This window comes from Rhinopithecus roxellana, chromosome 6 (genome assembly GCF_007565055.1).
Source record: "Rhinopithecus roxellana isolate Shanxi Qingling chromosome 6, ASM756505v1, whole genome shotgun sequence".
Classification (NCBI taxonomy): domain Eukaryota; kingdom Metazoa; phylum Chordata; class Mammalia; order Primates; family Cercopithecidae; genus Rhinopithecus; species Rhinopithecus roxellana.
The window spans coordinates 296,633-440,811 of NC_044554.1; the positions used below are offsets into that span (position 1 = coordinate 296,633).

General features: G+C 40.3%; 1 protein-coding gene and 2 pseudogenes across 4 annotated transcripts; 2 read left to right on the top strand and 1 right to left on the bottom strand.

The window, feature by feature from the left end:
* Positions 1-18,251: 18,251 nt before the first annotated feature.
* Positions 18,252-92,898, bottom strand: ZNF680 (zinc finger protein 680). Of its 4 annotated transcripts, XR_004057999.1 has the most exons (6): positions 92,694-92,898; positions 71,884-72,010; positions 71,286-71,381; positions 47,567-49,003; positions 19,415-19,542; positions 18,252-18,397 (listed from the first exon to the last, which is right to left on the bottom strand). XR_004057999.1 is itself a non-coding variant. In XM_010372533.2 (4 exons), the coding sequence occupies exons 1-4, from the start codon at positions 92,721-92,723 to the stop codon at positions 47,664-47,666; spliced, it is 1,593 nt and encodes a 530-aa protein (XP_010370835.2). In that variant the 5' UTR covers positions 92,724-92,898; the 3' UTR covers positions 46,387-47,663. The 4 variants fall into 4 exon arrangements, 2 of the variants coding, with proteins under 2 accessions (XP_010370835.2, XP_030788487.1); XR_004058000.1 differs by lacking the exons at positions 18,252-18,397; positions 19,415-19,542 and adding an exon at positions 28,479-28,566; XM_010372533.2 differs by lacking the exons at positions 18,252-18,397; positions 19,415-19,542 and having other exon boundaries at positions 46,387-49,003.
* Positions 28,359-29,269, top strand: LOC104659335 (annotated as a pseudogene).
* A 28,020-nt stretch (positions 92,899-120,918) lies between the features above and the next one.
* Positions 120,919-121,414, top strand: LOC104669541 (annotated as a pseudogene).
* The last annotated feature ends 22,765 nt before the right edge of the window (positions 121,415-144,179 follow it).

Below are 144,179 nucleotides of genomic sequence, written 5' to 3' on the forward strand. Positions count from 1 at the left end.
CTAGCCGGGCGTGGTGGCGGGCGCCTGTAGTCCCAGCTACTCGGAGGCTGAGGCGGGAGAATGGCGGGAACCCGGGAGGCGGAGCTTGCAGTGACCCGAGATCGCGCCACTGCACTCCAGCCTGGGCGACACAGCAAGACTCCGTCTCAAAAAAAAAAAAAAAAAAAAAAAAGATTTTTAAGAGAGTTATAATTACATTCAAAGGATGCTTTTTCTTTTAAAAAGATTGCAGATTATTTGAAAAGTAAATAGTGATGAATTCAACTCTCAAATTACATTATTCTGTTTTTTCATTCCTATTGTGAACGCATGTGAAAACATGTAATGAATTGTTGCTGTGTCAGAGATATGAGATTCTTTATTGTTAGGTAAACACTATGATTTTTTTCTGTAGGAGAATAAGGGCATTAAAGCGTAAGATTTATAATGAAAATCTAGGCTCTTGGTGGTTAACTTATAATACTGAGTGATGAGGTAGGTTTTCAGAGTAATATTCTCCCGCATTATAGTGAGAGAAAAGCATTTTTAATTGTAGTTTAAATTAAAGGGGCTGGGCACAGTGGCTCCCGTCTGCAATCCCAACACTTTGGGAGACCAATGTGGGTGGATCACCTGAGGTCAGGAGTTAGAGACAAGCCTGGCCAACATGGTGAAACCCTGCCTCTATTACAAATACAAAAATTAGCCAGGCATGGTGGTGTGTGCCTGTAATCCCAGGTTCTGGGGAGGCTGAGGCAGGAGAATCACTGGAACCTGGGAGGCAGAGTCTGCAGTGAACCAAGATCGTGCCACTGCATTCCAGCCTGGGTGACAGAGCAAGACTCCATCTCAAAAAAAAAAAAAAAAAAAAGTAATTAAATACCAATTTACTAATTGTACTTTCATGCAGTAAAATGCAGTACATTTAAAATTTTTTAGATTATGTGTGAACTTAACACATAATCATTTATGTGTTATTTTTTAACATGTTTAATTTAATTGTACATTTTTTAACATGTTAAGACTATTGTGCGTTCAATAAAGTGTTATTATGCCACTAACATTCACCTATTCCACCTTACTCAAGAGTGCAGGTAAAAGATAGTAACAGTATGTGATTTGGTAAAATAGTGGAATAATATCTCCAGTAATCTCTTTTGCTAGTGGCTTTAAACTGCAAATAAGTTAAAGAACATTGTTTCTATCACTTAAATTTTTATTTCTTTTTATTTAAATTTATATTTCTTAATTGTTGTGGGTACATAGTATGTGCATATATTTATGCCATATATGTTACGTTTTTTAGTTTTAGTTAAGTTTAGTTTTGTTTTGTTTTTCACTCTGTCACCCAGGCTGGAGTGCAGTGGCATGATCTCGGCTCAATGCAGCCTCCACCTCTGCGGTTCAAGTGATTCTCCTGCCTCAGCCTCCCAAGTAGCTGGGACTACAGGCATGTGCCACCATGTCCGGCTAATTTTTTTGTATTTTTAGTAGAGATGGGGTTTCATCATGTTGGCCAGGCTGGTTTCAAACTCCTGACCTTAGGTGATCCACACGCCTCGGCCTCCCAAAGCGCTGGGATTACAGTGGTGAGCCACTGCGCCCCTCCTATGTTGTTTTGACACAAGCATGCAATCTATAATAATCACATCTGGGGGAATCAGGTATCCATCACCTCTAGCATTTATCCTTTGTATTACAAACATCCAATTGTATACTTCTAGTTATATTAAAATGTACAATTAAACTGTTAGTGACTACCAGGTCATTTTAGGTCATAATAAAAATTACATAGACATATACATAAAATTTATACATTTCTGAGTCCTAAATATTTTTTTAATTTTATTATATTTTTCTATGAACATGTGCCCTCTCTTCCTGGAAACACAGACTTTTATTTTTATTTACATAAACATATATATATATATTACTATAAAGATAAATGTTAGGTGAAAGTAAATTATGAAGTAAGTGTGTTTGTGTGAGTTTGTACTTATTTTCAGAGTAAAAAGCAATATTGAAACAAAGCATTTTAATAAGCTAATTTACTAGCAAACTAAAAACTTCAAAAATGCTGGGAACAAATCTATGATCTCTGCTTTATATTGAATTCATTACTGTAAAATATTAAGGCTTAGGTTCAGAATCTCCCCATGCAATTTTTTTTTCTTGCCTGGTACTCATGCTAGATTCATAATTATCTTGTATGTTATAATTTATTTGTTATATAGTATATAAAGTACTCATTATATGAGCTGGTAAGGGATTATATGAATGATTTTAATAAAATGTAGTAGTGCACACAAAATAATTTTTAGATGTAATTCCAAAATTAGTGTATTATGTTTTTAGTTAGAATATTCCATTTAATTGCAGAACCCTGTATAAGCCTACTTTTCTTCCTTCCTTCCTTCCTTCCTTCCTTCCTTCCTTCCTTCCTTCCTTCCTTCCTTCTTCCTTCCTTCCTTCCTTCCTTCCTTCCTTCCTTCCTTCCTTCCTTCCTTCCTTCCTTCCTTCCTTTCTTTCTCTCTTTCTCTCTTTCTGTCTTTCTCTCTCTCTCTCTCTCTCCTTCTTTCTTTTTTGTGAGACAGAGTTTCACTCTTGTTGCCCAGGCTGGAGTGCAATGGCATGATCTCAACTCACTGCAACCTCCACCTCCCAGATTCAAGTGATTCTCAGCCTCCCAAGTAGCTGGGATCACAGGCATGTGCCACCACACCTGGCTAACTTTTTATATTTTTAGTAGAGATAGGATTTCACCATGTTGGGTAGGCTGGTCTCAAACTCTTGACCTCAGGTGATCCATCCACCTTAGTCTCCCAAAGTGCTAGGATTACAGGCATGAGCCACCGCGCCTGGCCAAGCTTACTATTCTTTAGTTATTGTTTCATTTTTATAATTGACACAAGTAAATTTATTTATTGAACCGATTTGTTCAGGTAAGTACTAGGGAGGCTTTATAAGTCATGAGGATTTTTTTTAATATAAGTGTAGCAAAAAAACATGAAGTGTTTGCTGTGTAACAGATGCTCCATAATAAGCCATAAATATTTCTGCTGGAGTTAGTTTGTAACTTCAAGTCAGAGATGGAAAATACGATTTGTGAAGAAATAACATTAACTCTTCTTGTAAAAAGAACATTTATTACAGGCTGCAAAGCTGAATTTTGCTGAATTTAAACAAATTCTGCTTCTATTCTAATTATTTTGTTTTGTTTGTCATTTTATTGTATTCCAACTATGTATGCATTACAGCCCTTCTCCTTTTTCTGTGTTATGATTACAGTTTACTCACTGTTGTCTTCATGCCATGTCATTTCACGTGGTATTTTGTAGGTTCTGATGAGAAAGTTGGTATTTTTTAATGCACCAAAAAATTGGTTTTAACTGGAGAATTTGTTTATTAATATAACATTGAGATCAGTTAATTACTATAATAGGCATACACTGTCCACAGATGAGAGGATTAAATCAGTTAGCATTGTTTTCCTATGTGTGTAAAAGAAGAGTTTTATTAGTTTCTTACACAAATTGTGGCATATATAAAATTTGCTAGAAAATATGTCTTAGAAATTCTTAAGAGTTAATGGTGAGTGAAGAATTTTAAATTTAATTTTTTATGATACACTTATAGCACATCTTATGTTTCCATGCAGTTTTTTCTTTTTTAGTTTTACATGTAAATGTGAAGTGTTGCAAAATAATAAAAGGAACTTTGTGGGTTTGAAATTTGGAATAATATTTTTTTCCATGTTGATGTTACAATTTGGAGAGATTTTTCTCTTATTCTATGTAAAATTTTTAGGGGGTGTAAAGTTCAGTCTACAGTATTCATTTCAAGTCACCTAACTGTAGCCAACTCCCTTGTCATTTTCTCTGGAAAAATTTTGGAGATCGTGGCAGCTTTTGGATTAAAATATTTTCTGTTAATTTGTAAGCAAACTTGTTTACTGTGTGGGTAGTCATGGAACCATAAGCAACACCTGACCTTTTAGTGTTTTTCATATTGTTACAGTCTGCACCAGAAATTCCAGGTTTCCCAAGCTTTAAATAAAAGCCCTATAGTACATTGGCTTCTCCCACGTACTGTGCTGGGTCCAGAACATGTTGTTAAGTCTCAAAGTTCTTATGCTTATGACTGACAAATTAAGTGACAAAAACAGCACAAAAATCATATATTTTTGGTGTCATTCAACCAAGTTTATGACAAAAACACAGTATTTGAAACATTGTTATCCTCTTATAATGTTTAAAAATACATTTTTAACATGACAGATAAAATGTGTATTTATTTGGTAAAACATGGTTTTTAAATTTTATTTATTTAATTTTATTTTTTTCTTGAGATGGAGTTTCACTCTGTCATCAGGCTGGAGTACAGTGGTGCGATCTCAGCTCACTGCAACCTCCACCTCCCGGGTTCAAGCAATTCTCCTGCCTCAGCCTTCCAAGTAGCTGGGACTACAGGTGTGTGCCACCACGCCCAGCTAATTTTTCTATTTTTAGTAGAGACAGGGTTTCACCATGTTGGTCAGGCTGGCCTCAATCTCTAGACCTCGTGATCCGCCCACCTCAGCCTCCCAAAGTGCTGGGATTACAGACATGAGCCACTGTGCCTGGCCAAACATGATGTTTTGAAGTACGTATATGTTATCAAATGCTTAATTCTTAATTGCTTTACCTCACATAGTTAACATTTTTCTACTGAGAGAATCTTGTCTTCACATTATTCAAAAATACATTATTATGAATTAAAGTCACCAGGCTGCAAAATAAATCTCTTAAACTCATTCCTCATAACAAACTATAATTATGTATTCTTTAACAGATATCTTTCCAACCCCTCTTTTTTCTAAATATCTTAGCATCTGGTTGTCACCAAGTTATTTTCTACTTCAATGAGATTAAGTTATTTAGAATCCATGTCTAAGTGAAATCATGAGATATTTATCTTTCTGTGCCTGGCTAATTTTGACTAATATACTATCTGCCAGGTTTAGCCATGTGATTGAAAATAACAAAATTGTATTCTCTTAGAGCCCACATAGCCAAAGCAAGACTAAGCAAAAAGAACAAATCTGGAGGCATCACATTACCTTACTTCAAACTATCCTATAAGGCTATAGTCACCAAAACAGCATGGTGTTGATATACAAATAGACATATAGACAATAAATGTGTGTGTATCTTTTTTCATATAATGACTTCTTTTCCTCTGGATAGATACCTAGTAGTGGGATTGTTGGATCAAACAGTAGATCTATTTTAAGTTCTTTAAAATTTTTTCACACTGTTTTTCATAGTGGTTGTGCTAGTTTACATTCACACTGAAAGTGTAAAATCATTCCTTTTTTGCCACATCCCTGGCAACATGTCCTATTTTTTTATTTTTTGATTACGGTCATTATTGCAGGAGCGAGGTGGTATCACATTGTGGTTTTGATTTGCAGTTTTCTGATAATTAGGATATATTGAACATGTTTCCATACGCTTGTTGGCTATTTGTATATGTTCTTTTGAGAACTGTCTATGTTCTTAGCCCACTTTTTCATGGAATTTTTTTCTTTTTTCTTTTTTTTTTGCTGATTTGTATGAGTTTTCTGTAGATTCTGGATATTAGTCTTTTGTCAGATGTACAGATTGTGAAGATTTTTTCTCACTCTGTGGGTTATCTGTTAACTCTGCTGATTATTTATTTTGCTTTTCAGAAGGTTTTCAGTTTAATTAAGCCCCATCTATTTATCTTTGTTTTTGTTGCATTTGCTTTTAGGTTCTTGCTTGTAAAGTCTTTGAGTAAGCCAATGTCTATAAAAATGTTTTCAGTATTATCTTCTAGAATTTTTACAGTTTCACATCTTAGATTTATGTATATTATGCCCCTTGAGTTGACTTTTGTATAAGGTGAGAGATGAGTTTTCATTTTTATTCTTCTACATGTGACTTGCCAATTATCCCAGCATTATTTGTTGAACTATATACTATAAAGCCATACTCACCAAAACAGCACTGTACTGGTATAAAAATAGGCACACAGACCAACAGAACAGAATAGAGAATCCAGAAATAAACCCAAAGACTTACAGTAAACTGATTTTTTTTTTTTTTTTTTTTTTTTGAGACGGAGTCTCGCTCTGTCGCCCAGGCTGGAGTGCAGTGGCCGGATCTCAGCTCACTGCAAGCTCCGCCTCCCAGGTTCACGCCATTCTCCTGCCTCAGCCTCCCGAGTAGCTGGGACTACAGGCGCCCGCCACCTCGCCCGGCTAGTTTTTTGTATTTTTTAGTAGAGACGGGGTTTCACCGTGTTAGCCAGGATGGTCTCGATCTCCTGACCTCGTGATCCGCCCGTCTCAGCCTCCCAAAGTGCTGGGATTACAGGCTTGAGCCACCACGCCCGGCCAATTTTTGTTTTTAATTCTGTTGATGTGGTGTATCACATTTATTGACTTGCATATGTTAAACAATCCCTGCGTTTCTGGTATAAAACCTTCATGATTATGGTGGATTATCTTTTTGATATGCTGTTAAGTTAGCTAATATTTTGTTAAGAATTTTTGCATCTACATTCATCAGGAATATTGGTCTGTAGTTTCCTTATTTGGTTATGTTCTTTTCTGGTTTTGCTATTGGGGTGATACTGGCTTCATAGAATGACTTAGAAAATTCCCTCTTGTGAAATATTGTCAATAGAATTGATACCAATTCTTCTTTGAACGTCTGGTAGAATTCAGCTGTGAATTCATCTGATCCTGGACTTTGTTGTTGTTGGTAATTGATTAATTACCATCAATCTTGTTGCTTGTTATTGGTCTCTTCAGGGTTTCTAATTATTCCTGATTAAATCTAGGAGGGTTGTATTTTTCCAGGAATTTATCCATCTCCCTTAGATTTTCTAATTTATGTACGTAAATAATCTTTTGCATTTTTGTGGTGTCAATTGTAATATCTCCTTTTCCATTTCTAATTGAGCTTATTGGGTTTTTCTCTCTTTTTGGTTAATCTTGCTAATGTTCTATTAATTTTACTTATCTTTTCAAAGACCAGCTTTTTGTTTCATTTATCTTTTTTTTTTTTTTTCTGAAACAGTCTCGCTCTGTTGCCCAGGCTGGAGTGCAGTGGCACGATCTCTGCTCACCGCAAGCTCTGCCTCCCGGGTTCACGCCATTCTCCTGCCTTAGGCTCCCAAGTAGCCGGGACCGCAGGGGCCCAACACCACGCCTGGCTAATTTTTTTTTTTTTTTTTTTTTTTTTTTTTTTTTTTGTATTTTTAGTAGAGACAGGGTTTCATGGTGTTAGCCAGGATGGTCTGGATCTCCTGACCTCGTGATCCGCCTGCCTCTGCCTCCCAAAGTGCCAGGATTACAGGCGTGAGCCACGGCGCCCAGCCTTCATTTATCTTTTGAATTTTTTTTTCAATTTTGTTTAGTTCTACTCTGATCATGGTTATTTTATTTCTTTTGTTGGGTTTGGGTTTGGTTTGTTCTTGTTTCTCTGGTTTCTTGAGATGTGACCTTAGATTGTCTATTTAGTATCCAGTTTCTTCAATAGCCTGACAGGCCCACAAGTCCTCTAAGTTGTTTCTTAGTGATGGGCATTAGGAAAGCTAAAATTCCTCTCACTCTGTCAGGTTACTAATCAGTCCTTTGACGGAGATTATATGCCCCAAATGTTTAACTTGCGATAAGCATAGCTAAAGTTTGTCTTCAGGCACTTTGTGTCCCTTGGTGGCTAACTCTTTGAGTAAATATAGGCTATCTTCCTGGGAGAAAGACAGTGTGTCTCAACAAAGGAGAAGGTTATCTACTGAACTGAGTGTTGAGCCCTGGGTCTTTCCAAGTGAAGGCAAACAAATACTGGCTGTCTGGGTCTACAGGAATACTAAAAAAGGCACTGCAGCGAGCCACACTGAGAAACACTGGCTGGTAGTGGGTATAACTGATAGAAAGGTATGTGGTTGGAGACTATTGGGTGCCTGGGTAATACGACATGTTTATTGACCTCAAGTCCTGCACAAATCTCCATCCTCTCCCACTTGTTTTTTTTTTTTTTTTTTTTTTTTTTTTTTCTGGGAATATAGGGTTGTTGCATGGGCTTGTGCAGGAAATAATGAGCCCCTATTTCAGAGAATTGTGTATTATAGAGGGGCATGTCCATCTATGGCTTCCTTTCATAGAGGATACTGTTTAAGGTTGGCTAGGGGTTTTGGGGGGTTTATCTCTACCTTTATTGGAGTGGCTCAGAATACTTTTTTCTATATCTGTATTTGACTGAGACCATAAGTGGGAGGGGACATCCTTGAGCAAGTGTTCCACTTCTGGGGATAACAGAAAACTTAGAGAAGCTAAAAGGAGTTTTATTGTTTCCTGCTCTTTATTCCAATCTTTTCTCTTATCCCCTAATATTTCCTCCTCTGTCTCATTTTTTATTTGCCTGGTTAAAAGATGATGTTTTAACATTGCTAGTACTAAATTGTGGTACATTGTCAGGACAATTTTTAATTTGATATTTTTGGTCCCCTGGCTCCAATTATTAAAAAAAAGTTTACCTTTTGATGAAAAAGAGATATGGGCATCATGGATGTTGAGAATATCATAGCCCAAAAGATTGACAGAGACTGCAGAGCATATAAGAAACATATGTGACCTACTCAGCATGTCACACTTAGAGCCTGCGGCAAGGGATCTGAATCCCATAAAATGATATGGTATAGGTTTTGACTTAAAACATAAGATCCTTTATTAGACACACCTACCATGTTAATTCTTTCATTATCCAAGGAATGGGTTTTTTTTTTTTTTTTTTTTTGAGACGGAGTCTCGCTCTGTCGCCCGGGGCTGGAGTGCAGTGGCCGGATCTCAGCTCACTGCAAGCTCCGCCTCCCGGGTTCACGCCATTCTCCTGGCTCAGCCTCCAGAGTAGCTGGGACTACAGGCGCCCGCCACCTCGCCCGGCTAGTTTTTTTTTTATTTTTTAGTAGAGATGGGGTTTCACTGGGTTAGCCAGGATGGTCTCGATCTCCTGACCTCGTGATCCGCCCGTCTCGGCCTCCCAAAGTGCTGGGATTACAGACTTGAGCCACCGCCCCCGGCTAGGAATGGGGTTTTTAAATAAGGTGGGATTTATCAGAGATATAGTCATGCCTGTGTAAATTAAGGCAGTTGTGTCAAAGGCCTATGAACCAGAACAACTTCATCTTAAATAGGAGCTGGGTAAAATGAGGCTGAGACCTACTGGGCTGCATTCCCAGATGGTTAAGGCCTTCTAAGTCACAGAATGAGATAGGAGGTCACCACAAAATACAGGTTGTAAATACCTTGCTGGTAAAACAGATTGCAGTAAAGGAGCTGGCCATAATTCACCAAAACCAAAATAGCAGCAAGAGTGACTTCTGGACGTCCTCACTGCTACACTCCCACCAGTGCCATGACAGTTTACAAATGCCATGGCAACATCAGGAAGTTACCCTATATGTTCTAAAAAGGGGAGGCATGAGTAATCCACCCCTTGTTTAGCATATCATCAAGAAATAACCATAAAAATGGACAACCAGCAGCCCTCAGGGCTGATCTGTCTATGGAGTAGCCATTTTTTATTCCTTTCCTTTCTTAATAAATTTGCTTTCACTTTGCACTGTGGACTGTCCCTGAATTCTTTATTGTGCAAGATCCAAGAGTTCTCTTTTGGGGTCTGGATTGGGACTTTTTTCCTGTAACTTATTTCTGGTGACCACAGAAGGGGCTATAGTGCAGAAACCCTGACCCAGTGGCTACCTTTGGGTAAGCGCTGGGGTCCTGTAACATCTTTCTGGCAAACCTGGAAGGGACAATGCTGAAACAAAACCTTCCCAACCCAAAGGAAATAGACTGCAGCACTGATTGGATGACTTTGGGTTACCCGCATAAAGAATGGGTTTGGGTTAGAGGCCCAACTTAGGGGAGTTAGAGTCTCCCTAATACACAGTGGGTTAGAGGACCCTCCTAATAAAAGGCAAGGATGTTTGACTGACCTCAGGTTAGAGGCTTGACTTAGGAGGGTTAGAGTCCCTTCTAAGATTTAGGGAGTTAGAGGTCCCTTTCAGTAAAATTCCTCTCAGGTAAGAACAGGTTTGGCACTATAGGATGTTAACTACTATTCTCTTTGGATTAAACTTTCTTGCAGTCTTTGCTGATGGCTGTGGGTGACAGGGTTAGGCATGTACAGGATTGTGGGACATAGGGAGCTTTTTTGTCCCTAAAAGGGGAAACTTGAGAGCTGATGGGACCGCTGGAAAACATCCCTTTGCTACCAACAAGCGGCTACCTGAACTTTTCATTGTCGACCCACATGAGTGGGTCTTTTCTCTGGCCTCCCTAAGCTCTTTGCCTTCCCCACCCTGCCACAGGCAATATTTTTCTTCTCTACTTTTCTTTTTTTATCTTTTCTGTTACTCAGGGCAACCTTCTTGTCCAGAGACCACGTGTTGAAATTCCAAGTTGGAGGTTGAATTAAAGATGATGAGGCCCATCTGAAGGAAAATTTAAGCCTTGTTAGTTGGTATTGGGCGCTAAGCAGAATGGCTAATGGCTATTTTTATCACACGTATTTTGCTCTGGCCAGGATGAAAAAAAAAAAAAAACTTTTCCTTTATGATGTGTCTTGGCCCCCAGGGCAATGGTACCACAAGCCTGATCACTGGGGCCACTCAGGGTAAAGGAACCCAGAAGCCTGGCATGCCGGCAAAAGGGTAAAAATTTCTTACCAGATTTCTGGCTTCTCTCCCTCTATGCAAATGGTTGAATGAATGGTTAAAAATAAAAATTAAAAATAAGTGTGGCTAGGTGCAGTGGCTTATGCCTGTAATCCCAGCACTTTGGGAGGTTAAGATGGGCAGATCACCTGAGGTTGGGAGTTCGAGACCAGCCTGACCAACATGGAGAAACCCCCGTCTCTACTAAAATTACAAAATTAGCTGGGCATGGTGGCGCATGCCTGTAATCCCAGCTACTTGGGAGGCTGAGGCAGGAGAATCGCTTGAACCCGGAGGCAGAGGTTGCAGTGAGCCGAGATTGCACCATTGCACTCCAGCCTGGGCAACAAGAGCAAAACTCTGTCTCAAAAAAATAAATAAGTGTTTATCTCCTCTGTAAAAGTTTGACTAATGCCAAAAAGAATTCTAAGGCTAGTCTTAAGCTGGTGTATTTTGTGCTACAAATTTGTTTTTCTGTGTCAAGGGGTACTTCAGGATAAAACACAGGCTTAGAACACCTGGAAGCTGCTTTTTTTTTTTTTTTTTTTTTGAGATGGAGTCTCACTCTGTCTCCCAGGCTGGAGTGCAATGGCACAATCTCGGCTCACTGCGACCTCCACCTCCTGGGTTCCAGCGATTTTCCTGCTTCAGACTCCTGAGTAGCTAGGATTACAGGCGCCCGCCACCATGCCTGGTTATTTTTTTTTTTTTTTTTTTTTTTTTTAGTAGAGATGGAGTTTCACCACCTTGGCCAGGCTGGTCTTGAACTTCTGACCTCATGATCTACCTGCCTCGGCCTTTCAAAGTCCATGAGTCACCATGCCTGGACTGTAAGCTGCTTTTCGAGACGTGCCAGCAAGCTGGTCAGTAACAAACTCGGCTGCAGGTCCCTGAAACAAAAAACTGGATGAAGTCTCCAACTTGTTTTTTGTACTTGGGAGCGTTACCTTTTAATCATGTGGTGGTACTTTCTCCTTCCAGGGAACAGGAATTTTAGGGTTCATGTCATAGTTAGCTCTAAAAATCATATTAAATAGTTAAAAGCCTTTGCAAGCTCAAAATTAACTACTCTAGGCTCCTTCTGGGAAAGGTGATGAAGACTGCCTTGTACTGTAGCTCAGTGGCCAAGGTTTTTTGCACTTTCACAATGAAGGTCCGGGTTTGATTCCTCACTTAGGAAGTAAGTTGTTTTTGGTTTAATATCTGCATGCCCTTGTCTATTCTCTTCTTCTCTGCAGACTGTCTTAAATTTTTCTTTGTCTAAGCACCTGGGCAGTTATCTTTGGTAAAGTTTAAAAAGCCAGAAATATCAGGCATTTAGCATAAAAAATTCTGAAAGGACCTTATTAAAGACTGCTATGATTAATATCAGTTCAATTAAAAGTGAATGTTCAAGCTCTAACAGCCTGGACTCCTTGGGAAAAACAGGAGGCACCAGAGACCCCTTTCCTGGCCCTGTTCTTCCAAGGGTCAGTAATCCAATTAAGACTTAAAAACTGGCAAATGAAAAATCTTACAACTACTGTAGTAATCTTCTGTCTTTCTGTGTAGCTATATATGTGTTGTGTATAATGTTTATAAGGGCTCTAATTAAGTGGTTGAAACAAAAATAAGTGCTTAAATGCAATATTATAAAAGCAAAATAAAAATTGTAATGTCTTTTAGTTCATGTAACTTTAGTAATCTTTGGGAAATAAAAATTTACCAAATTTTTGTTTTTGTTTTTGTTTTTTGAGACAGAGTTTCATTCTTGTTGCCCAGGCTGGAGTGCAATGCTGCGATCTCCACTCACTGCAACCTCCACCTCCCAGGTTCAAGCAATTCTCCTGCCTCAGCCTCCTGAGTAGCTGGGATTACAGGCATGTGCCACCACGCCCAGCTGATTTTTGGGATTTTAGTAGAGACAGAGTTTCACCATGTTGGCCAGGTTGGTCTCAAACTCCCGTGATCCACCCACCTCGGCCTCCCAAAGTGCTGGGATTACAGGCGTGAGCCACCATGCCCGATCTCAAATTTTTTTTGGGGGGGGGGGGAATTATTGATAAATAAAAATTATTGATAAGATAAAAACATTTAGTCTGAATTATGCCAGTCAGATATTAAGTTTGCTAAATGCTTTAAGGTTATCAATTGCTTCTTTAACTTTTAAAAATTGTTCAATTTCTGTAATCCCAGCACTTTGGGAGGCTGAGACGGGCGGATCACAAGGTCAGGAGATCGAGACCATCCTGGCTAACACGGTGAAACCCCGTCTCTACTAAAAAAATACAAAAAACTAGCCGGGCGAGGTGGCGGGCGCCTGTAGTCCCAGCTACTCGGGAGGCTGAGGCAGGAGAATGGCGTAAACCCGGGAGGCGGAGCTTGCAGTGAGCCGAGATCCAGCCACTCCAGCCTGGGCGACAGAGCGAGACTCCGTCTCAACAACAACCAAAAAACGTTGTTCAGTTTACCTACATTAAAGCCATTAGATTCTCGATAAGGCCTGGGGACATGTGAAATTACCCATTCCCCCTAGCTATATAAAGAAGATTATAAAGAAAGAGATTTTAAAAGAAAGGATCTAAATTTTTGTTCTACAGTAAAATGACTGCTTGTTTAAAAGGAGGATGTTTAGGGCAAGTCAAAAAATCCAAGAATGCCTCAAATAGTCTGTGTAACTCCTGAAAGGATTTGTGAAAGGGAATTTATGCAAAAAATGTTGCACAATTCAAAGGTTGTTAGGCCTCCTAAATGCTTAATAAAATGCCAATATAACTCTTACTGTACAACTTGCCTGCTTAATTGAGATAAGGCCTGGGGACATGTGGAGTTAGCCATGCCCCCTAGCTATGCTGGAGAGTCAGCCCTGATTTGCACTTCTGCCTGGTGTGTTCTAGGCTAGGATCCACACCTAGTACACAATTAAAATCCCTTACCAAGGTTTTCACCAAAAATAAAAGTTCCTAAGAGTTAACATAATAACATGTAATTGAAACTACTAAAGAAACAATTCTACATACAAGGTGTTTTTAGTGAAAGACTATAAGAAGTCATGGAAAAATGGGTTTTTTTTCTGCCTAGATTGAAGTGTTAAAAGATTGTTTCAAGTAAGAAAAAAAACTAAAGGTTTAAACAAGTTGTGGAAGATTTACAAAAATTAATTTTAAGAGATCCTGTGTGTGGACATATTGGCTAAAGTTAAAGGGGTATTATTCAGTTTTTCCATAAATTAAACATTGGAATAAAAGCACAATAGGTTTTTCTTAAAGTACTGATCTGCTCTTTCACACCAAACAATGTAAAGGTTTATAAAAGGTTTATAAGAATCTTACCTTATGGTTAAACATTAAAATTGGGTAAATATGTCTATAAGGTTTTATTGGGTTTGACATTAATAGCACATTAATGTAAAGATGAAATTTGGCTTATGTGGTATAAAAATCTTACAGGAGGCATCAAATTTGAAATGGTGTTTTGCTTTTTTTGGACTATATTTGCATAAATTTGTTATTGGTATATGTTCCAAAGTTATGGGAAAGTTCTATTATTCTAATATGACAGTGTATGTTATTAATAATTATAATTTTTATGTAAAATTTTGTGTGCCAAAGAGGTAACCAAATTTCCTTATCAGTTGTAGTTTTAATAGTGGCTATCCTAAAACTTTTTATTATCCATAGACAATTGTTTAATCCTTTTTAGAAGATGGCTTATAATCGACTATAGAACTCTAGCAGGTGTTCTTAAATGCACGTTTCTAATAACTTTGGAAATTGTAACATAAGAATAAAGGAAACAACTTTAGAACTCTCACTGAGAGGTGGAATGTTCATGAATGGAATGTTCGGTTAACAGCAGTTAACTGAATTAACTGAACCAATAGAAAACTGAAGTAATATTTTTAACTTTGATTAAAACACTTCTGATCTTTTGTTTTGTTTTTCAGAGTCAAGGAAACTTTTCTTTTGAGCTATTTATAGCTTTTAACAGTTGAGGTACTCCTATGAACAAAATTTGGAACATATTGATTTCTGTCTACCTGATTTCTTCAGAATTTGGAAACTAGTTTTGAGTGCTCTTAACTTATAGCGATATAGTTATTTGCATAAGTGCAGTAAGAATTTGTTTTCTTTTACAACAGGACACAATTGGAGAAACTGGCTATTTTACCAAGGCTTTGACTGGAATGATGTGCTTTCCCTTAAGGAATCAAACTTGACTTGTGGAGCCAGTAAAAGCCCTTTGGGGAACTGGGCTGATACCTTGCCTACAACAGTCCCTGTACATAGTTTCTCACCTGTGGTAAGTAAATAATGTCTCTTTCTTACAGGTCCAGAAGCCCCAAGTTATCTTGGGACCCCAAGAGGAGAGGAATTTACTCAATCTAAGATTCCTTCTATGGAACAGAATTCCATCAAAACCAATTTTAAAAGAGCCTATGTGAAAAATAATTATTCTTACTGCACTTTATACAAATAATCAGGCCAAGTATAATAAAGCAAATTAGTCTTACCATGATTTGTCTTTAGTAAAAATGGGAAACTGGAAAGAGGGATATCATGTTTCAAAAACTATGGTATACTTGTTATTAGATTCTAGTCTCATTAGTTGTTTTTAAGTTTATTTCTGCAATTTAGGCTAACCCTTCTTATTCCTGTGAACCAACCAGTGATCTCTGACTGCTGTTCAGAAGAAACAAGAGGGATAGGTAATACAAAAATCTGGATCAATATTCTAATTCTGGGCACATTGCAATCAGCTAGCAACCCCATATAAGCTTGGTTTCAGCAGTTGCCCAGTTCATGGAAAGCCTTCTAATTTAGTTTACTTGGAATAACTTTACTTATTTTGTCTCACTCCTGTGAAATGTATTGCTGTTATACTCTGTGTAGAAATACAGGACAAGCTTACTGAATGTTTTCTTAAACTAAATACTTCTTAATGTGCCAGATACCACCTTTTGTTGAAACTCAAGAGTTATGAAGGGATCTTACCTTACTGATGCTTTCTTACTGAGCTCCTCTCTACCCTGAATGCAAGAGACCCTCATAGTTAGGCAGGAATATTATCACCCCTATTCAGCTGAAGAAGTTACAGAAGATGGCTCTTCATCCCTCTGAAACCCTTAGGGCTAACGGTTCTCTTATAAAAGGGAGGGGGTAAATATCAGAGGTGTGTGAACCAGAGCAACTCCATCTTGAATAGGAGCTGGGTAAAATGAGGCTGAAACCTACTGGGTTGCATTCCCAGATGGTTAAGGCATTCTAAGTCACAGGATGAGATAGGAAGCTACCACAAAATACAGATCATTAAGACCTTGCTGATAAAAGAGTTTTCAGTAAACAAGCTAGCCATAACCCAACAAAACCAAAATGGCGACAAGAGTGACCTCTGGTCATCCTCACTGCTACACTCCCACCAGTGCCATGAAGTTTACAAATGCCATGGCAACATCAGAAAGTTACCCTGTATGGTCTAAAAAGGGGAGGCATGAATAATCTTCTCCTTGTTTAGCATATCTTCAAGAAATAACCATAAAAATGGACAACCAGCAGCCCTCAGGGCTGCTCTATGGAGTAGCCATTCTTTTATTCCTTTACTTTCTTAATAAACTTGCTTTCACTTTGCATTGCAGACTCTCCCTTAATCCTTTCTTGCACGAGATCCAAGAACTCGTGCAGTTAACTTAGCTAGTTAACTCGCTAGTTAACTTAGCTGACCAATTTTCCCACACTATGATAAAAAAAGAAAAACAGAAGAGTTAACTAGTTCACTAGTTCTTACTGTGGCCCAGTTTCTTATGTGGCATTTTACAAGGCTGGTTAAATCATCATCTACTCCATTTAAGAAATTTACATTTAATAATGTATCATTTTATTGTTTTCAAAGCAATCAGCTCACATCCCACAATATTGTCTTAAAGTTTTATCAAAATGTGTGAAATAATCTAAAACTGATTTATTTGGGTTCTGGTGGCATTGTTGGATTTTATTCCAAACCACAACCCTTTGGAACACTGAAGGAATAACATTTAACAGAGCAATCGCTCATTCCCATGCATCTTTACGCCTGTCTTCTGGATTTTGGGGGCTGGTTGTTGTGGCTCTGTTGGACCTTCAGGGGCCAAATCAGCTATAGGGTCTGACCATTGTGCTTTTTTCCAGCCATTCTTTACCTTTAGCTTCTGAGACCAACATGTGAACTAGCAGATAAAGGTCTGAATGACCTGGGTCATAGGTTCTGCTAATGAGCTCAAATTCTTGGGCACACCTGATTGGAACTTTTATGGGGGTCAGGAATTTTTTTTTCTTTTTTTTTTTTTTTTGACATGGAGTCTCACTCTGTAGCCCAAGCGGGAGTGCAGTGGAGCGATCTCAGCTCACTGCCACCTCCACCTCCTGGGCTTAAGTGATTCTCGTGCCTCAGCCTCCTGAGCAGCTGGGACTACAGACACATGCCACCACGCCCAGCTAATTTTTTGTATTTTAGTAGAGATAAGATTTCACCATGTTGCCCAGGGTGGTCTCGAACTCCTGAGCTAAGGTGATCCACCCACCTCAACCTCCCAAAGTGCTAGGATTACAGACATGAACCACCGCACCCTGGCAGGAATTTTTAAAATATGCTTCATAATTCAGTCTTTGACCAAGGTTAGTAGATAATAACCTGGGTTCCCCTACCTGTTACTGATTGTTCCTGAAATGAGGCAATCACGAGAGAAGGTCCTTCTTTTTTACATCTTCCAGATGAGACACTGCCACTGGGGCTTTCAGGGAGGACTTTTAAGTCAGATTCCGGATTGCCTTCTGTTGAGCAAGTGTGAAACATGCAGGAGAAGAAGGGACAGGTCTGGTCTGGGAAGTTCAGAGAGGACAGGGTAGAGTGGGACTGTAGGTGGAGGAGGGGGTGGTGCCAAGGGGGAAGTAAGGGATTTTGAGTTTTTTTTTTTAAAGAGAGCGATAAGATGAGAGAGTTTTTGATTAGTATTTCTAAGTTGCTTGTTCGCCTCCTGTAGGGAGGTGAGGCAATCTGCCCCTTTTGCTACTCTCCAAATACCAGTAAAAATAACTCCCATTCTGGCCACTTAAGATTTGTGGCTGAATTTTTCATCCTGGTTCACAGGTACACTAATTTAGGTATCTCAAAAGATCTCCATTTAGGCCATTGGAATTTAGAATCTGCTTTGTAGTGGTCCACTTGGTTAAATATTTGCATGGCAATTTACCATAAGCATTTTGCATATACCCAGCAGAGTTTCTAAAGGCAGAACCTTATTTTCTGCAGCACCCGGGGTCTTAGAGGCCTCGTTCCCCATAATTTAGAGCTCCTCTTCGGATTTGATCAAGTAGAGACGTGTGTCAAACCCAAAATGTGCTGCTTTCAGACCTAGCTTTTCAGGGCCGTTACCCTCTGAACTGGTTCAGCCCACCTATGTCAAAGCTAGTTGGCACCAGTGTGTCAGGGGCTCAAGGTGCAGTAGGGTTTGGCTCATTATATGCCCCTGCTGGATGAGGTTGGATCCTGAATATGTTCTTCTGAAAGGGAAAACCTATTTAGAACATCTGCACGTTTTAGGGAGCATCTCTCCTGGACACCCTCACATGATTCCCAGTCATCTGAGAATGCCCCAAAAGGCTGAGGGGAGCAAGATGCTCTATTTCTTCAGAGTGGAAGATTACAAACTCATGAGCTAGAGGTTCAAAGTTGGTCAGATCTGATAAGAGAAAGGACCAAAACGCACACATATACAACACACACCAAAAAAAAAAAAAAAAAGTTAAACGTAACTAACAATGATCACACAAAATATACAGTTTCTGAGTGCTCTAAGTGTAGGCAGGAAATTAACACCAGCTGGTGGTTAATGCTATTTTAGTCATTTAAAAGAATTTGCAGCTGGGTGTGGTGGCTCATGCCTGTAATCCCAGTAGTTTGGGAGGCTGAGGCGGGCAGATCACGAGGTCAAGGGATCGAAACCATCCTGGTCAATATGGTGAAACCCTGTCTCTACTAAAAATACAAAAATTAAGCCAGGCACAATGGCTCACACCTGTAATCTCAGCACTTTGAGAGGCTGAGGCGGGCAGATCACGGGGTCAGGAGTTCGAGACCAGTTTGGCCAACATGGCAAAACCCGTCTCTACTAAAAATAAAAATACAAAACTTATCCGGGCATGGTGATGTGCGCCTGTAGTCCCAGCTACTCAGGAGGCTGAAGCAGGAGAATTGCTTGAACCTAGGAAGTGGAGGTTGCAGTGAGCCGAAATTGCACCATTGCACTCCAGCCTGGGCCACAGAGCGAGACTCTGTCTCAAAAAAAAAAAAAAAAAAGCCAGACGTGGTGGCATGCGCCTGTAATTCCAGCTGCTGGGGAGGTTGAGGCAAGAGAATCGCTTCAACCTGGGAGGCAGAGATTGCAGTGAGCCCAGATTGCCCCACTGCACTCAAGCCTGGGCAAGAGAGTGAGAGTCTATCTCAAAAAAAAAAAAAAAAAAAAAAAGTTCAACAACAAAAAAGAAAGAAGAGGGAGAAAGAACGAAAGGAAAGGAAAGGGGAGGGGAGGAAAGGGGAAGGGAGGGGAGGGGAGGGAATTTACAAGGCAGAAGGGAAGGGAATTTGCAAGGCAGAAGGGAAGGGAATTTGCAAGGCAGAAGGGGAGGGGAGGGGAGGGGAGGGGAGGGGAGGGAAGGGAAGGGAATTTGCAAAGCCGAATCCCAAACCAGTTTCTTACCTACTGATGTGGCCCATGCTGGAGATGACTCTCTGCCCGACGCAGAAGCAAATGAGCTCACCTTCCTTGATGGAAAAACTCCCACCAAAAAAGGTTTTTTTAACAGCAAATAAACCTCAGACTCCCAGCTGAAAAACATGGGAAAATCAGGGATCCTTGGAGAAAAGAAGTCCCAGACTTCTGCAAATTGTCCTGTCGGTTCGGGGTATAAGGTGCCCAAGCTGGTACCAAGCACTGAAAGGTGAACTGCCACAGGCCAGGTCACTTTCAGTCAGGATCCCTCTGTGGTTGCCAGATGTCAGTTGAAGTAAACAACGAGACACATCTCAATCATTTTAGGAGATTTATTTGCCAAAGTTAAGGACACACCCAGGAGACAGGTCTATGCCTTTTTCTGAAAATGATTTTGAGGGCTCCAAATTTAAAGGGGAAAGGGTGGGATATTGAGAAGCACAGTTTTTTCCATAAACAAAAGGGGACAGAGGAAAAATGTGGGGAATCTGCATTTTACATAACAGACAAAATGGGGTAGGAAAAAAATCAGATACGCATTTGTGTCTGGCGGGCCAGGGTGACTGCACCTGTAAAGATAAGTTACCAAGTTGCACTGCCATGGTGAAGTTTTAAGATCTCACCAGGAAATTTCTTGTGTGCAAAATATGGGGGAGGTGTGTAGCTTTTCATCTTGTAACCATCTTATTTAGGAACCAAAAGGGGGAGACTGATTTGTGAGACCCAGTTCCCAGCTTGACTTTTCCCTTCAACTAAATGAGTTTGGGGTCCCAAAATTTAATTTCCTTTCACATTCAGTATAAAATAAGTAAAACCATGACTAAGACTATCTCAGGAGTACAGGATAAGTTGAACACTGTAAAATCTATATGTGTATATAAAATAGGAACAGAAAACAGCTCGGTAAAAGCCTTCTAGCAAACTAGAAATAAAAGATATTATTTTATTTTGTAAATATACAGGGTATCTAAAATAAACTACAGTAAATGTACATAAACTATTAAAAGCTTGTTTTTAAATGTCATAAACATGATAATGATGCTGCTGTAAACATTTTTGTTACCTATTGCATCTGTGGTCCCAGTCAACAGATTAAAATGAGAAATTAGTTATACAATTATACTTGCAAAGAAGAATTAGTCAATAAACTAGTACCTAAACAATTGGTTCTACTTAGGTAGATTGGATACCTGAAGAGCAACTCACACAAAAAAATTGTTCACATAGATTAAGAAATTAAAACTTTTAGGAGAAAATACAGGAAAATATTATAACTGGGGTAAAAATTTTCTAAACATGGCACAAGATAAAAATAATGCATAAAATATGTTAGACTATATCAATTTTAAACTTTTGATTATTATTATTATTATTATTATTTTTTGAGACAGAGTCTAGCTCTGTCGCCCAGGCTGGAGTGCAGTGGCCTGATCTCAGCTCACTGCAAGCTCCGCCTCCCGGGTTTACACCATTCTCCTGCCTCAGCCTCCCGAGTAGCTGGAACTACAGGCGCCCGCCACCTCGCCCAGCTAGTTTTTTGTATTTTTTTTTAGTAGAGACGGGGTTTCAGCGGGTTAGCCAGGATGGTCTCGATCTCCTGACCTCGTGATCCGCCCGTCTCGGCCTCCCAAAGTGCTGGGATTACAGGCTTGAGCCACCGCGCCCGGCCTAAACTTCTGATTATTAATAACATAAACGTTTTACTACAGATGATGCAAAGGCAAAGCACAATTGGGAGAAAATATTTTTAAAAGACATATTACAAAAGATTGGTATTTTAAAAATATATATTACAGACTGGGCATGGTGGCTCACACCTGTAATCTCAGGACTTTGGGAGGCCGAGGCCAGTGGATCACCTGAGGTAAGGAGTTCAAGACCAGCCTGGCCAACGTGGTGAAACCCCATCTCTACTAAAAATACAGAAAAATTAGCCAGGTGTGGTGGTGTGCTCCTGTAATCCCAGCTACTTGGGAGGCTGAGGCAGGAGAATCACTTGAACCCAGGAGGCGGACGCTGCAGTGAGCCAAGATTGCACCATTGCAGTCCAGCCTGGGCAACAGGAGAGAAACTTCGTCTCAAAAATAATTATTATTATTATATATATATATATAAACAGACTGTATGAATTAAATAAGAAAAAGACATTAAATATAGGAGAGATGGAAAGTCTTGGAATACAAATGATCAATAAACTTACGAAAAATTCCAACTTCATTGGTAACTATGAAAATGCTAATTAAAACTATAAATGATACACCTTTCTAATTCACCATTTTGTCAAAAATTATGTCTAGTAATTCAAAGAGTTGGTAAAAATATGGAGTAATTGGAATTCACAAATATTCACTGGCAATAAGATTGATTTATAAATTGATGTATATTTATACTATGCAGCTGTGAAAATGGACAACTACAGCTATGCTAAGCAACATGAAATAAAAAATTATAAAGTAAGTCACAGATACAAAATGGTAACATTTATATAAACGCAAAAAACAGGCAACACTAAAATGTATATGGTTTATAGATAAAATTGCAAAAATTAACACAAAATTCAGATAGTGGTTACTTTGGATAGGAGGTTAATAAGAGACTTCAGAGGTATCCACTTCTCAGGAGTGTGTGAGGGTTTCATGAAGCCGGACAAAGTTTTATGAGAGTAGAGACCAATACTTTCTTCATTTTATTTCCTAAGACTAGCAAAAAGGATGGCACATTGTGTGTGCTCAACACACATTTATTGGTTAAATGAATAATTATATGCTCTTTGTAAACTGTCAAGTTATGCAAATTGACATTATTATTAGTTACTATAGCTTAGTTAATAGAATCAAAGGGTAATAAACTGTAGCAGTCAGCACTATTAAAAGTTTAATGTTAACCCAGCACTCTTGGGTAAAATAAATTGAAATTTTTCTGTAATCCTAGCACTTTGGGAGGCCAAGGTGGGCGGATCACTTGAGGCCAGGAATCTGAGACCAGCCTGAACAACATGGCAAAACCCCATCTCTACTAAAAACACAAAAATTAGCCGGGCGTGGTGGCGCATGCCTGTAATCCTAGCTACTCAGGAGGCTGAGGCCTGAGAATTGCTTGAACCCGGGAGTCGGAGGTTGCAGTGAGCTGAGATCGTGACACTGTACACCAGACTGGGTGACAGTGTGAGACTCCGTCTCCAAATTTAAAAAAAAAAAAATTTTTTAAGTTGTGACCATTACAATTACATGTAAATTGCCACATGAAGATGGAACATGAAATCTGACTTCAGGTGAGCATAATTTGAAAGGAAAAGGCAAAAAGAGCGAAAAGAGATAAAAAGGATGAAAACTTAATTGGGTCAAATCTGCAAGTTCTACCCTGTGCTTCTTTTTAGGAAACAGTTTTCTCCTCTCCTGGCGCAGAGGGAGGCTGCCTGGGGGAGCCTGGGCCCCTCTGTCCTCCTCGCGGTGGCAGTGGCGGTCTGCTTAAGCATGAGGCGCGCCGCAATGCCCTGGGCCTGAAGCTGCCGGCCCCGCCCCTCCTTCTTCCCCTGGACTCTTCCACTGTGTGTCTGTGCCCTTATGTCTTCCTGTGCGTCCCTCTAATGAAAGGGGAGGTGGCAGCATGAAGCTGGTAGCAGGAACTGGCTCCGCAGGTTGAGGAGGGCTCGCCCAGCTGTGGGAAATGCTCTAGTTGACATGGCTTTCTGGGCAGCGATCTGGGCCTCGACCCAGGGTTACAGACGAGGCGTCCCTGGCCTGGGCGACCCCGGGGGCGGGCGTTCCGGCTGCTGCTGCGGTTCCTGTTGTGCTTGGCTGGGCCGCGGCTGGGACCAGCGCCCACCAGAAGTGCAGGAGCCGCCCCGCAGGCGGGAGGAGGTGGTAGCCATGGTCCCTGAAAACCAGGCTCTGCTGACGAATCTCAGACTCCAGGAACAGAAGAACCGAGAGAACTGCAAGAGTTTGAGCCAAACGGAAGGACTGTTGGAGTAGCTGAGGGTGAAGCTGCCGGAACTCCTCAAAGTGGAACAGCAAAGCCAGCACCAGAGATGGACAAGAAAAACAAACTATCAACGAAAATTAGCAGAAATCAAAGTTAGATGCTAAAGCAGGGAAAAACCGTTCACGCCACGATAGAAACGGAGTTGATGATGGAGTCTGAGAAACGAATCTTAGGGAGAGAAAGGACAGCAGTGAGGTGCTAACAATTCTGGTCCACTGGACCCCACCATCCCTAGGATAGTAAATACCATCCCAGTCATCACCCAGGAAGTTACCACCGCAGCATTTCCAGTGTGTTCCAAAAAAAAAAAAAAAAAGGTGATTCTTAACACAAGTGCAAATAAAGTCATTTATCATACTTTTAATCCAAACTGTCATAGTTTACATTTTAACGTTCTTTATTGTGCTAAAACCTTTGGTTTTTAAATTTAATTTATTTTGGGATGGAGTTGTTGCCCTATTGCCCTGGCTGGACTGCAGTGACGAGATCTCCGCTCACGAGAACCTCCGCCTCTGGGGTTCAAGCGATTCTCCTGCCTCAGCCTTCCGAGTAACTGGGATTACTGGTGCCTGCCGCCACTCCCAGCTAATTTTTGTATTTTTAGTAGACACAGGGTTTCATCATGTTGGCTGGGCTGGTCTCAAACTACTGACCTCAAGTGATCCTCCTGCCTCGGCCTTCCAAAGTGCTCGGCTTACAGGGATGAGCCACCATACCCAGAAGAACATTCGTTTTTTAAAGTGGCAGCCCCAATTTTTGTCTGTGTGGATATATTTTGGACTTTTGTATATTAAATATAACGTAAAGTACAAACTTTATTATGTTTTAGGTAATCTAACATTGATGTACACAAACTTTACAGATTACTGTAGGATTCAGCAAACGATGTATGACATTTATGTCTAGTTTTTGATGTGATTTTATTTTAGAAAAGATTGGCTTCTTTAAAAATGTCTCCAAAAATGTTGGCTTATTTTATAAAATGCCAAAATAGTCAAAAAATGTAAAATACCATTTTGCATTTTACAAAAAGTAAAATACTATTTTACCATTTTATACAATAAGCCTGAATTTGCCATACTGTATGAATACTGGTACTCAAAACACCAAATATTGTAATCAAAATTATTTAAACAGTATATTTATATAATATCTCAATTTTTAACTACAGTGATAGACATAAATATTTCATAAATCAAACCTATTAGGTCCAGTTGAATCTGCACAACCTGTTAATCATTGTCCCCTGCCAGATTCCAATTCACTGTCAGTGTGCCTGTATGACTCTTCTTTCCATATTCTTTGAATTACATTTGTATTACTCATTTGAAAGTTATATAATACAGCTCATACACTTCAAATAAAATCACCATGTAAAATGAATTCTGGCTTAGTATAAAGAAGCTGTTACAGTCTTAGTGTTACATATATAGATGGATGTGGCTCAACAATTTAAACAAAAATATTGAACTATAACATGTGTTGCCATGAGTCAGCCTCTAATGAGTTTATAGATAAATCCAGATATCATCATATTTATCCAGTTGTGTTCAATACCTTTAAAGTTGGTGTATCAAGAATTCTTATGCTGTCTGAGAAAACAGATTCTACTGTTACCTAAGAAATCAGCTGGAAGGCATTTTTACAATCTTGCACCACATAAGGAAAAACTGAAAGGTAGTACTAATAAATGCAAACTGCATCACCTGGAAAATGGGAATCCAGAATATCACTTTCAATATTTAAGTGTTGGAACTTTTCGTAAAAAAATAAATATGATAAAATAAACCTTTTGGTAAGCTTTGTGTAGCTTAACATCAGCATAAAATAGAAAAAAAATCTTACAATAACCTACACTAAAAAACAAAACTAGCATCCAATTCATATATATTGATCTTTGTGTTGGGAGAGTCTAAAGCAGAACATTTGATGAACTTGATAACAGTTATTTTTACCATATGGGCATACTGATAAAATCATGTATATTTCATTTGACTAAAACCTGTTGGCCGGGCACGGTGGCTCACACCTGTAATCCCAGCACTTTGGGAGGCTGAGGTGGGCGGATCACCTGAGGTCAGGAGTTCGAGAACAGCCTGGCTAACATGGTGAAAACCCGTCTCTACTAAAAAAAAAAAATACAAAAATTAGCCGGGCATGGTGGCGCATGCCTGTAATCCCAGCTAGTCTACTCGGGAGACTGAGGCAGGAGAATAGCTGGAACCCAGGAGGCAGAGGCTGCAGTGAACTTAGATCACGCCAATGGACTCCAGCCTGGGCGACAGAGCAAGACTCCGCCTCAAAAAAAAAAAAAAGTCTGCATCTTAAAAATACTACTTTGTACTAGGAATAACAAATGTAAAGTCTTTATTCTCAAAAAGATCCTGATTCTCAACCCAACATATATGGCAACCCATTCCTCTGGTTCGTCCAAACTGAGGCCTCATTAAGGCTCAAATATGGAGTGAGAGAAACACAACAGAGCATGTGAAATGAGATGGATGAGGTAGAATGTTCAGCTCTGAGGCTCAGGAATTGCCTGGAGCATCCCAATATAATGATGGTCAATTGTGAAGCTTACTATGTAAAAATAAACATAAAATGAACATTGGTGAAAGTCTCTGGAATTATAAAGAGTTGTGCCAAAAGGACTGAACCAGGATGACAGGTATTTAAGAAGTAAGGCGAATATTTACTAGCACACAAATATTTGTTCCAAAGTTTATTACAGTAGCAATATTTTCATGAATGTCAGCTTTCTCAAGCTAAGGAATCCATAGACAAACTAAGACAAGTGCCTAATATATTGTAGGCAATTAGTTTCTAAATTCGATAAACTTGCAATAATTTTATAAATTTCACTGAACTCTGTTTCATGTATATATCTCACTGAAAGGCACTATCCAGTAGCTGTGTCCTTCAGTTTTTTCTGTGATTTTCTGTTGCTGGATTCCAAATCAAATCAACTTTATTTGAATCCTAGTCATTTCTAAAGTTCCAGATTTAATAACAGAAAGAAAGCAGAAATTAAGTTACCCCAAACAGTCCATATTTAATATATGTGATTTCCCAAAAGAATCAAATATTACACAAAACAACAGTGGGTTTAAAATTCAACCTAAATTCAAAGGTAGCAATTAACACCATATGCAAAAATTAGCAAAGTCACAATGTAGAAATTCTTAGTCTGCTATTCCAGAAAAAATAATAACATTTTTATTTTGGCATTTTTTGGAAAAAATAAATACATTAACTATGACAAAATATACCCACTAAACTATAATAAAGGATCTTTGAAATATAAATGATTTTGTTCTTATTTTTAAATATTTACTATAATATTTTCAGACAAAGCTTTCAGTGAAAAATACTTACAGCTACCATGTATGAATTAAAACAGTCCTGGGGGAATAGTACTTTTTATTAATAATGAAGATTGAAGCTCCAAGTGATACAGCAGGAGCACCGTCAACTCAGACAAACACCGCCACTTTAAGTTCTAGCTCCCTTTCTAGCCTCATGCATTTCAAGCAAATCACTTCTCTTCTAACTACAAGCAGCCAGAAAGAGCAGACGGTAAAATACAGGTAAGACAGCTCAGGGTGCGCACACTGGCTCACGCCTGTAATCCCAACACTTTGGAAGGCCGAGGCGGGCGGATCACGAGGTCAGGAGTTCGAGACCAGCCTGGCTATCATAGCAAAACCCCATCTCTACCAAAAACACAAAAAAATTAGCTGGGTGTGGCGCACGCACCTGCTCGGGAGGCTGAGGCAGGAGAATAGCTTGAACCCAGGAGGTGGAGGTTGCAGTGAGCGGAGACCACGCCATTGCACTCCAGCCTGGGTGACACAGCAAGACTCCCTCTCAAAGAAAACAAAAACAAAAACAGCCAGCTTGGGCACAGAGGGAGGTGGGGGTAAAGTCTCTTGAGTAACTGCCAAACTTCACCCTCATACAATGGGCCCCAGTAACACAGTGGGCCTTAATAAGCACATTCTTTCCCCTTCGGGTGCACTAAGATAGGGAAGCTAAAAGCAGACTGGGGGGATATGCCTGCAGCTGCAGAAAGATGTATGGGAACAGACACACAACTCTCCCTCCCAGATAAGCACAACAAAGAGACACAGAAGCAGTCCAAGCCTCCAATAAACTCTCCCACCCTGAATCCTTAAAAATTTTTAGTCTGTAAAAGAATGTGGCTCTGACCTAGCTCAGCCAGCTGCCTCTCTAGGTTTATTCAAAATAAACCTGTCCCTGTTGACTGTCAAGCCACCCTTCGTGTTTCTCTCTTCTTTCTGTAATTCTTACACCAAGGAATTAAAATAGTTTCCCCTGGGAACACAGCTAATGACCCAAATGAAGCTCAAATGAAGGCATTTAACATTCATAATTTATATCTTAAAAATAAAATACTCCTGAATATTAAAAAAAAAAAGGAAAAAAGATATAAAAACAAATGAGAGAAAAGGAAGGAAATGGATTACTCACAATATCTAAGGTATGGAATCAACCTAAGTGTCCAACAACAGGTGAATGAAAAAAGAAAATGTGGTATGCTACTCAATGGAATGCTACTCAGCCCTAAGGGAAAAAAAAAAAAAAGGAACTCTTGTTATTTGCAGCAACACTGATGAACCTGGAGAACATGATGCTAAATAAGAGGACACAGAAAAAAACTTTAATAATATAATTTCTATGTAGAGTGTAAAAAGGTTTAAACTCATAGAAGCATAGAGTAGAATGATGATTGCCTGGGGCTGGGAGTGGAGGAGATGTTGGTCAGAAAAAATGGGTCTGATTTTGTGAAGAGACGAAGACTGAGCGGTTGTGGCTACATTGCCGACCTCAAGCAGCAGTCAGCTTCTCTACGTAGAACCTGGGAGTAGGAGACTCAGAATCGAATCGAATCTCCTTCCTTCCTCCTGTTTTTGGCTTTGTGGAAACCTTATCAAACACAATGGCCAGCAATGTTACCAACAGAACAGATCCTCGCTCCATGAACTCCCATGTGTTCATTGGAAATCTCAACACTCTTGTGGTCAAGATGTCTGATGTGGAAGCAATCTTTTCGACGTACAGCAAAACTGTGGGTTGCTCTGTTCATAAGGGCTTTGCCTTCGTTCAATAGGTGAATGAGAGAAATGCCCCGGCTGCTATAGAAGAGAGAAGGGCATAATAATTGCTGGCCAGGTTTTACATATTAACCTGGCTGCAGAGCCAAAAGTGAACAGAGGAAAAGTAGGTGTGAAATGATCTGCAGCGAAGATGTATGGATCAGTAACAGAACACCCTTCTCCATCGCCTCTATTCAGCTCCTTTTGACTTGGACTGTGACTTTCAGTGGGATTATTTTGAAAGGATGTACAATTGCCCAGCACATTTTCCTCCTTCTCCTCCTATTGCTCAGCCTGTAGTGCCCTCGAAACATCAGCGTGTATCAGAAAACACCTCACGAAGGGGCAAAAGTGGCTTCAATTCTAAGAGTGGACAGCAGGGATCTTCCAAGTCTGGAAAGTTGTAAGGAGATGACCTTTAGGCCATTAAGAAGGAACTGACCCAGATAAAAAGTGGATTCACTCCTGGAAAACCTGGAAAAATATAAAAGGAACAGAGCAGACAAGCAGTAGAGATGACGAATGATAAATGAGAAGAGGAACAGAGCAGGAGCTCAGTGAAGAAAAATGAGATTAATGTGAAGTCTGAGGGGGGCGCAGTTGACTCTGCTGAGGAGGGGGGATCTACTGGATGATGATGATAATGAAGACGGGAAATGGCCAACTGGGGTTGACTGAGGATGATTAAAAAGAGGCTAAGGAGAGGATGACAGTCAGTGCCAATGGCAAAAACGACTCTTAAGCACATAGTGGGGGTTAGAAATCTTATCCCAATATTTGTTTACCTACGTGCTTCTCTAAGATCACATTTTTTTTTACCAGATCTCCTCTAGTATCTTCAGCACATGCTCACTGTCCTTGTCCTTCCCATGTTAATTCATATTGCCCTGCACCTAAGTCCCATTTTCATCTCCTTTGACACTCCTAGTAGTTTTGTTAAGTCTTACCCCATAATTTTTGCTTTTCATTTTGAAACCTCTTTATGATTTAACAATAAAAGGGATTTTTTTTTTTTTTTTTCCTGAGATGGAGTCTTGCTCTGTTGCCCAGACTGGAGTGCAGTGGTGCAATCTTGCCTCACTGCAACTTCTACCTCCCAGGTTAAGCAACTCTCCTGCCTCAGCCTCCGGAGTAGCTAGGATTGCAGGCACGCATCAGCACGCCCAGCTAATTTTATTTTGTAATTTTAGTAGAGACGGCGTTTCACCATGTTGGCCAGGCTGGTCTTGAACTCCTGACCTCGTGATCCACCTGCCTCGGCCTCCCAAAGCGCTTGGACTACAGGCATGAGCCACTGTGCCCGGCCGGATGTACGGTTTTTATCAACTGTCTCCAAAATTATCTTGTTATGCAGAAAGTTTTTTTCATTCATACATAATTTCAGTAGTTGCTTCCCTAACAGCAAAAGCAATCTCATTTAGTTGTGTAGCTCCTAAAAGCAGCTTTGAGTTAGAAGTATGTGTGCTACACCCCCACATAAGTGTGATTTGTGGGGTAGTTCAACACAAATACAACAATGTGTTTTTGTGAATGAGTTGGCATGTTAAATGCATCCTCTAGAAAAATAGTGTTATAGTCTTAAGATTTGCTTTTTAAGGTTGATACTGTGGGTTACTTTTGTGAGCAGCCTGATGTTTCAGACCTGTTTTTCTCAAAATAAACAAGTTCTTATTAAACCAGAAATTTGGAGAAAAAAAAGCAATGTTTTCCCTCATTTCCTACCTTAACAAATAAGTTATTCTCCTCTCAGTTTTGATTCACCAGGGGATTGAATCATAGCCTGAAGAATCAAAACCGGATAATGTATCTGTTAAGGCAATGCAGGTTGTACACTAAAATTCCAGATGCTTAGAATTATATATTTTTTGCTCACATCACCATCGTCTGTGAGCGTTTTTTTTTTTCTTTTGAGATGGAGTCTCGCTTTGTCGCCCAGACTGGAGTGCAGTGGCACTAGATCTAGTTGAATCTGCTCAACCTGTTTATCAGTGTCAGGTGCCAGATTCCAATTCACTATCGGTGTGCCTGTATGACTATCAGTGTGCCTGTATGACTCTTCTTTCCAGTCTTTGAATTAAATTATTACTTATTTGAATGTTATATAATACAGCTCATATATTTCAAATGAAACCACCAGGTAAAATGAGTTGTGGCTTAGTATAAAGAAGCTGTTAGCAACTCAGTATTACATATACAGATGGATGCGGCTCAACAAGAATTTAGACAAAAATAAAGAACTATAATGTGTTGCCATGACTTAGTCTCTAATGAGCTTATAAATAAATCCAGACTTCAGCACATATATACAGTTTTGTTCAGTACCTCTAAAGGGTGGTATATCAAGAATTCTTATGCTATGGAGAAAACAGATTCTGCCAATACCTAATAAATCAACTGGAAGTTTTTTTTTTTTTTTTTTTTTTTTTTTTTTTTTTTTTTTTTTGAGAAGGAGTTTCACTTGTCGCCCAGGTTGGAGTGTAATGGCACGATCTTGGCTCACTGTAACCTCTGCTTCCCGGGGTTCAAGCGATTCTCCTGCCTCAACCACCTGAGTAGCTGGGATTACAGGCGCATGCTACCACACCCAGCTAATTTTTGTATTTTTAGTAGAGATGGGGTTTCACCATGTTGGTCAGGCTGGTCTCAAACTCCTAACCTCAGGCGATCCTCCCACCTTGCCTCGCCAAGTGCTGGGATTAGGGGTGAGCCACCACACCTGGCCATCTGTTAGTCTTCTGTCTGCTTAAGAAGCCTTAATCTTTCAGGGATTGTATCTTCTTTCATTTTCTATCTGCATCTTCCTTTTCCTTTAGCCAATGGATGAAAACAATGTGTCAGAGAAGACACATTTGCTTCTTATCCACACATCACTTCCACTCATTACTAGTCAATGTGGGTAGAGCTGAGAATAGCAGTTTCCTGGCAGGACAGCCACTTCCTAGCAATAAAAACACACTAAAAAAATCATAAATCTTCTTTAAAAAGCTAACATTTTAAACAAAATAAGTATATGCCTCAATAATAAAGTGCTTATGGTAAAATATTAACTTTTGTTGATTTCTATTGAGCTCGGGTAATATTCGACCAAAAGATAGCAAATACACAGCAGAAAAATATTACTTTAAATAAGAATGTTGTGAAGTTATTCTGTCAATACTATTATGACCTCATACTAATAGGCTCATCTATAGTTGTGCAACATCAAATGCTACTTTTTATTAAAAGTTGTATTTTATATAAGTATTTCATTTATATCACCCTCTTTCACTATTTCAATCTCTTCTTCCGTTTATATCAGTAGAAAACAGGCCAGCTGGTGCCAGGAAAGAACATGCTGCTATCACTGTTTTAACGATGACGATGAAGAGCACTTGTTTGGGTGGTATTCAAGTGCCAAACACTGTTATTTGGCTTAAAGTACTGGTTTTCTATTTTTCCCTAAATTTATTGATAATACACAATTTTGTAGCTAAGATTTTATCTCATTCATGTTTTATGGAATTTGGTTTATGTTTAACTGTTTCTGATTTATCTGGAATGTGAAAATTTTCCATGAATCCAAATTGAGTACTAAAAACAATCTTTTACTAAAAGGCTTTGAGGCAAAGATTCATACTTTTTTTGTAATATGGAAGGAATGTGTTAACCATGTACACAGTAATCACTCTGAATACAGCACTCTCAGTGCCCAGTATTCACCCTGAGTCACTCAGAAAAAATTGGTATCTCTGCAAAGACACAGAAAAAGCTGCCAAAAGGAAGCGCACCACATTGCACATAAATGCTTTTCACATGCACCTATTAGGGTCTTAATTTAATGGGGTGTTATTTGCATGTCCAGATGCTTCCTGAATCTAGTCATACAATTTTTTGGCAGCTAATGGCATCTTTTACCCATTAGTTTTATATACTTATTTGTCTGGCTGGAAAATAAATTTTTGTCAGTTTACTCTAAATTGAGAGACTAGATTTGCAATCTTCAATCTTTCAGTGTTAAGGCAAATCAGAGAAGAGCAATGTGTTATGTAGCATGCATTTTTCTGCCCATCAAAATTCTTGTATTGCCTTGGAAACCCGAGGGAGCCATCTAAATAACACTCCCTTTGAATCCTTTAGCCAGAATTTTAGATTTTAAAAGGTCAAAAACATAATGATGGAGCAAAGCGAAAATCATGTCTTTGCTCTGTGTTAGTAATCAGGCCATTTCAAAAAGCAGAGCAATTATGCCAACCCATTGAAAAAATGTGGTTTTGATTAATTTTATTCTACTTCAAATGTTTCATCCAATTGTTACTTTCATCATGTTAAACTAAGAAAAACTATATACGTAACTCCATGCATTCTAGACATAATCATACTGTTTAAAGTACAATATTGTATTACAGTATAGTAAAATCCTCGGTAATTAGATATCAATTAATAAATTTATTATGTCTTCAAGGTATTTCAATTGTACAAATAATTAGGTATGCTTTTTCATAGTAAGTTCAATTCCAGGAGGGTACACACTAGTCTCCATGGTATGTTTGTAATGAGTAGTGTAAAACTGGGCTACCAGAATGGTGCAGACATGCTGATTTAATTATAGTAAGAATGAGATCCCTTGTTGGTAGGCTATTGATGTTCCAGAGGCTGATCATTCACTACGGCTTACTAAATGTCATTCCATAGTGCCAGTGAGCCCTTTCATCCAGGTTGTTTCTTCCTCCCATTGATGTAATCATGTGTTGTCTTCTCTGTTTATCTTAGGTTATCTCAGATGAAAGGTGAATTTTTTTTTTTTTTTGCATAAATTAGACTCCTTTTTTTTTCCCTCTGCCATGAGATCCTCCTATCCTCCCTACTGGAAGCACCATGTGGGAGGCAGGAATGATGACAATATACAAATATATTTCCTGCCGTATAGCCACCATAAGCAGCTTACAGCATGGCCCAGCTAGAAATCACTTACTTCCAGGCCAGCTGAAGGGTTTTTCTATTATGTATCTCTTTCTCTTAAAAGCATCTCTGATTCAGTTTAGCCCAATCACAATAATCTCCCTTTTGATGGCCACAAAGGCAACACATTAGTGTCCTAATTTTATGAGTAATTTCACACCACAGTGACAGTTTTACACTCAAGAGGAAAGGATTACAGGGCAGGTGTGAAACAGGCTGGGAATCTTGAGGATCATCTTAGAATTTTGCCTATCCACCTGAATAGACTTTTAAAGTAGTCTTTTAGTTATTTTTTTATTTTATTTTTTTTTTTGAGACAGAGTGTCGCTCTATGGCCCAGACTGGAGTGCAGTGGCACGGCGCGATCTCGGCTCACTGCAAGCTCCGCCTCCTGGGTTTACGCCATTCTCCTGCCTCAGCCTCCCGAGTAGCTGGGACTACAGGTGCCCACCACCACACCCGGCTAATTTTTTGTATTTTTAGTAGAGATGGGGTTTCACAATGTTAGCCAGGATGGTCTCGACCTCCTGACCTCATGATCCACCCACCTCGGCCTCCCAAAGTGCTAGGATTACAGGTGTGAGCCACCGCGCCCGACCTAGTCTTTCAGTTTCTTTTGTTATCTAAGTAAACACAGATAATACCTGCAAATAATAATTAATTACTTTCCAATTTTATTCACAACAAATATTAACTAATTTTTTTCTGGCTTAAATTATTTATTTTTAATGTACTATTTTATACATTCATGCACAGATATAACAATGAAAATGTATCCAATTATTCAATTTATTAAAATTTTGTATTTAAAATGAGTGTTTGAAATAGTTACTTTCTGTTTGAAGTTTTTTATTGTTGTACTCAAGAGTGTTATCTCTGTAGACAAAGTTGCCTGTGGTTTAATATTGGCTCTGCTATTGTGAGCAAGTCATTTCTCTCAGTGGCTCTGTTTCTTCCTCTGGTAAAATGAGGGTAAATAATGATATCTATGTTATTAAGTTACTGTGAGAATTAAATTTATTAACACATATATAGTGTTATGGTCAGTACTCAGTAGAAATTAGCTAATTTTAATAATATAATTATATGCTGAATTACATTAATACTTGCTTTAACACAGAAATATTTTTCCATAAGACATGACTTTTTCAACCAATAGACAAATATATATTTATATTAATTATTTTTAAAATGTGGTATAAACAATGAAATACTATTCAGTATTAAGAAAGGGTAAATCCTATTATTTGAAACAAGATAGATAAATTTAGAAGACACTATGATAGATGAAATAAGCCAGACACAGAAAGAGAAATACTGCATAATCTCGTTTATATGTAGAATTTAATAAAGTTTTACTCAAAAAAGTAGAAAGTGGAGTAATGGTTACCAGAGCCTCGGGGTGGTTGGAAGGCAACAGAGAGTTGTTCATCAAAGGGTACAAAGTTTCAAATAGTGTAAACAGGTTTTGAGATCTACTGCACAGGAGGGTGACTATAGTAAACAACAATATATTGTGTATTTCAAAAGAACTAGGAGTACATTTCAAATGTCTCACCACAAAGGATAGGTAAGCGAGGTGATAGATATGTTATTCAACTCAACTTAATTATTCCTTTTTTTGTTTTTTCTGAGATGGAGTTTCGCTCTTGTCACCCAGGCTGGAGTGCAATGGCACGATCTCGGCTCACCACAACCTCTGTCTCCCGGGTTCAAGTGGTTCTCCTGCCTCAGCCTCCCGAATAGCTGGCATTTACAGGCGTGAGCCATCCATATTATATGCGTATATTAAAACATCATATTGTACACCATAAATGTATACAACTCTGATTTGCCATTTAAAAATACTATTAATACTTTTCTTAGAAAAAAGAGAGAAATAAACTAAGAATTTGGGCCAGAGAAAAAAGTGTTTTTTTATCTTAAAATTCCAGGAAATACATATATATGTAAATTATATATATATATATAAAATTTAAAATGGCTTACTCATTTAGTGATGTGGGTTAGGAAACTTTTAATGTTATGAACAGTATGAACCCAACACTCAAGAATAAATTTTCTTGATTTTTAATATTCAAAATAATAAAATACTTTAAAAGGCTCTAAAGCAACTGTTTTGAGTAAAATTCTCTCTAAATGTCTAAGTAAATGATTTCCTTCACTTGTTAGAGAAACAAGTTATTTGAATATATATATATAACACACACATATATATACATGCACACACTTTTTTTTGAGACGGAGTCTCGCTCTGTTGCCCAGGCTGGAGTGCAGTGGTGCAATCTCAGCTCACTGCAACCTCCGCCTCCTGGGTTCAAGCATGAATATATACTTTTAAACTACATTTAAATTTACCGGAGTCCTAAAGAGCAATACTCAATAAGAAATGTTTCCATAATATTCATATTTATGCTGTATATGAATCTGCCAAGGATAGTATTAAAAACATTTAACTACTCTTATAGCCCCAGACTGACTGATTAGAATTAACATGGGTTACAAACTACTGATGTGGCCAGCTTGTTTTCAGGCTTAACATTAACCAGGATCTAACAGAATAAAAAATGAGAGCTAAATTTCCTGTGTACTCGCTACGTGACTAAAAATGAAACAGACTGGAATTACTAATCAGTCACTTACAACGTAGTTTTAAACGTTTAAGAAACACGTGAAGTTTCTTTTAAACTCATTTAACAACTTGTTTTTATTGATTTTTCACTTCTATTAGAAGACTAATTAAAATTTCTGTTACTACAAACCTATGAATTTTATTCATATCTAAACAGAGTGGTAATCTTAAAAGATCTGTATGCTTAGACTTAACGAAAAGCCTGTTTTTTATTTACACTAAGAAGATAAACTGCTTTCCAGTAAACCCAATGTGGTAATTATGACTCACAATAATAAGATCCCCATTCCCAATTAAAATAAAACAATGCCCCTTAAAAACCCTAATTAAAGTCTTGGGAATCCCATCAATAAGTAATTTTAAAAAAAAACACTTTCTAAAGTGCATTTGAAAAAGCTTGCAAAAAACCAAAACCAAACCTCTTAGTAACTCCAAACTGTCCTGCTAAATCAAAAACCAAATAATGGCCCCCCCAACCGCCTTTTTTAAATAGCTAAAAAATGCTTTCGTAAAAACACATACTATATCCCAACTCAATAAAAAAACAGGTTTATTATTCAGGCAGTCCCTAATATTAAAAACAAAAACAAACAAAAACAAATTGCAAAAACAGTTTCCAAAAATCTAATTTTGCTCAGCCTCAATTTAAAACTTTGCAGTATATAAATAACACTCTCCTCTGTGCCCCAACTGAGGGGGTCTTTCAAAAAGACACTAAAGTTCTTTTTAATTTTCTAGCAGGTAAAAAATATTAAATATCCAAATCTAAAGCTCAGCTCAAACTTCAGTAAGGTACTTAAGTCTAGTATTGTCAAAAAACACTAAAGCAGACAGGCGCGGTGGCTCACGCCTGTAAACCCAGCACTTTGGGAGGCTGAGGAGGGCGGATCACGAGCTCAGGAGTTCGAGACCAACCTGACCAACACAGTGAAACCCTGTCTCTACTAAAAATACAAAAATTAGCCGGGCATGGTGGCAGGCGCCTGTAATCCCAGCTACTCAGGAGGCTGAGGCAGGAGAATCGCTTGACCCTGGGAGGCAGAGGTTGCAGTGAGCCAAGATCATACCATTGCACTTCAGCCCAGGAGACAAGAGCAAGACTTGGTCTCAAAAAAAAAAAAAAAAAAAAAAAAAAAACTTTAAAAATAAATATCCAAGCTATAAATATATTTTAAAAGCTTTTATGTTTTTCTCTTCATAAATCTTTTCTAAACCGTGGCTCATGCCTGTAATCCCAGCACTTTGGGAGGCCAAGGCGGGTGGATCACAAGGTCAAGAAATCGAGATCATCCTGGCCAAGATGGTGAAACCCCGTCTCTACTAAAAAAAAATACAAAAGTTAGCTGGGCGTGGTGGCGTGTGCCTGTAAGTCCCAGCTACTCAGGAGGCTGAGGCAGGAAAATCATTTGAACCTGGGAGGCAGAGGTTGCAGTGAGCCAAGATTGTGCCATTACACTCCAGCCTGGGCAACAAGAGCAAAACTCTGTCTCAAACAAACAAACAACAAAACAAGGAGTAATTTAGTTTCTTCTCGGTCAACTAAATTACTTTTCTCCACTGTGCCTTGCCATTCTTGGTCCATTCATAAAAGGCCATAAAGTTATCTCTGGTGGCCTAAAACTTCTTAAAAACAAGAAAATCACAAATCTCATTTTTAAAAAATTTTTCTCATAAAATCCCTAACAACTATATTCCTAGCCCTGTAAATAAAAACTGTATTTCTAGTCTTGTTCTTAAAAGGCTTTACCCAGAGGCAATAATCCAGTTAAAAATTGGCAAATAAAAAATCTTATAACTACTAAATCTATTTTTTTTTTCTGTGTGGTTATACACGTGTTGTGTGTGTAATGTATATTTTAAAAAGCTCTAATTAAAAATAAGTGCTTAAATCAATTTTTTTAAAATAAAGGCTGTGGTACCTTTCAGTTTATGTAACTTTAATCTTTAAAAAATAAAATCAGTCTCAAAAATTATTAATAAAGTGTAAATATCTTCAAAAGGTAAATAGGTAACCAAAATTATTCTGGTCAAATGTTAAATTTGCTAAATGTTTTAAGGTTGTGAAGTGCTCCTCTGGCCTTTAAAAACTGTTCTATTTGCCTGCTTCACAATGAGTAAGGACAAAAAACATATGTGCCCCTAACTATGCAAAAAAGTAGTCAAAATCTATCTGCACCTAGCACATAACTAAAACAATTTATCAGGTTTTACATTCAAGTTAAAAACTGCTGAAAGTTACCATTATAACATATAATTAAAACTACTAAAAATAAATTTACAAGGTATGCAAACGCAGTAAAATGTTTTTAGTAAGATCTTTTTTAAAAGTACGTTTTGCCTAAAAATAAAAAGTCTTAAAGCAAAAGCTTTAAATTGTAAAAAAAAAAAAAAAAAAAAAATTGTAAAAATTAATCTTGCAAAAAACTTCTGTATGTAAACATATCAACTAAATTCAAAAGGATATTACATAGTTTTTCAAATTAAGCATTAAAATACAAACACAAGGTTTTATTAAAGCACTAATCTACTCTTTAGCAAAATTTGTAAAGGATTATAAAAGGTTTATAAAACTCTTCACCTCATGGTCTAATTAGTTAAAATTAAAGAAAATTGTTTATAAGGTTTCATTAAAATTGGGGTTAACATTAACAGTATGCAAAAGTAAAATTTAGCTTTCTTTCTTTTCATCAAATTTTGTTGTTGTTGTTGTTAAGATACAGTCTCGCTCTATCACCCAGACTCGAGCTCAGTGGCATGATCTCAGCTCACTGCAATCTCCGCCTCCTGGGTTCAAGCTATTCTCCTGTCTCAGCCACCTGAGTAGCTGGGACTACAGGTGCCTGCCACCACACCCGGCTAATTTTTGTATTTTTAGTAGAGATGGGATTTCACCATGTTGGCCAAGATGGTCTTGATTTGCTGACCTCGTGATCCACCGTCCTAGGCCTCCCAAAGTGCTGGAATTACAGGCGTGAGCCACCACACCTGGCCAATCAAAATTTTTATGTAATAATAACAGCTAATAAAAACTTTTGCTTTTTCAAATTTTAAGTCATCATTTTAGCAAAACAACTTATGGTAATTTAAAATTTTATTTCAGAATATCGAGTGTTTTAAACCTCCAACATCTTCAACCAACTTCACAAAATCAAATTTCAGTTTCAAAGTTGTCTTTTCTAATGTCTAGCTCTCAAGTGCTGCAAGGGGCTCCTGGGGCATCCAAAACAGAGGTTAACAAAATTATTTAACAAGTTTAGGTATATAAAACTGTCAAATTAATATCTTCCTCAGGTCATATTTTAGTAAATATCATTAACATATGTTCCAAAACCATATAAAATGTGTAAGATTCTAATGTCTAAATGTGCACCATCAATCACAATTAAGGTTATGTTATTATAAGCTACAAAAATAACCAAATTTCTTTGTCAATTGTGCTTCTAACTGTAACCACCCTAAACATTTTGTCATTTGTAAACAATCGTTATCTTAATTTACTTCAAAAAATGGTTTATAATTAGCTGTAAAACTTTAACAAATGCTCTCCAATGCAGGTTTCTCATAACAAAACAAAACTCATAAATAGCTAAGATACTTATAAATATCACACAAGACAAAAGTTAACAAAATAAACTAATAAAAAACAAAAGCAATGTTTTGTTTTTGTTTTTGTTTTTTGAGACGGAGTCTTGCTCCGTCGCCCAGGCTGGAGTGCAGTGGCTCGATCTTGGCTCACTGCAACCTCCACCTCCCAGGTTCACGCCATTCTCCTCCCTCAGCCTCCCGAGTAGCTGGGACTACAGGCACCCGCCACCACGCCCGGCTAATTTTTTTTGTATTTTTAGTAGAGACGGGCTTTCACTGTGTTAGCCAGGATGGTCTCGATATCCTGACCTCATGATCCACCTGCCTCAGTCTTCCAAAGTGCTGGGATTACAGTCGTGAGCCACCGTGCCTGGTCAAAGCAATGTTTTTAACTTTTTCTTAAACCATTGCTAATCTTGGCTGGGCACGGTGGCTCACGCCAGCACTTTGGGAGGCTAAGGCAGGTGGATCACCTGAGGTCGGGATTTCAAGACCAGCCTAACCAACATGGAGAAACCCAGTTTCTACTAAAAATACAAAATTAGCCGGTCGTGGTGGCGCTTGCCTGTAATTCCAGCTACTCGGGAGGTTGAGGCGGGAGAATCACTTGAACCCAAGATTCCGCCACTGCACTCCAGCCTGGGCAACAAGAGCAACACTCCATCTCAAAAACAAAACCTAATCTTTATTTTGCTTTTCAAAGTAAGAGTTTCTTAAAACCTTTTAACAAGCAAGGTATACTCCTGTAAATAAAATTTAAAATGCATTTGCTTCTCTCAGCCTAGTTCCTCTAAAATCTAAAAACTAAATTATTCTTGACTTACAACAATATAGTTGTTTCCATTAGCGCAACAAAAATCCATTTTCTTTTGCAACAAAACACAATTAAAAAAAAAACTTGCTGTTTTGCCAAAGCTTTAAATAAAAGAGTGTATTTCTCTTTTTAAAAAATCAAGCTTAACTTACCAATAAAATCCCCTTAAAAGAAACTGGCCACGTACCTTATCTACACAGTCTCCATATAGGGTTCCTAAACTGTGTTAAGTAAAAAACGTCACTTTCTAACAGACCTAAAATCCCTGTGCTTCTAAAACCTTAAAAAAAATTACCCAACTCTTAAGTATTTAAGGGTACAAACCCATGGCTAAGCTTGGCTTTAAGAAATCCTATGTAAAATTTCTCATAAAACGAAGTTCCATCAAAGTCAATCAAAAAGCCTATGTAATTATTTTTGTTGCACTTTATGCAAATCATCCCAGTCAAATATAAAACTAAAGTCTATTTTACAAACAACTCATTCCTAATACACATTTTAACAAAAATAAAAACTAAAAAAAAGTCTTAAAACTTATAATACATCTATCATTAACTTCTAGTTGCATTAGTTATTTTTACATTTCTTCCTGTATTTGAAACTAACTATACTTAGTTTAGTTAGCCCACCAGCAATCTCTAGCTGTGGCTCAAAGAAAATAAAACAAAAAAAAATTGAATTATGTAAAAATCTAAATAAATATTCTAGTTCTAAACAATAATACTGCAAATCCTGCTAAGTAATAAAAATAAATAAGGTGCCCATAACCCAAAGGTTTCCTTTTTAAAAAAGCAAAATCAAAAAAGGTAACCAAAGCCAAGCCTCATGCACCCAAATCTTAGAAAGCATAACTATTGCCACCAATTACTGGGGTATGTCAGCAGCTTCAAAATTTTTAATCTGTCCTTACCCACCTTCTCTCATTTTAATACGTATCCTCTACTAACCCAAACTGTTTCTTTCCACCTAAAGGCTATCAAGCTCCAAACAGCAATGCAAACACACACACACACACACACACACACATAAATGTGCACCTCTTCCAAAAACCCTTAAACTAGCATCCCCCCAAAAAAATCCCAGCTACTGTTCCCTTTGCCCCTTTCCAGCAAAAAGTAGCCCAAAAAAATCCAATGCCTAATCTCTATAAAAATAGTTAGGGTTTCCACTCCTGAGTAGGGACTCAAGGAAGTTTGCTTGCCTTAGGTATATAGCAAGAGAAAGGTCCCTGAAAAGTCCTCAGCCCATGAGTCATTGCCTCATCCCCACAAATGTAAAATGCAGCCTGGAAAAAAAAATCCAAGCTGCAGGCACCAATAAAAAAACCGGTACAAAGTATTGTGCCTAAAAACATGCCCACAGCTGCACAAATAAAAAAACCTCCAGCCTATTTAAATAAAAGCTTGCACAAACCTCTAGCTCACTCAAATAAAAAACAAGGCCTGGTATAAAATGCCTTTATTCTTTATATAATCAGAGGGCTCCACAAAAAGTTTCTTCTCCTTTTGTGGGCATAAACACAGTGGGCTCCAGTGGGCACTCACCTTTATTTAAACTCTACAGCGGCTCCTATAAATCATCACTTCAGCCCCTAATTGGTCCCAGGCCAAACTTTCACTTCAGCTTCTAACAGGTCCTGGGCCAAGCTAAGCAGCATCTATATATCATCATTTCAGCTTCTAATTGGTCCTGAGTCAAGCTAAGCAGCATCTATACATCATCATTTCAGCTTCTAACTGGTCCTGGGTCAAGATCTCAGCCCAAGCTTTCTAATTAGTCCCAGGCCAAGCTAAGTCACATGTTCTCCAAAACAGCCCACAAACTAAGCACATTTCTTTTTATTCCTAGACCATAATAACCCTGAACTCCAGCCTCATAGGGGGAACTCCTATTCTGAAACCCCTCTCTGCTAGCAAAAAGCTTTCTTCTTTTGCTTATTAAACTTTCATTCCAGCCTCACTTTTGTGTTCGTACTTTTTAATTTTCATAAAAATAAAACAAAAACCTCTAAGTGTTATCTCAAACAAAAGAAAACCTGTTAAATCTTGTTGCATTGCTAAAACTACAACAGAACTACTCTAGGAATATACCAGGAAAGGCAGGAGAATTCATAGTCCCTTTAAAGGAAGCAAATTGCTCCTGCAGGACCTGGGAGACAGCCCAAATATTCTGAGTGCCCAAACTGCAAAAGTGGAAAAACGGGCTTTATAAGCTCCCAAATTTATAAAACAGTAACTATTAGACCTAAGAAATTAAATAGACAGAAACATAATAATCGTGGGGGACTTCAATACTCCACTGACAGCACTAGACAGGTCATCAAGAGAGAAAGTCAATAAAGAAAAAATGGATTTAAACTATACCCTGGAACAAAGGGGCTTAACAGTTATTTACAGAACATTCTAGCCAAAAACCACAAACTATACATTTTATTAATCAGGACATGAAACTTTCTCCAAGATTGAACATACGATAGGCCACAAAACAAGTCTCAATAAATTTAAGAAAACTGAAATGTTATCAAGTACTTTCTAGGACCGCAGTGGAATAAAATAGAAAATTAACAACAACAAAAACCTTTAAAACCAGTCAAATACATGGAAATTAAATAACCTGCTTCTTCAACAATAAAATCATAATATTTTTTAAATTTAATGGAATGATATAGTGAGAAAACCTATCAAATCTCTGGGATACAGCAAAGGCCATGCTAAGAGGAAAGTTCATAGCTTTAAATGTCTACATCAAAAAGTCTGAAAGAGCACAATAGACTATCTAAGGTCACACCTCAAGGAACTAGAGAAACAAGAACAAACGAAACTCAAACCCAGCAGAAGAAAGGAAACAACCAAGATCAGAGCAGAACTAAATAAAATTTAAAAAAAAAGATAAATGAAACATAAATCTGGTTTTTTAAAAGATAAATAAAATTGATGGACCATTAGCAAGATTAAGAAAACAAGAGAGAATATCTAAATAAGTTTAATTTGAAACAAAACAGGAAATATTACAACTGACATCACAGAAATACAAAAGATCATTCAAGGCTACCATGAACACCTTTACACACATAAACACAAAAATCTAGAGGAGATGAATTAATTCCTGCAAATGTACAACCCTCCTAGCTTAAATCAGTAAAAATCGTAATTTTAAAAATTAACAACAAAAAAAGTACAAGACCAGACAATTCACAGCAGAATTCTACCCGACATTAAAAGAATTGGTACCAATCCTATTGACACTATTCCACAAGACAGAGTAAAAGGGAACCTTCCATAATTCATTGTATGAAGCCAGCATCACCCTAATACCAAAACCAGAAAAGAACATAGCCAAAAAAGAAAACTACAGACTGATATCCCTAATGAACACAGATGCTAAAATCCTTTAAAAAAATACTAGCTAACTGAATTCCAACAACATATCAAAAAGGTAATCTACTATGATCAAGTGGGCTTTGTATCAGGGATGCAGGGATGATTTAACATACACAAGTCAATAAATGTGATACACTACATAAACAGAATTATAAACAATGATCATCTCAATAAACACAGAAAAAGCATTTGACACAATCCAGCATTCCTTTATAATTAAAACCCTCAGCAAAATCTGCATACAAAGGACATATCTCAATGTAATAAAAGCCATCTATGTCAAACACACAGCCTACATAACACTGAACAAGGAAATTTTGAAAGCATTCTCTCTGAAAACAGGAACAAGACCAGGATGTGTACTTTCACCATTTTTATTTAACATAGCACTGGAAGTCCTAGCCAGAGCAATCAAATAGGAGAAAGAAATAAAGGGCATCCGAAGAGGAATTTAAGCTGCTGTCACTATTTGTTGATGATATGATTGTATACCTAAAGAACCATAAAGACTCCTCCAAAAATCTCCCAGAACTGACAAATGAATTCAACAAATTTTCTAGATACAAAATTTACGTACACAAATCAGTCACTCTGCTATATACCAACAGTGACTGAGTTGAGAATTAAATCAAGAATGCAACTTTTTTTTACAATAGCTGGAAAAAAATACTTAAAAATATACCCAAACAATGACATGAAAGACCTCTACAAGGAAAACCACAAAACACTGCTAAAAGAAATCATAGACAACACAAACGAACGGAAACACATCCCATACTCATGGACTGGTAGAATCACTATTGTGAAAATGACTACATTGCCAAAAGCAATCTAGAAATTCAAAGTAATTCCCATCAAAATACCAACATCATTCTTCACAGAATGAGAAAAGACAATCCTAAAGTTTACATAACTTTATACTATAAAGCCATAGTCACAAAAACAGCATGGTACTGATCTAAAAATAAGCACATAGACCAATGGAACAGAATAGAGAACCCAGAAATAAAACCAAATACTTACAGCCAACAGATTTTTGACAAAGCAAACAAAAACATAAAGTGGGGAAAGGAAACCCTATTGAACAAATAATGCAGGGATGTTTAAGCAAGCCCATGTAGAAGAATAAAACTGGAAACTCATCTCACAACTTATACAAAAATAAACTCAAGATAGATATAAGACCTAAAACAGTAAAAATTCTAGAAGATAACATTCGAAAAACTTTTCTAGACAGTTGCTTGGGCAAAGACTTCATGAACAAGAACCCAAAAGCAAATGAAACAAAAACAAATATATACAGATGGGGCTTAATTAAACTAAAAAGCTTCTGCAGAGCAAAAATAATCAGCAAAGTTAACAGACAACCCACAGAGTGAGACCAAATCTTCACAATCTATACATCTGTCAAAGAACTAAGATCCAGAACCTACAAAAAACTCATACAAACCAGCAAGAAATAAAAACAATCTCATTTAAAAGTAGGCTAAAGATATGAATAGACAATTCTCAAAAGAAGATATACGAATGGCCAAGAAACATATGGAAACATGCTCAACATCTCTAATTATCAGAGTAATGCAAATTAAAACCACAATATGATACCACGTCACTCCTGCAAGAATGACCAAAATTAAAAAATTTAAAAATATGTAAGAGGTGTTGGTGGGGATGCGGTGCAAAGGGAACAATTTTACACTTCTGGTGTGAATGTAAATTAGCACAACCACTCTGAAAAATAGTGTGGAGATTTTTTTAAAGAACTAGGCCGGGCGCGGTGGCTCAAGCCTGTAATCCCAGCACTTTGGGAGGCCGAGACAGGCGGATCACGAGGTCAGGAGATCGAGACCATCCTGGCGAACATGGTGAAACCCCGTCTCTACTAAAAATACAAAAACTAGCCGGGCGAGGTGGCGTGCGCCTGTGGTCCCAGCTACTTGGGAGGCTGAGGCAGGAGAATGGCATAAACCCGGGAGGCGGAGCTTGCAGTGAGCTGAGATCCGGCCACTGCACTCCAGTCCAGGCGACAGAGCAAGACTCCACCTCAAAAAAAAAAAAAAAAAAAAAAAAAAAAAAACTAAAAGTTGATCTATCATTTGATCTAGTAATCCTACTACTAGGTATCTATCCAGAGGAAAAAAAGGCATTATATGAAAAAAGATACTTGCACATCTGTTTATAGTCTAGTGCCTATTTGTATACCAGCACCATGCTGTTTCGGTGACTATGGCTTTGTAGTATAAAGTCAGGTAATGTGATGCCTCCAGATTTGTTCTTGTGGCTTACTCTTGCTTTTGCTATGTGGAATCTAAAAGAAAATTTTATTATTTTTGATCACATCAATTAACCTGGAGGACAGCATATTAGCTGAAATAAGCCAGGCACAGAAAGAATAATATCTCATGACCAAATAACATATTATTACTCTCTTTTACCTCCCTCGAGTAAAGTGAAAAAGGTTAAAGTTAATGGCATAATAACACTTCATTGAATGCACAATAGTCTTAACATGTTAAAGAAATGTTTAATTACAGAATTAAGCTTATACATAATCTAAAAAATTTCAAACATACTACATTTATAGCATAAAAGTACAATTAGTAAAATGATTCACTAGTAATTTAATTACATTTAATTTAAAGTAAAATTAAAAATGCTTTTCTCTCACTATGATGCAAAATATTACTCTGAACACCTACCTCATGTATCACTCAACATGAAGAGTAAACTAACAAGGGCCTCTGCACTTAGATTTTCATCATGAACCTTACATTTTAATGCCCATACTCTTCCACAGAAAAAATCATAAATAATGCCCATCTAATAAAAAATAACCTCTCCTATATCTGACACAGCAACAATTTATCACATGCTTTCACATGTGAATACAATAGGAATGAAGATAAAGTAATTTGAGGGTTGAATTTCATTATTTACTTTTCAAATAAGCTATAATTTTTTCAAGAAAAAAAGTATACTTTCAATGTAATTATAACTCTCCAAAGAATCTTCTACTCCTTCTAAAGTTATTTACAAATAATCTAACAACTTATAGATTTTTTTATACTCAACACTCTGTTTTAGTGTAATGTCTAAAGTGTCAGTGCCTTAGTTATTTCTACTGTAAATTCTTTAATATTTACAGACTCAATTTTGGATTAAATATTTTTCATACTTACTGCATCTGCAAAAACACATTTCAATATAAAAACATTTCAATATAAACTCGTTTTCTACTCTGTAGTTTTCAAAAAAAATGTTTTTCCAAATTCATTACATTTGCAGGATTTTTCTCCAATATAAATTCCCTGATGTTGAACAAAGTTTGAACAACTGCTTCAGCGTTTTTCTCTAGCACAAAATGTGTACAATAAGACTTGTAATACAAGATACTACAACCCTCCTACGCTCCTTATATTTGTTATGCTTGTCTTCAAAATAAATATGCTTCTTCACTTTAAAGTGTTATATTTTCTGAAATTTCCTGACAGTAATTGCATTTATAATGCTTTTATTAAATATAAATTCTCTGGTGTTACGATGTGAAAAGATATCAATGACTTTTTCACATTCTTTATACTTGCACAATCTTTCTCAAGTAAAAATGCTTTCCTGTGCAATAAGATGTGAGTATTGGTTTTGTCACATTCTTTACACTTATAAAATTTTCTCCAGTATAAATTATCTTACCTACAAGCAAGTGTAACAATCACTGGAAGGCTTTGTCAAATTCTTCACATTTTTAGGATTTCTCAACAGGATGGTTTCTTTCATGTTTAGAAAGGTTTTAGGTGTTGTCAAAATTATTGTCACATCTTTCAGGTTTGTAGAGTTTCTCAACAGTATGGATTTTCTTATGTCTAGTAAGGTGTGAGGACCGGTTAAAAGCTTTGCCACATTCTTCACATTTGTAGGGTTTCTCTCTAGCATGAATTCTCTTATGATTAGCAAGAGTTGCAGGCCAGTTAAAAACATTGCCACATTCATCACATTTGTAGGATTTTTCTCCAGTATGAATTACCTTATGGTTAGTAAGGGTTGAAAATAAAGTAAAGCCTTTGCCACATTCTTCACATTTGTAGGTATTCTCTCTAGTATGAATTCTCTTATGTCGAGTAAGGCTGGAGCACCCATTAAAAGCTTTGCCACATTCTTCACATTTGTAGGGTTTCTCTCCAGTATGAATTCTCATATGTTCAGTAAGGTTTGAGGACTGTATAAAAGCTTTGCCGCATTCTTCACATTTGTAGGATTTCTCTCCAGTATGAATTTTCTTATGTCTAGTAAGGTTTGCAAACTGGTTAAAGGCTTTGCCACATTCTTCACATTTGTAGGGTTTCTCTCCAGTATGAATTTTCTTATGTTTAGTAAGGTTTGAAAACTGGTTAAAATCTTTGCCACATTCTTCACATTTGAAGGGTTTCTCTCCAGTATGAATTCTCTTATGGTTAGTAAGGGTTGCAAACCAGTTAAAGGCTTTGTGACATTCATCACATTTGTAAGGTTTGTCTCCAGTATGAATTATCTTATGTTTACTAAGGATTGAGAATAAACTAAAGGCTTTGCCACATTCTTCACATTTGAAGGGTTTCTCTTCAATATGAATTTTCTTATGTTTAATAAGGGTTGAGGATTGGTTAAAGGCTTTGCCACATTCCTCACATTTGTAGGGTTTCTCTCCCATATGGATTCTCTTATGTTTAATAAGCTCTGAAAACCAGTTAAGAACTTTGCCACATTCCTCACATTTGTAGGAATTCTCCCTAGTATGAATTCTTGTATGTTGTGTTAGGTGTGAAAGCATGCAAAATGATTTGCCACATTCTTTACATTTGAAAAACTTCTTTCCAGTATTTCTTATCTTATGACTGTTTGAATTTGAAAATTTATGAAAGACTTTCACATATTTATCACACCGAAATATTTTGCACTGGGTAGTTGTCAAACATGGGTTAAGTTCATTATAACCTTCTTTGAATACCTTAGACTCATCCACACTTTTACAGCTTATTCTTAATTGTAAATTCTCATGTCCACATTTTCCGTATCCTCTCAGTATCACTTTTTGAAAAGAATCTTTTATACTGTGCTGTGGCCAAAGGTCTTCAGTGAAGTGAGAATATATAACTGAAAGACATAAAAATAACAAATTACTCCACTTCCTAGACTCCGATGAATATATTTTACAAATCAAATCTATAAAATTACACAAACTACATAAGCAAAACATAAAAATAAATAACCCGGCCGGGCGCGGTGGCTCAAGCCTGTAATCCCAGCACTTTGGGAGGCCAAGACGGGCGGATCACGAGGTCAGGAGATCGAGACCATCCTGGCTAACACGGTGAAACCCCATCTCTACTAAAAAAATACAAAAAACTAGCCGGGCGAGGTGGCGGGCGCCTGTAGTCCCAGCTACTCCGGAGGCTGAGGCAGGAGAATGTCGTGAAACCGGGAGGCAGAGCTTGCAGTGAGCCAAGATTGCACCACTGCACTCCAGCCCGGGCGAAGGAGCTAGACTCCGTCTCAAAAAAAATAAAAAAAAAAAAAGAATTTTAAAAACCAACATGCCTTTTTACAAAAGTCAGGATAGATCTAATGATAAACAGGGACTGAAAGTGGCAAGACAAAAGTAGACATTTCATGTAAATATGAATCAAATGAGAGAAGAGGTCAAAATATTACACAAAACACATCTTAAGTCAAAAACTGTCGTATTTTATGAAATATACTTGAAGTCAAACTCCAAATAGACAAAGAAGAATTTTTTTTTTTTTTTTGAGATGGAGTTTTGCTCTTGTTGCCTAGGCTGGAGTGCAATGGCGAAATCTCGGCTCACTGCAACCTCCACCTCTCGGGTTCAAGCGATTCTCCTGCCTCAGCCTCCCTAGTAGCTGGGATTACAGGCGCCCGCCACCACGCCCAGTTAATTTTTTGTATTTTTAGTAGAGACGAAGTTTCACTATGTTGGCAGGCTGGTCTCAAACTCCTGACGTCAGGTGATCCACCCACCTCAGCCTCCCAAAGTGCTGGGATTATAGGCATGAGCCATCCCGCCTGACTCACAAAGAAGAATATTAAACAATAATAGATTCATTTACCGGGAACCAATGACAAATTTGTATATAGGAGATTTTGTGTGTCTGTGTGTGTGTGTGTATCTCACATTAAGTTTCCAAATATATAAAGCAAATATTGTCAGAATGAAAGAAACATAGAGAGCAATATAACTATAGAAGAATATTTTAATACTTCACTTTCTGTAATAAAGATTTTAAAAAGACAAAATAATGGTAAAGAAACAGAGGACCTGAAGGGAGTATAAAACAATTATTTATAACAGAGGCATAGAGAACATTCCTCAACAACATCACAATAAACAGCCTTCTCAATACCTCCTACAACATTCTCCTTGATAGACAACCTGGTAGACCAAAAAAGAAGTCTTAACAAATTATTTAAAACTAAATTTTTATAGATTACTTTCTATGACCAAAATGAGAGTATAGAACAGTAAGAGGAAAAAACTGAAAAATTCACAAATACATAGAAATTAAACAATACACTCTTGAACATGCTTGTTGAAATGTTAACATAATTCATGCTGTGAAGATGTCCATCCTGCTCAATGTAATTTACAGATTTAATACAATGTTGTTCAAATTTCTCATTGCATTTTTGAAGAAACAGAAACAGCAACCCCCAAAGTATATAAAGTCTTAAGAGATAAGAGAGTACCCAAAAATCTGCAATAAAATAAACAATTTTAAAGGTATTACAGTTTCTGATTTTGAAACACATTATAGAGCTACAGAATTATATCAATTTGGTATGAGTACAGAAGTAAAAATGTACACTAGTAGAACAGAGTGCAGCACATACATAAACTTTCTCATATATGATCATATAGGTCATTTGCATACCTGTAATTATTGCAGCATTGTTACTGAAAGCCAATAGGTAAAAGCAGTGCTAATTTGTCACCAAATTACTCAGCAGATATAATTTAAAATATAAAATACTTAAATATCACCTAGTATTTAAAAAGCACAAAATATTCTAACAACTATAAAGCTTGATGACATTGTGCAAAATAAAATGAGCCAGTCACAAAAAGACAGAGATTGTATGAGATATATGAAGCAGTTACACTCTTAGAGAAAACAGAGTGGTGTTTGAAAAGTGCCAGGAAATGGGTAAAATTCATAGTTTTTTAATGGGTATTGATATTTAGCTTTGCAAGATAAAAACATTCTAGGAATATGTTGCATAACAATGTCAATATAATAGGACTAAAATAAATATTTAAAAATATTCTATTGTAAATGTTATACGTTTTTGACAAGTAAAAATAGACAATACCTAAAAGAGACACCGAGTTATGATAGTTTCTACATTATCTTTAAATAGAAAAGCTTTTCTCCCATACAAAAATAATACAGATTCATGAATAAATAGATGTTGAAACTAGGAGAATTTCTATGACTGCTCACCTAGACAAGATTAAATAACCATTCGCAACAAACCTATACCAGAAATATAAAAAGAACAGGGAAAATATTTGTACGGGTAACCACAGAGATTGTTATATTGGTAGTAGACATATGGCTGATTCATATTTGACTTTGTTCCACACTGTCTTACATTTTACAGAGTAAATATTGGCATACTCAATTATAATATAAACTAAAAAACCAAAACAATTAACTTGTTTGAGGTGGCATATCCTAAAATATGTAACACAAAAATATAAAATTCCAAAAGAAAATTAAAACATGAAATGTAAAACTTATCGGACACCATCAAGTACATCAATATGCTCATTTAAAAACTCTTAGAAGAAGAATGTAGGGAAAAACTAATGTAGAGGTTACTTGTAGACAAAAAAGCCTGAGAACTTCCCAAATTTTGATGTAGCAATAAAATTCCTAACCAATAATACTTGATTCAAGATTAGTTTACTTTAAAAACAGATAAAAATAAAGACTTTTCAAAATAAAAGGTGACAGTGTTATGATTCATTATGACTAACACAGTTCTACATGAAGGGCTACATAGTGACCTGGCAAAGTGGATTATGCCTGTAATCCTACATCTTTAGGAGGCCAAGGCAGTAAGATAACTTGAGACCAGGATTTCAAGATCAGCCTGAGCAACATAGTGAGACTCTGCATATAAACACACAGAAATGCTAAACTGAGTCCATTATTTTGAAGAAAAAAAAAATGATGCTGGACAGCATCATAAAACTATATATAAATATAAAGCTATTAAATGTAAATATACACACACATATAGAATTCTTTACTCTCATAATGATGGAGCATAAAACTTTTAAAGTTATTCTATATAAAGAGAAACTAAAAATAAATCTGCATAAATCTGTCAATACCCAATAAAAAATAAGTTTTTAACATCAATAAAAAAACTGGAAAATATAATAGTTTTTGTATTAAGTTGAAGTTGTTATGAAATTAAAATATATTGTTTTAACTTTAAGATGTTTTATGTAATCTCCATTTTTCAAGATAATTACATTGTACTGTAATACCTAACCTTATTTTTAGACTCTCCCTTAATCACCTAGCCTTGTTTCCACATGAATAGGCTGTCCCTTAGCTGAGTAAGCCAGACCAACTCCATTTGGCTCCTTCATTTACAAGGCTTCAAGGACTCCTTACCCACCCCCCCTTCCTCAAGGAGCTAACTTGTGTAAGCAGACTCTCAACATATCAGAGTCCAATTAACTGATAAGGTACTGAAGCAAGCCATGTACTAAGTTCCCAGGATTTTGCTCAAGAGATAACACCATAAAGCCTTGAGTTTGTGTCCGGCAGAACCCCCACATATAACATCTTATGAAATATTTAGAGCCCCTGCACCTGGAAACTGTTTGTTTCTCTGTAACCATTTGTCTTTTTAACTTCTTTACATGTTTTTACTTCTGTAGAATTGCTGCAACTGAGCTCCCCCTCCCCTTCCTAACCCGAAGTATAAAACAAAATCAAGTCCCTTCCTCGGGGCCGAGAGAATTTTGAGCAGTTAGCCGTCTCTCGGTCGCCGGCTAATACAGGACTCTTAAATTTGTCTCAAAGTGTGGCATTTCTCTCACTCACATACAACAGTATTTCCAGAAAGTGTGAAATAAAATTTGAAAATAATCAAAGCATGTCACAACAAACTTAAACAAAAATTAGCAGGGCACGCTGGCTCACGCCTGTAATCCCAGCACTTTGGGAGGCCGAGGCGGGTGGATCACCTGAGGTCAGTAGTTCGAGGCCATCCTGGCCAACATGGTAAAACCCCTTCTCTACTAAAAGTACAAAAATTAACCGGGTGTGGTGGCAGATGCCTGTAATTCCAGCTACTCAGGAAGATGGGGCAGGAAAATCACTTGAATCCGGGAGGCAGAGGTTGCAGTGAGCCAAGATCGCACCATTGCACTCCAGCCTGGGCAACAAGAGCAAGACTCTGTCTCAAAAAATAAATAAATAAATAAATAAATAAAACAAACAAAAATAAGCACTAAAATGAACAATGAAAAAGAAAACATATCTACAAGGAACACATAAAACAACAATAAACTGGTAATACTAACTTCATTTCTTTAAGCAATCATTTAAAAAATACATTAATTTAATTAATAAAAAAAGGTGCCAGGCACAGTGGCTCACGCCTGTAATTCCAGCAGTCTGGGAGGCCAAGACGGGTGGATCACATGAAGTCAGAAGTTCGAGACCAGCCTGACCAACATGGAGAAACCCCGTCTCTACTAAAAACACAAAATTAGCCGGGCATGGTGACACATGCCTGTAATCCCAGCTACTGAGGCAGCTGAGGCAGGAGAATCACTTGAACCCGGGAGGCGGAGGTTGTAGTGAGCCGAGATCGCACCATCCGCCATCGCACTCCAGCCTGAGCAAGGACAGCAAAACTCTGTCTCAGAAAAAAAAAAAAAAGAGGAATCCCAGGACTCTGAGAGGCTAAGGTGGGCTGATCAGTTGATCTCAAGAGTTTGAGGACAAATCTGGGGCATCATGGTGAATGGGAGGCAGGACTAGATTGCAGCTCCAACTCAGGCAAACAAAGCATTGTGTGGAGGCTTGCATCATAAATTTTAGCTTCATAATAACTGCAGGAATAAATCAGGAAACTGAAATGACCCACAGATCCTCTGAATGAAGCAGACTGCTCCTACAGGACTCAGGAGACACCCCAAATACTGTGAGTGCCCAAACTGCAGAAGTGGAAAAGGGAGATCCTCCACCTCTGAACATGTACCCCCACTGGGGAAAATGAAGGTCTAGTTTGTGGGAGAAGATGTCGACCTTACCTGGAGGTGAGTCAATTGAGAGCCAAGTGAAATATGGGGGTGGAAGAAGCAGCAGAAAAGGCCCTAGGGAACTCACTGGGTCCGCAAGCAGGCCATTCCTTCCTGGCATCGCAAGGATCTTTTTGGAGGGCAGCCACAGGCACGGGAAAAACACCACAGGGAGAAGAAAACCTCCAGCTGAACTTTGTGACAATTTGAACCAGTTGAGAAGCCTCTGGGCCAGAACTTGGCAAAGGGCCCAAATTCATCAAATCAATCCTGCAGACTCCACAGGTCACAAGCTGGGGAAGAACTAATGCCCTTTTCTTTCACAGCTAGGAGGCGGGTGGCCTGGGGCAAGTTCTTAGCCCTGCTTGCTAACTGCCTGAAAACAGTCTTGGTGCTGTTAGGTGGGGCACAGTAGGAGTGAGACCAGCCCTTTGGATTGTGTAAAAATTGGGTGAGGCATGTGACTGCCAGCTTTTCCCCACTTCCCTGACAACTTGCATGACTTGCCAGAGGCAGCCATTTGTCCTCCTAGGTACATAAATCCATTGACCTGGGAACTTCACCCCCATCCTCAAAAGCAGCCAAAGCAGGACCCACTCAAGGAGAGTGTGAGTTCAGACACACCTAGCCCTGCCCCCACCCAATGGTCTTTCCCTACCCACCCTCGGATCTGAACACAAAGGGCATATACTCTAAGAAGTTGTAAGGCCCCACCCACTGGGTTGTTCTCCCTACTACCACAGTGGATGCTCTCTGGAAAGTACCACTTCCCAGAAGGAGGTCAACCAGCACAGTAAGAAAGCATTAAATTACCAATGCTAAGAACACCAGAAGAGTCCATTTCACCCCCCTGCCACCTCCACTGAAACAGGTGCTGGTATCCACAGCTGAGAAACCCACAAACAGTTCACAACACAGAACTTTGGGCAGACAACCCTTAGTTCTGGCCCAAAGCCTGGTACACTTGCTGGGTGGCTAGACCCAGAAGAGAGATAACAATCAATACAGCTCGCTCTCAGGAAGCCACATCCATAGGAAAAGGCAAGAATACTAAATCAAGGGAACAAAAGAATCCGAAAAACAGCCTTCAGCCCTAGACCTTTCTTCCGACAGAGCCTACCCCACTGAGAAAGAACCAGAAAACCAACTCTGGTAATATGACAAAACAAGGCTCTTTAACATCCCCAAATTATCACACTAGCTAACCAGCAAGAAATCCAAACCAAGAAGGAATCCCTGTTTTACCTGAAAAAGAATTCAGGAGGTTAGTTATCAGGCTAAAAAGAAAGGCATCAGAGAAAGGCAAAGCCCAGTGCAAGGAAATGCAAAGAACAATACACAAAACAAAGGGAGAAATATTCAAGAAAATAGGTAACATAAAAAACAATCAAAACTTCAGGAAACACTGGACACACTTATAGAAATGCTAAATGCTCTGGAAAGTCTCAGCAATAGAATTGAATGAGTAGAAGAAAGAAATTCAGAGCTCAAAGACAAGGTCTTCAAATTAACCCAATCCAACAAAGATAAAGAAAAAATAACAAGAAAATATGAACAAAGCCTCCAAGAAGTCTGGGATTATATTAAATGACCACACCTAAGAATAATTGGCATTTGTGAGAAAGAAGAGAAATCTAAAAGTTTGGAAAACACATTTGGGTTGATGACCGAGAAAAGCTTTCTCAGCCTTACTAGAGACCTTGACATCCAAATACAAGATTCACAAAGAACACCGGAGAAATTTATCACAAAAAGATTATCACCTAGGCACACTGTCATCAGGTTATCTAAAATTAAGACAAGGAAAAACATCTTAAGAGTTGTGAGACAAAAGCACCAGGTAACCTATAAAGTAAAAACTATCAGATTAACAGCAGATTTCTCAGCAGAAATCCTACAAGCTAGAAGGGACTGGGGCCCTATCTATCTTCAGCCTCCTCAAACAAAACAATTATCAACCAAGAATTTTGTATCCAGTGAAACTAAGCATCACATATGAAAGATAGTCTTTTTCAGACAAATAAATTCTGAGATAATTCATCATTACCAAGCCACTACTACAAGAACTGTTAAAAGAGCTTCAAATCTTGAAACAAATTTTGGAAGTACACCAAAACAGAACCTCTTTAAAGCATAAATCTCACAAGACCTATAGAACAAAAATACAATTTAAAAAGCAAAAACAGAAAAACAAAAACCAAGGTACACAGGCAACAAATGGCTCAATAAATGAAATGGCATCTCACATCTAAATACTAACATTGAATGTAAGTGGCCTAAATCCTCCGCTTAAAAGATACAGAATGGATAAGAATTAACCAACCCTCTGATGCCTTCAAGAGACTAACTTAACACATAAGGACGCACATAAAATTAAAGGGGTGGAGGCCAGGCGCAATGGCTCAAGCCTGTAATCCCAGCACTTTGGGAGGCCAAGATGGGCGGATCACGAGGTCAGGAGATCGAGACCATCCTGGCTAACACGGTGAAACCCCGTCTCTACTAAAAAAATACAAAAAACTAGCCGAGCAAGGTGACGGGAGCCTGTAGTCCCAGCTATTTGGGAGGCTGAGGCAGGAGAATGGTGTAAACCCGGGAGGTGGAGCTTGCAGTGAGCTGAGACCCGGCCACTGCGCTCCAGCCTGGGTGACAGAGTGAGACTCCGTCTCAAAACAAAAAAAAAAAAAAAAATTAAAGGGTTGGAAAAAGACATTTTATGCAAATGGCCACCAAAAGTGAGCAGGAGTAGCTATTCTATCAGACAAAACAAACTTTAAAGCAACTGGAGTTAAAAAAGACAAAAAGGGACATTATATAATAATAAAAGGCCTTGGCTGGTTCAATCCCAGCACCTTGGGAGGCTGAGGCGGGTGGATCACAAGGTCAGGAGTTCAAGACCAGCCTGGTCAAAATGGAGAAATTCCATCTCTACTAAAAATACAAAAATTAGCCAGGCATGGTGGCAGGCACCTGTAATCCCAGCTACTCGGGAGGCTGAGGAGGAGAAATGCTTGAACCTGGGAGGGGGAGGTTGCAGTGAGCCAAGATCATGCCACTGCACTCCAGCCTGGGCGACAGAGGGAGACTCTATCTTAAAATAAATAAATAATAGTAATAATAACAATAAAAAGCCTTGTCCAACAGATAAACATCACAATCCTAAACATTCACGCACCTAACATTGGAGCTTCCAAATTTATAAAACAATTACTAATAGACCTAAAAAATGTGATAAACACAGTAGAAGTGGGGAACTTCTTCAAAAGCCCACTGACAGACCTAGACAGATCAAGACAGAAAATCAACAAAGAAACAAGGGACTTAAAGTATACCTTGAAACAAATGTACTTAACAGATACATACAGAACATTCCATGCAACAACCACAGAATACACATCCTACTCAACAGAACGTGAAACTTTTTCCAAGACAGACCATATAGGCCACAAAACAAGCCTCAATAAGTAAAAGAAAATTGAAATTATATCAGACACTCTCTCAGACCACAATGGAATAAAACTAGAAATTGGCCAGGCGCAGTGGCTCACACCTGTAATCCCAGCACTTTGGAAGGCCGAGGCAGGCAGATCACGAGGTCAGCAGATTGAGACCATCCTGGCTAACACGGTGAAATCCCGTCTCTACTAAAAAATACAAAAAAATTAGCCAGGCATGGTGGTGGGCGCCTGTAGTCCCAGCTACTTGGGTGGCTGAGGCAGGAGAATGGTGTGAACTCAGGAGGTGGAGCTTGCAGTTAGCCAAGGTCGGGCCACTGCACTCCAGCCTGGGTGATAGAGTGAGACTCCGTTTCAAAAAAAAACTAGAAATCAACTCCAAAAAAACCTTCAAAACCATGCAAATACATGGAAATTTAATAACCTGCTTCTGAACGATCATTGGGTCAAAAATGAAACCAAGATGAAAATTTAAAAGTTATTCTAACTGAATGACAATAATGACCCAACCTATGAAAACCTCTGGGATACAACAAAGGTAGTGCTAAGAGGAAAGTTTATAGCCCTAAACGCCTACATCAAAAAGACTGAAAGAGCACAAACTGAGACTGTAAGGTCACACTTCAAGAAACTAGAGAAACAAGAACAAACCAAATCCAAATGCAACAGAAGAAAGGAAAGTATCAAGATTAGAGCAAAACTAAGTGAAACTGAAACAAAAAAATACAAAAGATAAAACAAAAAGCTGTTTTTTTGAAAAGATAAATAGGCCGGGTGCGGTGGCTCATGCCTGTACTCCCAGTACTTTGGGAGGCCCAGGTGGGCGGATCACAAGGCCAGAAGACTGAGACCATGCTGGCTAACAAGGTGAAACCCCATCTCTACTAAAAATACAAAAAATTAGCTGGGCATGGTAGCAGGCGCCTGTCGTCCCAGCTACTCATGAGGCTGAGGCAGGAGAATGGCATGAACCTGGGAAGCAGAGCTTGCAGTGAGCTGAGATCACGCCACTGCACTCCAGCTTGGGCAACAGAGCAAGACTCCATCTCAAAAAAAAAAAAAAAGAAAAGAAGAGAGAAAATCCAAATAACCTCAATAAGAAACAAAATGGGAGATATTACAAACTGATACCACAGAAATACAAAAGATCATTCAAGGCTACTATGAATACCTTTACACACATAAACTAGAAAACCTAGAAGAGATGAATAAATTCCTGGAAAAATAAAACCCTCCCACCCTGAACAAACCAAAAGCAAGTAGCCAGACTGAAATAGTAATTTTAAAATTACCAACCAAAAAAGTCCAAGACCAGACAGATTCACAGCAGAATTCTACCAGACATTCAAAGAAGAATTGGTACCAATCCTATTGACCCTATTCCACAAGACAGAGTAAGAGGGAACCCTCCCTAATTCATTCTATGAAGCCAACATCACGCTAATATCAAAACCAGAAAAGGACATGATAAAAAAGAAAACTACAGACTGATATCCCTGATGAACACAGATGCTAAAATCCTTAACAAAATACCAGCTAACTGAATCCAACAACGTATCAAAAAGATAATCCATCATGATCAAGTGAGTTTCATACCAGGGATGCAGAGATGGTTTAATATATGCAAGTCAATAAGTGTGATACACTACATAAAGAGAGTTAAAAGTCACATGATCATCTCAATAGATACAGAACAAGCATTTGACAAAATCTGGCATCCTTTATGATTAAAACTCTCAGCAAAATTGGCATACAAGGGACATACCTCCATGTAATAAAAGTCATCTATGACAAACCCACAGCCAACATAATACTGAATGGAAAAAAGTTAAAAGCATTCCCTTTGAGAACTGGAACAAGACAAGAATGCCCACTCTCACAACTCTTCTTCAACACAGCACTGGAAGTCCTAGCCAGAGCGATTAGACAAGAGAAATAAAGGGCATCCAAATCAGTAAAGAGAAAGTCAAACTGTCACTGTTTGCTAGTGACATGATCGTTTATCTTGAAAACCCCAAAGACTCCTCCAAAAAATTCCTAGAACTGATAAAAGAATTGAGCAGTTTCCAGGTACAAGATTAATGTACACAAATCAGTAGCTCTTCTATACACCAACAGTGACCTAATGAAGAATCAAATCAAGAACTCAACCCCTTTTACAATAGCTGCAAAAATAATAAAATACTTAGAAATACACCTAATCAATTACATGAAAGACCTCTACAAGGAAAACTACAAAACACTGCTGAAAAAAATCACAGACAACACAAACAAATGGAAACACGTTTTATGCTTATGGATGCGTAGAATTAATCTTGCGAAAATGACCATACTGCGAAAAGCAATAAACAAATTCAATGCAATTCCCATCAAAATACTATCATTCTTCACAGAATTAGAAAAAACAATTCTAAAATTTATACGGAACGAAAAAAGAGCCCACATAGCCAAAGCAAGACTAAGCAAAAAGAATAAATCTGGAGGCATCATATTACCTGATTTCAAACTATACTATAAGCCATAGTTACCAGAACAGCATGTTACTAGTATAAAAATCAGCACATAGACTAACGGAACAGAATAGCGAACCCAGAAATAAACCCAAGTACTTACAGCCAACTGATCTTTGAGAAAGCAAACAAAAACATAAAGTGGGAAAAAGAAACCCTTTTCAACAAATGGTGCTGGGGAAAATTGGCTAGCCACATGTAGGAGAATAAAACTGGATCCTTATCTCTCACCTTATACAAAAATAAACTCAAGATAGATTAAGGACTTAAATCTAAGACCTGAAACTATAAAAATTCTATAAAATAACATTGGAAAAACCCTTCTAAACATTGGTTTAGGCAAGGATTTTATGACCAAGAACCCAAAAGCAAATGCAATAAAAACAAAGATAAATAGCTGGAACTTAATTAAACAAAAGAGCTTTTTGCATAGCAAAAGGAACAGTCAGCAGAGTAAACAGAAAACCCACAGAGTGGGAAAGGATCTTCACAATTTATACATCTGACAAAGGACTAATATCCAGAATCTACAATGAACTCAAATCAGCAAGAAAGAAACAAACAATCCCATCAAAAAGTGGGCTAAGGACATGAATAAACATTTCTCAAAAGAAGATATACAAATGGCCAACAAACATTTGAAAAAATGTTCAGCATCACTAATGATCAGGGAAACGCATATCAAAACCATAATGCAATACAACCTTACTTTTGCAAGAATGATCATAATCAAAAAAATCATAAAACAGTAGATGTTGGCATAGATGTGGTGATCAGGGAACACTTCTACACTGCTGGTGGGAATGTAAACTAGTACAACCACTATGGAAAACAGTGTGGAGATTCCTTAAAGAACTAAAGGTAGAACTACCATTTGACCCAGCAACCCAACTATTGGGTACATACCCACAGGAAAAGAAGTTACTATCTGAAAAAGATACTTGCACACGCACATTTACAGCAGCACAATTTGCAATTGCAAAATTGTGGAACCCACCCAAATGCCCATCAATCAACAATGGGATACAGAAACTGTGGTATATATATAGGATAAAATACTACTCAGTCATAAGAAGGAATGCATCAATGGCATTTGCAGTGACCTAGATGAGACTGGAGACTATTATTCTAAATGAATATTCTAAATGAAATATTCATTTAGAATAATAGCTGGGCATTAACTCAGGAATGGAAAACCAAACATCGTATGTTCTCACTGATACGTAGGAGCTAAGCTATGAGGATGCAAAGGCATAAGAACGATATAATAAACTTTGGGGACTTGGGAGGGTCGGGTGGGGTGGGGGGCGAGAGATAAAAGGCTACAAATAGGGTGCAGTGAATACTGCTTAAGTGATGGGTGCACCAAAATCTAAAAAATTACCACTAAAGAACTTACTCATGTAACCAAACACTAATAACCTATAGAAAAATAAAATTTAAAAAAAAAATAAGAATTTGAGACCAGTCTGGACAACATGGTAAAACACTGTCTCTACCAAAAATGCAAAAAAACTAACTGGATGTGATGGTGCTTACTTGTAACCCAGCTACTGGAGAGGCTGAAGTAAGAGAATTTTCTAAGTTTAGAAAGTTGAGGATGCAGTGGGCCATTAATTATCACGCCACTGCAAACCAGCCTGGTTGACAGAGTGAGGCCCCAAGAAAGAAAGAGAGAGAGAAAGAAAGAAGGAAGGGAGAAAGGGAAGGAGAGAGGGCAGGGGATGGGAGGGGAGGGAAGGGGAGGGAAGAGTGGGGGAGAGAGAGAGAGAAAGAGAGAAAGAGAGAGAGAAAGAGAGAAAGAGAGAAAGAGAGAAAGAGAGAAAGAGAGAAAGAGAGAAAGAGAGAAAGAGAGAAAGAGAGAAAGAGAGAAAGAGAGAAAGAAAGAAAGAAAGAAAGAAAGAAAGAAAGAAAGAAAGAAAGAAAGAAAGAAAGAAAGAAAGAGAGAGACAGAAAGAAATAAGTCACCTGAATGGCTTAAGTAAAAAAGCATAGATTTTAGCATTGAGTCAAAAAGCCTGAAAGTAACAAAAATGAAAAAAATCTTATTTCATGCCAATAGTAACCACAATTGGGTGAGATGGTCATCATTATATTATATATAATATGCTTTAAGTCAAGTACTTGGCCAGGCACGGTGGCTCACGCCTGTAATCCCAGCACTTTGGGAGTACAAAGCAGGCGAATCACTTGAGGTCAGTAATTCGAGACCAGCCTAGACAAACGATGAAACCCATCTCTACCCAAAATACAAAAAGTAGCTGGGCATTGTAGCACACACCTGTAATTCCAGCTACTCAGGAGGCTGAGGCAAGAGAATTGCTTGAACTCGGGAGGCAGAGATGGCAGTGAGTCGAGATCACACCACTGCACTCCAGCCTGGGCGACAGAGTGAGATTCTGTCTCAATAAAACAAAAACACAAACAAATCAAGTTGTAGCATTAATCAAAGACTGATATTATATAATGGTAAGTAAAATGGGTCAATTTACCAGGAATCTATAACTATCATATTTATCTATCTATATGTATGTGTATTAATAACATCAGGTCTCCAAAATATATAAAGCAAATATTGACAAAAGTGAAGAAAGAAATACATAGCAACATAATAATTGTAGATATCAAGACCCTATTTTTAATAATAGAAAATTAAGATAAAAGATCAATAAGAAAACAGAAAACTTAGACATTACAGACTGTACTGATTATTTTGCATATAGAGCAATAGCTGAGAGTGGATGATTTATAAAGAAATATGTTTATTTGCCTCACATTTTGGCAGACTGTACAAGAAGTGTGTGCCAGCATCTGCTTCTGGTGAGGGTCTCAGGAAGCTTACAATCATGGTGGAAGGCAAAGGGTAACTGGACATATCACATGGTAAGAGATAGAGCAAGTATGAGGTGAAGGAAACGCGTTCTTTTAATGAAGCAGCTTTCATTTGAATTAATAGAGTGTAAACTTTCTGATTACCAAGAGGATGGCATCATGCCATTCATGATGAATTTGCCCCCATGACCCAAACACCTCCTACCAGGTCCCACATCCAACATTAAGGATTACATTGCAACAAGAGGTCTGGAGAACATGGACATCCAAACCATAGCATAGACCAACTAGGCTTAACAGACTCATAAAAAAATTTCTCAGTCAAAAGCAACAGAATATATAATATTCGTATTTGCACCTAGTGTATTCTGTTAAAACACATAATGGGTCTTATTAAATTTCACAATAACATCTGGGTGCAGTGACTCATGCTTATAATTCCAACATTTTGGGAGACCAAGGTGGGAGAATCACTTGGGACAAGAAGTTTGAGACCAGCCTAGGTAACACAGCGAGGCCCTATCCCTACAAATAATAATAATAAAAAAACACCCAGACATGATAGTGCATGTCTATAGTTTCAGCTACACGGGGAGCTGACGTGGAAGGATCACTTGAGTCCAAGAGGCTCAGGCTACAGTGAGCCAAAATTATGCCACTGCACTCCAGCCTGAGTGACAGTAAGATCCTGTCTCAAAACAACAATGATGAATAAATCTAAGAACACCAAAATCATACACTGTGTGTTTTCTGACAAAAAATAAGGGCCGGGCACGGTGGCTTATGCCTGTAATCCCAGCACTTTGGGAGGCTGAGGCGGGAGGATCATGAGGTCAGAAGATCAAGACCATCCTGGCTAACACGGTGAAATGCCATCTCTACTAAAAACACAAAAAAATTAGCCGGGCATGGGGGTGGGCACCTGTAGTCCCAGCTACTCGGGGAAGCTGAGACAGGAGATGGCATGAACCCAGGAGGCGGAGCCTGCAGCAAGCTGAGATCACGCCACTGCACTCCAGCCTGGGCGACAGAGCGAGACTCCGTCTCAAAAAAACAAAACAAACAAACAAAAAAAACTTAATAAAACTAGGAATTAAAAGCAAAGGAAAAATGGGCAAATCCAAAAATATATGAAAATGAAACACACAGGCTGGGTGTAGTGGCTCAAATGTGTAAACTTAGAACTTCAGGAGGCCAAGGCAGAAGGACTGCTTGTGCCTAGGAGTTTGAAAGTAGCCTGGGCAACGAAGTGAGACCCTGTCTTGATTATGTCTATAACTAGCTAAACAACCATGAAAAAAAAGCATTATACTTCCTGATTGAAAAACATATTAAAAGCTACAACAGTAAAAACAATGTGGCACTGACACAATGACATATAAAGAGATAAAAAACAGAATAGAAGGCCAGGTGCAGTGGCTCATGCCTGTAATCCCAGCACTTTGGGAGGCTGAGGCAGGTGGATCACGGGGTCAGGAGATCGAGACCATCCTGGTTAACATGGTGAAACCCCATGTCTACGAAAAATACAAAAAAATTAGCAGGGCGTGGTGGCAGGCACCTGTAGTCCCAGCTACTTGGGAGGCTGAGGCAGTAGAATGGCATGAACCCGGGAGGCGGAGCTTGCAGTGAGCTGAGATAGCGCCACTGCACTACGGACTGGGCAACAGAGTGAGACTCAAAAAAAAAAACAAAAAACCCCAGAATAGAGAGCCCAGAAAAGAACCCTTTTGTGTATGATCAAATGATCTTTCACTAAGTCGCAATTAACGCATAATAGAGAAAATCTTTTCAAAAACTAACCTTGAAATCAGGTTATCTACACTGATAAAGCTGAATCCTTTCCTTGAACTATATGCAAAGAATATTTGAAATAAAATATTTAGAAATTTAAAAAATAACTATCTCTTAGAAAAAATATAGGGAAAAACATGACATTGGTATTGGCACCATTTTCTTAGATACAACATTAAATGCATGAGCAACAAAGAGAAGAAAAGAATAACTGAACTACACTATACTTCAAAATTTCTGCATATCAAAGAAAACATTCAAAAGAGTAGTGATCCCTCCTAGGAAATGGGTGAAAATATCTGCAAATCACATGTGATAGGAGTTAATATTCAGAATATATAAACAACTATTAAAACTGAATTATAAAGTTGAATAATGACTTAGAATTGGACAAATAATTGAACTAAATTTTCATCAAAATGATACAAATGCAAAAAAGCATTTGAAAGGATACACAAAAATACTAATTTGTAGACAAATGCATGAAAGTCACGATGAAAAACAGAATCCTCTCACACCCATTATAATAGCCACTAAAAGTTTTCTAGAAAACACCCAGTTGATGATGCAATGAAAATAAAATCCATGTTAATTGTTGGTGCAAAACAAGGATGCAACCATTATTGACAAATGTTATAAATGTTCCTCAAATAATTAAAAATTGAATTATTATTAAATACAGCAATCCCACTTATGGATCTACATCCAAACTATGCAACGCAGGACCTGGAAGACATATTTGAACATTTATGCTTCTTGTACCAGCATTCACAAAAGCCAAAACATGGCCAGGCACGGTGGCTCACACTTGTAATTCCAGCACTTTGGGAAGTCGAGGCGGGCAGATCACCTGAGGGCAGGAGTTTGAGACCAGCTTTGCCAATATGGTGAAACCTCGTCTCTACTAAATATACAAAATTTAGCCAGGTGTGGTGGCGGGTGCCTGTAATCCCAGTTACTCAAGAGGCTGAGGCAGGAGAATCGCTTGAACCTGGGAGGCGGAGACTGCAGTGAGCCGAGACCTGATCCTGCCATTGCACGCCAGCCTGGGAGGCAGAGCAAGACTCCATTGCAAAAAAAAAAAAAAAAGGCCGGCCGGGCACGGTGGCTCATGCCTGTAATCCCAGCACTTTGGGAAGCTGAGCGGGGGGGTGGGCGGATCACGAGGTCAGGAGATTGAGACCATCCTGGCTAACACGGTGAAACCCCGTCTCTACTAAAAAAATACAAAAAACTAGCCGGGCGTGGTGGCGGGCGCCTGCAGTCCCAGCTACTTGGGAGGCTGAGGCAGGAGAATGGCGTGAACCCGGGAGGTGGAGCTTGCAGTGAGCCGAGATCGCGCCACTGCACTCCAGCCTGGGCGACAGTGCGAGCCTCCGTTTCAAAAACAAAAAAAAAGCCAAAACGCTGAAGCAATCCGGGTGTGGAATATTATTCAGCCTTAAGAAAAAAAAACTTGGGAGGCTGAGGGAGGAGAATTGCTTGAACCTGGGAGGTAGAGGTAAGACGAGGTGGCACTACTGCACTCCAGCTTGGGCAACAAGAGCAAAACTTCGTCTCAAAAAAAACAAAGAAAATCTTGTCCCATTTTAATATAAATGTTGAAAGAATTATCTCACCTAAAATGAGCCAGTAACAAAATGATGGATACTGTATGATTCTAATTCTATGAGGTATCTTAAGTAGTCACACTCATAAAAACAGAAAGTGGAAGGGTGTCTGTCAAGGGCTGAAGAGAGAGTAAAATGGGCAGTTGTTACTTAATGTGTACTGAGTTTTAGTTTTACAAGATGTAAAACTTTTAGAAGTATTTTACCTAACAGTGTGAATACACGTAACATGCTTGAAATGTACAACTTTTATTCAGACAGGATCTCACTCTGTCACCCAAGTTGGTGTGCAGTGGCACAATTATGGCTCACTGTAGCCTCAACCAGGTTCAAGTAAATCCTCCCCCATCAATCTCCCAAGTGGCTGAAACCACAAGTGCAGACCACCATGCCTGTCTTTAAAAAACGGTTTTTTTTTTTGTAGAGACTGGGTCTTTATATGTTGCCCAAGCTGGTCTCCCAATTTTGGGCTTAAGTGATCCTCCTGTCTTGGCCTCTCAAAATCCCTGGATTACAGATGTAAGCCACCACCATGCCTGGCCCTGAAATGTACACTTCAATGAAATTAAGATGGTAAATTTTATGTTATATTTTCACAATTTTTTTTAAAGAAAAACTGAAAAAATACAGAATTATATATCTTTTCAAAAATTATCTTCAAATCACAAGTGTTTCTCTCATGCAAAAGAAATATATATTCATCATTAAACACATGGTGAAAAGAAGGCGATTTCCATGACTGTTCACTTAGAGATGATAGGACAACCACTGAAAATCAGCTAATAAAGAATATATACAAAATAAGCCATAACCAAAATTGAGGTCATATTTGTAGATAAAAGCACACACATATATAAACTGATTGTGATAGACATATGGCTGATTTATCTTTTTTTTTTTGAGATGGAGTCTCACTCGGTCGCACAGGCTGGAGTACAGCGGCGCGATCTCAGCTCACTGTAACCTCCGCCTCCTAGATTCAAGAGATTCCCCTGCCTCAGCCTCCCAAGTAGCTGGGACTACAGGCACCCGCCACCACGCCAGGCTAATTTTTGTATTTTTAGTAGAATGGGGTTTCACCATATTGGCCATGCTGGTCTCGAACTCCTGACCTTCAATCCACCCACCTTGGGCTCCCAAAGTGCCGGGATTACAGGAGTGAGCCACTGCACCCAGCTGATTTATCTTTTAATTAAACCCCATTTTGACTTAAAGTTTATAAACAGAATTGCAAAATGTCTAAATATATAAGTAAAACAAAAAATCACAATAAACTGATGTTTAAAAACCTACACTAAATAAAACACTAATATGGAACTGCAAAACAATAACTAGAGAAATGTTTACTCACAAAATCCGGTTTGCAATATTTATGTACCATTAAAAAAGAATTTGTCTAGATAATTACAATATTTGTGTGTACTCATGGAAAGCAGGTATTTCAAATCATTGGCATGCGCTGTGTTGCAATAAAATTTCAGAAAAAAACAGTATAATTATAAATAAAAGATTCTAACAATAAATTTATAATAAATAAAAATTTAAAAAAATTAGTAATTTTTTTGTTTTAAATATATGCTATTCTTACACAAAATAAAACTGCTGCAATTCAACCTTAGAAGCAAAACAAGGCCGGGCGCGGTGGCTCAAGCCTGTAATCCCAGCACTTTGGGAGGCCGAGATGGGCGGATCACAAGGTCAGGAGATCGAGACCATCCTGGCTAACCCAGTGAAACCCCGTCTCTACTAAAAAATACAAAAAACTAGCCGGGCGAGGTGGCGGGCGCCTATAGTCCCAGCCACTCGGGAGGCTGAGGCAGGAGAATGGCGTGAACCCGAAAGGCGGAGCTTGCAGTGATCTGAGATCTGGCCACTGCACTCCAGTTTGGGCGACAGAGTGAGACTGTCTCAAAAAAAATAAAAAAAAAAAGAAGCAAAACAATAGCCTTGCATTGCTAAATTTAAAAATTATATATTTTGCAGAATATGGTTAGCACTTCTTATATATAAAACAAATGCGGCCGGGCGCAGTGGCTCACGCCTGTAATTCCAGCACTTTGGGAGGCGGAGGCGGGTGGATCACGAGGTCAGGAGATCAAGCACATCCTGGCTAACACAGTGAAACCCCGTCTCTACTAAAAATACAAAAAAAATTAGCCGGGCGTGGTGGCGGGCGCCTGTAGTCCCAGCTACTTGGGAGGCTGAGGCAGGAGAATGGTGTGAACCCAGGAGGCGGAGCTTGCAGTGAGCCGAGATTGCACCACTGCACTCCAGCCTGGGCAACAGAGCGAGACTCCCTCTCAAAAAAAAAAAAAAAAAAAAAAAACTTAGAAATTAGTTATGTTGTTATTTAGATATATGCTTAAGAAAGTGGATGAAAATACTATAATTCCTGTTTGCCTGCAGCAAACTCAAATTTATAAGTAACATCAGCCATATCATGTAAATTCTAGCATATTGTCCTAAAGGTCTGAACCTAAAGTACAGAAAAATTTGAAATAGAAAATAGAAAGTAATATATAGGGAGAGTGACATCAGTAAGACGGATAAATAAAAGGTTCCCTATTTGCTTATCATCCCACAACAAGAAAATTTATCAGCCATCCCTGACAAAAATGCGTTTATGTGAGCCATGGCTCACACCCGTAATGGCAGCTACACAGTACATTCAGGTTGGGGAACTGCTTCAGGCCAGGATTTCAAGACCAGCCTGGGTTATAAAGCCAAAACCCATCTCAAAAATAAGTGCCTTTAAGAGAGCTTTGAGATCCAGAGAAGGTGTTGTGAAACTCTGCTACAGTCTAAGATTAAGGAGCGTTCTTTTCAGAAGGCAAGCCCTCATTCAGGTGGAAAAATACAGGAACCCTGTTCTAAGCTACAGACCAGGAAATGGCCCACCAAATTTAGTCCCACTGAGAATTCTGAACTTACTCTCTAATCATCCCAAACTCCTCCCAGCCACAGACTGGGAGAGACCTGCTCTCCAGAAGCCTGTAGGAAGACACCCATTTATAGCCACGCAGGCAGGCCTGCAGACCTTTACTGTGGTTTCTGAAGCAGTTTAATGACTCGGTTCCAGCTACCTGAGCTATATAGTTCATGGCCTGTTCTGCCTATATAGGAACCCACATAGTGATCTGAAAAAACCTCTTTGATACTCAGTGAAAGCCATACTCATCCACATTCTGATATAAGGCCCACCATATATAGACCCAATTACGAAAACCTGCCCTACTGTCTGCCCTATAGAGCAACATCCAGATAAATATTTAGTCTGTTCCAAAATATAATGGAAATTACAATTACCCAAGCCCCCGTTAAGCCAACTAAAGGTGAGCCCTAGTGCAGACCCAGCAGCCTTGTGACCAAGCTATACCGCTCTCCACCACAAACCCAGAGGGCATCTCATCACCCTGAGAACCCAACAAAAAAAAAATCTTTACCTCCTGAAACCAGTTTATAAAAACTTAAAGAGGTGTTTGCCCCCTTAAATTTAGACACCAATGCAAAACTATATTGTACCCACTGTAAATACTTTTAACATAGAACTGCAAGTATGTGGCAGAAGAATTAATCAAAAAGTTTTAAAACTCATTGAAATTGAAGACAAATGAGTAAAAACTTGCTGCTTATAGATCATATGCTCTTGTATATAAAAAATTATAAACTATACTAAAACCTGTTTAATAAATACACTAGGTAATTTGGCAAAATATAAAATTAACATACAAGTTTAAGTTCCATACACTTAAGCAAACTGATTAAGAAAACAATCTTATTTATAGTAGCATTAAAATAATTTCTGAGAACAAATTTATATGAGGTAAAAAAACTTTACAATAAAAATATATTAATGAAATACATTAGAGAAGAGGCAAATAATTACATTGTTTTGAGACACAGTCTCTGTCACACAGGCTGGAGTGCAGTGGTGCAATCTCAGCTCACTGCAGCCTCCACCTCCTGGGTTAAAGCAATTCTCCTGCCTCAGCCTTTTGGGTAGCTGGGATTACAGGCACCTGCCATCAGGCCAGGCTAATTTTTGTATTTTTAGTAGAGATGGGATTTCACCCTGATGGCCAGGCTGATCTCAAACTCCTGACCTCAATGATCTCCCTGCCTTGGCCTCCCAAAGTGCTGGGATTACAGGTGTGAGCCACTGTGCCTGGTCAACACAAACACATTTTAAAATACTTTATGTCTATGGATTGAAAGCATAAATACTGTTAAAGTGCCATATTATCTAAAATAATCTATGGATTCAATGAACTCCCTATCAAAACTCCAGTGGCATATTTTTACAGCAATGAAAAATAAAATTCTAAAATTTCTATGAAACTACAATAAACTTTGAATAGTCAAAGCAATCTTGAGGAAAAAGAACAAAGAAGGACATTATACTTTATAATTTCAAACTATATTTCAAGACTATCAAAAAAAAGACTAAATAAAAACAAGACAAAGTGTGCAGAAAAATGAACCAAAAAAATGGAAAAGAAACCACTAATCACACACATTTCAGACATGATGTAAAAAGAGAACTTAAAAAATAACTGAGTTTCTCAAAATTTTGCAGATATTTGTGTGTCCCTAAAACAATGGAACATCAGTCAGATTGTGCAGTCTCTTATAAGCCACAAAGAGGATTCTGGCTCACAGTAAACTTGAAGGAAGATCACTGATGGGGAAGTAGGATTTTTAGAGAATTTAAGAGCATAAGAAAGAAGATGCCGCTATGTGAGAACAAGAGAAAAGAAACTGAGCTTCCCAGAAACTACTTTCTCTGGAACATAGCTTCCCAAATTCCATGTCAAGAACTGACTTTCTCTTTGACCTTTGGACCTCTCATCTGTGTCATCTGTTGTATTCGCTATCATTCTCACCTACCTGGGGGTTTGGCTACCATCTCCTGTCTCTTCCTATTCCATGGCTCTTTTCCTTGCTCCAAACAGGTTATCAGGTGAGGCTTAGAGACAGCAATACCTGTTTTATTAAAAATAAATAACATGAATCTTGCTCATCTTCTCCAATTACTGACCTACTAATGTGCTCAGTAAAGAGAATGTCATAGCATATTCTAGTAAATTAATCCCAAATTACTAATTTATAAGACATTTCTAAATAGTGAAAAAATACTTAAAATTTATAGGTCTTTAATTTCACTACCCAGTACTACTGAATCAAAAATTGGTGGTGGCAATTAAATTTTAAGGTGTGGGCAACAACATTTTATGCCATCACATGTCTGTAATTACCACTAATCTAAAGTGAAGGATACAGATCAGCTCAGGAATATGTAAATTTCAGGTCAAGATGAAACATAATAAAGAAATTTTCTTTCTACATGGACAAATCTCAAAGGTTTTCTTGAAAACAGGGATCTGAAACTCATTTATGCAAAGCACAAATTACCACAAGTTATACAAAAACAGAGAAATAAAACCTTTAAGGCATATTAGGAATTGTGTGTTGAAGTTATCCTCACCCAGGAAGACCAGGTTTCGGTAGTTCTCAAACATCACTTTCCTGTATAAATTCCGTTGTGCAGTGTCCAGGCATTGCCACTCCTCCAGAGAGAATTCTATGGCCACATCCCTAAATGTCAGTGGTCCCTGAAAAACACACACACACACATATATATTTACTAAATAACCATGGGCAGAATTTTTATTTTGGCTCAAGGCAAAGTAAGACAGTATAGAAAACTGATTCTGACTTAAAGGAGTGACTAAAATTATACAATAAAATAAATTTAAATGCAGAAATATTATCTAATGTATTATTTAACTCAGATAACAGAACAGCATAAGATCCACAACATCAGTGTATATATACTTTTTTGAATGAAAAAGTATAAAAGGACATGAATACAAACGTGTAAATTTTTGAGTGCTATATTTACATCATACACAACGAGTTGTATATATTTTTCAGATGGAAAAGACATGTTGAGTTAGAAGGTACATCTCAAATTTTAATGTGTACAATAAACTGAAGATCTTATTATGCTGATTTTTTTTAAAGATCTGGAATAAAGTTTGAATTTCTGAATTTCCAACAAGCTCACCAGTAATGCCAATGTTTTTGGCCCAAGAATAATATTTTGTCAAACATCCACTAAGTACAAGAGCCTGCGTTGGCAGGGCACAGTGGCTCACGCCTGTAATCCCAGCACTTTGGGAGGCCGAGCCAGACAGATCACCTGAGGTCACGAGTTCGAAACCAGCCTGCCCAACATGGCGAAACCCCATATCTACTAAAAAAAATACAAAAATTAGCCGGGCACGATGGTGTGCATCTGTAATTCCAGCTATTTGGGAGGCTGAGGCAGGAGAATCGCTTGAACCCGGGAGGTGGAGGTTGCAATGAGCTGAGATTGCACCAGTACATTCCAGCCTGGGCAACAGGGCGAGACTCCATCTAAAAAAACAAACAAACAAGAACCTGTGTTTTTCCCAGTTTTTCTGGCTTGTAAATAAAGATGAGAGCCTTCATCTTCCAAAGACATATATGCAAATATAACCTAAGAAAAAAAGGCAGCTGCCCAATCAAATGTGATAATTTATGCACATCAGCTGCATGAAGATACTTACTAATGAAAAGTAATTAACTCTATAAAAAAAAAACTTGTCAGAGAGCTCTTTAACCAAGTGAATCATTAACATCAACTGCACTAGGAACAAATTTTTATGATGTGCTGATGCACAAAGAACACAGCATCACTGCTGGAATACTGCTCCAGAAAAGTAAATTATAATCTAAATGTAACCATAAAGAAACATCAATTTTATGCAAAGTTCAAAATACAGATGTCTCCTATTTACTGTACTGTTAGTGATTTTAAGTAGTCTTTCTTCAGCACCCTAGAGAGCAGGAATCTCCTAAAAATTTTTTCAGAACTTCCTGGGTGATAAATGCCATTCTGTTTAAATAAGCATTTTCTTGGTCCTTTTCTGTATAGAGCTAATGGAGAACACAGGTGGATTCTCAACATTACATGTTCTTTTTCTTTACTACGGACCCCAGCTTTTCCCCAATAGAAATCTTGAGTATCCACACATTCCCGTAATTCAACAGCTACAAGGAAATATTTTTAATATTGCAGATTATAAATTCATAATGAGAATTCTGCATGGCACATAAGAAGCCACAATGCAGAGAATATAAAGGCGGCTCTGGTACATAGGAAAAATATTTTTCAGAGACCCTTGACTATTATAATGAATTTTTAAAGTAATTGAAACTAGCTCATTAGGCAGGAAAAGATCAAGGAGAGAAGTAAAGGTCTGCAAGTACTAAACACATGGTATTCCAGGAGGAAGAGTGGACACAGCTCTTGATCTGAGACAGGTTTAAGTAAAAAAAAGAACCAATTCTTCCTCTTTCTCCTTTTTTGGAATTCCTTCTCAGATGAGATTCTCTGGACAAATTACACTTGTATCTTGAGAACATGCCTCTAAAGGTATCAGCACCCCCTGTTTACCTGCTACCACCATACCCACAGGCAGAAAAACCAAAACCTGGAGAAAAAGTCCACCCACTTCTGTCCTTTATACAAGAAGGGATTCAGGAACAATGAGACACTCCATGAAGATAAAAATATAAGTTTCTTGGCCAGGCACAGTGGCTCAGGCCAGTAATCCTAGCACACTGGGAGGCCAAGGCTGGTGGATTGCCTGAGCTCAGGAGTTCAAGACCAGCCTGGGCAACACGGTGAAACCCCATCTCTACTAAAATACAAAAAAATAAGGTGGGCATGGCAGCATGAGCCTGTAATCCCAGCTATTCAGGAGGCTGAGGCAGGAGAATTGCTAGAACCCGGAAGGCAGAGGTTGCAGTGAGCTGAGATAGTGCCACTGCACTCTAGCTTGGGCGACAGAGTGAGACTCCATCTCTTAAATATATATATTTTCCTTTTCCTTTTCCTGTTCTCAGGTGCCCTCCCCTGGCACAGACACCACCAATTTCTGCTACAATAATGGCAATACGGGCCACACTGACCTGTCTCTATCAAACCTGAACAGAACAGGCCCTGTGACCAATCCTGAATGCAAAGGTGGAACTTAACTCTCATGAATGTATCTGAACCCCTCATACTTGACTCTGTCCTCATTTTAAGAGTCACATGAGGCCCTTACTTAGAACAATATGGATGCTTCCACCAAGAACAATTAACAGAACCTGTGGAAAGGGCACAAGTAAGATTTTTTTAAATTAGCCATGTAATCCTAATTAGAAGCCTGGGCTGATAACCACTTAGCTAAGCATTGCCTCTCAAGCTTTAATGAGCTTATAAATCACTTGATAGTTTTGGTCCCACTCTATGTAATGTGATTCTGCAGGTTTGGAAAGGGTCCATGAATGGGTGTTTTAAACAAATCCCCTGTCAATGCTGATGTTGCTCTTCCTGGGCTCATTATCAGCATTAGTTGGAGAAACCAGTCACAGCACAGACTCCCTTAAACTCAGCACTCTCATCACAACACAAAGACAACCAATCTCCATCCTCAAGTATCATATTCTTTGCTGCTCCTTTAAAGTTTACAGAGGAAACAAAAGGGAACAACGTTTGAATGAATCTGCATTCAGAAAACAACATGTACACATGCACTAGCGTAACGTTTATTAAGCAAGTGCTATGTCCTCAAGTGTTACAGAGCATTGTGCTGGGAAAAATACATTATTTGATTTAATCCTCATAACACCCTGGGAGTTGGTACGAGGTGTTCAATAAATCTCAGGATAAAGAGCCCAGGATTTTTATTTCTTCTGTTTCTCTGTCATTGATTTTTTTTTTTTTTTTGTGAAGATGTATAAAATAAAAGCTAAATATAGACAGATGAGAGGGATACAGAAAAGCTTAATGTAGTTTAGAAAAATTTTTTATTGTGTTTATGTTTACCTTTTTGTGGCTTATGGAGCAACTACTAAATCTGCAGTAACAGAAAACAAGTTGCTACATGGAACATCTCAGCAAGTCCTGGTTTTGATAAAAAAAATAAAAAATAAAAAATTAAGACCCTAAAATAAATACTTTATTTTTCCCATTTATCTGCTTCTGAGTTTCAAAGAGTTATGGGCACCAGTTGTAAAAAGGCTGCAGGACTCACCAGCCAAAACTAATTTCTTCTAATCAGTTTGGTGAAGCAAGACTCCACAGTGGGGCCAGACCTAAATAAGGCCTCCAAAAAGAGTGAATCTTACAACTGGGGGAGGGAGTGGACCCTATGTAGAATTCTGCTCTGCTCTCTACGCCACTGATGTATTTCCAGTTCTGATTTTTTTTAGCTTACCTAAGAGAAACTTACATTATAGAGTTTGTGTAACTCTAATTTCTTTTAGCCACTGCCATGTCAATTTTATAACATATACTAGTAAGTAATTTAAACAAATTCCTTAAGGTTTTCTAGGGTAATTTTATTAGAATATAAATATGTATTAACAGGAAAGTAAAAAAGAATACAAACAATAACAACTCTTCTGTTCATAAATATCCCTTCAGGTGATGACATCAGAAGTCACAACAATATAAAGTGGCCAAAGGCCAAGTTTTTTTTTCCCCCCCACACATCTATACATTGTACCAACTGTATAATGCTTCATTCAACCATTTATCCAGTTACTAGTCTAGACTTAAAGTTCCTGCATGGTAGGAACACTGAATGCTTCAACTATTTTCTAATGGCCATATAAAATGGAAGCAATTAGTTTATCTATTTGAGTCTCCAGACCCCCTTTTTTTTTTTCACCCAAGTACCAGGAAACTTGAGAAACTCTCATCTGGGTACCAACCAAGACATCTCTTGTATGAGGGGAGGAACAAAAGCAGACTGACTCATTTCTCTTACACTGAGACAGAAGCATAATTAACCACTCTTGTCAGCCTGACACAGTTCTGCTCTGGACAACCTCAAATGTCTCAAAGATGCCTAGGTGATTGTGAGAGTGTTCCCAATGACCCTGGGCTGATGACCCGATGATGTGCCAGGCAGGAGAGACTCAGGGTGATCCTATGTAAAAAACGAAACTAGCCAGGCGCGGTGGCTCATCATGCCTGTAATTCAAGCACTTTGGGAGGCTAAGGTGGGCGGATCACAAGGTCAGGAGTTTGAGACCAGACTGGCCAACATGGTGAAACCCCGTCTCTACTAAAAATACAAAAATTAGTGTGGCATGGTGGCATGTGCCTGTAATCCCAGCTACTCGGGAGGCTGAGGGAGGAGAATCACTTGAACCTGAGAGGCAGAGGCTGCAGTGAGCTGAGATCATGCCATTGCACTCCAGCCTGGGCAATGGAGACTCCGTCTCCAAAACCAAAAAAATGAAACTGCCCTGGTGGAGCTCCAGAATTTGGATCACCTGTCCTGATGAGCTAGCTCTTGGGTTAGAGGAAGGACAAGAATACTCCAGTACCACATTTCACAGGTAGATATAGTTGTGGTCATGGCTTTGGATACTCTGTGGCCTTGATCTCTCACTCCTAAGATGCTTGTTTACACTTACGGATTCTCCCATGAGATTCTATTTACACCTGGTGCCTCTCACAAAACTGTAGCAGGTCACTGAACAAGATCAGAAAAGCTCAAGCAGCCATACTCTCAGAAGGGAACTTTAGAATGTCTATGCTGACATCTCACAATGCAGAACATGCCTCCTGTTGGTTTTCTGTACATTCTCAATCCTAAGTCTGGCCCTGTATTGTAAATCCCAGGCAGAGGCCAAACCTTATTATGTGCAGATTCTAGGTGGGATTAACCTAGCTCTGCGTTCTTGGGTGTTACAGCAAATGGGGTACAACCAAAGGAGACTTCCCCTCACAGAGGCTGCTCTAGCACATTCTAAATGATATGTCTACCTAAAACAAATTTTTTTAAATTTAAAAAAAAAAACAACTGAGACACTGAACACGGTGGCTCACATCTGTAATTCCAGCACTTTGGGAGGCCAAGGCAGGTAGATCACCTGAGGTCAGGAGTTCAAGAACAGCCTGGCCAACAAAGTGAAACCCCGTCTCTACTTAAAATGCAAAAAAAAAAAAAAAATAGCTGGGCGTGGTGGCACATGCCTGTAATCCCAGATACTTGTGAGGCTAAGGCAGGAGAATCGGTTGAGCCTGGGAGGCAGAGGATACAGTGAGCCGTGACTGCACCACTGTACTCCAGCCTGGGCAACAAGAACAAGAGTCCATCACACACACACAAAAAAAAACTGAGGCAATATGAACATAAGTAGACAGTTTATTTGGGTCAAGCTTGAAGACTGTAACTTGAGAGCAAAGATTCAAATTGTCAAAAATTTACACTTTGATTAGCAGCAGTTACAAGTAGATTTGTACAGGCAAAAACAGAGGGATAGAGAGTGGACTGATATAAAGTTGTTAGAAATTCTTATTTACAAAAATAAAATTGATTACTAATTGGCTATACATTGTTAAGCTATAGGGTATGGGTTATAGTATCCAGTGTGGAATTATTAATTTATAGCTACTTATGGCTATAGTAAGCAGTTTTAAGAGATAAATCAATAGCTAAAAGAAGCAAGAAAGACATAATTGTGGTCTCATTTAAATGTCTCTTTGAGTCTTACAAGTAAATGGACATGCATTTTTCAGGTAAAATGTTTTATTTTTTCCCAAAATCTCAAGATCCAGATTCAGAATTTGGAGTTCAGATTTAGGTCCCGAATAAATGGAATAGTAGCTGGTGTTACCTGCAGATTTATGGACATTTTAGCAACACGAGGAAAGAGAAAGTGGAGATTCTCATTTCTACTCACTGCACACATGTCACTAAGTTTGTGAGCTTCATGGTCTCTGAATCAGTTTCAGGTCTGAAGATACAAGAGTGAAAGAGGTAAAATGGTTGATTGCTGCCCTGTGAAATTTGGTCTAACCTCTTTAAAAGTGACTATAGAGGACTACAGATTATCAAACAGGCAGAGAAACAATTCTGCCTGCATATTTAGGGGAGAGCATGCATTCTGCAGCACAACTGTGAATGGACTGGAAGCCTGAGAGGGAAAGGACCCTCTAGAGTAAAGCTTGGTTGGCACCTTATGTTTATGTCATGTCTGGTAATTCTAGACAGTTCTTGGGAAATATAATTAAAAGACAAATTTTCTCTAGCCTTAGAGCAACTCCACAATGACTGAACAGAAATAAAACTGTTATATTACACAATTAATCCAGAATTTGACATGCATCAAGGTCAATCTGCTTAACAGATTGCAAAGACAGAAAGATGGTCACCATAATTAGCCCAAGAGTAGAAAAACTTACAGCACCATGTCATGCATAGTTCATTCTGAATTCACCTCGTAATTGGGGAGGCCATCTGTGTATGTCAATTTGTTACATATAATTACAAAAAACTTTTAAGATCTTCATGACAGAGAGTAGTTTTGCAATATAAAACCAGGTGCCTGCTGAAGGTAGGCTCTCAGTCTCCCACAGAAACATTTGAAAAGGGTGCTATCATTTTGGCTATTTACATTTTGAAGCAATGGCTCTCTACTCCCCGAGCGTTGGACTACAGAACCTCTGCGTGCCCTCTCCTGGTGGCTGGAGTTTTCTCTCGACCCCTACCCTCTGCCACTGAGGTACAACCCACAATACAGGGTGAACAGCTGGCAGGTCACATCTCACGTGAACCCCAATTGCCACAGCAGCACTCCAGCACCACATCAAAGAGTGAAGCCTGAGCTGCAGGAGGAGAGCCTGCAGGCTTCCTGGGTAGGATTGTACCTTCACAATAAGGAGAAAGGGAACAGTGTTTTAGGCTCAGTTTCTATTTATAATGGTGACATGGAAAACGTTCTGCTGGATTTCCAGCATGAGTCTGGAAAAAGATAGCTCCAAGAGTTCCACTGTGACAGCCCACCTCGTTCATGGACACTGTGAAATGCTAAAATGGCTTCTGAAACAGACACTCAAAGCACTGGAGAGAAAAACAGCTCTCAGTCTCAGCAAGATTATATTGAGAGAAAAAATAAGTTAAATGTATCTTGAGAAAACACTCAGATTACATGTAAGACTGATGAAGTCAGCCAGAAAATATTTCCCTATAAAATATTTATCTCTAAATACCCAAATTACACAGCTACTCTCAGCATGAGAAACATGAGCATTATGAAGAAGGGAGCATATTCTCAGTAGAATTTTATGAGATTCCTCCATCTCTGCTGCTCTCTCATCTTTTAGCCATTGAAAGGGGGATTCTATTGGAATACATCTGACTACATCCACCAGCACTTTTTTTTCTGAGATGGAGTCTCATTCTGTCACTCAGGCTAGAGTGCAGTGGCATGATCTCAGCTCACTGCAACCTCTGCCTCCCAGGTTAAAGCAATTCTACTGCCTTAGCCTCCAGAGTAGCTTGAATTACAGGCACCTGCCGCCACACCTGGCTAATTTTTGTATTTTTAGTAGAGACAGGATTTCACTATGTTGGCCATTCTGGTCTCGAACTCCTGACCGTAAGTGATCCACCCGTGTTGGCCTCCCTAAGTGCTGTGATTACAGGCATGAGCCACTGTGCCCAGTCACCACCAGCACTTTTTGATGAAAAATTAGAATCTGATTTTGTTTATATAGTGGAATATATTTGAGCTTGCAACACAGCTAAGAGGAGAGCTATTATAGTTTTTTGGTGGTCAGATCGTTTGTGTTTATTTGTTCTTTAATAGCAGCATTCTAACTTACTGAAATGAAAGACACAAAAATGGCCGGGCGCGGTGGCCCACGCCTATAATCCCAGCACTTTGGGAGTTTGAGGCGGGTGGATCACCTGAGGTCGGGAGTTCAAGACCTGCCTGACCAACATGGAGAAACCCCGTCTCTATTAAAAATACAAAATTAGCCAGGCATGGTGGCACATGCCTGTAATCCCAGCTACTCAGGAGGCTGAGGCAGGAGAATCGCTTGAACCCAGGAGGCAGAGGTTGCGGTGAGCTGAGATCGCGCCATTGCACTCCAGCCTGGGCAAAAAGAGCAAAACTCCGTCTCAAAAAAAAAAAAAAAAAAAAAGACATTAAAATCATGCTTACTTATCGTTATCCCTACTGGATAAGTAATAAGTATATAAGACTAACATCTACTGTAACAATACGGTACTAAATTTTATTTGGATGTTAAAGTATCTAAATATAAATAATTTTAATGTACTGGTCATAATGTAAGATTTGTGAAAATTTTCTTTAACCATAATTCAGTTAAAACACTTTTTATTTAAAAAGTAGAAATAATAATATTAAAATGACTAAGGGTTTCATTCAAAGTAAATATTGTGGCCTTATATTTATATTATTGTAGAAAATACTCTTTAATTTATATTAATGTTGACCAGACGTGGTGGCTCATGCCAGTAATCCCAGCACTTTGGGAGGTCAAGACGGGCAGATCACCTGAGGTCAGGAGTTCGAGACCAGCCTGGCCAACATGGCAAACTCCTGTCTCTACTAAAAATATAAAAATTAGCCAGGCGTGGTAGCACATGCTGGTAGTCCCAGCTACTCGGGAGGATGAGGCAGGTGAACTGCTTGAACCTGGGAGATGGAGTTGCAGTGAGCTGAGATTGCCACTGCACTCCAACCTGGGCGACAAAGTAACACTATCTCAAAAAAAAAAAAAAAAGTATATGATTGTAGGCTGTCTACAACTGCTTCACTTGACAATGCTAATTGTTCTGAAGTAATAAATAGAAACCAAGGCTCAATTCCAACTCCACTGTTATATACTGAACCGTTTATTTAGCTACACCTAGGTTAATATGATTTATATGATTTACATATATTTCAATAAAGCAGAGTAAAAAAGTACATATAATCCAAATGCTTTAAGAAAAGAGAGATGAGGATAATAGCCTTCCTTATCTTCAGGTAGGAAAATAAAGCCTCTTATTTTTATTTTCTCCTGTAACAGCCAAGTCTTTAGACATGCTCTTGAACATCTGAATTTCAGTAGACACTGGATTCAGGCATCTAAGGAGTGGCCCTGGGCACACTGTGTGCACTTGAAAGTTTACAGAGAGAAAAAGCAGAATACAGAAAGGTGTCATAAAAAAAGTCTATGGATGCCCATGAATAAAGCAAGTTCTCAGAGACCTATGAAGAGACTTAGATTCTGACACAATAATAGTGGGAGACTACAACACCCCACAGACACTCTTAGATTCTTAGGGCAGAAACTTTACAAAGATCTCAGGATCTAAACTCAACACTTGGACAAATAGTCCTACAGAACTCTTAATCTAAAAACAACATACTACACATTCTTCTCATTACCATGTGACACATACTCTAACATTGAGTATGCAATCAGAAATAAAACAACCCTCAGCAAATTCCAAAATTACACCAACCATACACACAGAGCACAGCTTGATAAAAATATAATTCAGTAAAAAAAAAAAAAAAAACTTGAAATGATACAAGTACATGGAAATTATGCCACCTGAGCCTGAATGATTTTTGAGTAAATAATGAAATTAAAGCAGAAATCAAGTTCATTGCAAAAAATGAGAACAAAGATACAACATACCAGAATCTCTGCAACACAGCTAAGGCAGTGTTAAGGAGAAATTTATAGCACTAAAAGCTCGCACCTAAAAGTTAGAAAGATCTCAATTTAACAACCTAACACCATGAATAAAAGGAGAGAAAGCAAGAGCAAACCAACCCCTAAGCTAGAAGACAAGAAATAACCAAAATCAGATCTGAACTGAAAATTTAAACAGAAAAAAATATACAAGACCACAAAATCCAGGAGTTAAACCTTTGTAAAAAAAATAATAATAATAAGATAAACCACTAGCTGCAATAATAAAGAAATAAGGTCCAAATAAACACAGTTAGAATGACAAAAAAAGACACTACCACTGACCCCACAGAAATACAAATAACTATTGAAGTCTACTATGAACACTTCTATAAACATGAACTAGAAAATCTATGCACACAAACTAGAAAGTAGAAGTTTCAGGATACAAAATAAGTGTACAAAAAATCAGTAACATCCCTGAACATCAACAACATTCAACCAAAGGCCAAATCAAAAAAAATCCCATTCATCATAATCACAAAAATAATAAAATGTTTAGGAATACAGCTAATCAGGAAGGTGAAAAATCTCTATGACAAAAATTACAAAATGCTTCTTAAAGAAGTCAGAGATGACACAAGCCAATGGGCAGCCATTTAATGCTCATGGATAGAAAAAATTGATATCATTAAAATAGCCATACGGCCAAATGAAATTTACAGAATGCTATTTCTATCAAACTACCAAAAACATTCTTCACGGAACTAAAAAAAAAAAAAAAGTACTTTAAAATTTCTATGAAACCGAAAAAAAAAACAAAAAAAACCCCTGAATAGCCAAGGCAATTACAAGCAAAAAGAACAGAGCAGGTGGCATTACATTACCTGACTTCAAACTATACAACAGAGGGACAGTAACCAAAGCACCATGATACTGGTACACAGACTCATAGAACAAAATAGAACAGAGAGCCCAGAAATAATGCCACACACCTACAACCATCTGATCTTCTACAAATCTCACAAGAGCAATGCAGGAAGAATTCCCTATTTAATAAATGGTGCTGGAAAAACCAGCTAGCACTATGTAAAAGACTGAAACTGGATGCCTTCCTTACACCATATTAAAAAAAAAATCAACTGCAGGTGATTAAAGACCTAAATGTAGAATATAAAATAGTAAAAAAAATTCTGAAAGAAAAATCTAAAAAATACCTATGTCAATTGGATCAACAAAATATTATTGACATAGGAACTGACAAAGAGTTTATGATGAAGATACCAAAAGCAATTGCAACAAAAGCAAAACTTAGTAAGACCTAAAGAAACTAAAGAGCTTCTTCACAGCAAAGCAAACTATCAATAGAGTAAAAAACCTACCTACACAATAAAAAGAAAATATTTGCAAAATATGCTTCTGACAAAGGTCTACTACTCAAAATTTGTAAGAAAATTTAAAAATTTTACCATAAGGCAGGACAGGCACGGTGGCTCACATCTGTAATCCCAGAACTTTGGGAGGCCAAGGTGGGTGGATCACGAGATCAGGAGATCGAGACCATCCTGGCAAACACGGTGAAACCCTGTCTCTACTAAAAATACAAAAATTGGCCGGGCGCGGTGGCTCACGCCTGTAATCCCAGCACTTCGGGAGGCCGAGGCGAGCGGATCACGAGGACAGGAGATCGAGACCATCCTGGCTAACACAGTGAAACCCCGTCTCTACTAAAGAATACAAAAAATTAGCCGGGCGTAGTGGCGGGAGCCTGTAGTCCCAGCTACTCGGGAGGCTGAGGCAGGAGAATGGCATGAACCCGGGAGGCGGAGCTTGCAGTGAGCCAAGATTGTGCCACTGCACTCCAGCCTGGGCCACAGAGCGAGATTCCGTCTCAAAAAAAAAAAATACAAAAATTGTCCGGGCGCGGTGGCTCATGCCTGTAATTCCAGCACTTTGGGAGGCCGAGGCGGGCAGATCACGAGGTCAGGAGTTCAAGACCAGCCTGGCCAACATGGTGAAACTCCGTCTCTACTAAAAATACAAAAATTAGCCGGGCATGGTGGCACATGCCTGTAATCCCAGCTACTTGGGAGGCTGAGGCAGGAGAATCACTTCAACCCAGGAGATGGAGGTTGCAGTGAGCCAAGACCGTGCCACTGCACTCCAGCCTGGGTGATAGAGCAAGACTCAGTCTCAAAAAAAAAAAAAAAAATTTACCACAAGGCCGGGCATGGTGGTTCATGCCTGTAACCCTAGCACTTTGGGAGGCCAAGGCAGGCAGATCACTTGAGGTCAGGAGTTTGAGACCAGCCTGGCCAATGTGGTGAAACCCATCTCTACTAAGAATACAAAAATTAGCCGGCCATGGTTGCATGCACCTGTAGTACAGGAGGCTGAGGCAGGAGAATTGCTTGAACCCAGGAGGTGGAGGACAAGAAGAGGAAAAACAGACACAGGCCAAGTTGAGGGTGGTGGGTGGGACGATAGAAAGGACTAGAAAAAACACCTGTTTATGCTATGCATAGTACCTCAGTAACAAAATAATCTACACCAAACCCCCATGCCACAATTTTGCTTATATAACTACTCGCACGTTTACCACGACCCTGAAACAAAAATAAAAGTTAAAAGGAATAAAATCCATGGGGGGGGAGAGTGCAATGTAGGTGGAAGGACTGGTCTGTCCTACAGATAGTGGCCCACATGGGGCTGTACTCGTTTATTTCTGTGTCTGGGCAGGCAGATGAGATTATGAACAGGTGGTACAGAACCGTTGGTTGTGGAGGAAGCAGGTTGCTGCTGCAGATTCAGTGTCTGGGGGTGGGGATATGCAGGAAACTGTAAACACTTTTGTGGATTTTTGGCAAAAAAACACTAGGATTAAAAATGCTGTGGTGAAATTCCTCATGGTGGTGCCTAGTCCTGGGAGGAGTGTGGACACATCAATTTCTAGTGGGTATGTTTGTGAGTGGGTAGGAATCCTGGGGTGGCAGCTGTGGGAAAAGGGGGCCTGTTATCACAGCTAATTTCCTCTAAGTTTTCAGTCCTCTCTCACCCTGGGAAGAGACCTGGAATTCCAGGACAATGGCATAGTGTGACAGCCTATGTACAGGAGAGCAGAACTTCTCATTTCCAGACACCCAGAGTTCCATTCCAGGCCAGGCCTCTGTGATAGTTTCCTTCTGGCACCAAATCTGTATTTGCTGAACACAAAGCAATTCTCCAACACCAACTAATTGTCTAACATTTGAATTCTGACACCATCCAGAGTCAGCACAGACCCTGATTCAGGGCTCAGTCTCACAACACTATCCTCACTCCAGAGGCCAGTCACAAACTTCATGGGTCCATCTATGCTTCTGACCTACTGTTTAAAAATTGGAAACTCTTATAAACTCCCTCCAATTACATAATTTGATAGAGCTACTCACAAAACTAAACAAAACACTGTAGTTATGTTGACCAGTTTATTATAAAAGATACCAAAAGGCCCAAAAAAGTCAACGGAAAAAGGTACAGGACGACAAAGAATAAAGGTGGGAAAGGATGAAGCACATAGATAATCCTGGTAAAAAGTTGTGATTAATAAAATTCTTTATCCTTTGAGTTCTCCAGGAACAGTTTATGAAAAGAAACACCCTTCCCATTATGACTTAGATGGTGGGTGCTCTCTTTTCTTACCTGACACATAACCAGAAGCAGACTCCGCACATTATTTTCATTATAAAAAATTAGCTGAATTTGCCTTCAGTTTTCAAAATAAAATACTTTTTAATCAAACTTAAGTTTCTCTCCTTCCCACAGGCTCCTGAACATTGAGCTACCTTCAGTCTGAGCCAACACAGAACCCCATTTTATGTCCCTCCTAAGAACACGCTGACTTCAGGGTAAAACAATTCTCTCATCTAGAATTGAATTTTTTGTCCTTCAATTTGCCATTCCCCTCCCACCTTGTTTTTAATCTAGTTTCCTCCTCCCTATGAAAGAAAGCCCTTGTCCTGAGGCCCTGAAAGGTAAGGGGGGCTGCTGCTGAAGTGGCTGGAGTGGTCATTCTGATCAGCACACCAGGGCTGCCTCTCAGGACACTCAGAGCAGCCAGGGCCTTCCGGATGGAGCCTCCACTTGCTGCTTCTTGAGTTCCACCCAGCTTCCAGCACTTAGACGCTGACGATTCAGAATGAAGGGGCTTTAGTGAGCGTCTCTAGTGCTGCATTGTTCAACAGTAGCCCCTAGTCTCATGTGGCTGTTTAAATGTGCATTTGTTAAATAAATTCAATTTCCCATAAATCTAATTTAAATCAGTTCCCTAGTTGCACTAGCTACATTCAAGTGCGGGTCAGTAGCCAAAAGTAACTTTATTGGACAATGCAGACACAGAACATTGCCATTATCACAGAAAGTCCTACAGGACAGTGCTATGCAGACACTATTTCCAGCCCCAGGCAGTGGGTCAAATCCTTGACCTAAGCCTGGATCTCTCCACCTTTCTCCCTGCTCCCTATACCCAGCAGCCTCTGGCTGGGGCCTGCTTCCCCACAGAAAACAGTCTGAGACAGTTCTGCCATCTGCACCATTCTCCTGACACACTCCCTCATCTCAGTGACTATTTCATTCAGCAGTTATTCACTGGGCATCTCCTATGTGCCAAAAAGTACACTAGAGCTACAGTGATAAACCAGACAGAGCTCCCAACCTAAAGAAGCATATGTTCCAGAGAGAGGAGACAACAAAGCTTGGATAATTACAAGGAAACAAAACATGGTAGTAACATGCAAAGTGGCGGTGATTTGGTTGAGTGGTCAGGGAAGCCCTGCCTGAGAAGGGGACATTTCAGCTGATTTCTAAGTGGGGAGAAAATCTGGGAATGCACATTCCAGGTAAAAGGAACACCCAGTAGAAAGGCTCTAAGGTGGGAATGAGCTTGTCAAGTGTGAAGAAAAAAAGACCATTGTGGCAGGGGCTTAGCAGGTGGAGGGAGAGGGTTGGGAAATGAATTTGGACAGAGAGGCAGGAACCAGACTGTGTGGGTACTGGAGGCTGGGGCCAGCAGGCAGGTTAATTGTATTCTTAAATCAGTAGGATGGTTTCCAGGAAGGAATTGACATGATCTTGTGCAAGGATGCCAGCCCATATCAAACTGGAATTTTCTGCCTCCCCCACCAAACATTGGCTTCCCAGGGCTGCAGGTCTCTGTGACCTCTCTTCGCTAAGCCCGTGTGACATGCAGCAGAGAAGCAGGGACTAAGTCAGTCATGCCAGGATACAATAAAACCTCAGGGTCTCTAAAAGGCTCAGAAGCATGAGAGCACAGGGCCTGGAAAACAAGAGACTTTTGAGAACTTGAGCCCACATTTAAATGATGCAGTAGTTTTGGTGTCTGTGGAAAAATCAGTGGACACCTTGCCTGCCTGCCTTTTTGATTAAACACATTATGTATCAAGCTGAATGAAAAAACAAAAGTACTTTTGCAACCTGAGATGGATCAAAGTGAGCAAGCATGCCCACTCTAACACCAGCCCCTGTCACGCCATGAGTCAGATTCCAGCCCATGCTGAGGTCCCAAGGGAGTGGGTGGATGGGTGGCAGATAGCTGAAAGAACAGACAGGGGGCCATAGGCAGATGAAATATGGTTTTATTCAGCAGCTCTCTTACACTGTCTGTCTCTGCCTGCTCGGGCTCTGGGACTCCTGCCACTCCCATGCCTGCAGCTGCGTTCCCTGGCCTGCAAGGCTGGCTCTCCCCTACAGGGTCAAAAACTTCACTCTCTCTCTTTGGACGCCAGGCGTATGCACAGTATCACCAGGGCAGTTATACCTTTTACAAACAACAGTGGCTCTGAGTCAGGTGATGAACCTTCCCATGTTATGGCTGCATAACTGTGACTATATAATAAGTCCTCCCTGGCTGGGCACAGTGGCTCAAGTCCATAATCCCAGCACTTTGGGAGGCCAAGGTGGGTGGATCACTTGAGGTCAGGAGTTTGAGACCAGCCTGGACAACATGGTGAAACCCCGCCTCTACCAGAAATATAAAAAATTAGCCAGGTGTGGTAGTGGGCGCCTGTAATCCCAGCTACTCATGAGGCTGAGGCAGAATTGCTTGAACCCAGGAAGTGGAGGTTGCAGTGAGCTGAGATTGCACCACTGCATTCCAGCCTGGGCGACAGGGCAAGACTCCGTCTCAAAAACAACAACAAAAATCTAAACAAACAAAAAAACCAAGTGGATTTATATGCCTGTGCTCCAAACTTGCTGAGTCACTCTGGCCCAAATGTCTGCCTCGGCCTATTCCCGACCAAAGCACATCCATGTACCTTATAGCCCCTCAAATGAATAAAGCCTTTTCTAGAAGTTGCCAACTCCCTAATGAAAACTTTGCCCTTGACTTTGGTAACATCAAAAATTGCAGATACATGTGGAAGGAAAATAAACTCTTGGGACGCTGAACTCACTATGCCAAAAGTTAAGCCGGGGACTGGGTCATGCAAAGATTGGCTTCCTTTTATTCCCAAACAGATAGCTGTAATTTCACATGCTTACTTTATCTTGTATAAAATGTAGATTTACTGAGGGAGAGAGAGGGGAATGCATGATTGACTTCCCCTGAACCCTTTCTTTCCACATGTAAAATATAGATTCACTGAGTGCTAATCAGAGCCTCACGGCCCTCCCACTTGCTCTTTCAATACTGAAGTTCCCAAAACACTCTTTGGAAAAAGCACAGGACACAGATCCTATTGTGACTTGTGTCTCTTTCTCCCCAGTGTGTCCTCAACATTACCAAAATAAATCTCAAAATTGACTGGAAAAAAAAAAAGAAAAAAGAAAGAAAGCTCTAGTCTGCCTAAAATTTGCAATCTTTAAAGATTTATAGTTGGTGCTTCCTCCTTTGGAATTCTAAATTTTTTTTACATAAATCTGTGTTTTATTTTACAAAGTCCAGAAACTGCCTCAAAAAAACAACTTCATCTTCAGTATGACCCTCCCAATCCCCTTTCATCTTAACCTTAACTGCATCTGCCTGTGGGTCCCCAGCTTTCCAGGGCTCTGTAGCTTTTCTCAGTATAAAGGCTTCTTCCATGGCTGGGGTGAGCAGCCTGAGACATCTGCAGGGGAGGCTCCCCAAAAAGAGCTGGGCCTTTTGCAGGGTCAATATTAGCCTTAGCTTGCAGTCACTGGGCTCAAACTTTAATTTTCATGTCTGAGTTATTCATTTCGCTTTTGAAACTAACAGTTTGAACATTCAGCAAAATTACTTGAACACAGTGCTCAAGTAAGGGAAGGAATTTTTTTTTTCTTTTTTGAGATGAAGTTTCACACTCTCACCCAGGCTGGAGTGCAGTAGCGAGATCTCGGCTCACTGAAACCTCCACCTCCTGGGTTCAAGCAATCTCCCTGCTCAGCCTCCCTAGTAGCTGGGATTACAGGCGCCTGCCACCACACCCAGCTAATTTTTTATTTTTTTCTTTTTCTTTTTTTTTTTTTTTTGAGACACAGTCTCACTCTGTCCCCCAGGCTGAAGTGCAGTGGCGCAATCTCCGCTCACTGCAAGCTCCGCCTCACGGGTTCACACCATTCTACCTCAGCCTCCCCAGTAGCCAGAACTACAGGCGCCTGCCACCACGCCCGGCTAACTTTTTTGTATTTTTTTTAGTAGAGACGGGGTTTCACCATGTTGGCCAGGATGGTCTCGATCTCCTGACCTCATGATCTGCCCGCCTCAGTCTCCCAAAGTGCTGGGATTACAGGCGTGAGCCAATGCACCTGGCCAATTTTTGTATTTTTTAGTAGAGACAGGGTTTCGCCATGTTGGCCAGGATGGTCTTGAACTCCTGACCTCAGGTGATCCGCCCACCTCAGCCTCCCAAAGTGCTGGGATTACAGGCTTGAGCCACTGTGCCTGGTCAGGGAGGACTTTTTTGAAGATGCTTACATTTTACATCTCAATAGGAAAAGCAAAAGTATTCCTTTTAGATAATAAATGTATTATTTTATTATTTCCATTAAAAATTATGTAGTAAACAATTAGTCAGATGGAAACACTTCTAGGAGTTACCAAGTTTTATCTCATAAAATTTAGCATGAAACTCAGAAATCAAGATAACAGGGTATAGACTAGAAATATTCAATGTCACAAATTCACCTTGCAAAAAGAGGTACTAATGTTTTAAAGAATCTATGTACCTTCACCAATTATCTACCACATTTTCTGGTGGAAATGTATTCATTGTCTTTTCTTTTTTTTTTGAGACGAAGTTTCGCTCTTTCGCCCAGGCTGAAGTGCAGTGGTGCAATCTCAGCTCACTGCAACCTCTGCCCTCCAGGTTCAAGCAATTCTCCTGCCTCAGCCTCCCAAGTAGCTGGGATTACAAGCATGTGCCACCACGCTCGGCTAATTTTTGTATTTTTAGTAGAGACAAGGCTTCACCATGTTGTCCAGGCTGGCCTCGAACTCCTGACCTCAAGTGCTCCACCCCCCCTGCTTGGCATCCCAAAGTGCTAGGATTACAGGTATGAGCCACTGCACCCGGCCGGAAATGTATTCATTTTCTAAAGCCAAAATGGAAGAGAGATGTTCTCTATTTTTTTCCCTAGATAGCTAGCATTCTAAAAGTTAAGGCTTGGAATTCTGTTTGAAATTACCCAGCTAGGCTGGGTGCGGCACACCTGTGAACCCAACACTTTGGGAGGCCAAGGCGGGTAGAGCACCTGAGATTAGATTAGGAGTTTGAGACCAGACGGGCCAACATGGTGAAACCTCCCATCTCTACTAAAAATACCAAATTAGCTGAGCGTGGTGGCTAGCGCCTGTAGTCTCAGCTACTCAGGAGGCTGAGGATCGCTTGAACCTGAGAGACAGAGGTTGTAGTGAGCCAAGATCGTGCAACTGCACTCCAGCCTGAGTGACGGAATGAGACTGTCTCCAAAAAAAAAAAGAAAAGAAATTACCCAGCCATAAAAAAAACTACCTGTGACAATTACTAAACTCGGTCTGGAAAACAAAATAGTACATTAGAATTTTTAACAAATGGAATATACGTAGATATTAATTTTTTTCTGAAACTCACCTCTTCTATACCATTTGTAAATATTTTCTTACCTTTTAATTTCCTCTACAAATGTTTCACTATTTGTCTTTCACTCTTTTTTCATCATTTTTTTCACTACTTTTCCTGCCCCTTAGAGAATCCCAAAGGCAGAAATTATTTCTATGTTTTTCCCTTAATACCAGCATCTGATTGACCAGCAATGTGTCCCAAAGAAACGGAAGCTGAGTTGGGTGAAGACAATCGTAATGTCTCAAGGGGTCAGCTTTTCCAAGGAAGTGTACACCAGGAGATTTCTCTCAGCCCCAGGGCATCCACCTGCTCCCTCGAGAGGCTACACTTTGTACCTCAGGCAGTCCTACGAGAGAAAATGAGCCAGGAGCTGATATTCATTAAGCACTCTGGCAGACATAGCCACAGTGGGTATCATGGTTTATTCCCAGACAGTACTGAAACCCAGGACCAGGAAAAATCTGAAGGGTGGCCGAGGACACATCACCCCATAAAGTTTCCAAAGGGAAACCCTGACCCCCCAAAATTCTGATAAGATCTCTGTGACTAGGGAAGATAAAAGGAAAAGAGGCACAGAGATTTTTTACAATAGTGTCCGGGGATTACTCTTTGCTTTCTTCTTATAGAAAATTTTTACAAACAGAAAACAAACCTTTTAAAAAGTATCATCCTATGATTTCTCAAAAAATGATTAATTAAAATACAGTATCAAAAATGTACACTAGGGCCGGGCGCGGTGGCCGACGCCTGTAATCCCAGCACTTTGGGAGGACGAAGCGGGTGCATCACGAGGTCAGGAGCTGGAGACCATCCTGGCTAACACAGTGAAACCCCGTCTCTACTAAAAAAATACAAAAAACTAGCCGGGCGTGGTGGCGGGCGCCTGCAGTCCCAGCTACTCGGGAGGCTGAGGCAGGAGAATGGCGTGAACCTGGGGGGCGAAGTTTGCAGTGAGCCGAGATCGCGCCACTGCATTCCAGCCTGGGCGACAGAGAGAGACTCCACCTCAAAAAAAAAAAAAAAAAATCTAACTCAAATACATTGTTTTTTGGTAAATTACTACATTGGGGGAAATAAAATTTACGCTTAACCAACTATAAACTGCCAAGTACCCTCCGATTACATAACCAGAAAATTTCCACCTTGATCTTACAAATTAAGAAGCTATGTAACTGTACATAACCGATTATTGAATTTGGTTTTATTCATCATATACCACTTAAAAGTCTCTCCTTCAAGCCCCTCCCATGGACCACAAATTACAAATCATAGCTGGGTGCTGTACGATTTTTGAACCACTCTTCTATTGCATTTTAAAATATTTTTGCGGTGACTTCCATGAATTTTTAATAGAAAAAAGGAGGGACTGGGACCCCACGGACCAAAGCTCTTCCCATTCATGAACCCGGTACTGCGAGTTATCAGGCAGAGATGCGGCACTGCGGCGGCAGAGTTGCCCAGCGAGGACTCCAGGCCAAGGCACAGTCACTGCACAGGGAGGAGACAGGACGCCCGGGGTCCGGCTGTCAGCCCAGCCGCCATCTTATGGCTGAAGGGGACCGAGGGCCGAGCTGCGCCAAAGACAACTCGGTCCGCGGATTTTGGAGCCCAGCGCTGGGAGGCTGGAGTCCTGCCACAGTCACTTCTGACTGGTTCCAACCAGCCCCTCCCCCTCTCTCGGGGTGTCGGACCCGGCACTCTCACCATTTCTAGGCTTCCAGGTGGTCCTGGCATCTTAGCTGTGCATCTCCCAATACCTGCAGGTAACCGAGCCACAGAGGATGGGCCTCTACCAGCAGAAGACACAGAGCAGCGAAGACTAGACGTGGAGCTCCTGCGGCAGCTAGAGACAAAGGCCCCGCCAAATCCCGGAAGCCGTCCTGTCCGCTCCAGCTGCGTGCCTGATTGGACGGGTCCCATTCCAGCATCCCTGATTGGATAATGTTTAGGGCCCCACCCCCTAATGCCCTGAGTGACAGAATATGTGCTCAGCTGCTGGGCTGATCGAAGAAAGAGTGAAATTCAAGCTGCAGCGTTCTCAGGCAGGGCTTCCTCCCTGAGCGGAGCCAGGCCCACCCCAGAGGGTATTTGCATATAACCTTGCGTATAAGGTCGTTTGCCTTTATAAATAATATATTATGTGGCTATTCACACATGAAAATAATGCAATAACAATTGTTTAAAATTTTCCAATTTTATGAGCTCCCTGGCTTCTTGTCCTTTGAGCGGGTAGCCTGACATTTTTTTAAAAAAGGCAATCCTCTGAAATTGAATGTGAGCCACATGTGAATTCTAAATTTTCTAGAAGGAAAATTTTAAAAAGAAAAAATAAACAGGAGGAATTCATTGTAGGAATTTAGTTAACCCAATATATCCAAAATATTATTTTAATATATGACTAGTATGTAATTATTAATGAAGTATATATATTTTGGAAAAAAACATTAAAACTATGTATTTTACCTTTCTACCACATCGTAGTTCGGACCAGCCACATTCCATGCACCCAGTAGCCACACTTGGCCAATAGCTGCCACATTGAAGTGCAGCTCTGACAGCAGAAGATGAAATCCTGAATATCCCTTTGCTTTTTTCTTTTCTTTTAATTTCCTTTCTCTTCTCTTTTTTTCTTTCTTTTCCTTTCTCTTCTCTTCTTTTCTTTTCAGAGTCTGGCTCTTAGGCCCAGGCTGGAGTGCAGTGGTGCAATCTCAGCTCACTGCAATCTCCACCTTCTGCATTCAAGCGATTCTCCTGCCTCATCCTCCCCAGAGTAGCTGTGATTACAGGCATGTGCCACCATGCCTGGCTTATTTTTGTATTTTTAGTAGAGATGGAATTTTCCCATGTCAGCCAGGCTGAACCCCTGACCTTAAGTAATCCTTCTGTCTCAGCCTCCCAAAGTGCTGGGATTACAGGCATGAGCCACCACACTGGGCTTGAACATCCTTTTCCTGCCATAAATAAGGAGAAAGTCTTTCCCTACCAACATCTCTCTTCAGTTCCAAGGGTAGAACAGATAGTGGCCATAGAAAGAGCAGAGGACAGCAGGAATAAAATCACAATAGGAAGACCACCTGTTGTCCACCTTTCTTCCAGAGATCAGACAGTGAACAAAGGACGATGGGGCCACAGAATAAGAAAGCTCTATGTCTACAGATCCCTCCCTGGTCTTTTTTTTTTTTTTTTTTTTTTTTCTTTTTTGAGACACAGTTTTGCTCTTGTCATCCAGGCTGGAGTGCAATGGCATGATCTCAACTCACTGCGACCTCTATCTCCCAGGTTCAAGCGATTCTAGTGCCTCAGCCTCCCGAGTAGCTGGGATTACAGGCATCCGCCACTATGCCCAGCTAATTTTTGTATTTTTAGTAGAGATGGGGTTTCACTGTGTTGGTCAGGCTGGTCTCGAACTCCTGACCTCAGGTGATCCACCCGCCTCAGCCCTCCAAAGTGCTGGAATTACAGAAGTGAGCCACCATGCCAGGCCATGTCCCTAGTCTTTACCTCCAATTAAAAACAGACTAATTTTGCTATTTGCCCTTGACCCTAATTGTCAAGCTGTGGTTACCTGTTTTCTCCTGTGGTGTGGGGAACTGTGTGAGTATAAGCACCAATCACATGCATACATGTCTACATGTATTTCTGCATTATGCAATATTCTCTTACAAGACATCTAACTTTGAATAAGGAGAAAAATCAGTACCTTTATGGGGCCCACTGTTGGAAGGTAACTAGAAATCAACTTTGTCATTAAATCCTGGCATCCTATCTGCACCGGCTGCATGTGTTAATTAGCTATTGCAGCATAACAAACCAGCCAAAACTTCTTAGCTCATAATTGACATGATCACCAATTTAGACTAGGTTCAGTGGGCCATTCTTCTGTTTTCAGCTGAGCTCCTTCAGACATGTGTCATCAGCTGCTTGTTGACTAGGCAGCTGTGATTCTTAGGGGGCGCTTCTGCTTGTAGGGCTGAAGCAGACCTTGCTTCTCAAAATCAATGCCCAACAACACATCTTTATTTTTCACCACAAAAACAAATCTAAAACTTAAAAAAAAGTTAGAGAAATTAAATTTAACAAAGTTTAATTGAGCAAAGAATGATTTGCAAATAAGACAGACTGTGGATCCAAGGTAGGTTCAGAGAGACTCCAGTACAGCCACATGCTGGAAAAAGATTTATGGACAGAAAAATCAAAGTGACACACAGAAAATGAAAGTGAGATACAGAAACAGCCAGATTGATTACAGCTTTGAATTTGCCTAATTTGAACATGATTGGAACAGTTTATGTTATTTTATTGTCAAAAACACAGTGGTTGGTACAAGAATGGGTTACAGCCTAATTACATATATCTAGCTAGGTTTCAGTTTACTATGTACAAAAAGCCCTACTGACCAAAATTAACCATGGAAGTGGGCAGCTTTAGGCTATAATTAAACAATTTCTCTCATTTGTTCATCTCAATTTTGAGAGTTAGACCAAAATTTTAGACATTGATACCAATCTAGCACCATCAAAAATGTACTTATTGCCCAGGTGTGGTGGTTCACGCCCATAATCTCAGTACTTAGGGAACCCAAGGCAGGTGGATCATCTGAGGTCAGGAGTTTGAGCCCAGCCTGGTCAACGTGGTGAAACCTTGTCTTGAAATCGTGCCACTGCACTCCAGCTTGGGTGATGAGAGTGAAACTCCATCTCAAAAAAAAAAAAAAAATTACTTAATTAGTCTCAAATTCCACTGTGAAATAGCAGAACTGTGGGTTTGTAAAGTGGAAGGAAACAAAGACGTCAAGTTCTTATTTTTTTAAAAGGCTTACAGTAAAGGGGAGCTCTTCAAATTGAAATCTGCTGTTTACAGAAAAAAAAACAAAACCTGGTCTGTTTTAGGATCTATCTATGTATTTAAATTTTTACTTTGATTATGTTTTTTTTTTTTTTTTTTTTTTTTGAGACGGAGTCTTGCTCTGTCGCCCGGGCTGGAGTGCAGTGGCCGGATCTCAGCTCACTGCAAGCTCCGCCTCCCAGGTTTACGCCATTCTCCTGCTTCAGCCTCCGGAGTAGCTGGGACTACAGGCGCCCGCCACCTCGCCCGGCTAGATTTTTGTATTTTTTTAGTAGAGACGGGGTTTCACCGTGTTAGCCAGGATGGTCTCGATCTCCTGACCTTGTGATCCGCCCGTCTTGGCCTCCCAAAGTGCTGGGATTACAGGCTTGAGCCACGGCGCCCGGCCAGATTATGTTTTTTTTTTTTTTTTGAGACGGAGTCTCGCTCTGTCGCCCAAGCTGGAGTGCAGTGGCCGGATCTCAGCTCACTGCAAGCTCTGCCTCCCCGGGTTCACGCCATTCTCCTGCCTCAGCCTCCCGAGTAGCTGGGACTACAGGTGCCCGCCACCTCGCCCGGCTAGTTTTTTGTATTTTTTAGTAGAGATGGGGTTTCACCATGTTAGCCAGGATGGTCTCGATCTCCTGACCTCGTGATCCACCCGTCTCGGCCTCCCAGAGTGCTGGGATTACAGCCTTGAGCCACCGCGCCCAGCCTACTTTGATTATGTTACTTCATTATGGAGTCACTTTAGCATAAGTGACTCCACTTTACTTCGATTTGGTCTGTTTGGACCTATTGCACAAGTACAGTCCAGAATGGTGGACTCTAATAATTTCGGTTAAAAAATATCCCCTTTTCGGTTAAGTTCTCATATAGGTCAGAGTGTGACCAAAACTCAGGGCCTTAGTGCAACTGTAAGTTTTTATTATTTTGGTTTTTTTCCTTATCATGTCATTAATAGGTTATGATGTCCTCATGGTCACATATGTCGTTTAGTTTTTGTCATTCCAGTTAAGGAGAGACTATTTGAGATTCTACAGGAGACCACACACAAACGTCTAAAACTTTTGAGAGAATACAGTGTAGTAGGGAGACTCCTATTTTGACTATCAGGGAGGATAATATCAGGAGTTTGAAGTATGCTTTTTAAAAAGCCAGTGTCTCCATGAACCAACCAACTAAAATTAAATAGATCAAATAATTAGCTAGATAAATGGTCTACTCATTTCAACCGAGCAGCTTGTTAAGTAATCCCCTACAACTGAATCTCTGTAACATCTGATATATTTCTCCATGTGCAACTACAAGTATTAGCAACTGCTAATGCTTTTCTGTTTATCCAGTAAGTAATCTAGAGAAATTCTACTATTTGGCACAACGTTAGTAAGAAAATTTAAAGTCTATTGTGTAACCATAGCCTTTACAGTAGAATCTGCTATAGAGTCTATTATGGGGGATAAATTTTTCACCATTTCCTCATTTATTCTAAACCATAATAAAATGATGCCCATTCAGAAGAGTAATGGCCTCCTGACAATGCTCTTTAACCTATTCTGAATAAATTCTCTTTAACTTGTGAAGTAAGGTAAGAGCAGTGGATGAATATTCTGTTTCTGATATATGAGAAAACAAATATTTCATAAAAATTTCTCACCCACATTGGCCCATCTTTTGCCTATCAAGGCATAAATTTGTTCATATATATAAGCTTGGCTGCAAAATCCTCTGCATGTAAAACTATACTCTATGAATGCACACAAGAAACCCCCTTTTAAAAAAATTTTTAAATATATATATATTTCAAAAATATTTTGAAAGTAAGATCGCTGGGAAGAAAAAAAAATGAATACAATAAAATTTAGGAACAAAAATGCAAGAGAAGCTGCTTAATCCTGCCCCTTCCACCCCAAGTGGCACAGCACAGAGATGAGATTTATTTTGTGATCCCAAGTACGTGCTTCTGGTCGACTAAGAATGATTTTTTAAGGCCGGGCACAGTGATCCCAGCACTTTGGGAGGCCGAGGCGGGCAGATCACAAGGTCAAGAGATTGAGACCATCCTGGCCAACATGGTGAATCCCCATCTCTACTAAAAATACAAAAATTAGCTGGGAGTGGTGGCACGCACCTGTAGTCCCAGCTACTCAAGAGGCTGAGACAGGAGAATCGCTTGAACCCAGGAGGCAGAGGTTGAGAGGTTGCAGTGAGCCAAGATCGCGCCGATGCACTCCAGCCTGGCGATGAGTGAGACTCCATCTCAAAAAAAAAAAAAAAAAGAATGATTTTAAGTATCAGTTTTCTGGCTGAAGGGCCCTGTCCAAAATCAGGATTAGAAATAGGTCAGCTGGGCGGGACACGGTGGCTCATTCCTGTAATCCCAGCACTTTCGGAGCTCAAGGCAGGCGGATCACTTAAGGCCAGGGATTTGAGACCAACTTGGTCTACATGGTGAAACCTGGTCTCTACTAAAAATACAAAAATTAGCCGGGCGAGGTGGCTCACGCCTGTAATCTCAGCACTTTGGGAGGCCAAGGCAGGTGGATCACGAGGTCAGAATTCGGGACCACATTGACCAACATGATGAAACCCCGTCTCCACTAAAAATACAAAAATTAACCGGGGGCAAGGTGGCGTGTGCCTGTAATCCCAGCTACACAGAAAGCTGAGACAGGAGAACCCAGGAGGCGGAGGTTGCAGTGAGCTGAGATCCTGTCACTGCACTCCAGCCTCAGAGACAGAACGACTCCGCCTCAAATAAAAAAAAAGAAAGAAAGAAAGAAAAGAAATAGGTCAGCTTGACTTTGTTGGTCTGGTAGTTAGCCAAGATCAAGGGTTTGTTTTTGTGAGGGAGACTTCTGAATACTCCCAAGCATATGAAGTCCTCGTCACCAACGTGCACCTTGATGAAGCAGTTTGTCCCCACAACCCTCTTGAACGACACAGCCTTAAATACAGGGAACTTCTTTTCTTTCTCTTCAAGCTGGGCCCTCACCTGGTCCACGATGTCCTGGGTCTCCCCCGTGGCCAGCTGTGTGCCGAAGGGCGCCCAGCACTTCGTCTTGGTTGCCAGGTAGGGGACCTGGTGAAGAACCCTTTATTATTTCTGTTGTTTGTACAGCCATAAGAAAAACACTTGGAACTAAGAGGGTCATGATAGCAGAGATGGCTTTATTTTTGATCTTGTGAAAAAAAAGCTACCTACATCAAGATTGCTGTCTGCTTTTAAGGAGAAGCTTCCCTGGTTAGCTTTACCTTAAGATCTCCAGTTTGGTGGGGCCCTTCTGAGTTGTAAGATTATGATCCCAAGGTTCAAGATCCTGAAGTTTTTCTGCAGTGTAGATGGCAAGCAGACTCAATCTTTAGGTTCTAGATTATAAAGGATTATACTGTTCTTAGTCATTAGAGTATTAAAAGCTTTCGTTACCTTATGAAAATATATTTTGCCATAATGCATTAAAACCTTGCTGCATTTAGTCATATTAGACTTCAGTAGCAGAAGATGCATGAGGTTCTATCATGGGGTGCATAGGCCTTCCAATTACTATTTTATAAGGGTCAACACATTTTTCCCACTCTAAGTGGATCTGATTGTCATCAATCTCAATTACAAGAGCAATCCAGTCAATTTAGTTAGCTTTGCTCAATACTATTGTATCTGAAATACCTTATTTAACAGATTTACAGCTTGTCTAGTGAAATAAGTATTTTTATTATTGAAGACTTTTTTTAGAAATGTCCCATGAGGAATACATATTTCCTAATATCCTTTTAGCTACTATTATAACATCAACCTTCTTGTGTGAGAAAACTATTATATTACCATAAAATAGGCATTATAAATGATAATTGAATAAAATGTCTCTGTAAATGTTTAAATGGCCCATCAGGTAGTATAATGTACTTCAGTAGTACATGAAGTTTTGATTGTCTTCTCAGGATACTATGTTCGACCAAAAAAAATTAGTCAATGTATTTTAGTAATTTAGAATAGTCACCACACACACGCACACACTCATCTAATTTTTATATAACTTGTTACCCAGGCTGGAGTGCAATGGTGTGATATTGGCTCACTGCAACCTCTGCCTCCCGGGTTCAAGCTATTCTCCTGCCTCAGCTTCCCATGCCCAGCCTTTAATTTTTATTTAATTTATATTATTTTATCTCTTTTGTGATGATTAATGGAATACAGAGTTTTCTTTTTTTTTTTTTTTTTTTTTTTGAGACGGAGTCTTGCTCTGTCGCCCAGGCTGGAGTGCAGTGGCCGGATCTCAGCTCACTGCAAGCTCCGCCTCCCGGGTTTACGCCATTCTCCTGCCTCAGCCTCCCGAGTAGCTGGGACTACAGGCGCCCGCCACCTCGCCCGGCTAGTTTTTTGTATTTTTTAGTAGAGACGGGGTTTCACCGTGTTAGCCAGGATGGTCTCGATCTCCTGACCTTTTGATCCGCCCGTCTCGGCCTCCCAAAGTGCTGGGATTACAGGCTTGAGCCACCGCGCCCGGCCGGAGTTTTCAATAATGAAAACATTAAGAACTCATTAATGAACAGTGGCTGTTGATTGTCTAGATTCTCCATGAATCCACACTTAACATTGAATTTATGTCCTGTTTAATACCAGACTTATTTCTCCAATTTAGGTCCATAGCACTGATAACTGAGGGATTCTCACAGGTAATCTGACTTGAATGACAGAGTTTATTCAAATAGCATGTCTAAAAAATTTCAGTACTGACTGATGTAGCATAAAATTGTGGCAGACTCTTTTCCGGATGTTTAATTAATTTTTGTTTTGCCTGAATTAGTAGTTTTATAAGTCCATCTTTTCTTTAGAATTCTTATGATCCCTACCCGGTCCAAACAATACAATCCTAAAATTATCAGAAACCTGTACTCACCTTGTCTGGACTTTTTCCATCTTTTCACGAACCTTCTTAAAGACACAATACTCGGCCAGACACAGTGGCTCATGCCTGTAATCCCAGCACTTTGGGAAGTCGAGGCGGGTGAATCACAAGGTCACGAGTTCGAGACCAGCCTGACCAACATGGTGAAACCCATCTCTACTAAAAATACAAAAATTAGCTGGGGATGGTGGCAGATGCCTGTAATCCCAACTGCTCAGGAGGCTGAGGCAGGAGAATCGCTTGAACCCGGGAGGCAGTGGTTGCAGTGAGCCAAGATCGCACCATTGCTCTCCAGCCTGGGTAACAGAGTGCAACTCCGTCACACACACACACTCAAAAAGAAACATAGTACTCTAGGATTGTGCATGTTTTTGAAGTTTTTAGAAACTTGGCCAGGCGTGGTGGCTCAGGCCTGTAATCTCAGCACTTTGGGAGGTCAAGGTCGGCGGGTCACCTGAGGTCAAAATTTCAGCCTCCCAAAGTACTGGGATTACGCCAACATGGTGAAACCTCATCTCTGCTAAAAATACAAAAATTAGCTGGGTGTGGTGATGCGCGCCTCTAATCCCAGCTACTTGGGAGGCTGAGGCAGGGGAATCGCTTGAACCTGGGAGGCAGAGGTTGCAGTGAGACAAGATCATGTCACTGCACTCCTGGGCGACAAGAGCAAAACTCTGTCACAAACAAACAAACTACATTATAATTAAACCACTGGCTATGGGAATGGCTTTAAATGATGATAAAGGAACAAATGAAAAGAAATTGATTATATCTGCGGCCTATAATAATTTATCATAATAACCATAATTATGATTAATAACATACACTCAGATATATTACATTTTCAGAAATTTCGTACAATTTTGGAATAATTATTAATAACGTTTATTAAAATACAAGATAAAGAAGATCAAACATTATTTGATTTATTTATTTATTTTTGAGATGGAGTTTCGCTCTTGTCACCCAGGCTGGAGTGCAGTGGCACAATCTTGGCTCACTGCAACCTCCACCTCCCAGGTTCAAGTGATTCTCCTGCTTCAGCCTCCCAAGTAGCTGGGATGACAGGTGCATGCTGCCATGCCTGGCTAATTTTTTGTATTTTTAGTAGAGACAAAGTTGCACCATGTTTCTCAGGCTGGTCTTGAACTCCTGAGCTCACACAATCCACCTGCCTTGGCCTCCCAAAGTGTCAGGATTACAGGTGTGAGCCACTGCACCCAGTCAAGCGCCACTTTTTTTTTTTTTTTTTTTTTTTTTTTTGAGATGGAGTCTTGCTCTGTTGCTCAGGCTGGAGTGCAGTGGCGCAATCTCAGCTCACTGCAACCTCTGCCTCCTGGGTTCAAGCAATTCTCTGCCTTAGCCTCCTGAGTAGCTGAGATTACAAGCGCCCACCACCACGCCTGGCTAATTTTTTTTTTTTTTTTTTTTTTTTGTATTTTTTGTAGAGCTGGGGTTTCACCATGTTGCCCAGGCTGGTCTTGAACTCCTGACCTCATGATCTGCCCACCTGGGCCTCTCAAAGTGCTGGGATTACAGGCATGAGCCGCCGCGCCCGGCCCAAACATCATTTTTAATTTGACAATGCTTCCTATTAATTTAACATAGCATATAATCCTGTTTATCACTCTTTTGGATGCTGCATTGGCTCTCTGTAACATCCAAAAGTTAGGGGTCATAAAATAAGAAAGTTTTTTATTTTTGTTTTTTTTAGATGGAGTCTCACTCTGTCACTCAGGCTGGAGTGCAGCAGCCCAATCTCAGTTCACTGCAACCTCCACCTCCCCTGTTCAAGCAATTCTTCCACCTCAGCCTCCCAAGTAGCTGGGACTACAGGCACCGGCCACCACACCCAGCTAATTTTTGTATTTTTTGTAGAGAGGGGGTTTAACCATATTGGTCAGGCTGGTCTGGAACTCCTGACCTTGTGATTCGCCTGCCTTAGCCTCCCAAAGTGCTGGGATTACAGGCATAAGCCACCATGACTGGCCCAATGTTCTTAAATCCTCAAAGATTTATCCTGTCTCTCCAGTGATTTTGCAGTGCGTTCATAGTTAGAGCCAAAGTTCTCTTCTTGTCCTGGGAGGGCCTGCATAATCTGACCACACTTCCATTGCTTTTGGAAGTCTGTGGCAATCTGCGTATTTTCTGAGATCTGTGAGATATTTTTAAAGTTCTGTTTGTGCCTTATGTCAAAATTGTTTGGGGAGTAGCAAAGACATTGAGATTCACTCAGTAATTCCAGAAACACTTGGGGCAGATATAATATGTTTTTGTCTTTATAATTTCCACTTTTATAGAGTTTTCATATGTGATCTTAAAGAAAATCAGACTTTGACACTTCATCAGAGCACAAAGCATCTTACTAAATATAAGAATATTTAATAATTAATTTTATTTTAGCAAATTTGTTTTAGAAAACACTAAGCTTGGAAATTTAAACTCCGTATGTTTAATGCCGCTAGTGTAGAATATTTCTTATATCTCCTCATCTAATGGATTCATAAAGAAACTAATGTCAGGCCAGGCGCAGTGGCTCAGGCCTGTAATCCCAGCACTTTGGGAGGCGGAGGCAGGTGGATCACAATGTCAGGAGATGGAGGCCACGGTGAAACCCCGTCTCTGCTAAAAATACAAAAAAAGTAGCAGGGCGCGGTGGCAGGCTCCTGTAGTCCCAGCTACTCGGGAGGCTGAGGCAGGAGAACGGCGTGAATCCGGGAGGCGGAGCTTGCAGTGAGCTGCAGTGAGCAGAGATCGCGCCACTGCACTCCAGCCTGGCAGACAGAGAGAGACTCCGTCTCAAAAAAGAAAGAAAAGGAAGGAAGGAAGGAAGGAAGGAAGGAAGGAAGGAAGGAAGGGAGGGAGGGAGGGAGGGAGGGAGGGAGGGAGGGAGGGAGGGAGGGAGGGAGGGAGGGAGGGAGGGAGGAAGGAAGGAAGATGTCAAAGAGGAAATTAGAATGTTACCCAGCATATAATAAATTTTAATTGTCACCTATTTCATAACCAATTTATTTTAAAATTATGTCTTCTTTAGCATAAATATTATCAGGATTATATGCTATATGTGTTCACTGTGTAATTAGTAATATGCTAAATTCGCCTGTAATTTCAGATTTAAAAGTTCTGAAATAACATGCTTGAATTCATGTTATACAAAAAGTAAATTAAGTAGTATTCATTTACCTCACATCCATGAAAATATTTGCCTCTTACGTTTAAGTTCATTGCATGCAAAATTTAATATTAGCATTTTCATCCACTTTTTTACCCTTTATATAAAGAATAATATAATTTATTCCCAATCGTTCATTTATTTATGTATTTATTGAAACAAGGTCTCACTCTGTCGTGCTGCCTGGAGTGCAGTGGGGCGATCTCGGCTCACTGCAATCACCGCCTCCTGGGTTCTAGCAATTCTCCTGCCTCAGCCTCCCTAGTACAGGCGCCCGCCACTGCACCGCTAATTTTTGTACTTTTATAACAAAAGACGGGGTTAGAGACGGGGTTTCACTATGTTTGCCAGGCTGGTCTCTAACTCCTGACCTCAGGTGATCCGCCTGCCTCAGCCTCCCAAAGTGCTGAGACAACAGGCATAAGCGAGCGCGCCCAGGCCCCAATTGTTCCTTTAATATATCAGTGTTTCATACCACGTTTTTTTTGTTTTTTTTTTTTTTGAAACGGAGTTTCGCACTTGTTGCCCAGGCTGGAGTGCAAAGGCGCGATCTCGGCTCACTGCAACCTCAGCCTCCAGGGTTCAAGCGATTCGCCTGCCTCAGGCTCCCCGAGTAGCTGGGATTACAGGCGCCCGCCACCACGCCCGGCTAATTTGATATTTTTAGTAGAGACGGGATTTTTCCCATGTTGAGACTGGTCTCGAACTCCTGACCTCAGGTGCTCTGCCCGCCTTGGCCTCCCAAAGTGCTAGGATTACAGGGGTGAGCCACCGCGCCTGGCACACCACATTTTATAATATTCATAGTGTTTCTGTACTTAGAAACAAAAGGGTTTTAATTACTTTTTAGGGATGGATTATAGCCTTTCCAGTTTGTGTAAGAAGAGCAGCAACATACTAATAACAAATAAGTTTTTCTGCTGTTATTTAATGCCTATTCCAAATATTTTTATCAAAGTTTTCAGTAAATAATTATAAAGCAGCCGGGTGCGGTGGCTCATGCCTGTAATCCCAACACTTTGGGAGGCCAAGGCAGGCGGATCACGAGGTCAGGAGATCGAGACCATCCTGACTAACACAGTGAAACCCCGTCTCTACTAAAAATACAAAAAAAAAACTAGCCGGGCGAGGTGGCGGGCCCCTGTAGTCCCAGCTACTTGGGAGGCTGAGGCGGGAGAATGGCGCAAACCCGGGAGGCGGAGCTTGCAGTGAGCTGAGATCCGGCCACTGCACTCCAGTCCGGGCGACAGAGCGAGACTTCGCCTCAAAAAAAAAAAAAAAAAAAAAAAAATTAGCCGGACATGGTGGCATGCGCCTGTAATCCTAGCTACTCAGGAGGCTGAAGCAGGGGAATCCCTTGAACTCAGGAGGCTGAGGTTGCAGTGAGCCAAGATCACTGCACTCTAGCCTGAGCGACAGAATGAGACTCTGTCTCAAAAAAAAAAAAAAAATAATAATTATTATTATAATGCATTTTTGGTTAAATGTCGTTGCTATTACTATAATATTAATGATTTAAAATTTGTGTTCTTTATGCATTTCCAGTCATAGTTGAAAATTGGCGGGGGCGCGGTGGCTCACGCCTGTAATGCCAGCACTTTGGGAGGCTGAGGCAGGTGGCTCACGAGGTCAGGAGATCGAGACCATTCTGGCTAACACGATGAAACCCCGTCTCTACGAAAAATGTAAAAAATTAGCAGGGCGTAGTGGCCGGTGCCTGTAGTCCAGCTACTCGGGAGGCTGAGGCAGGAGAATGGCCTGAACCCGGAAGGCGGCGCTTGCACTGAGTCCAGATCGAGCCACAGCACTCCAGCCTGGGTGACAGAGCAAGACTCCGTCTCAAAAAAAAAAAAAAAAAAAAAAAAAAATATTGTAGTTATCTAGAAAAATATTTGTTTAGTAGTATATTAATTTTATTTAGGATTTTATAGGTTAAAGTTTCTTTTCAATTTGTCTTGCAATTTTATATTTCTGTTTTTCAAATTTCAAGATAGGTCAACTTACATAATTTGAGTTTTAGTTTTTATTTATGTATTATAATTTTAATAGGAATATTCAACTTTATACACTTTAAGAAAGTGTGAAAAAAGTGAAATGTGCATGTCATATATCACTTAACGTATGTTGCTTGACTCAAGTTGTCTGTTGGCAATTTATCTATGTGTTTGTTTGCCTGTATAAATATTACCTTTTTTTTTTTCTTGAGACGGGGTCTTGTTCTGTCATCTAGGCTGGAGTGCAGTGGCACCATCTCTATTCACTGTGACTTCCACCTCCCTGGTTCAAGAGACCATTGTGCCTCAGCATCCAGAGTAGCTGGGATTACAGGTGTGTGCCACCTTGCCGGGCTAATTTTTGTATTTTTAGTAGAGACAAAGTTTTACTATGTTGGCCAGGGTGGTCTCAAATGCCTGACCTTGTGATCTGCCCTCCTCAGCCTCCCAAAGTGCTGGGATTACAGGCATGAGCCACCGCGCCCGGCCCACCTTTTTCTTTTTTTTTTTTATTATGTCTATTGATTTTGGTTGGTGATCAATGGTTGTTTTATCCTCTCTAGACTAGTAGAAATAAAAGTTGTCCCAATTTCTACATCTGTTTATTGGTGAATCCATATCATTTTTGTGGGAAGAAAATAGTTTGTGATTCAGAGTAATTTTAGAAAAGTTTTATAATTCTGTATTTTTTTAGGTTTTGTTTATTTTCAATAGTGATGAAAACTATAAATTTTACGGTCTTAAATATTTTTAATGTATAGTTCAGTCATTTTAAGTATAGTGACATTATTATGCAACATATTTCTAGAACATTTTTGTCTTTTTTTTTTTTTGAGATGGAGTTTCGCTCTTGTTGCCCAGGCTGGAATGCAATGGCACAATCTCCAGCTCCCCACAACCTCCGCCTCCCGGGTTGAAGCCATTCTCCTGCCTCAGCCTCCCCAGTAGCTGGGATTACAGGCATGTGCCACCAAACCTGGCTAATTTTGTATTTTTAGTAGAGAAAGGATTTCTCCATGTTGGTCAAGGTGGTCTTCCAAAGTGCTGGGATTACAGGCATGAGCCACCGTGCCTGGCGAACATTTTTATCTTCTAAACCAAACTCAATGCCCCTGAAACAACTGCCCAATTTCCTATTATTTATCTTTTTCAAAATGTCATTTTGGTTTCTGTTTCTAGCTATCTCATATAAGTGGATTCAGACAGTATCTGTTTTTTGTGATTGTATACTTTATGTTATTAAGATTCATCTCATTTTTTAATGTCACATTTCCTGATTTTGAAAAGTTGAGTTTAATGTCTTCACTTATATCTTATTGTACACAGGAGAATCTATACTGGAGAGAAACCCTCGAACAGTTGTTGACACTTTCTTCAACTTTAGGAAATTTGTACTTTAGACAGACCCTATGAAAAATTTAATAAATAGAGAAAAACCATTTGTTTTGAGAAGTATACCTTAGAAAACACCAGAGTGTTCATATTAAATAATATTCTTCAAATTCAGTAAATGTAAAAAAAAATTAGAAATCAAGTAGAAGTAATCATCAGATAATTCTCAGTAGAAAGCACTAAGGCACTAACATTTTAGACATTAAACAATGTTTATTATACAGAGTAATCCAAAGTTAAAATATATCATTTAGTTTTATGTAAGACTAAAAGAAGCAAGAGTTTGATCTTTTGAGGCATTATAGTTACATTTGACCTTTCTTGTTTTGCGTTGAAAGCACTTTAAATTTTTAAAATATGAATGTTGAGGTAATTTAACTCTCAAATCACTTGATGTTATGCCGTCATTTGTAGCATTTATAAAAAAGCATTTGATCAATTGTTGGCTGCATTAAAACTACGAAAAGTTCTTCTTTGTTAGATTTGCTTTATTTATTTATTTATGAGATGGAGTCTTGCTCAGTCACCCAGGCTGGAGTGCAGCAGAGTGTTCTAGACTCACTGCAACCTCTGTCTCCCAGCCAATTTTTGTATTTTCAGTACAGATTGGATTTCACCATGTTGGCTAGGCTGGTCTTGAACTCCTGACCTCGGGTGATCCACCTGCCTCGGCCTTCCAAAGTGCTGGGATTGCAGACCTGAGTCACCGCGCCCAGCCTCTTTTTTTTTTTTTTGAGATGGAGTTTCACTCTTGCTGCCCAAGCTGGAGTGCAATCGCACAATCTCAGCTCACTGCAACCTCCGCCTCCCGGATTCAAGAGATTCTCCTGCTTCAGCCTCCCGAGTAGCGGGGATTACAGGCGCCTGCCACCACGCCCGGTTAAGTTTTGTATTTTTACTAGAGATGGGGTTTCACTACATTAGCCAGGCTTGTCTTGAACTCCTGACCTCAGGTGATCCACCCGACTTGGCCTTCCAAAGTGCTGGGACTACAGGCGTGAGCCACCACGCCCAGCCTCTCATCTTCTTTTTTTTTTTTTTATTTTGAGACGGAGTCTCGCTCTGTCGCCCAGGCTGGAGTGCAGTGGCTGGATCTCAGCTCACTGCAAGCTCCGCCTCCCGGGTTTAGGCCATTCTCCTGCCTCAGCCTCCCGAGTAGCTGGGACTACAGGTGCCCGCCACCTCGCCCGGCTAGTTTTTTGTATTTTTGGTAGAGACGGGATTTCACAGTGTTAGCCAGGATGGTCTCGATCTCCTGACCTCGTGATCCGCCCGTCTCGGCCTCCCAAAGTGCTGGGATTACAGGCTTGAGCCACCACGCCCAGCCTATCATGTTCTTTTTTTTTTTTTTTTTTTTTTTTTTTTGAGACGGAGTCTCGCTCTGCCGCCCAGGCTGGAGTGCAGTGGCCGGATCTCAGCTCACTGCAAGCTCTGCCTCCCAGGTTCACGCCATTCTCCTGCCTCAGCCTCCCAAGTAGCTGGGACTACAGGCGCCCGCCACGTCGCCCGGCTAGTTTTTTGTATTTTTAGTAGAGACGGGGTTTCACCGTGTTAGCCAGGATGGTCTTGATCTCCTGACCTCGTGATCCGCCCGTCTCGGCCTCCCAAAGTGCTGGGATTACAGGCTTGAGCCACCGCGCCCGGCCTATCATGTTCTTTTTTATGGAGAATTATAGATACTGAAATTTAAGATGCAAGGAGAAAATTTAAGTGTAGATTCTTTTTGTGATTGACGTTATAATAAGTCATAATACCCACAAAATCCATGAGGGAAATGTTTAGAGTCATAGTCTACTGCATTATAGTCAGAAAAATTTGAAATTTAAAGAAGTAAATTGGTTTTACCAATTGCACTTTAAGACAATAAAATACAGTTAATTTTAAGATACTGATTTTTTTTCTGCTTCAGCGAAAACTCAAACTTAATTGAGAGTATTTTCAAAATTTCAGTCAAATTTTCAATGTGATGTCATCCATGTGTGTGCTGCTTCCTTTTTTTTTTTTTTTTTTTTTTTTGAGGCGGAGTCTTACTCTGTCACCCAGGCTGGAGTGCAGTGGCATGATCTCGGCTCACTGCTACCGCTGCCTCACGGATTTAAGCAATTCTCTGCCTCAGCCTCCTGAGTAGCTGGGATTGCAGGTGCCCACCACCATGCCAGGCTAATTTTTGTATTTTTAGTAGAGACTGGGTTTCACCATCTTGACCAGGCTGGTCTTGAACTCTTGACCTCGTAATCCACCTGCCTTGGCCTCCCAAAGTGCTGGGATTACAGGCGTGAGCCACTGTGACCAACCACTTTGTCTTCTTTTTAACTTATGGCTGTCCATCTCCTGCTTCTGTAATCTTAGCATGCTTCAGATTAGGTGGAGTCTTCCCTTTTACATCAGGGCCATCTTTGCACTCACTCCCAGTCTTTTCCAGACCCAATTTCTGGCAATCACCTTCTAATTTATGTTGCTCAATCACAGGTGTGTATTGTATCCTCTCTCTTGTCCAGGTTCAATATCCTAATTCTCAATTAGTGGTTTTTTCGTTTTGTTTTGTTTTGAGACTGAGTTTCACTCTTGTTGCCCAGGCTGAAGTGCAATGGCGTAATCTCAGCCCACTACAACCTCCACCTACCGGGTTCAACTGATTCTCCTGCCTCAGCCTCCCAAGTAACTTGGATTACAGACATGCACCACCACACCCGGATAATTTTTTTATGTGTTTTTAGTAGAGACAGGGTTTCTCCATTTTGCTCAGGCTGGTCTCGAACTCCTTACCTCAAGTGATCTGCCCACCTCAGCCTCCCAAAGTGCTGGGGTTACAGGCATGAGCAACCGTGCCAGGCAGTAGTTTCTTTTATTGAGATTGATGGTGCTTCTGAAAAGCCATGAATGCAACCAAATCAGATTCCTCTTGACCATCTCCTCTTCCTCTGAATATTGATCTTACTCGTGCACTTATCACTGCAACTAGAAGATGGTGAACTGAAGACCACCAAGTCTCAGTCTCAGGTGAAAGAGTCCCAACCATTGGAATGCAAGCCACATCTAGTCTGTGTGAACATAATTTTTTAAATCAAACAAAAGTGGCTTTAGTGTGTTTAAACAGTTGTGCATTGAATGAAGTATATCCTGCCACCATCCGTAACCTATCCCACCTTAATCAAGGTTGCAGGTAACAAATGGTAATAATACATTATTGGGAAACATAGTAAAATGACATGTCTAGTAATCCCTTTTCCCAGTGCCTTTAAACTTCAAATAATTTGAAGAACATTGTTCTCATAGATTACAACTTCATTTTTTTCTATTATTTTTGTAACTACAGGGCTATAATCTTAGTTATTATAAACACTTGTTCAGAAGGATTTAATCATTCTTGGATCTTTCAAAGTTGAAAATACTTTAGTATATTTATACTGATTGGGACCATTTACACTTAACATGTCATAAAGCATAAAGTCATTATCCAGTTTTTCTAATTAATTAGCTTGTAGCAGATGACCATAAGAAATATTTATTTAATTCTGTTATGGCAATTGCTAATTGCCGTAATACATAGTACCATAGTAAACTGTACACAGTAAACTGAAACTTAACTGGATATGTAAATAGACTGTAACCCATTCGTGTACCAACTACTGTGTTTATGCCAATAAAAGGACATCAACTTTTCAAGCTATGTTCAAACAAGACATATCTCAAGCTGTAATCAATCTGGCTGTTTCTGTACCTCACTTTCATTTTCTGTATGTTACTTTGCTCTGTCTGTCTATAAATCTTCTTGTACTATGTGGCTGTGTGGCTGTGTTGAAGTCTCAGAGCCTACTCTGGGCCCACAAATTGCCTGATTTGCAAATAATACTTTGCTCAATTAAACTCTGTAAAATTTAATTTCTCTATTGAAAAGTTTTCAAATTTTTTTCTATAAAAAAATAAGTAGTGTGTTTTGGACTTTGATTTCTAAACTCATCTCTCAGCTATTTTCTCCACATTATTCTATGTCCCTTTTTTTTTTTCTTTTTTTTTTTTCTTTTTTTTTTTTCCTGAGAGGGAGTCTGGGTCTCTCGCCCAGTGAGCGCCATCTCCGCTCACTGCAAGCTCCGCCTTCCGGGTTCACCCCATTCTCCTGCCTCAGCCTCCAGTAACTGGGATCACAGGCGCCTGCCACCACGCCCGGCTCATTTTTTGTATTTTTAGTAGAGACGGAGTTTCACCTTGTTAGCCAGGATGGTCTCCATCTACTGACCTCGTGATCCGCCTGCCTCGGCCTCCCAAAGTGCTGGGATTACAGGCATGCGCCACAGCGCCAGGCCTATTCTATGTCTTTTCAAAACGCTTCTCTGCGCAGGCCTGTAATCCCAGCACTTTGCGAAGCCAAGGCTGCTAGGTCACAAGGTCAAGAGACAGAGACCATCCTGACCAACATGGAGAAACCCCGTCTCTACTAAAAAATACAAAACTTAGCCGGGCGTGGTGGCCCTCGCCTGTAGTCCCAGCTACTCGGGAGGCTGAGGCAGGAGAATCGCTTGAACCTGGGAGGCGCAGGTGGCAATGAGCCGAGATCGTGCCACTGCACTCCAGCCTGGTGACAGAGCAAGACTACATCTGGAAAAAAACAAAAACAAAAACAAAAAACACCTTCTGTAATTTTCTTTTTAATTTAATTTAATTTAATTAATTAATTTTGAGATAGAGTTTCACTCTTGCTGCCCAGGCTGGAGTGCAATGCCGCGATCTCGAGTCACTGCAACCTCTGCCTCCCGGGTTCAAGCGATTCTCCTGCCCCAGCCTCCAGAGTAGCTGGGATTACAAGCATGTGCCACCATGCCTGACTAATTTTCTATTTTTAATAGAGAGGGGGTTTCTCCATGTTGGTCAGGCTTGTCTCAAACTCCCAACCTCAGGTGATCTGCCTGCCTTAGCCTCCAAAAGTTCTGGGATTACAGTCGTGAGCCACTATGCCCGGCTATTTTATTTATTTTTGAGACAAGGTCTCAAAAGGTTACAGTGCAGTGGTGTAACCAATCATGGCTCACTGCAGCCTTAACTTTCCAGGCTCAAGCAATCCTCCTGCCCCCGCCACCCAAGTAGCTGGGAAAAAAGGCATGTATTATCATTCCTGGATAATGTATTTTTCATGGTGATAAGATCTTACTATGTTACCCAGGCTGTACTTTAACTCCTGATATCAAATGATTCTCTCATCTCAGCCTGCCAAAGTGCTACAATTACAGGTATGAGCCACCATGTGCTTATGCAATTTATTGAGATTATTTCCAATAATAAACAGTACTATTTGGGCACAAATCTAAAAGGAATCTGGCTTCTATTTTAGAAGTGTTACTCTCCAGCATTTAGAGCCCTGGGGAGTGAGTCTCAGCCCAGTCACTTAACAGCTGTGGGTGTTTGGGCAATTGTTGATATGGAAGAGTTCTATAAGCCACATATACCCAAAAACAAAACAAAACAAAAAACCAAAAAACAGAATGATTCTGATTGCACAGGTGGTAGCAATTTTTTATTCTCCCTGTTCTATGCTCATTGCCAGGTGCTTTTACAGGTGTTCCCATCGAGATCCAGAATCTGTTTTCCAAACTGGCTGGCCTTATTTGTTCAGGGTGGTAGAAACCTGTGAACATGACAGTGTGCTAGTTTGAGGCCTAGGCTCAAATGGGTTTAAATGCTTCTAATTGTTTTTCAGAATGCTGCCATCTCCATGAAAAAAGCCCATGTTCGCCAGCTGGAGGATAAGATACAATGGGGAGGAGAAGCAAGGTGCCCCTTGTTGACAATCCCAGAAGCAGAAGCTCATGACCAGAAGCACAGCTGCCTAGTTGACAGGCAGCTGATGATACATGTCTGAAGAAGCTCAGTTGAGGCCAGAAGAATGGCCCCACCAAGCCCTGCCTAAATGGCTGACCATCACAATTATGATCTAAGAAGTTTTGGATGGTTTGTTATGCTGTAAGAGCTAACTAATACATGTACCCAGTGCAGATAGGATGCCAAAATTTAATGGCAGGTTGATTACTAGTTACCTTCTAACAGTGGGTACCCTAAAAGTGCTGACTTTTTTTTCTTGATTTAAAATGGGATGTTTTGTAATATTGAGAAATAAATAAATACATGTAGACATGTATGCATGTGATTGGTGCTTATACTCACACATTCCCACAAACCACAGGAGAAAACAGATAACCACAGCCTGACCATTAGGGCCAAGGCCAAATGGCAAAATAAGTTTACCTTTAATCTGTTTTCTCTATATTTATACATTAGAGGTCAAGACTGTGAACATATCTGAAGACATAGAGTTTTTTTCTTCTGTGGACTCATCATCCTTTGTTCACTGCTTGATCTCTGCAACAAAAATGGGAAACAGGTGGCTAGCAGTGGTCTACCTGGGGTTATTTTATTTCTGCTGCCCTCTGTTCTTTCTTTTTTTTCTTTTCTTTTTTTTTTGAGGCAGAGTCTTGCTCTGTTGCCTGGGCTGGAGTGTAGTGGCATGATCTCGCTCACTGCAACCTCCGCCTCTGGGGCTCAAGCCATTCTCCTGCCTCAGCCTCCCAAGTAATTGGGATTACAGGCACCAGCCACCACGCCCATCTAATTTTAATATTTTTAGTAGAGATGGGTTTTTGCCGTGATAGCCAGGCTGGTCTTGAACTCCTGACCTCAAGCGATCTGCCTGCCTTGGCCTCCCAAAGTGCTGGGATTATAGGTGTGAGCCACCGTGCCCGGCCACCCTCTGCTCTTTCATTATCTGTTGCACCCTAGGAACTAAAGAGAGATGTTGGTAGGAAGAGGCTCTTCCTGCACCTCTGGCAGAAAAGGGATTTTCAGGCCCTTCACCCACACTGACATCACAGCTGCACTTCAATGTGACAATTATTGGGTATACGTGGCTACTGGGTGCTTGGAATGTGGCTGGTCTGAACTGCGATGTGCTAGGAAGTTAGAGTGAAAATTAAATATACTTCATTAATAATTACACATTGCTCACACATTAAAATGATAATATTTTGGATGTATTGGGTTAAATGGTTGCCATTTATTCCACCTGTTGCTTCTTTCTTCTTAAAATTTGACTACTATTGCCGGGCGCGGTGGCTCATGCCTGGCTGTAATCCCAGCACTTTGGGAGGCCGAGGCGGGTGGATCACAAGGTCAGAGGTTCAAGACCAACCTGACCAACATGGTGAAACCCTGTCTCTACTAAAAATACAAAATTAGTTGGGCATGGTGGCGGGCGCCTGTAATCCCAGCTACTCAGGAGGCTGAGGCAGGAAAATTGCTTGAACCCAGGAGGCAGAGGCTGCAGTGAGCCGAGATCGCTCCAGCCTGGGCAACAGAGTGAGACTCCCTCTCAAAAAAAAAAAAAAAAAAAAAAAAAAAAAAAAAAAAAAATTGACTACTAGAAAATTTAGAATTCACATATGGCCTAATTTTATTTCAGAGGATTGCCTTCTTTTTAAAATCTCAGGCTGCCTACTCAAAGGACCAGAAGCTGGTAAGTTAATAAAATCTGGAATTTTAAAATAATTGTTATTACATTATCTTCACTTGTGAATAGCCATATAATATATTATTAATAAATGCATATGATCTTATACACATGGTTAAATGCAAATACCCTCTGGGACAGGCCTGGCTGAGCTCAGGGAGGAAGTCCTGCCTGAAAAAGCTGCAGCTTAGGTTTCACTCTATTTTCATTCAGCCCAGCCCCTGAGCACGTCCTCTGTCACTCAGGGCCTGAGGGGGTGGGATGTTAAACGTTATCCAATCAGGGACGCTGGGCTGCGATCCATCCAATCAGGAACGCAGCTGGAGCGGATAGGACGGCTTTCGGGATTTGGCGCGGTCTTTGTCTCTGGCTGCAGCCGCAGCTCCAGGTCTTGTCTTCTCTGTTCTGTGTTTTCTGCTCCTAGAGGCCTAACCTCTGTGTCCCTGTAACCTGTAGGTATTGGGAGATCCACAGCTTAAGATGCCAGGACCCCCCGGGAAGCCTAGAAATGGTGAGTCGGCCGGGTCCGACACACCGAGAGAGGGGGAGGGGCTGGTTGGAACCAGTCTGAAGAGGCTGTGGCTGGACTCCTGCCTCCCCGCTGTCGGCTCCAAAATCCGTGTCCCGAGTTCTCCTTGGCCAGAGTTGTCCTTGGCGCAGCTCGGCCCTCAGTCCCCTTCAGCCATAAGATGGCAGCTGGGCTGACAGCCGGGACCCCGGGCGTCCTGTCTCCTCCTTGCGCAGTGATTGTGCCATGGCCTGGAGCCCCCTCTGGGCAGCTCTGCACCCGCAGCGCGGCATCTCTCCCCTGTTGTGCGGGAACCACGGGACGGTAGTCAAGGGAAAATCGTGACTCGGAGTGTGGGGTTCATGAATGAGAAGAGGAGCTTTGGTCCGTGGTGTTTCCAGTCCTCCCGCTTTTTTTTTTTAATTAAAAATCTATGGGAGTCGGGCCGGGCGCGGTGGTTCACGCGGTAATTCCAGCACTTTGGGAGGCCGAGGCAGGTGGATCACTGAGGTCAGAAGTTCAAGACCAACCTGGTCAACATGGTGAAACCCTGTTTCTACTAAAAATACAAAATTAGCCGGGCGTGGTGGCGGGCGCCTGTAATCCCAGCTACTCTGGAGGCTGAGGCAGGAGAATCGCTTGAACCTGGGAGGCGAAAGTTGCAGTGAGCCGAGATCACGCCATTGCGCTCCAGCCTGGGCAGTAAGAGCGAAACTCCGTCTCAAAAAAAAAGAAAAAAAAAAAAAAATTAAGCGAGTCCAGGCAAAAATATTAAAGAATAAAATCAAAGAGTAATTCAAGAATTGAAGAGCACCCAGCTAGCTATGGTTTGTAGTTTGTGGTCCATGAAAAACTTTATGTATAAAACTTTATTTTTCTTTATAATGAGATTTTACTGCTTTTCTTATAATACCTCTATATAGTACTTTCTATAACGATTACTTTATTGTTTAGGTTTAGAAAAACTTTTTTTATACTTTAAGTTCTAGGGTACATGTGCACAACGTGCAGGTTTGTTATATATTTATACATGTGCCATGTTGGTGTGCTGCACCCGTTAACTTGTCATTTACATTAGGTATATCTCCTAATGCTATCCCTCCCCCCTCCCTCTACCCCACGACAGGCCCCGGTGTGTGATGTTCCCCACCCTGTGTCCAAGTGTTCTCTTTGTTCAGTTCCCACCTAGAACATGGTTTACTCATGTTCACACCTATGAGTGAGAACATGGTTTACCGTCCTTGCGATAGTTTGCTCAGAATGATGGTTTCCAGCTTCATCCATGTCCTTATATATACAGTGCATGATGGAAAAAACTTTAAGGTGATTATGGAGAAACCCAAATTCAGTAATTGATTTAGTAGAGTTATGTAGTTTATCTTAATTTGTATGATCAAGGTGGAAATTTCCTGGTTGGGTAATCATAGTTAATTGGCAGTTTATGGTTGGTTAAGGCTGAATTTTGTTTCCCCAAAGAGTAATTTACAAAAAAAATGCATTAGATTGCAGGTCACGGTGGCTCACGCCTGTAATCCCAGCACAATGGGAGGCCGAGGCCGGTGGATCACGAGGTCAGGAGATCGAGACCATCCTGGCTAACAAGGTGAAACCCCGTTTCTACTAAAAACACAAAATTAGCTGGGCGTGGTAGCACATGCCTGTAATCCCAGCTACTCAGGAGGCTGAGGCAGGAGAATCGCTTGAACCTGGGAGGCGGAGGTTGCGGTGAGCTGAGATGGTGACATTGCACTCCAGCCTGGGCAACAAGAGCGAAACTGTCTCAAAAAAAAAAAAAAAAAAAGCATTAGATTTAGAATGCATTTAAATTTTTGTCATTCAGTGTGCATTTTATATTCCGTATTTTAATCATTTTTTGATAAAGTGTTGAATGGCACTTTGTTTTCTGTTTGAAAATATTTCCCATGAGAAGAAAGCAAAGAATAATACCCCTGATGCTTTATTGTAAAAATCTCTGTGCCTCTTTTCCTTTTATTTATTTATTTATTTTAAGACCGAGTCTCTCTGTCGCCCAGGCTGGAGTGCAGTGGCCAGATCTCAGCTCACTGCAAGCTCCGCCTCCCGAGTTCCTGCCATTCTCCTGCCTCAGCCTCCTGAGTAGCTGGGACTACAGGCGCCCGCCACCACCCCCCGCTAATTTTTTTTTTTTGGTAGAGACGGGGTTACACCGTGTTAGCCAGGATAGACTTGATCTCCTGACCTCGTGATCCGCCTGCCTCGGCCTCTCAAAGTGCTGGGATTACAGGCATGTGCCCGGCCTAATTTTTGTGTTTTTAGTAGAGACGGGGTTTTGTCATGTTGGCCAGGCTGGTCCCGAATTCCTGACCGTAGGTATTCTGCCCATCTCCGTCTCCCAAAGTGCTGGGATTACAGGTGTGAGCTACCATGCCCAGGCTTTTTTAGATACTGATTATCTTCACCCAACCCAGCTTATTTCTTGGAGGCACATTGCTAGTTAGCCAGTCAGATGCTGCCATTGAGGGTAAAGCACAGAAATAATTTCTGCCTTCTGTATTCTCTAAGATTTGTGAAAGAAAAAATAGTATCCCCAAAGACAAAAAACCCAAACACGACCCCAGTGAAATGGTACAAGAACTTGCAAAGTAAAAAGCACCTGGGGCACTCACTGAGGCATAGGGCAGTGTCTCCTGAGAGGGTGGTCTTTGAGAACTTAAGCAGGATGGGGTGGGAGAATCAAGTGATTAAATGGCCTGATTTGACACGTGAGTCAGACACATTTGTTTTCTTATTAGTACTGCCGCTCTTTAGGTTTGTTACCTTGAGAAAATTTGTTCACTTATTTTGACTTCAGCTTTTAAACTGTAATTGGCATTTTATTTATTAGTAGGACTTAAAAGGTAAGAAAATGTTCACAAAGGGCATCAAAGAGGTGGGTTTCAGAGTAAATTAATATCTAATTTCATACTCCATTTGTTAACAATTCTCATTTACCTTTTTCTTGCCCAGAGTGAGTTCTGGAATTTTCTCAGGTGTGTGTGTCTTTTTTAAATGGCTGGGTGATTACAAACAGAATTCCAAGACTTAGCTTTTAGAATGCTACCAAGGAAAAGAATAGAAAAAAGGTCTTTCATTTTGACTGCAGAAAATAAATATATTTGCACAAGAAAATGTGGTAAATAATTGGTGAGTTACATAGATTTATTTAAACATCACTTCCGGGCCGGGCGCGGTGGCTCAAGCCTGTAATCCCAGCACTTTGGGAGGCCGAGACGGGCGGATCACAAGGTCAGGAGATCGAGACCATCCTGGCTAACCTGGTGAAACCCCCGTCTCTACTAAAAAATATATAAAAAACTAGCCGGGCGAGGTGGCGGGCGCTTGTAGTCCCAGCTACTCGGGAGGCTGAGGCAGGAGAATGGCGTAAACCCGGGAGGCGGAGCTTGCAGTGAGCTGAGATCCGGCCACTGCACTCCAGCCTGGGCGACAGAGCTAGACTCCGTCTCAAAAAAAAAAAAAAAAAAAAAAAAAAATCACTTCCTTTTTTCGCAGAGTAAATTTGTGACACTGACTATGTTTTATATCCTATCATCTTGATTTCTGAGATTTATGCTAAATTTTATGAGCTGAAACTTGGTACTCCTAGAAGTGTTGCCATATGACTAGTTGTTTACTACATAATTTTTATTTTATTTTATTTTATTTTGAGACAGTCTCGCTCTGTTGCCTAGGCTGGAGTGCAGTGGCACAAGCTGGACTCACTGCAATCTCTGCCTCCCAGGTTGAAGTAATTCTCCTGCCTCAGCCTCCTGAGTAGCTGGGACTACAGGAGAGCGCCACCACGCCTGGCTAAGTTTTTTTTTTTTTTTTTTTTTTTTTTGTATTTTTAGTAGAGACGGGTTTTCACCGTGTTATCCAGGATGGTCTCGATCTCCTAACCTTGTGATCCACCTGTTTCGGCCTCCCAAAGTGCTGGGATCGCAGGTGTGAGCCACCGTGCCTGGCCTACTACATAATTTTTAATAGAAATAATAATGGGTTTATTTTCTGAGAGGAATATATACCTTTGCATTTCTTATTGAGGTATAAAATATAACTGTTGGCTGGGTGTGGTGGCTCATACCTGTAATTTCAGCACTTTGGGAGTCCAAAGCAGGCGGATCACCTGAGGTCAGGAGTTCAAGACCAGCCTGGCCAACATGGTGAAACCCCATCTCTACTAAATATAAAAAAATTAGGCATGGTGGTGGGTGCCTGTAATCTCAGCTACTCAGGAGGCTGAGGGAGGAGAATCGCTTGAACCTGGGAGACAGAGATTGCAGTGAGCTGAGATTGTGCCACTGCGCTCCAGCCTAGGTGACAGAGCAAGACTCTGTCTCAAAAAAAAAAAAAAATTTCTTATATTAACACCATGTTTGAGTAATTTTGCTGGATTTTTCAAACAGTTTCAAAAACCAAATGAATAACTGACATGGAAATTAAGGCTTGAGCCCAGTGACTTCAAGCTAAGGCTAATATTGAGTCTGCAAAAGGAGGTTATTAAAGGCCCAGTTAGTTCTTTCTGGGGAGCCGCCCCTGCAGATATCCCAGCTTGCTCACCCCAGGCATGGAAGAAGGCTTTATACTGAGAAGCTACAGAGCCCTGGAAAACTGGGGACCCACAGGCAGATGCAGTTAAGGTTAAAATGGAAAAGGAATGGTAGGGTCTTACTGAAAATAAAGTTGTTATTTTGAGGCAGTTTCTAGATTTTGTTCAATAAAACAAAATTAGGTTTATGTTAAAACATTTGAATTTTAAAAGAGTATTGCAACAGAAGGAAGTACCAACTATAAAATCTTTAAGGATTGCAAAGTTTAGGCAGACAAAGGCTTTCTTTCATAGGGAGAAGCAAACAAGATTAGAAAGAAGGTGGAAGGGGAATGGCAAATGGAGTGAGAAAATATCAGATTTTGGATTAGAAAGTGTTGTACCCTGAAGTCAACATGTTTTTAGGAAGGGCATAAAATGGAATTGTATGTTGGCTCAGACTGGTGGGAGGCATCTGGGCTTGCTTCCTGGATGGATATTAAGATGTTCTTGTGATCAGGCAGTTTGGCCGTTTTTCCAGCAAGTTGTAATAAGGAGGTTGCTTGGACTTTTACACAGACGGGTGTGATAAGAAAGTCCGGTGATTGGGCAGGATGTATGTAACGGCCCGAACCCCTGTGGAATGTTTCATTCTGACCATGGTCTGCGAAATGGTGGTGGGGCTTACAAAACGGTGCAGCTTGGACTAACAGAATTCAAGTTTTAGACAGTGCGTTGGTGTTGGAGTATTACTTGATATTTAGCAAACTACAGATTTGGTGCCAGAAGAAAGATATCTCAGAGGCCTAGCCTGGAATGGAACTCTAGGTCTGGGAATGGGAGGCTCTGCTCTCCTGTACACAGGCTGTCACACTGCCCAGTGTCCTGTGATTCCAGGTCACCTCCCAGGGTGAGAGGACTGAAAACTTAGAGGAAAGGAGCGCTGATAACAGATTCCCTTTTCCCCACAGCTGCCACCACAGGATTTTCACCCACTAGCAAAGATACCTACTAGAGGCCCCGCCCCGCCCCGCCTCACTTCCCCGCTCAGTTGGCCGAGGCGTAGCGCAGCGACCCCCAGCACGCCTGCAAGCATGGCGCTGAGCTTGCGGGCCGTGCTCTGCAGCGTGCGCGCAGTCCTGTCGCCTGCCGCGCCCTGCCCGCCTAGGCCCTGGCAGCTGGGGGTGGGCGCCGTCCGGACGCTGCGCACGGGACCCGCTCTGCTCTCAGTGTGTAAATTCACAGAGAAACAGGATAACAACAGAAAATGGTATTGGAACACTGGGAATCAGCAATTTTGCACAGGAAGCGTTCGGAGATGTTTACTGTAGTCTGCCTGAAGTTGGGACAAAATTGAACAAACAAGATGAGTTCGGTGCTTTGGAAAGTGTGAAAGCTGCTAGTGAACTCTATTCTCCTTTATCATGAGAAGTAACTGAAATTAATGAAACTCTTGGAGAAAATCCAGGACTTGTAAACAAATCTTGTTATGAAGATGGTTGGCTGATCAAGATGACACTGAGTAACCCTTCAGAACTAGATGAACTTACGAGTGAAGAAGCATATGAGAGATACATAAAATCTATTTAGGAGTGAAAATGGAACCCCTAAATAAACTAGTGTGAAATAACGCAACCCAGCAGAGTTGTCCTGAATTAGTAGTGGATGGAAGACTTAGAATAGCAACTTTTAGCATTACCAATGGGGATAAAAAACTGTTAACACTGCTAATGAAAGAAAATGCCCTTTAACTTTCTAATGATTATGGATAAATATAATACGCGTCTTTTTCACAATATCCTATGATTTTTAGTCTAGGCTCTAGTATTCAGAAGTCATGAAATTATCCATGGTAAAAACTGGTTATAAAAATTACATAATTCAAAGATAACGTTTTTTTTTTTGTTTTGTTTTGTTTTGTTTTGTTTTGTTTTGTTTTGTTTTTTTGAGACGGAGTCTCGCTCTGTCCCGGGCTGGAGTGCAGTGGCCGGATCTCAGCTTACGGCAAACTCAGCCTCCCGGGTTTACGACATTCTCCTGCCTCAGCCTCCCGAGTAGCTGGGATTACAGGCGCCGCCACCTCGCCGGGATAGTTTTTTGTATTTTTTAGTAGAGACGGGGTTTCACCGTGTTAGCCGGGATGGTCTCGATCTCCTGACCTCGTGATCCGCCCGTCTCGGCCTGCCAAAGTGCTGGGATTACAGGCTTGAGCCACTGCGCCCGGCCATCGTTACTATTCTTAAGCCTTATATAATATTGTAAATTTGGGCTGAAATACTTAATGATCTTTCTACTGGAAATAACTGAGAGTGAAGAGGTTTTTGTTGCTTGTACAGTGTCAGATGAGGAACAGCACTACCTTAATTTTGCAATACACTGCATTTGCTGATGCTATTTTTATGCAGTGAAGCAACAGCTTTGCAGCAAAATAATAAAATACTTCTTAATCATGTTTTTTGTTTTGATGTTAATATTTCATTTAGTGACTCTGCTAGTATTTGTGAAAGTGCTAACTTTAACTTATGGAAAGTTACTTTTTAAAAGGAAATGTAAGCCAGAACAATGAAAAGCTCCAAGAAAATGTTTCCTTTAGTCACAAATCTGGTTTTTCTTAAGCCAAGATGTCACCTTTAACATAATAAAAAAATAAAAATAAATCACCAACTTTGATTTTCTTTTTTTTTCTTTCTTTTTCTTTTTTTTGAGACGGAGTCTGGCTCTGTCACCCAGGCTGGAGTGCAGTGGCCGGATCTCAGCTCACTGCAAACTCCACCTCCCAGGTTCACACCATTCTCCTGCCTCAGCCTCCTGAGTAGCTGGGATTACAGACGCCCGCCACCTTGCCCGGCTAGTTTTTTGTATTTTTTAGTAGAGACGGGGTTTCACCGTGTTAGTCAGCATGGTCTCGATCTCCTGACCTCGTGATCCACCCGTCTCAGCCTCCCAAAGTGCTGGGATTACAGGCTTGAGCCGCCGCGCCCAGCCACCAACTTTGATTTTCTAAAAGAAAAGATACTAGACATTGACGTTCTCACACCCCTCCCAGGACTAGGCACCACCTGCAGGAATTTCGCCACAGCATATTTTATCCTGGTATTTCTTGCCAAAACCCACAAAAGTGTCTACAAGACGCCTGACATATTCCTGTACCAAGACACTGAATCTGCAGTAGGAACCTGTTTTCTCCACCAGCCTAGGATTCTGGACCATCAGTTTATAATCTCGGCTGCCTGCATGGACGCAAATCAGAGGACAGCTCTACCTGGGCCACTATCTGTAGCACAGACCAGTCCTTCCACCTACATTGTACTCTCCCCAACCCATGGATTTTTTTTTTTTTCTTTTTCTTTTCTTTTCTTTTTTTCTTAAGATGGAGTTTTGCTCTTTTTGTCCAGGCTGGAGTGCAATGGTGCGATCTCAGCTCACTGCAAATTTCACCTCCCGGGTTCAAGTGATTCTCCTGCCTCAGCCTCTCGAGTAACTGGGATTACAGGCGTGCACCACCACACCCGGCTAATTTTGTGTTTTTAGTAGAGATGGGTTTCACTGTGTTGGCCAGGCTGGTCTCGAACTCCTGACCTCAGGTAATCTGCCCACCTTGGCCTCCCAAAGTGCTCTGGGATTACAGTTGTGAGCCACCATGCCTGGCTGATTTTTTTTTTTTCTTTTAACTTTCATTTTTGATTCAGGGGTACACGTACAGGATTATTATATAGGTAAAATTGTGTCACGGGGTTTTGGTGTGCAGATTAGTTTGTCGCTGAGGTACTAAGCATAGCGCTAAACAGGTATTGATTTGATCCTTTTTGTCCTTTCATCCTCCACCCTAAACTAGGCCTCAGTGTCTGTTGTTCCTCTCTGTGTCCATGTGTTCTTATTATTTAGTTCTTATAAATGAGAAAATGCATTTGGTTTTCTGTTTCTGCATTAATTTTCTAAAGATAATGGTCTGCAGCTCTATCCATGTTACTGCAAAAGAAAATAATCTTGGTCTTTTTTATGGCCACACAGTATTCCATGATATTTATGTACCATATTTTGTTTTTATTAAGTCTTTTATTTTATTTATTTTTAGAGGCAGGGTCTCATGCTGTACCCCAGGTTGGAGTGCAGTGGTGTGATCTTGGCTCGCTGCAGCCTCAACCTCCTGGGCTCAAGAAATCCTCCTACCTCAGCCCCCCAGGTACTTGGGACTACAGCCATGCACTGTTATGCCTGGATAATTTTTCTTTTTTCTTTCTTTCTTTCTTTTTAGACAGAGCCTCCCTCTGTTGCCGGGCTGGGGTGTAGTGGCGCAATCTTGGCTTACTGCAACTTCTGCCTTCTGGGTTCAAATGATTCTTGTGCCTCAGCCTCCTGAGTAGCTGGGATTACAGATACACCACACGACACCCAGCTAATTTTTGTATTTTTAGTAGAGACAGGATTTCACAATGTTGGCCAGGCTGATCTTGAACTCCTGACCTCATGATCTGCCTACCTCAGTCCCCCAAAGTGCTGGGATTACAGGCGTGAGCCACTGCACCCGGCCTAATTTTTCATTTTGTATTTTTTGTAGAGATGGGGTTTTTCCACATTTCCCAGACTGGTCTCTAACTTTTGAGCTCAGGCAATCCACATCCCTTGGCCTCTCAAACAGGCATGAGCCAACATACCCTACCATATTATCTTTTCTTTATCCAGTCTACCATTGATAGGCATACCAGGTGATTCCATGTTTTTGTTATTGTGAATAGGGCTGCAGTGAACATGCATGTGCATTGTCTTTATGATAAAATATATTACTTTGGGTATATATCCAATTAGGAGGTTGCTTTTTCAAATGGTAATTCTCTTTTTAGTTTTGTGACAAATTGTCACACTGCTTTTCACAGTGGTTGAACTAATTTATACTCCCACTAATAGTGTATAACCATTCCCTTCTCCAACCTTGCCAGCATCTGTGATTTTTTTACTTTAATAATGGCAATTCTGACTGGTGTGAGATGGTATCTCATTGTGGTTTTTCTCTGCATTTCTCTGATAACTAGTGATGTGCATTTTTTTCATATGCTTGTTAGCCACATGTATGTCTTTTTTGAAAAGCATCTGTTCATGTCTTTTGCCTATTTTTAACAAGTTTGTTTTTTCTGTTTTCTTTTTTTTTTTTTTTTTTTTTTTTTTGAGACAGAGTCTGGCTCTGTCGCCCAGGCTGGAGTGCGGTGGCCGGATCTCAGCTCACTGCAAGCTCCGCCTCCCGGGTTTACGCCATTCTCCTGCCTCAGCCTCCCGAGTAGCTGGGACTACAGGCGCCCGCCTCGTCACCTGGCTAGTTTTTTGTATTCTTTAGTAGAGACGGGGTTTCACCGTATTAGCCAGGGTGGTCTCGATCTCCTGACCTTGTGATCCGCCCGTCTCGGCCTCCCAAAGTGCTGGGATTACAGGCTTGAGCCACCGCGCCCGGCCGGTTGTTTTTTCTTATAAATTTATTTATGTTCCTTATGGATGCTGGATATTAGACCTTTTTCAAAAGCGTAGTTTGCAAATATTTTCTTTTGGTTTGTGGGTTGACTGTTTACTGTTGATAGTTTTCTCTGCTGTGAAATAGCTCTTTAATTAGGTCCCGTTTGTCAATTTTTGCTTTTGTTTCAATTGTTTTTCTTACCTTCATCATGAAATCATTGCCAGTTTCTATGTCTTTTTTTGTTTGTTTTTTTGTTTTTGAGACGGAATCTCGCTCTGTCACCCAGGCTGGAGTGCAGTGGCCGGATCTCAGCTCACTGCAAGCTCCGCCTCCCAGGTTAACGCCATTCTCCTGCCTCAGCCTCCCGAGTAGCTGGGACTACAGGCGCCCGCCACCTCGCCCGGCTAATTTTTTTGTATTTTTAGTAGAGACGGGGTTTCACCGTGTTAGCCAGGATGGTCTCGATCTCCTGACCTCGTGATCCTCCCGTCTCGGCCTCCCAAAGTGCTGGGATTACAGGCTTGAGTCACCCCCCCCTGGCCAGTTTCTATGTCTAGAATGGTATTTCCTAGGTTGTCTTCCAGGGTAATACACACACACACACACACACACACACACACACACACACACACACATACTTTTTTTTTTTTTTTTTGAGACAGAGTCTTGCTCTGTCGCCCAGGCTGGAGTGCAGTGGTGTGATCTTGGCTCACTGCAAGCTCCTCCTCCCGGGTTCATGCCATTCTCCTGCCTCAGCCTCCCCAGCAGCTGGGACCACAGGTGCATGTCACCATGCCCTGCTAATTTTTGTATTTTTAGTAGAGACGGGGTTTCACCCTGTTAGGCAGCATGGTCTCAATCTCCTGACCTCGTGATCCGCCTGCCCCGGCCTCCCAAAGTGCTGGGATTACAGGCGTGAGCCACTGCACCTGGCTGGGTATTTTATAATTTTAAGTTTCACATTTAAGTCCTTAATGTATCTTGAGTTGATTTTGGCACATGGTGTAATAAAGGCATTTGGTTTCAATTTTCTGCATAGTGTTAGCTAATTATTCCAGCACTATTTATTAAATAGGGAATTCTTCCCACATTCCCCTTGTCAGCTTTGTTGAAGATCAGATGGTTGTAGATGTGTGGCATTATTTCTGGGCTCTATACTGTTGCATTGACCTATGAGTCTGTTTTTGTACTAGTGCCATGCTGCTTTAATTACTGTAGTTCTGTAGTATAGTTTGAAATCGGATACTGCCTCCAGCTTTGTTCTTTTTGCTTAGAAGTGCCTTGGCTATTTGGGCTCTTTGTTGGTTCCATGTGAATTTTTAACTAGTTTTTGTTGTTGTTGTTGAGCATGTTTTTGGTAGTTTGGTAACAATAACATTAGCTCCGTACATTTCTTCAGGCAGTATGGCCATTTTAATGATGTTAATCTTTTTTTTTTTTTTTTTTTTTTTGAGAAGGAGTCTTGCTCTGTTGCCTGGGCTAGAGTGCAGTGGCCGGATCTCAGCTCACTGCAAGCTCCGCCTCCCGGGTTTACGCCATTCTCCTGCCTCAGCCTCCCGAGTAGCTGGGACTACAGGTGCCCGCCACCTCGCCCGGCTAGTTTTTTTGTATTTTTAGTAGAGATGGGGTTTCACCGTGTTAGCCAGGATGGTCTCGATCTCCTGACCTTGTGATCCTCCCGTCTCGGCCTCCCAAAGTGCTGGGTATATCCATGAGTACAAAATAACTTTTTATTTTTGTCATTTCTGACTTCTTTTTTTTTCTTTTTCTTTTTCATTTCTTTCTTTTCTCTTTTTTTTTTTTTTTGAGAAGGATTTCCACTTTGTCTCCCAAGCCAGAGTGCAGTGGTGTGATCTTGGCCCACTGCAACTTCTGCTTCCCAGGTTCAAGTGATTCTTCTGCCTTAGCCTCCAGAGTAGCTGGGATTACAGGTGCCCACCACCACACCCAGCTGATTTTTGTATTTTTGGTAGAGATGGGATTTTGCCATGTTGGCGAGGCTGGTCTTGAACTCCTGACCTCAAGTGATCTTCCTGCTTTGGCCTCCCAAAGTGCTGGGATTACAGACATGAGCCATTGTGCCCAGCCCATTTCTGACTTCTTTAAGCAGTGTTTTGCAATCTTTGTGGTAGTGATCTTCCACCTCCCTGTTTAGCTGTATTCCTAGATATTTTATTCTTTTTGCGGCTATTGTGAATGGGATTTTTTTTTTTTTGGCTTTTGGCTTTTGGCTTGGATGGTGTTGATGTACAGGGATGCTAATGATTTCTGTACATTTGTTTTGTATCCTGAAATTTTGCTGCAGTTGTTTCAGTTTAAAGAGCGCTTCTTCTGAGACAATAGAATTTTCTAGATAATAGAATCATGTTGTCTGAAAAGAGGGATAGTTTAACTTCCTCTTTTCCTGATTAGATGCTTTTTGTTTTTGTCTTTTGCCTGATTGCTCTGTCCAGGACTTTTTTTTTTTTTTTGAAATGGAGTCTCACTCCGTCACCCAGGCTGGAATGCAGTGGCACGGTCTCAGCTCACTGCAACCTCTGCCTCCTGGGTTCACACGATTTTCCCACCTCAGCCTCCCGAATGTCTGGGACTACAGGGACATGCTACCACACCTGGATGGTTTTTGTATTGTTAGTAGAGATGGGGTTTCACCATGTTGGCCAGGCTGGTCTTGAACTCCTAACCTTGTGATTTGCCTGCCTAGGCATAGGAGTGGTGAGGAAAGGCATTCTTGTCTTGTGCCAGTTTTAATGGAGGAATGCTTCTGGCTTATGTCCATTCATTATGTTGGCTCTGGGTTTATCATAGATAACTCATTTTGAAGTATGTACCTTCAATGCCTAGTTTGTTGAGGGTTTCTAAGAGAATGTTAAATTTTATTAAAAGCTTTTTCTGCATCTACTGGGATACTCTTGTGGTTTTTGTCTTTATTTTTGTTTATGTGATGAATCATGTTTATTAATTTGTGTATGTTGAATCAACCTCATATCTCAGGGATAAAGCCTGATTGATTATAGTGGATTAGCTTTTTGATGTGCTGCTGGATTCAATTTGCCAGTATTTTGTTGAAGATTTTTGCATCAGTGGTCATCAAGAATATTGGCCTGAAGTTTTCTTTTCTTTCTGTTTTTTTTTTTGTTTTTGAGATGGAGTCTCGCTCCATCGTCCAGTCTGGAGTGCAGTGGTGCCATCTTGGCTCACTGTAACCTCCGCCTCCTGGGTTCATACCATTCTTCTGCCTCAGCCTCCCGAGTAGCTGGAACTACAAGCACCTGCCACCATGCCCGGCTAATTTTTTTTGTATTTTTAGTAGAGATGGGGTTTCACTGTGCTAGCCAGGATGGTCTCTACCTCCTGACCTTGTGATCCACCCGCTTCAGCCTCCCAAAGTGCTGGAATTACAGGTGTGAGGCACCGTGCCCGGCTGAAGTTTTCTTTTTCTGTTTTAGCTCTGCTAGGTTTTGGTATCAGAATTATGCTATTCTTATGTAATATGTTGGGAGAGGAGTGCCTTCTCACTTTTTTGGAATAGTTTTAGAAGAAATGGTAGCAGCTCTTTTTTGTACTCTGGTAAAATTCAGCTGTGAAACTCTCTGGTCCTGGGGTTTTCTTGGTTGCTTGGCTACTTATTAGTAATTCAATTTTGGAGCTTGTTATTGGTCTATTCAGGGATTCAATTTTTGTTGTTGTTCAGTCTTGTTAGGACATATTCAGAAATTTATTTGTTTCTTTTAGATTTTCTAGTTTGTGTGCATAGAGGTGTTCATAGTAGATTTCAATAGTTATTTGTATTTCAGTGGTGTCAGTGATAAGTTCCCTTTCGTCATTTCTAATTATGTTTATTTGAACCTTCTTCATTAATCTAGTTAGTGGTTTACTAGCTTATTAAATTGTTCAAAGATTTACTTCCTGGATTTCTTGAATTTTTTTGGTATAGTTTTTTTTAATGTCTAAATCTCCTTTAGTACAGATCTAGTTTTGGTAATTTCTTGCCTTCTGCTGGCTTAGGGGTTGGTTTTCTCTTGCTTCTCATTCTTTTATTATGTTAGATTGAGGGCTTTTTAACTTTTTGATGTGAGCATTTAGTGCTTAAATTTTCCTCTTAACACTGCCTTAGCTGTGTTGCAGAGATTCTAGTATGTTGTATTTAGTTCTCATTTGTATCAAATAACGTTTTGATTTCTGCCTTAATTTCATTATTTACCCAAAAGTCATTCAGGTGCAGCTTATTTAATTTCTATATAATTATATGGTTTCAAGTGGTTATCTTTGTATTGAATTACATTTTTATCAATCTGTCATCTGAGTGTGTGGTTGGTATGATTTTGGGATGTTTGAATTTGCTCAGTGGCTCAGTGACTCACATCTGTAATCCAAGCAGTTTGAATTGTCTAAGCTCAGGAGTTCAAGACCAGCCTGGGCAACATGGTGAAACCCCATCTCTACTAAAATACAAAATGTTAGCTGGGCGTGATGACACGGGTCTGTAATCCCAGCTACTAGGTTAGGCCGAGACAGGAGAATCGCTTGAACCTGGGAGGCAGAGGTTGCAGTGTGCCAAGATCTGCCATTGCACTCCAGCCTAGGCGACAGAGTGAGACTCCTTCTCAACAACAACAACAAAAGATTAACCCCTACTCTAACCACATGCATTATCTATAGATTTCAGACATAGTATGGAAAAACATTCTCCGAGAAGCATTGTTCCTGCTCACCACCCCCACCTGGTCACGTACCCCATGCTTGCTCAATCTATCACAAGCTTTTCACATAGACCCTTTAGAGTTGTAAGCCCTTAAAAAGGGCGAGGAACTGCATGGGGGGAGCTCGGTTCTTGAGACGCAAGTCTGCCGATGCTTCTGGCTGAATAAAGCCTCTTCCTTCTTTAACCCGATGTCTGAGGGGTTTTGTCTGTGGCCCGTCCTCCTGCTGGTATGATTTTGGAATGTTTGGATTTGCTGAGGATTGTTTTATTTCTGATTGTGTGGTCAATATTTTAGAGTATGTGCCACATGGTGATGAGAATAATGTATATTACATTGTTTTTAGATACATTTCTGTAGATGTCTAATTAGGAGAGTTTTGTGGATGTCTGTTAGGACTATTTGTTCAAGTGTTGAGTTTAGGTCCTAATATCTTTGTAAAATTCTTGCCTCAATGATCTATTAGTGTTTCCGGGGTACTTTAGTTGTCCCTTGTTACTGTGTGAGAATCCAAGTTTCTTCATAAATCTCAAAGAACTTGCTTTGTTATGTGCAGCCATATATTTTTAAATAACATCTTTCTCTCTTCTGCTTTTCTCCCCACAAACATTCTTTCAGTGTGCAAAATTCAGATGTCCTGGAGTTCAATAATATGTCCAGAGACCTGGCTATTGTAGGAGAAAATATAAATCAGAAACAAGAGGCTTTGGCTGGGCGCGGTGGCTCATGCCTGTAATCCCAGCACTTTGGGAGGCTGAGGCAGGCAGATGACAAGGTCAGGAGTTTGAGACCAGCCTGGCCAATATGGGTGAAACCCCCTCTCTACTAAATTACAAAAATTAGCTGGGCGTGGTGGCGCGTGCCTGTAGTCCCAGCTACTCGGGAAGCTGAGGCAGGGGAATTGCTTGAACCCAGGAGGCGGAGGTTGCAATGAGCCAAGATTGGGCCACTGCACTCCTTCCTGGGCTACAGAGCAAGACTCTGTGGCAAAAAAAAGAAATGAGGCTTTATTCTCCTTTGTAAAAATAAGAGAGGATATTTTGCCAATTTCTCTTTTCTTTTCTTTTCTTTTTTTTTTTTTTTGAGACGGAGTCTCGCTCTGTCGCCCAGGCTAGAGTGCAGTGGCCGGATCTCAGCTCACTGCAAGCTCCGCCTCCCGGGTTTACGCCATTCTCCTGCCTCAGCCTCCCGAGTAGCTGGGACTACAGGCGCCCGCCACCTTGCCCGGCTAGTTTTTTGTATTTTTTAGTAGAGACGGGGTTTCACCGGGTTAGCCAGGATGGTCTCGATCTCCTGACCTCGTGATCCGCCCGTCTCGGCCTCCCAAAGTGCTGGGATTACAGGCTTGAGCCACCGCGCCCGGCCAAATTTCCCTTTTCTTAAAGCATTCAGATTATATGTAGATTTTTTTCCTTGTTGTTTTGAAAGATATGTAAATCTTAGTAACCACTGTAGAAGCCTTTTGTTATTATTTTTGACTCAGGATTGTCTTTATCTAGGACCTCAGATTTGTTTTTGTTTTGACAAAGGTTTTTTTTTTTTTTAATTTTTAGTCTTTTAAAGTAGACAGATTTGTTTTAGATTAAAGCTCATTTCAAGAGCACACAAAAATTGAGCACAAAGATAGGATTAAATTTAGCAGTACAGAATGATACACTTTAATATACTCAGTTCCTTTGACAAAAAATACTGATTATCTGAAGTAATTATGTAATATTTGCAGGCTGACGTACTTACACTGCAAAAGGTTCAGTGTATGAAAAGTGAAGTCTGTAGTTGTACTTTGGTTTCTGTTTATTACTTCAGAACAATAAGAATAGTTATATGTAGTGTTTGTAGAAAAAAATTAAACAGTATTTTCTATAATAGTATAAATACAAAGCCACAGTATTTACTTTGAATAGATCCCTTAAATAGTCATTTTAATATTGTTATTCATACTTTTGAAATATAAAGGGTTTTAATGGAATTATGGTTACAGACAACTTAAAAAATGTTTATGTACATTATGGGTAGTATACAAATTATTTATACTTAGATATTTACATCTAATATCCAAAGAAAAATCACTACCAAATTGTTACAGTAGATATTAGTCTCACATGCTTATTAATTTATCCAAAGGCATAATTATAGGTAAACGTGATTTTAGTGTCTTTCATTTCACTAAATTGGAATGTTGCTGTTACAGGACAAATAAGGGTGATGTGGGCACCCAAAAACCATAATACCTTGTTAGCCATGTTGCAAGCTCAAATATATTCCACCAAATGAACAGTCAGTCATATTTCAATTCTTCATCAAAAAGTGCTGATGGTGGCTCAAGCCTGTAATCCCAGCACTTTGGGAGGCCGAGGCGGGCGGATCACGAGGTCAGGAGATCGAGACCATCCTGGCTAACATGGTGAAACCCCGTCTCTACTAAAAAAATACAAAAAAACTAGCTGGGCGAGGTGGCGGGCGTCTGTAGTCCCAGCTACTCGGGAGGCTGAGGCAGGAGAATGGCGTAAACCCGGGAGGCGGAGCTTGCAGTGAGTTGAGATCCGGCCACTGCACTCCAGCCTGGGCGACAGAGCGAGACTCCGTCTCAAAAAAAAAAAAAAAAAAAATGCTGATGGAAATTGTCAGATGTATTTCAATATAAATCCCCTATTCAATGGCTAGGAGATGAGAGCCCCAGAGATGGGAGAGAAACCATATTATATTCTGGTGAGAATATGCCCCATTTCTTCATAACGCTCATGTTTCTCATGCTGAGAGTAGCTGTGCACTTTGAGTGTTTAGAAAGAAATTTCATTTAGGGGAATATTTTCTGGTAAATTTGATCAATCTTATATCTAATCTGAGTTTTTTAAAGAATGATTTTAACTTCTTTTTCTCAAGTAGGCTGAGACAGGAGGATCACTTGAACCTGGGAGGCAGAGGTTGCAGTGAGCTGAGATCGCGCCAACCCCGGCAACAAGAGTGAAACTCCGTCTCAAAAAAAAAAAAAAAAAGAAATCAGCCTTGAGTCTCTGCTCTCTGGCTTATCATTGGGCCATCAGCCCAGGGTCACTAGGAATCCTCTCACTGTCACCTAGACATCTTTGAGACATTTGAGGATGCCAGGGCAGAACTGTGTCAGGCAGACAAGAGTGGTTACTTATGCTTCTGTTTCAGTGTAGGAGAAATGAATCATCCTGTGTTTGTTTTTCCCCTCATACAAGAGATGTTTTTGGTTGGTATCCAGATGAGAGTTTCTCAGTTTCCTGGTATTTGGGTCAAAAACAAGGAGGAGGCCTGGAGACTCAAACAGATTCACTAATTACTTCTGCTTCATATGGTCATTAGAAAAATAGATTAAGCAGTCATCGTCCCTACCATTCAGAAACTGTTAGTCTAGACTTGCTACTAAATAAATGGGTAAATTCAGCATCATATGGCTGGCACAATGAATAGATGTGTGCAAAAAGACTTTACTTGGGCCACTTTATGTTGTTGTGACTTCTGAAGTTGTCACCTGAAGAGATATTTATGGACACAAGAGTTTTTCTATTTATTTTACCTTGCTAAGAATACATATTTATCTTCTAATAAAATTACCCTAGAAAACCCTAAGAAATTTGTTTAAATTGCTTATTAGTATATGTTATACAATTGAGAGGGCTAGAAAACATTACACAAACTGTGGGATTTAAGTTTCTCTTAGGTAAGCTTAGGGAAAACAACTGGAAATACCTCTGTGGCATAGAGAGCAGAATTCTACATAGAGTCCACTGCCTGCCCCCAGCCCTGTTCAAATTTACTCTTTTTGGAAGCCTTATTTAGGTCTGGCCCCACCCTGGAGTCATGCCTCACAGAACTCTCATTAGAAAAGATTAGAGTATGAATCCTGCAGCCTTTCTAGAGCCAGTGCTCACAATTTCCTGAAACCTAAAAGCAGACACATGTCACATGTTTTAAAAAGTATTTATTTTAGAGTCATAATTTAAAAAAATTTTTTTATTAAAACCAGTGCTTGCAGAGACATTCCATTTAGCGACCTGTTTTCTATTTCTGCAGATCCTGTAGTTGCTTCACAAGTCACAAAAAAGTAAACATAAACACAATTAAACTTTTTCTAAACTACATTAACCTCTTGTGTATCCCTCTTTCTATATTTAGCTTTTATACATTATTTTAAAAATCAATGACAGAAACAAAAGAAAACATAAAAATACTGGGCCCTTTATCTGAATTCTAGGAATTTTTGAACACTTAGTACCAGCTCCCAAGGTGTTATGAGGATTAAATCGCATAATGTGTAATTTCCAGCAACGTGCCCTGTAACAATCTCTTCAGCACATGGCACCTGCTTAATAAACATTGCATTAGTACATGTGAAAATGTTGTTTTCCCAATGCAGATTTATTCAGACATGGCTGCTTTTTGTTTGTTCTGTAAACTTTAAAGAGCCAGCAAAAAATATGAAAATCAGTTGTCTTCATTTGTCCTAAAGTTGGCTTCTTGAATTCACTTGTTCTGCCTTGGTTGGGAAGAGACATGACCTCTGATCTACTTCTGAGGCTTTATTACCAAACATGCATATATGGGCATTACCTAAACAAACCCATGAAACACATTTTGTGTGTATATGTCTTTATTTATTATTATTATTATTTTTTTGAGACGGAGTTTCACTCTTGTTGCTCAGGCTGAAGTGCAATGGCGCAATCTTGGTTCACTGCAACCTCCACCTTCCAGGTTCAAGTGATTCTTCTGCCTCAGCCTCCCAAGTAGCTGGGATTATAGGCGCCCGCGACCACGCCTAGCCAATTTTTGTATTTTAAATAGAGACAAGGTTTCACCATGTTGGTCGGGCTGGTTTTGAACCCCTGACCTCAGGTAATCCACCCGCCTCGGCCTCCCAGAGTGCTGGAATTACAGGCGTGAGCCAGCACCCGGCCAGTGTGTATGTTTATCCACAATCTTATATTTAAGTGTAAATTTAAAAATCCCCCACGAATAACTAGGTCAGAGGTTCTTTCCATAGCCTTTACCTCCAGGCTAGGTGAATCCAGTCAGCCAATTCACTTTGTGAAGATTTATGTATTCCAAGCCAAACACCAAACCACATTTTTTAATGTGAAAATGTCCTTGATACTGGCTCCAAGGTGTTTTAAATTTAGTTTTTCATTAAATGAGCCCGCTTGTGGTTCTAACCATTCATCTATAAACAGTCAGAGATGCCTAATAACAGTGGGCCTAGACTTTCTCACAAAGAAGCTCTGACCTGCTTAATAAAATCCACCTTTGACACTTCAGCACATGTTCACTATTACCTGGGAGAAATGTGGTAAGGAAGGCTGGGCACCGTGGCTCACGCCTGTAATCCCAGCACTTTGAGAGGTGGAGGCAGGTGGATAAACTCAGGTCAGGAGTTTGAGACCAGCCTGGCCAACATGGCGAAACCCCATCTCTACTAAAAATGTAAAAATTAGCTGAGCATGTTGGTGCACACCTGTGATCCCAGCTACTTGGGAGGCCGAGGCAGGAGAATCGCTTGAACTTGGGAGGCGAAGGTTGCAGTGAGTTGAGATCATGCCATTGTACTTTAGCCTGGGTGACAGAGTGAGACTGTGTCTCAGAAAAAAAAAAAAAGTGTTCAGGTACCATATAACCATAATTTTACTTTTAGTAACACAGTATATCTTCTGAAAACAGACTTAAACTTTCTTTTCTTTACCATAAAGACCCTACTGTAGCCACAAAGATGTAAATACAAAAGTGTACTTTTATATCCCACACTCATAGAAACAAATTAGTCCCTATCTTGACAGACGCTATAAGAAGAAATAAGCATTCTCAAATTTGGGTGAGTGCCTTTATGCTCAGGCTGGTTCATATGCGAGCCCATTTTTATCAGAAAAAGAAGAGTCAACCTTGACCTGGCAATAAAAGACCTTTTATTTTCAATTTTAGTCTCACATAATTGAGCAAAATAGACCAATGCTTCCTTTATATATATTAAATGCAACAGGATGTTGTACTATTGTAGATATAGTTTTTAGGGTATAGAAGTTTATACCTGCATGAAAGTTTTTTAAATTAATTTCAGTATTAATACCTATCAATACTTCTGCCACCTTTATCTTTATTTTGTATAAATATGGTTACAAAATTGCATCGAATACATCTGCATATAAACGTATTTAGGTAGATAAACACAAACAGGATTATGTGGGTATGTTTATATAAATATTTATGTATACAAAGCATGTTTCCAAAAGACATTTTCAGTACCCAACTATATACTAAAAATGCACATGTACACTTACTGTTCTACTCTATGGCACAATAGCATCCCAGAATGAAACACAGCCATACAATGTTGTTTGTATAAAACATAACCAAAGTTCACCTTCAAGGGCAAGGTCTGGAAAGGAAGCTGCCAGTATAGAAATGTGTTGCTTTATGTCCAGGTTAATACTTCAGGGTCCTGCTTTCTTTCTAGGTGTATGAATGTGCTGTTCACATCTAGCATTTGGGGTCTGAGTTGAGGAATCTGCAGTTCCTATTTAGATAATTGACTGGATATACCCACCTAGGCTGAGCTGATTGGCTGATAGAAATCATCTAAGGTGAGCTAATTGGCTAATAGATACACCTGGGCTGAGGTAACTGGCTAGTTGAAGTCACCTAATTTTACTCCCTTTAAATGTCAGGTGCCTACTTGGGTTTCTCCCAAGTGCATTTTCCTTCTTGCCCACTCGTGCTCTGGTGGAGGGGGGAGAAAAATAACCTCATTTTTTGTTTTTTTTGAGACTGAGTCTCGTTCTGTCACCCAGGCTGGAGGGCAATGGCATGGTTTCAGCTCACTGCAACCTCTGCTTCCTGGGTTCAAGCCATTCTCCTGCCTCAGCCTCTTGAGTCCCTGGGATTACAGGTGCCCACCACCACACCCAGCTGATTTTTTTTTTTTTTTTTTTTTTTTTTAGTAGAGACAGGGTTGTGCACTTTGGCTAGTCTGGTCTTGAACTCCCGACCTCGTGATCTGCCCACCTCGGCCTCCCAAAGTGCTGGGATTATAGGCATGAGCCACCTCGCCCCGCCTGAAAGAACCTATTTTTATAATTTATAATTTTTATAATTAAATTATAATTTATAATTTATAATTAAATTTTATAATTTGCTGATTGGAATTACCTGGGCTGAGATAATTTGCTAATTTTAAAAAAACTGTCCTGGCTGGGCGTGGTGGCTCACTCCTGTAATCCCAGGGCTTTGTGAGGCCTAGGCGAGTGGATCAACTGATGTCAGGAGTTTGAGACCAGCTGGCCAACATGGTGAAACCCCATCTCTACTAAAAATGCAAAAATTAGCCAGGTGTGGTGGCGCATGCCTGTAATCCCAGCTACTCAGGAGGCTGAGGCAGGAGAATCGCTTAAACCCGGGAAGTGGAGGTTATAGTGAGTTGAGGTCGCGCCACTGCACTCTAGCATCCGAGACAGAGGGCTACTCCGTTCCCTTCCCCCTCCTCCACCCCCACTCAAAGAAAAACCAACTGACCTGAGCTGGTTGAATTTACAAGTGCTGAGTGGCTGGGATGAGTAGAGAATTCACATCTGACTCAGTTTTATTTCAAGCCTTTATTACAAGACATAATAGACATTTATATAACCTTGTGTGTTTGTATTTTTAGTCTATCTACATTTTTATTACTGTATCTAAATCCGTAGAGTAAAACTTCCAAAATAAACTGAAATGTGCTTTTAATATCATAGTCAAAGTAACTGCTCTTGGCTTTTCTTTTTTACCCCATAGGTTCACTTTTCCAGCCAAAAAATCCCACATAAATATGATATGGTATTCCTATGTCACATTTTCAAAAAAATAGCATAAATTGACGAAAGCTGTAAAGAAATATTTCTAGCACTTTCAAATTTAACAGTAACACAGCCCACCACTGAGGCTCTGAATCTCACATGAGGAAGTTGTCAAAAGCTTGTTGGAGAGCTTTTAAGCTGAAGCTACTTTATCTTTAGTTCTGTGTTCACCAGAATTAGAGTGGTCAGCCTTGATCTGGCAGTAAATGTTTCTCGTGGCCTTAGTGCATTTTCTTTTTGTTTTAAATCTTATTTTACTTTAAGTTCCTGGATACATGTGCAGAATTTGCAGGTTTGTTACATAGGTATACATGTGCCATGGTGCTTTGGTGCACCGATCAACCCGTCAACTAGGTTTTAAGCCCCACATGCATTAGGTATTTGTCCTAATGCTCTTCCTGCCATTGCCCCTGACTCCCCTGACAGGCTCTGGTGTGTGTTGTTCTCCTTCCTGTGTCCATGTTCTCACTGTTCAACTCCCACTTATGAATGAGAACATGTGGTGTTTTGTTTGCTGAGGATGATGGCTTCCAGCTTCATCCATGTCCCTGCAAAAAACGTCATCTCATTTTTATGGCTACATAGTATTCTATGGTGTATATGTATCATTTTCTTTTTCCAGTCTGTCACTGATGGGCATTGGGTTGGTTCCATGTCTTTGCTATTGTAAATAGTGCTGCAATAAACATACATGTGCATGTGTCTTTATATTAGAATCATTTATATTCCTTTTGAGTATATATCCAGTAATGGGATTGCTGGGTCAAATGGTATTTCTGGTTCTAGATCCTTGAGGAATCATCACACTGTCTTCCACAATGGTTGAACTAATTTACATTCCCACCAACAGTGTAAAAACATTCCTATTTCTCTACAGCCTCACCAGCATCTTTTATTTCTTGACTTTTTAATAGTCTCCATTTTGACTGAATCCTGCATATTCCTGCTTCAAGCAAACCTCCATGACCCAGATGAACCCAGGTTCTGCCTGTTCCCAAACCCTAGCCTTGGCCTCTTTCTCTCTGGGCTTAGCATCCTTACCTGGCACAGAAAGCTCAAAGCTCCTGGCTTGCTTACATCATTAAAGTGCTACATTATGAAGACTCAGTGAAAGCGTGAAGCTGTATAATTGTATGTTCGAATACTTTCAACAAGTGCAAATGTATAGGCTTAAAGAAATAGAACTGGCCAGGTGTGGCGGCTCGTGCCTGTAATTCCGGCGCTTTGAGAGGCTGAGGTGGATGGATCACTTGAGGTCAGGAGTTCGAGACCAGCCTGGCCATCATGGTGAAACCCCATCTATACTAAAAATACAAAATTAGGCTGAGCTCGGTGGCTCGTGCCTGTAATTCCCAGGACTTTAGGAGGCTGAGGAGGGTGGATCACCTGATGTCAGGAGTTTGAGACGAGCCTGGCCACCATGGCGAAACCCCGTCTCTATTAAAAATGCAAATTAGCTGGTCATGGTGGCACATGCCTGTAGTCCCAGCTACTAGGGAGGCAGAAGTTGTAGTGAGCTGAGATCACGCCACTGGACTCCAGCCTGGGTGACAGAGCGAGACTGTCTCAAATTATATATATATATACACACACACAGATGTACATATGTATAAATATGTATATGTGTATGTATGAATCTGTATATATGTGAATATGTATATATACGCAAATTGTGTATATATGTGTATGTATATATGTGTATATGTGTGTGTATGTATGTATATATGTATGTATACATATGGGTTTATATATATATGTGAAATAAAACAATTATGTGTACTTTTTAGACCCAAGAGTTGAATCCCTGGAACTTAACAGCACAAGGATTTTTCAGGCAATACAGAGAATTGCATGAATACAATAATCTTTTTAAATTTGTAATTTGAGTTAACTTTTAGATAACTCTTGCGTTAGACAAAATTATTCATTTTTCAATGAGAACCCATGTTTTTGGCACATTTAATATAAACCTATGGAGCAAAAATGTTTGAACTGCCCATCAGATGTGAGCATTTCATAGATGAGGACCATTCCACAATTTCGAAATAGATTTTCAAAATACTACTTTGTATCTTATCTATGTACCCAATGTTTTCATTTTTAGCCATTTAGCTTTCACTTCTGAAAGCTGAGATATTACACAAAGGTAATTTAACATTATTTGTTAACCATTTTAAAGCTTGAGAACATTAGGTGTTTATGTAAAAACCTTTAAGTTAAATACATGGACATTTTGTTGATAACTCAAAATGTGTAGCTTTTTTAATACACCATATTAAATGTCTCATTTATTAAAAGTCACAAAAAGATTATTCTACCTTGAGCTGGTTTTATAGTTTTATAATTTTTATGCTAAATGTTGACATCTAATGAAATATGGCACAGAGGTGATATTGTGACTGTTGCACACCCAGATGACATAAAGATTGTCATTTTTAACAGTAACACAGCCCACCACTGAGGCTCTGAATCTCACATGAGGAAGTTGTCAAAAGTTGGAAAAATTGCCTCTCATAGGTGAATCCGGTCCACAGGTGGGTTGGTGACTCTCAGACCAAGATTCAGCACAGCTGTGAGGCTGTGACTTCACTAAGGGTACACAGTCTGCAAGAGGGACTGAGGCTGTCATGCTTGGTTCCAGTCCACTGTTGAGATTGTGAGTCATATACTGAGACCCAACATACAGGAAGCGTTGCCTCTCATACCTATAACTGGGAAATGTACAGGATTGTTCATTTTATCTCTGGACTTCCCTGCAGGTGTGACTGAGAAATAAACCTCTGCCCAGCCTTTGACTTATTTGACTTTTCTGCCTCAGACAGCCCACCTATGGAATTGTGACATGTCACTAGACCCCACAACTAGGTAATGTGACTCTCTTCTCCTGCCTTGGCACTGTCTAAAGGGGGCATATGATATATTGCTTGTCCTTAAACTCAGGTGATGTCACTCTCTCCTCCTGCCTTGGCACTGCTTATAGGGGGCATTGTGATGTATCACTGGGCTCCACACCTATAACCCACATTATGTAACTCTCCACTCCTGGGCCCTGCTCATAGTGGCCATTGTGACATATTGGTGACTCCAAAACCCAGGTGATTTAACTCTTTTGCCTTGCCCCAGCCTGCAGAGGGCATTGTGACACACCTCTGCAAACATCACCAAAAAATTGCAGTATATCACAGGGCCCAGCAAACCAGGTGATGTGTCTCTTCTCATTTGGCCTTGCCCACAGGGAGCACTGGAATATATTGCTGGACCCAGTGCCCAGGGGATTTGACTCTTTTTCCAGTTCCCTGCTCTCAGAAGGGCATCGTAACATATCTTTGGCCAGGCACCTGGGTGATGGGACTCTCCAGCTGGGTCCATGCTTTCATGGAAGATTGTGACATATCCCTGGCAGAGAGGCAGTCGATGTGTCTCTCTGCTTGCTCCATGCTCATGGATGGGATTGTGAAACACATCTTAGCCCAGCTCACATATGCAATGAGGACTGTTGTCTTGAGCCAGCCAATAAGAGTGATACTATGTATGTTAGGTAACCTTAAGGAAATGGGTAAGATTCTGAGTCTTCTCTTTATACTAAGGTCATAGAGGATTGCCACTCTTTTGCATGTTGTATAAAACCTTCATTTTGTGCAGAGAATGTTATCACAGAGCCCAGCAAAAATATGAGACTGTGGTTTTTGTATGCACTCTCCACCAAGTGCTAGGATTGTCACCCTTTAAACATGGAAAGAACCCACTGGTGAGGTCCTTAATCTCACACCTGGGCACAGTCCATAGTTGGAATAGTGACTGTCATATGTAATCGTCTGGCTGAAGTTGGGATGGTGACTCATTTCTAGATCATAGGCAGGCAAGGCCTCTCATATCTGGACCCAACCAATTGGAGAGATGTTGCCTGTCAAACTTGGGCTTAGTGCTGCAGGTTCAAACATGGGTCTATACCAGCAAGAAGGTCTCAGTGGATTTCCAACTCTCATGCATACCATATAAAACCCTCAGATAATACAGAGGGTGTCTTAACATGGCCCCACACAGAGGCAACATTGTGACACTTGTATGCACACCCAGCCAACAGTAAAGATTGTTATCCTCACACATGAATGCAGCCCCCTGTTGAGGTTTGGAATCTGACACCCAGAAAGAGTCAGAAGTTGGAAAATTGACTCTTGTGCATGGATTTCATCCATAGGTGGGTTGGTGTCCCTGAGACCAACATTCAGCACACCTGTAAGCCTGTGACTCCACTAAAACAGTCTGCACAAAAAAATTGAGGCACTAATTCACAGATGCAGTTCACTACTGAAACTGTGACTCCTGTACTTAGTCTCAACATACAGGTGGTGTTTACTCTCGTATTGAAAACTGGGATGTGTCTGGGAGTGTTAATCTCATCTGTGGACCTTTGTGCAGATGCAACTGTGACATATGCCTCTGCCCATCACCTGATTTGACTCTTCTGCCTGGTACCAGACAACAGATGGGACTGTGACATCACTGGACCTAGCATTTAAGTAATATGACTCCATTTGTCTGCCTTGGTGCTGCCGATAGGGGGCATTGTGACATGTTGCTGGGAATTGCACCCAGGTGATATGAGCCTACTCCCCTGCCTTGGGGCTGCCCCCAAAACACATTGTAACATATCACTAATCTCTGCACCCAGGTTCTGTGACTCTCCTGTCTGTGCCCTGCCCACATGGATTATTGTGACATATTACTGGGTCCAACACCCAGGTGATGTAACCTTCCTGCTTGAGTCCTGCCTTAAGTCCAGGGGGCATTGTGAAATATCTCTGCACTCATCATTCTGGTGATTTGACTCTCTTCTTGCCAGGTCTCTGCTCACAGGGGAGATTTTGATGTATTGCTAAGTCCAGCACCTAGCTAATATAAGTTTTCTCTTCTTAGGTTCTGCCTGTAGAAAAGATTGTAACATAATGCTGGGGCCAACTTCAAGGTGGCATTACTTTTTGGACTTGGCCTTGCTCTCAGAAGACATTATAACATACTGCTGGGCCCAGAACCAAGGTTATGTTAAGTCTTCCTACTAAAACCTACCCACAGAAGACATTGTGACTTATCTCTGGGCCCATCAACTATTTGATGTGACTGTACTCTTATCTGAGTTTTTTTTTTTTTTTTTTTTTTTTTTTTTTGAGACGGAGTCTCGCTCTGTCGCCCAGGCTGGAGTGTGCAGTGGCGGGATCTCAGCTCACTGCAAGCTCTGCCTCCCGGGTTTACGCCATTCTCCTGCCTCAGCCTCCGGAGTAGCTGGGACTACAGGCGCCCGCCACCTCGCCCGGCCAGTTTTTGTATTTTTTGGTAGAGACGGGGTTTCACCGTGTTCGCCAGGATGGTCTCGATCTCCTGACCTCGTGATCCGCCCATCTCGGCCTCCCAAAGTGCTGGGATTACAGGCTTGAGCCACCGCGCCCGGCCCGAGTTTTTTTAATAAAAGAGATTTTGACATATCTTTGGGCCCAGCACCTAGGTGATTTGACTCTTCTCCTGCCTGAGCCATGACCAGAGATGGAGAGTGACTTATTGCCTGAACCAGCACACAAATGTAATTATTCTGATTTCTTCCCAAAGAAGTGATTATGACATATTTTTGAGCCCATCACCTAAATGATACAATTTTTTTTTTCCTGACCCTTGACCACAGAGGTGATTGTGAAATAGAGCTGGGCTCAGCCCTTAGGTTATGTGACTCTCCTCTTTTTTTCTGAGCCCTATCCACAATGGGCATTGTGACATATCTCTGGGCCCGTCACCTAGGTGATGTGACTCTCTTTTCTGGGCCTTCACTCAGGGTATATTATGATATATGCCTATATCTAGCACCTGGGTAATATGACTCTCCTATTCTACATGGGCCGTGCATATATTGTGTACTGTGACGTATTTCTGGGTCCAGCACCTAGGTGATTTTGCCCTCCAGCACAGCCCCATTTGCCCTCAGGGTTATAATATATCTTTCTATTCATCACCTACATGATGTGACTCTCTGCTTTTGTCCTGCCAAAAGGGATTGTGACATTTCACTGAACCCAGCACCTAGGTCATGTGACTCTCCTCTTATGATTGGGACTTAGAATTTTTGGTAGTGTGACATACTGCTGAGCTTAACACCTAGGCAGTTGGAGGCTCTTGCCTGGGCCTGGCTCACAGTTGCCCTGTGACATAATTTTGCATCAATCATCTGGGAGATGTGACTCTTCTTTTCTACCTTCACTCTGCCCAGAGGGAAGATTGTCACATATCACTGGGCTCAGCAACCAGGTATGTGTCACTCCTGCTTGTGACTTGCCAACAGAGAGCATTGTGACATACTCCTGAGCCAGTCACACTGGTGA

Excerpts from the sequence above, each read along its gene's own strand:
- ZNF680 (XM_010372533.2), bottom strand. The coding sequence starts at position 92,723 with ATGCCAGGACCACCTGGAAGCCTAGAAATG. Across the intron at positions 72,011-92,693 it reads CACCTGGAAGCCTAGAAATG|GGACCACTGACATTTAGGGA; the intron begins GTGAGAGTGCCG and ends TGTGTTTTTCAG. Across the intron at positions 71,382-71,883 it reads CCGAAACCTGGTCTTCCTGG|GTATTGCTGTCTCTAAGCCT; the intron begins GTGAGGATAACT and ends TTAATAAAACAG.